Here is a 143,107-nt window from a genome sequence, read left to right as displayed (position 1 = left end):
ACAAAGGCAGAATGAGGAAGGTTTCTGCCAGGCAAGTTCATTGGATTAAGAGAGTAGCTGCTAAAAAGCCATTACAAACCAGCAAACAGATATTTAAAGCTGCTGGTGCCTCTGGAGTCCCTCGAACCTCAAGGTGTAGGATCCTTCACAGACTTGCTGTGGTGCATAAACCTACTATTCAGCCACCCCTAAACAGTGTTCACAAGCAGAAATGGTTGCAGTGGGCCCAGACATACATGAAGACTAATTTTCAAACAGTCTTGTTTACTGATGAGTGTCGAGCAACCCTGGATGATCCAGATGGATGGAGTAGTGGATGGTTGGTGGATGGCCACTATGTCCCAACAAGGCTGCAACGTCAGCAAGGAGGGGGAGGAGTCATGTTTTGGGCCGGAATCATGGGGAAACAGCTGGTAGGGCTCTTTAAGGTTCCTGAAGGTGTGAAAATGACCTCTGCAAAGTATATAGAGTTTCTGACTGACAGCTGTCTTCCATGGTATAAAAAGCAGAAACGTGCCTTCAGGAGCAAAATCATCTTCATGCATGGCAATGCACCATCTCATGCTGCAAAGAATACCTCTGAGTCATTGACTGTTATGGGCATAAAAGGAGATAAACTCATGGTGTGGCCACCATCTTCCCCTGACCTCAACCCTATAGAGAACCTTTGGAGTATCATCAAGTAAAAGCTCTATGAGGGTGGGAGGCAGCTCACATCCAAACAGCAGCTCTGGGAGGCTATTCTGACTTCATGCAAAGAAATATAAGCAGAAACTCTCCAAAAACTCACAATTTCAAAGGATGCAAGAATTGTGAAGGTGATATCAAAGAAGGGTTCCTATGTTAACATGTAACTTGGCCTGTTAAGCTATTTAACTCCAAAATATCCTTTTTGCTCAGTGAATCTGACCTCCTAATGCTGCAAATTCCACAAATGAGCATTTTCAGTTCTTTAAAACATATCAAATGTTTAGAAATTCTACTGTGCCTAATAATTTGGAACAGTGCAATTTGAGCTTTTATTCATTTTGGAGATTATACTGTTATTATTGGGAGGTTTCTTCAATAAAATTTGATGTATACTCTAACCGGTGATGACTTTTATTAGACTGACTGTCATTTGTACCGACTATTTAGGAAAATCAGAGAAAAATATCATTTGCATAATAATTTGGAACACAGTGTATGAAGAGGTTAAAAACTTTTTTTTTTACTTGCTTTAATAGTCTTCATGGAAGACTAGAAGTTGCGATAATCCCATCACGTGCTCCACAGAGCAGGGCTTCAGCCCTTCTTTGTGTAGCAGAAATGCTCACTTGCTATAATCGCCGACCACTAGGCGGTGCTCATAGCTATCCGGCTTTGACAACCACAGGGGTCTCCTGCAGACCCCAGGTTGTCATGCCAACCCATTGCCGCCCCCCCGCAGTAATGTGACACGTGGGCCGATGGGTTGGATTAGTGACACGCTTCTGGTGCAGCCATGTTAAGTGCTGCTGTCTGAGATTGACAGCGGCATTAATATGTTAACAGCAGCGGGTGAATCGCGATTCCACCCGCGGATGTTTGGGGCATTTGTCAGCTGATGAAATAAGCTGATATGTGCTGAATAACATGCGGGCTCAGCGCCAGAGCCCGCATGGAATGCAGGGACACTGCCTATGATACACTGTATATACTGAACGTCATATGTCCTGATAGGGTTAAAGGGTTAATTGACTTTGGGCCACTGATGTCACTTGGCCTATTCACAAAGACATTTAATCCTTCAAAAATACGAGTGGTTAATTCTGTAAAAAATTAGGCAATTTATCCACTTTGCTGCCAGTTTTTATGGCCAAAATCAGTTTGGACCAGGCTGGAGTGACGTGCAGCAGCCTTATCTGTGTGTGGCCCATGTGAGATCAGTTGCCCAAAGTCATTTAACTCATTCAAAACACCAGTTACTTTTTCAAATCAGTACAACTTTTTTAGGCCAGTTGTCTAATTTGATGCCCACTGTAATGCCCAGAACCTGTGTGGATTGGCCTGGAGTGAACTGAGTTTGATATATGACATCCCTTTCTCTGTGTTGGCAGTGTCTCGTTGTCATTTAATTCTTTAAATATCCCAGATACTTTTTTTATTTAATGTTAGAGTTGGAAGGAACCTCAAGGGTCATCGTAGCCAACCCACTGCTCACTGCAGGATTCACTAAACCATCTCAGACAGATGTCTGTCCAGCCTCTGTTTGAGTGCATGAAAATTGGCTGTCTGCTTATTTCTGTGCCAGCTGTAATGCCCAGAACCCATGTTGGGTCAGCCTGGAGTATATAAAAAGTGTCAATTCAGCTCACCACTCCTGTGTTTGAGGTTAGTATCCTGGGGAACATCCAGGGTAGACCGTCTGTGGCCTGGGTGGAGTTGGAGTATGCACTGGTCTGTCTTCCTTCCAGGTCAACCAGCTCTCAATGGTCCTAAAAGAGATGGTCTCTGTTGTGAGTTCATTCTCTGGTTCACCAGTTGTGAGTTCTCCTTCCAGACTCCCTCTGGTGGTAACAGGAGGTAGTGAGGCTGATTTGATCGGTGGAGATATGCCACCTGGGAATGAGGATGACGATTGGATCTCAGGAGTCTCAGATTGGATTTAAGACAGCCGACGCCCTATTCAGTTGCTGGTGATTCCTTCTGCTTGTCAGGTCTTGGTTCTCAGCTCTGTTCCAGTCAGCTCAAGCTAAGTTTCTCTGTTATTGTTCACACTTGATTTTGTTGCTCTATTCAGTTTTTTGTGTGGTCAGCCAGCCCCGGCTTGGGCTGTGCTGAATTTCCACTCTTATATATCTGTGTTTGCCAATTGGCTTTTTGTCCCTTACTAGTTCGGTCTCTTTTTACTCTGTCTCAGAATTTTTCAGAGTGCTGATATAGTGGGAGAAGTCTAGTGACTTCAGGGTTAATTTTGTTATCAGAAGTGTTGGACATTATTTTGTAGGGTTTTGGGCAGATTGCAGACAGTGTCTTTCTTTTCCTTTCCTTTCTAGTTAGTTTGGGCCCCATCGTTTGCTCAGCCTATTTTCCTACCTGTGTTTATGTTTTCATCTTGTTTCACCATCAATACATGTGTGGGGGCTGTCTATTCCTTTGGGTTCTGCTCTGGGGCAGTTAGTTTTCCCTTTTCTTGCTTTAGTGTTATTTAGTCCTCCGGCCGTGACGAGGCGTCTAGGTTCATCGTAGGCACGCTCCACGGCTGCTGCTAGTTGTGTGGTAGGATCAGGGATCTGCAATCTGCATAGTTACCAACCTCTCTGGTTTTTCTGGGCTTAGCATGTTTAGGTTTTTTCCTCCTCGGTGACCCATTCACAACAGAATCACCAGCCTTACCGCAGATTCTAAGGTACTCAAAAGCAGGAAAGAGTTGTTAAAAAAAAAAAAGTGTCAGAATTTTTTTTTTTAATATATATATTTTTTCCTCTTTTTTCTCTGGGGCCGTAGGAGGATTTTTTTTTCTTTTTCCTAATGGAGATTAAGCAATTGTCTGATCGTGTGGAGCAGATGGCTGCTGAAGTGCAGGGAATTTCCACCTACCTCATTCAGTCACATGCTGCTGAACCTAAGATCCCTACTCCTGATGTGTTTTCTGGGGATCGGTCTAAATTTCTGAATTTTAAGAATAATTGTAAATTATTTCTGGCCTTGAAGCCTAACTCATCGGGGAGCTCTGTGCAGCAGGTTAAAATTGTCATCTCCTTGCTGCACGGCGATCCCCAGGAATGGGCTTTTTCTCTGACACCTGAAAATCCTATTCTGACTAATGTGCATGCATTTTTTCAAGCCTTGGGGTTGTATGATGAACCTAATGCTGTTGATCCATCTTTTTGGACACCTTCCGCAAGGTGTTCGACGAGCCGGGTCGCCTTGCTTCCACCGCCAAGTCCCTCTTTAATCTCCGTCAAGGTACTTTATCGGTTGGACAATATGCGATATGTTTTCGCACCTTGTCCTCCGAACTTGGTTGGAATAATGATGCCCTCGTAGGGGTCTTTTGGCGCGGCCTGTCCCGTCGGATCAAAGATGAACTGGTGGGACGAGATACCCCTACCATTTTAGAGGACCTCATCGCTCTCGCGACACGCATTGATTTGCGCTTCCAGGAGCGCACCCGTGAGTCAGCCAGAGAGAGAGAGGGCCCTCTCGCCTCTCCTCGTCCACTCGCAGTTCTCATCCGTTACCCGAATTGTCTTCTGTAGATCCCGTACCTGAGCATATGCAGGTGGATCGTCTCGAGATAGCTCAATGGCGTCGTGAGAAGAGCCTGGCACAAGGGCTCTGTTTTTACTGTGGGAATGCCTCCCACTTTCTTCGCTCATGTCCCAGGAGGCTGAGGAAGCTCCTCCGCCTGGGACTGGTAGGAGAGGTCTCCTCAGGTGTATGTGATTCCTCACTTCCCCTATCTGTGTCCGTTTCACTGAATTTTGGTTCCAAGAGATTTTCTGTGGAGGCTATTGTGGACTCGGGCGCAGCGGGTAACTTTATTAGTCTTGAGGCAGTTAAAAAGTTGCGGATTCCTGTCAGATCCCTGGAGACTCCTAGGCTGGTAGTTCCGGTTGACGGTAAGCCCTTGCAGGATACCGTTATCCAGGTCACTGAAGAAGTAGAGCTGCAGATTGGCACAGGTCATCGGGAGAAGATCTTCCACGTATTGTCGACTTCGTCTCATACGCTTCTTCTTGGTCTTCCTTGGTTACGGACTCATGGGCCGACTCTGGACTGGCGATCCGGCGATGTACTCCGTTGGGGACCGTTCTGCCAGAAAAGGTGCTTACTGTTCGTTCATCCGATGAACTCTGCCTGCCCGTCTTCTGCGCCTACAGGTCCGCCGTCAGCTTACCGGTTTATGACTAATGACATTGTCAAGAAGGGGGCTGATCAGTCTCTACTTCAATCAAGCAACCAGTCTATGACTAATGACATTGTCAAGAAGGGGGCTGAGAGTCAGTCTCTACTTCAATCAAGCGACCGGCCCAAGGTAATTACCATGGCTTCCATCAACTTGACGTCGCAGCTTCCGGGAGAGACCTTTATGGCTGAGAATAACCGAAAACCAGTGTTATGCTGGGGACATTCATCTCAGGTTGCCAGCCATCTTGGTGTCAAGAAGACTCCCATTTGTCAAATTACTATTGGTGGCCATCTATCTCTCAGGATGTCAAAGACTTTGTGGCTTCTTGTCCGTCCTGTGCCAAGAACGAAGTACCCAAGCAACCATTCTCCGGCAGCTTGCTTCCTCGGGCTAAGTTGGTATTCTATAACCGTACCAGCACTTCACCCTCCAAGCATCTCAGTGTGCCTCTTCCGGTACATCCTGTCTCGGGCATACCTGTCCCCGACTCTCTGTCCATGGAGTTCTCTAGGGTATGGCAGGAGACCAAATTTTCTCTTGGAAAAGCTCTGGATCGAATAAAACCACATGCAGATAAGAGGCACCTGGATTCCTCTCCTAATCACAATGCGCGGTTTTCCAGCCCTAGAAAGAAGGGGCGTAAAGGGGGGGTAGTGTCACGCCGCGTTCACCTGGAGGCGGGACCTTCACGCCGCACTCATCTGGAGGCGGGACTTTGGTCCCGACGTCATCTCTTCCGGAGCTGCGGTCGCTCCAGGGGGGCCCGTCGGGTGCGCACGCGCACTTCTCGTACCCAGGCTCCCACCTCCTCCATGTTGGGTATGTGCTTGCGCGCTCTTGTCAGTTCAGTCTCCAGGTCCGTCCTCTCTATGGTAATGGAGGACTTGACCTGGAAGCTTTAGTGGTCATGTGCTATATCAGGCTACCTCCCCCTATGGGAGGTGCCTGATTATTGTTGTGCTTCCTGGCTTGGTCTGTTGTGTCCCTGCCTGGCTGTGCGCTGTATTCAGGCCCTGTCCTATACTCAGCCGTGCCTCTCGGTACTCGCTCTGAACCTGCACTCTGTCTTGGACTCTATTGTGCCTCTTGGCATACGCTCTGAATCCGCTCTCTGCTTTGTACTCAGTTGTGCCTCCTGGCACACACTCTGTCCCTGTACTTTGTTACACCTCCTGGTACACCTGCTGCCCCACTCAGTACTCTGATGTGCTCCTTGCACGCGTCCTGTTTTGCTCACCCCCGGACATACTAGTCGCTGCACACCATACATGCTCTCGTGTACCCGTCTTGCACTATCCTGTATCTAGCGCACTCCCGTGTACACACCCTGTGTTCCCGAGTACACCCTGTACCTCCCTGCAGACACACTCACGCGTGTCTCCTCTGAGCCAGCCGCCTGGTGCCAGCAGTCGTGGTACCTTATCCCCTGGGGCTTGCTCCAGACAATCCCTGTATATGGGGTGGTCCTCATTAGGCCAGCTCGCCCTTGGAGGGTTGGTGCCATGACCCAGAGGGTCCACTCCAGGAGTCGTCACACTGTTTCTTTGATTTAATACATTGCCCGGTTCACACATATTTTTATTGTATTCTTTCTTGGCTGCCCTGGGGCCATGTCGTTGCTGTTCTGACATACTCTCATCTCTTCTTCAGCATTATTACTTTTGATTTCTGGCTGTATTAATTTCTGTTTCATTACATGTATCATTGAAGGATTTATTTCTCAGATATAGAAATGTAAAAAGTTCTCAGCAAATCTATAATGTGATGTAACCGCAGGTACTACTGCCTTGAAATAGATTAAGACGAGTAGCATTGTGATGCCCCCCCAACCTAAAAATATCAGCTGCCCAGAAAAGGCACATCTATTAGATGCGCCAATTCTGGCTCTTTACCCGGCTCTTCCCACTTGCCCTGTAGCGGTGGCAAGTGAGGTCATAGTTGGGGGGGTTGATGTCACCTTTGTATTGTCAAGTGACATCAAGCCCAGAGGTCAGTAATGGAGAGGCGTCAATAAGACACCCCCATTACTAACCCCCATAGTTACATTGAAAACAATGTGAAAACACAGGACAATGTGCCTGAGAAGCCAGCAGTTATATCTGCTCTCCTGAGTCTCTGAAGTACAACTGTGATATCTGCTATCAGGCTTCACAAAGCATCAAGGGTCAGGAAGGTATTGGGGGGTGGGGAATTTCTGAAAACCTGGAGAGGAGGGATAAATGAAACGAAAAGAGCTGCGCCTTTCAGATCAGTTGTTCCTGACAGAGGGTTAAAGTAGGGCTAGCAGATTAGCAGGTCAAGCCTGTATGTGGCTTGGTTAGAAAATTGGAAAATAATTTGCACCTATAATGTATACTGATGGGGGAGGATACATGAATATCAGGAAGCCACACCTTGTATGGAGAACAAAGTACATGAGAAAGAGAGACCAATGCAAAAAATGGTGTTCACACCTGATGAAATGCAAAAAATACTCAACTTTATTAATTACCAAGGACATACATGAACAATCCATTAACCCCTTTCCGGCATTGGGTGTAATAATACGCTGATGTCGGACACCTTCCCTTTGATGTGGGCTCGGTGGAGAGGTCACATCTTTTCCGGCAAAACAGCTGACTTTTCTGTTCAAAACAGCTGACATGTGCCGCTAACTGCTGCAGGAGGAATTGTAATCTTCCGGCGGCTGTTAACCCCTCTAAATGCCGCTGTCAAACTCTGACAGTGGCATTTAACAAGCGCTTCCGGTCATCTGAAGACTATTGAAGCATGCCAAAAGTAAAAAAAAGTTTTAAAAGGTAAAAAAATATAAAAGTTCAAAACTATAGGATTGCACTTTTTTTTTGCAATTTCACCGCACTTGGAATTTTTTTCTGTTTTCCAGTACACATGTTAAAACCAATGGTTTTGTTCAAAACTACAACTCGTCGCGCAAAAAAAAAAGCCCTCAAACGACCATATTGACTAAAAAATAAAAATGTTATGGCTCTGGGAAGAAGGGGTGCAAAAAATGAAAACGCAAAACGAAAATATCTACGGTCATGAAGGGGTTAAAAACATACATCTAGCATGATATCCAACCAACACCCCTGAATTGTCACGATCCATTTTTGGATCTGTGGCAGATCCAGGCTCTCATATTAAAACTTTTTTCCTTTCAGGCCGCCGGGGGTTAATATTAGTTTTTGCCCCCGATGGCCGCTGGTGTTACTGCATCATTAGTTGGTCTTCTGGTGAGTTTTTCCCCCCCGGTGGCCGCTGGTGTTACTGCATTGTGATTAATTATCTATGCAGGTGGAAACCACTCCCACCTTCCTAGATAAGCTCACCAGGTGCACCAACTAACTGTTGGTGATATTGTTTCTCTTTGGAGACCTACCAAGCTGGAGTTCAGGAGCTGACAGAGTTCTGTGGATCTTCAGTTGTCTGCTGTTTTCAAGTGGCTAACTCTGCTATCCTGGAGCATTGCTGCAGAGCAAGCTAAGTCTTGTTTTTCAGTTTATTTAACCCTGAGGTGTCAGTATTACCCTTTCCCTGGTTTTTGGTGCAGTTCACTTTATTCCCTGTCTCACCCCCTGGAGAGGGGGTTGGGTGTTTAGCTCAGGGCTGAACAAGAGATAGGGACAGGTCGGAGACTTGGGCCTCACTACCTTTAAGTGTGCCCCCAAGTTAAGGAAAGTCAGGGCACCCCCTTAGTCTTAGGGGTCGTTCAGGGGCCCTGGTTCCACGTCTCCTGGTTCCCCGCAACTGCCCCGTGACATGAATGATGTCTAGAGCAGGGCAATAAATATATATGGGTGGATACAAGAATAATTAGAAGCAAAAACAAGACAAACTACATTTGTAGAGCATCCAAACAGTCTGTAGGTGGCCAGCCCATGGCATTGCATTTGATTGCTTTGACTTCGGGCCAGTCACAGCAATCAAATGCAATGCTATCAGCGGGCATAATTTCAAAAGTACACTGAATGGTCTGTGACTGAAAAGATAAAGTCACTATTGATGAGCGAGTATACTCGTTGCTCGGGTCTCCCTGAGCATGCTCGGGTGATCTCCGACTATTTTGGCGTGCTCGGAGATTTAGATTTCATCTCAGCTGCATGGTTTGCGACGTGTGGACAGGCTGAATACATGTGGGGATTCCCTAACAAACAGGCATTCCACACATGTATTCAAACTGTCTAGCAGTCGCAAATCATGTAGCTGAGGCGACGAAAACTAAATCTCCGAGCACACCAAAATACTCAGAGACCACCCGAGCATGCTCGGGGAAACCCGAGCAACGAGTATACTCGCTCATTACTAAAAGTCACCACTCCTATGGCTGTAAGGAAAGGTATGTGAGTGAGTCGTATAATGATGACAACTGTTTCAATCTGATGAAGGTCTTTGTAGGACCGAAACGTTTCTTTGTTTTTGGATTACCTGCACAAAATAAAATTATCTGCTTACAACATTTACCTGGGACCAGTTTAATAGCCAAAAACAAGATGACAGGTTCCCTTTAAATGTAGCTGTACAATGAGGCTGTGTGGGAGTTCTGAACAGTATGGCTAATTAGTTTGTGCATCGATAGTGGCAATTTGTGGAAGGATATATGGCAGGTGTTTCTGAGCAGCAGGGAGGTTTGTTATATATGTCTGCCTGCTTTATTTTTACAAGAACAAATAGGGCAGTTTACAAATACTTCAAAAGGAGATGTAATCTATTACTCAATAATAATAATAATAATCTTTATTTATATAGCGCCAACATATTCCGCAGCGCTTTACAGTTTAACGGTTTCAAAATGCAAGTCATAAGTAACAACTTTAACAATACAATAATTAAAGCAAAATAAGACGACCCTGCTCGTGAGAGCTTACAATCTACCATGAGGTGGGGGAGATACAAAGTACAGGTGTGTACTTACAGTGATGTATTTACAATGATGCTCCAGCCATCTTGAGGGAGTGAGGGATGGATGGAGATAGTGAATGAGCTACACACGCACACTTTCACATAGAATGATTTTCATTAGTGAACGTGATAGGCCGCTCTGAACAAATGTGTTTTGAGGGAGCGCCTAAAACTATGCAAATTGTGGATAGTCCTAATTTCTTGGGGTAGAGCATTCCAGAGGATTGGCGCAGCACGGGAGAAGTCTTGGAGTCGGGAGTGGGAGGTACGGATTAGTGCAGAGGTTAGTTGAAAGTCATTTGCAGAGCGCAGTGGTCGGTTAGGCCGATAGAAATGAGGGATGTAACGGGGTCTACCCAAGCTGGGGTACCTCTTTCAGTACCACCCCGTGTTTTCGGAGGTCTGCTCTGCGTTGGCTGGAGTCTGAATGAATGACGCTGGCTGGAATTCCTTGGTTACATGGGCGCATATAAAAGATCACTGCTTCTCCACGTATTTCCAGTCTGACAACACTTTACTCACAGGACACAGAATATATCACACAGATACAGAGAGCAGGCCAATAGAAAAGCGGCAGGCCAGACATGCATTACAAAAGCCGCAGGTGGCCGGAGCCTGCCGATGTTTACTGTGGGAATTACAAAGGTGGGGGGAGGGCGGACAAAAGGAGAATATCGTGTCCCCTCTGCCTAGGGGTGCAGCCTGTGGACTGATGCATTAGGGACATGCATCTCACATAGAACCTATTATACATACATATAACTGCAAAACATATTCTGGGTGCTGAGTGGTTCTGCAACACGTAACACGGCTCCCCTTTTCAGCGACACGATTGGCATACACAGTCTGATCCTCAACGGATCGGTTTGGGGATGACCGAAGTTTATGGGGTTGGTACAAGTTCCGTTTGGTCGACTTAGTCCATCGGCGTTACCATTTTGTTTGCCGGGTCTATGGTGAATGGTGAAGTCCAGAGGTTGTAGGGCTAAACTCCACCGCAGCAATCTGGCGTTGTCTCCGGAGACCCGATTAAGCCAGACTAGGGGATTATGGTCCGTTAGGAGGGAAAACTGTCGTCCATACAAATATGGTTGCAACTTCTTGAGTGCCCATACTACCGCCAGGCACTCCTTCTCGATGGCCGCATAGCTTACTTCACGGGGCAGTAGTTTCTGACTCAGGTAAGCTACCGGGTGTTCTTGGCCATCTGGCCCGACTTGGCTCAGTACTGCCCCCAATCCAAACATAGAAGCGTCTGTGTGAACATGGAAACGTTTAGTTGGATCGGGTGCGGCCAATACAGGGGTATTGGTGAGGGCGTCCTTTAGTTGGCGGAAGGCTTCCTCACACTCTGAGGTCCAGGTTACCTGGCGGGGTTGGTTCTTACGGGTCAAATCAGTGAGGGGCTTGGCTATGCTGCTGTAATTGGGAACGAATTTCCTGTAATACCCCGCTGTCCCTAGAAATGCCATGACCTGGGTTTTAGTGCGTGGGATGGGCCATTTGGCTATGGCCTCAATCTTGGCTGGTTCTGGTCGCTGTTTCCCACTTCCCACCCAATGCCCTAAATACTGAACCTCTGCTTTGCCCATGTGACACTTGTTTGGGTTCAGGGTGATTCCGGCCTGGTGGATCCTGTCCAATACTGTCTCTAGGTGATTTAGATGCTCTTCCCATGTCGCACTGTAGATGGCGATGTCGTCCAGGTAGGCACAAGCATAGTCCTGGAGACCATCCAGAAGCCGGTCAGCCAGCCTTTGGAAGGTCGCCGGGGCATTCTTCATCCCGAATGGCATAACTCGAAACTGGAATAAGCCGAACGGCGTGACAAATGCCGACTTGGGAATAGCGTCAGGACTAAGGGGAATCTGCCAGTAGCCTTTGCATAGATCGATGGTGGTCAAATACTTTGCCCCCGCCAGCCGGTCTAACAACTCTTCCACATACGGCATGGGGTATGCATCCGTCACTGTTTTCTCATTGAGTTTACAATAGTCTACACAAAACCGTGTAGTCCCATCCTTCTTGGGCACTAACACTACAGGGGATGCCCAGGGACTATCTGACTCTTCAATGACCCCTAAACACAACATCTCTTGTATCTCTTGTCGCATCCCCTCTCGAACAGACTCAGGGACGCGGAAGGGGTTTTTTTTGTCGCAGGGGGGTCTGATCCTGGGTCTCAACCTTGTGTTGTGCCAGGCGATTGTACCCCGGTCTCTCTGAAAACATCCTCTGTCGCAGCCTCAACAACGCCTCCGCCTGCTGTCTCTCCCGGGGGCCTAGGTCTTCACCCAAGAGTCCTTTCCCCTATGACATCCGGCAAGGGAAGTCCGGCTAAATCCTCTGCTTCAGGTGCACAGATGGCCACTACCTCTTCAGGGCGCTCCCGGTAGGGCTTCAGCATATTCACGTGGAACATGCGGATAACCCTGGGGTCGTCACAATCGGCGACATTATAGGTTGTGTCGGCTATTTTCCCCACTACCTGGTAGGGCCCCTGCTTATTCTGCTTAGTGGGCTCTAACACCAGGACCTTCTGTCCTATTTCCAAAGTGCGCTCTCTGGCCCTCCGATCGTACCATACGCGCTGGTGCCGCTGTGTCGCCTGCAGGTTCTCACGTACAACCTGGGTCAGCTCCTGTAGGCGGTGCCGGAATTCCAGCACATAGGGTACAATAGGTACCCCTTCTATGAGGCCCTCCCCTTCCCAGTGTTCCAGCACTAAGTCTAGGGGACCCCTTACCCATCTCCTGTATACCAGCTCGAACAGGGAGAACCCCGTGGATTCTTGGAGCACCTCCCGATAGGAAAACAGGAGGTGTGGCAGGAATTTCTCCCAGTCCCTGTAGGTCCTGGTAAAAGTCCCAATGAGCTGTTTTAATGTCCCGTTAAAGCTTTCACACAACCCATTGGTTTGCGGGTGGTACGGGGCGCTTCTAATGGACTTTACGCCGCACAGCTTCCACAGTTGGTTGGTCACCTCTGCTGTAAACTGGGTACCCTGGTCCGAGATAATCTCCCGGGGAAATCCAACCCGTGAGAAAACCTGGAGCAGGGCGGCCGCCACCGTGTCTGCCAGTATGTTAGGTAACGCAACTGCCTCTGGATACCGTGTGGCATAATATACCACTGTCAATATATACTTTTTCCCGGACGGACTGGGTTTGGCTAACGGCCCTATCAGATCGACAGCTACTTGGTTAAATGGTTCCTCCACAATGGGGAGGGGGCGTAATTTGGCCTTGCATCAATCCCCCCTCTTGCCAATGCGCTGACAACTGTCACAGGTCTGGCAGTACTGACGAACATCATAGGTTACCCCCGGCCAAAAGAAGTTTTGTGTCAGACGATGCCTGGTGCGACTGACGCCGAAGTGCCCGGCCAAGGGTATATCATGAGAGATGCGCAGTAACTCCTGCCTATACTTCTTGGGAACTACCAGCTGTTGTTTTATAGTGGGGCTTGTCCCTGTGTGGTGCTGCTCTGTTCCCCTTCCAGTACTTCTCTCCCCTCTTGTGCCTTCCCAGGATATCCCTCTAATGAAGGATCCTCAAGTAACTCCCTCTTAAATTCATCTGGGGGGCTATGGGAATACGTGCAGGGCTGGGATATCTTACCTGGGCCTCCTCTGAGTGTGAATCCGCCTCCGCAGCTCGAGCTTGTCTCCAGGTGGTCACAGGATAGGTCTCAGTCAGAGGGGCCACCGAGAATGCAGACAACATGGGCCCCAAGTCATTTCCCAGCAAGACGTCTGCAGGCAAATCCTCCATCAAGCCGACCTCAACAAGGCCATCCCCGACTCCCCAATTCAGGTGAATCCTGGCAGTGGGTAGTCGATGTATAGCTCCCCCTGCTACACGGACTGCCACTGTCCGGTCCGTCTTCTCTTGATCCCGGACGAGATGAGGCTTCACAAGGGTCAAAGTTGCCCCGGAATCTCTTAGTCCCTGCATACGTTTCCCATTAACCCACACGACCTGTCAATGCTGTTGTCGATTATCTGCCTGGGCTGCCTGCATGGGGTCTACTTCATGCAGCACTTCCTCCATTTCTTCCACCCCTTGGTTAATCGTAGCCCCCAATGCCGGGTCAGCTTCGCCTTGGTAGCAGTGTACAGCAGCCCGGCTGAAGGTAGCTGTTCCCACCTTTGGCCACTGGATATGCTGAGTCCGGTTGGGGCATTGTCTTTGCAGGTGGCCCAGTTGACGACAGGTATGGCATCGCGCCCCAGGGGGACTGTGGTAGGCCGGGTTTCTAGCTGGTCCCACTACAATCTTCGGTGGTTTTGGGCCCTCCAGGTCCATGGGAGGGCCCCTAGTGACCACCTTTGATCCGGACAACTGCGGCCTCCTGGCATCATGGTGTTCATCGGCCAGACGAGTGGCTTCCTCAAGAGTCATTGGCCGCCTGTCCCGAAGCCATTCCTGTGTCTCAGGGTTTAGTCCATAAAAGAATTGTTCTAACAGGAAGAGCTGGAGGACGTCCTCCTTAGTGGTTGCTTGGCTCCCTTGTACCCACTGTTGCAGTGACCGCCGTAATTTACAGGCCCATTCAGCGTGGGTATCGGTTACGCGTTTTATAAGTCTGCGGAACTTTTGGCGGTAGGCCTCTGGTGTCAGCGCATACCGGGCCAAGATCACTTCTTTGATCCACTCATAGTCCATACAGTCATCATCAGGTACCGTGCGATAGGCATCCGCTGCCCGGCCTGTCAGCTTGCTGGCCAGAATCTGGACCTGTTCCTCCGGCTTCACTTGATGAAGGGCACACTGCCGCTCAAAGTCCTGCAGAAAGCCATCAATGTCTTCCTCTGCCTCCCCCAACTGTCGGAAGGCATTATACTGGATCTTTTTGTGGCTTACTGTTGAAGGTACCTGGTCGAAGGCCAGAGCTCCCCCTGCTCGCTGACTCTCCTCTCTCCGCTCTGCCATCACCATCTTTGCCAGCTCAACTTTGGTCCGCTCTGCCATCTCCATCTTGGCTAGCTCTATCCTGGTCCGCTCAGCCATCTTTTCCTTCTGATCAGTATGCACATCAGCCATCACCTCTCATATGATCTCTACTGCAGGGTTTAGGCCATAGAACGCCAGTCTGTTCTTTACCTCCCTCTGGAATTCGGTCTCCTCCACATTCACATTGGGGGGCGCTGCACTGTCGTGTTCCATGATGGCTGCTATCAAATCCGCTTTTGTTTTGTTGCTGGCGATCAACTCGCGGGCTTCCACCAGATCTTTTAATGTAGTCCTCTTTAACTTCTGGTAGTTATTTGCCATTCATTCCTTTCCTCCTGTAGAAGGGGTATCAAATCCCGCTGTCTGCCACCAGTGTAACGGGGTCTACCCAAGCTGGGGTACCTCTTTCAGTACCACCCCATGTTTTCGGAGGTCCGCTCTGCGTTGGCTGGAGTCTGAATGAATGACGCTGGCTGGAATTCCTTGGTTACATGGGTGCATATAAAAGATTACTGCTTCTCCACGTATTTCCAGTCTGACAACACTTTACTCACAGGACACAGAATATATCACACAGATACAGAGGGCAGGCCAATAGAAAAGCGGCAGGCCAGACATGCATTACAAAAGCCGCAGGTGGCCGGAGCCTGCCGATGTTTACTGTGGGAATTACAAAGGTGGGGGGAGGGCGGACAAAAGGAGAATATCGTGTCCCCTCTGCCTAGGGGCGCAGCCTGTGGACTGATGCATTAGGGACATGCATCTCACATAGAACCTATTATACATACATATAACTGCACAACATATTCTGGGTGCTGAGTGGTACTATAACACGTATCCAGGGAGGAGATGTAGGGAGGTGCTGCACTGTGGAGAGCTTTGTGGGTGAGAACAAGCACTTTGAATTGAATCCTATAATGAATGGGCAGCCAGTGTAAGGACTGGCGAAGAACGGACGCGTCCGAGTACCGATTAGCCAGATAGATGACCCTGGCTGCTGCATTAAGTATGGACTGGAGAGGGGATAGTCGAGTAACGGGGAGGCCAATTAATAGAGCATTGCAGTAATCCAGGCGGGAGTGGATCAGTGCTACAGTAAGGGTTTTTGTTATTTCCATGGTGAGAAAAGGGTGGATTCTAGTGACGTTCTTTAGGTGTAAGCGGCAAGAGCGGGCAAGAGATTGGGATGGGATGTGAAGGAGAGATTGGTGTCAAATATAACACCCAGACAGCGCGCCTGCTGCTGGGGTGTTATTATAGTGCCTCACACGGAGAGGGAAATGTCAGATTTAGGGAGGTTAGTAGACGGTGGGAGCAGAAGAAGTTCAGTTTTTGGAGAGGTTGAGTTTAAGATAGAGAGTGGACATGATGCTGGAGACGGCGGACAGACAGTCACTGGCGTTCTGTAGTACAGTGGGGGTAAGGTCGGGGAATGACATGTAAAGTTGTGTGTCCTCAGCATAAAGATGGTACTGAAAGCCAAATCTGCTGATGGTCTGTCCAATTGGGGCCGTGTAGAGAGAGGAGAAGGGTGCCAATGACTAAGCCCTGAGGTACCCCGACAGCGAGAGGAAGAGGAGATGACGTGGAGCCAGAGAACAAAACACTGAAGGAGCGGTCAGAAAGATAGGAAGAGAACCAGGAGAGAGCAGTGTCCTTAATGCCTAGCGACTGAAACCTAGAGAGTAGGAGATGGTGGTCAACAGTGTCGAAAGCTGCAGATAGGTCAAGAAGAATGAGCAGAGAGTGGTCACCGTTACGTTTTGCTGTCAGAAGGTCATTGGTCACTTTGATGAGTGCAGTTTCAGTCGAATGTAGGCGGCGGAAGCCGGACTGTGAATGGTCTAGAAGGGAGTGAGTGGAGAGGTAACGGGTAAGGCAGGAGTAAACTAGGCGCTCCAAAAGTGTAGAGATGAAGGGGAGATTGGAGACTGGTCTGTAGTTGTTTGTGTAGGATGGGGTGAGAGTGGGTTTCTTTAGTAATGGAGTAACGATGGCATGTTTGAAGGAGGATGGGAAAATGCCCAAGGAGAGGGAGAGGTTAAAGATTGCAGTTAGGTGAGTTGTGACGACTGGAGAGAGAGACTGGAGGAGATGTGAGGAAATGGCGTCGATAGTGCATGTGGTCAGACGAGAAGAAGAGAGGAGTCTGGAGACTTCTTCTTCTGTGATGGTATCAAATGTGGAAAGTGAGCCAGGGGAGATGCAGGAAGGGATGGGAGTCACAGCACTTGGTGGTTGGGAGTAGATTTCCTGCCGGATATTATCTATTTTTTTCTGTGAAGTGGGAGGCCAGGTCATCATCACAAATGTCTGTGATAGGGGCTTGTGCTTTTGGCCTGAGGAGGGAGTGAAAAGTGTTGAAAAGTTTCTTGGGGTTGTTGGCTAGTGAGGAGATCAGGGTGGTGAAGTAGGTCTGTTTGGCGAGGTGAAGGGCAGCGTTATAGATTCTTAACATAAATTTGAAGTGGAAGAAGTCTTCTGGTTTGCGGGTTTTTCTCCATAGACGTTCAGCACTCCAAAAGCATCGCTGGAGAAGTTGAGTTTGCGGTGTGAGCCTGGGCTGTTTTACTCTGTGCTTGGATGTTCTTTGGGTGATCGGAGCTACTAGGTCAAGGGTGCTTCTAAGAGTGTCATTGTAGTGGTGAACAGCCAGATCAGGACAGGAAAAAGAGGAGATTGGGGACAGTGATGAGCGTAGGGAGTCTGAAAGTGTCTGAGGTCAAAGATAAGTATACTAAAGCTTAAAATATGCCACAGGTCCTGCATGCAAGGGGCATCTCTAAAAGCCACTATTAAGATACAAGGTTAAGGCACCTTGTGAGCTCACACAATTTGTGCAAATTTCCTTACCCAGTAGACAGTTATGTAACTTACTAGATGGAGGCCCGTTGCTATCGCATCGGAAGGCGGTAATGTCACGATGGGAGTGGGAGCAGGCTTTGCAGCGTTGAGAATTTCTCCCCCCATGGTCTCACCCACCTATCCACTCTCTCTTTCTCCATGTGCTGACTTCTCCCATCTGTGCTCTCTTCTTTGACCTGTCTACCCCATGTGCTATCCGCCTTCTGACATTACAGCAGAAGATCGCAGAGGATACATTTTGTGAGGTAAAATATTGTTTAAAAACAGTCAGTGAAATATTTTACCTCACAAAATTAATCCACTGTGATCCCTTGCTGTAACGTCAGTATTGTATTTTGCTTCCTCCCCTGCCCAGGAGATGTGGTATGCTCCGTACACAGTCAATTTTTAAAATGAACTTTCGTTCGTGGGAAAACCCCTTTAATGTGAACGACTTCCTCTGCCTGTAGACATGTTGCGCATCTGCCGCCGGTATCAGCCGAATGATTCACTGCACCTGCGCGTAATTCATGCAGGCGCAGTAAATCAGATCGCTGCCATCTTTGTACAGACAGATAGCAGCGGCCACATTAAAACTGCGCATGCGCTCCTCTTGTACAAAGATGGCGGCAGTCAGTGAATCATTCAGCTGATCCCAGTGGCAGCATATTCTCAACGGTGTTCTGCTGGTGGTACTACGCAAGAGGCTACGTATGAGTGTGACTGTGAGTGTGATTGTAAGTGTAACGGAGTGTGACTGTGTGTGAGGTGCGTACGGTGTATAGAGTGTGTGTGTGTGTGTTTGGTGCGACAGTGTTCCGCTGGTGGTACCACCAATAGGTTGGTACCAGCAAGCAGCAGTTTCCATACTGAGACACCCTTCACTTGGGTGTCCCAATATGGCGGTCGGTGAACTTCCTCCGCTTGGAATTCTGGGATACGGTGACATCTGGACAGAACTGGAAATGAAAACATTACAAGGCAATTATATAAATAGATGATATGAATATGCAAACTAAAGAGACTCACGGAAGGCAAATATAAATCATAACTACGTACTTTATGAATTACATGAAAAGATAAAACATGTATAAAAACTAAGGTGAGAGACTGTCGCTCTAATAGTGTGCAAACCATAGCCAGGGTAACAAACACATATACTGTAACATGAATATCACTGAAATGCAAGACTCATAAGTGCTGCTAAAGTGCTGTAAGGTGGCTGATAGACACATAGTGGATAGGAGATAAACCTGGAGTAATGCTTTACTGCATATATTACTAAAAGGGGTTAATCAGCCATGACTGGTTGATTATGAACAGCTGAAGAATTGCTGCTCACCATTTCTCCACCCCTGGGTCTGCCTCACTTTCTAAAATGAAAGCTGTTTGTCTCACACTTGGCTATGTGCATGGAGGTGTGCAGATCTCCTGGATTGAGTGCCTTTGCTAAAAGACTAAGTGTCATGGTCACGCGTGGCTGGACACAGCGCCTCCAGCAGGGCGGATTTAGATGACACATGTAACCCTGGATGCACCGCCTCCAGTTGGGCAAATTTAAATAATAAAACGTGCAGCTGGATACGCCGCTTCCAACAGGCGAATTTCGGAAATACACGTATGTCTGGAAACCCCGCCTCCAGTAAGGCGAATTTAAACAATAAAAGGGAAAACCTGGGTAACAATAACAATGGTGGCCCTGCGATAGGGAACGGGGAAGTGGATACCTCCTGCACTCCCCTGAGTCAGTGTCTCTACACTCCTAACGTTCCCTAGGCCGGTACCGCACCGGGCGACGATCAGGAACATAAAAACCCTGACTCGCCCTGCACCTAAACCATCACTAGTGAAGTGGACGGTGCGGAAACTAATCCCACCACTGCACTAAAACACACATAAGGAAAAGAGACAAAACAGGGAAACACCACTTAGCTTTGCTGTGTTGCTTACGCTCCCAGCAACAGAGCCCACCACCTGCGTGCATCTTTTCCTCCGACCGGATCCAACACCATAGTGCAGCCTTGGAGCAAACAGAGTCCACCACCTGCATGCAGCTGTCCAGAAAGAGAGTCCAGCATATGAGTCCAGCTTTCCAGCAACCGAGTCCAGCATCATGAGTGCAGCTCTACACCATAGCTGCCACTCCACCAAGCCATGCAACAACTCCTTGCTGACACCATAGCTGCAACTCCACCAAGCCATGCCAGCCCTCCTCGCAGACACCATAGCTGCCACTCCAGGACTCTCACTGAGCTGCCTGGGACTCTCCTTCAGCTCCATCCTTCACCCAGGCTTGCTTGTAACTGAGGACTATCACCAACTGTGATTGCCACACCTGACACTCTTTTATAGAGCAATCACACCTGTTTTATAATTACGGGCACAAAATTAAAGTAACCAAAGTGCAATAACCCTAATGGCCACCGGGGGGAAACTGGAACTGAAACCACCACAGTGCAATGACCCTAATGGCCACCGGGGGGAAACTAGAACTGAAACACATAGCCAAAGGAAAAAAAAGGTTAATTGTGCATTTTCTCTGTCATATCCAGCCTGGATCATGACAGTACCCTCCCCTTAATGAGGGGCCTCTGGACCCTCAAGACCGCTCCTCATTAGGGAACCACCTACAGCGGGGATGCCCAGATCCAGAGTTCACCCCAACCACCACCCGACACTTCAGGTTAATGACAAACACACTGCTGGTATAGGCAATGTATGTTCTGGAGGCACCACACATCTCCAAAGCGCCGACCTGGAGAACAAGTTATGCATGTGTATGTTCAGTATGAGCTGGTAAGACTCCACAACACACTTCCACAGGATGGTTTTTGGTGGCCACCCATACATGCTCGTAGACACACAGGTCCGGACCTGAACATTTATTGCCGCACATTCGTTTGTCATAATTCGGTGAACTCATTCTGGGATCGACAACAGAAGCGTCCCCCTGTGTCACCACACTCACACCCCCGCTATTTACCAAGGGAACATCACCCTCCAACCCTTTACACCACGAGGTCTGTGCATCCCAGGGTTGGCTAATGGTGAGGGTTGAGATTTGCCCCTACTTCCCCGCAGTGCACCTGCTGCTCACACAGGAGAGAAAGGGGCCTGGGATATGGAGGAAAATACACTCCCTGGTCGCCTTCCTCCAAAAGACCAGGAGGGGGCGACTTCTTCGGTGGTATGGAAGATTTGGCGTGAGCCCCACGGACTATAACACCAGTCTGCTCACTGCCAGGATGTACCCCTTCACCTCGGAGAACCCCAGACAACACCATGGGGACACCAACTCCACCCACCTGTCTGGGTGCATCCGCCAGTATGAGCAAGTCCCGCTCCCCAGCAGTGACTCTAGGGGGTTTCGTTGCCAGCCGCTATTTGATTTTCCAGTTGAGTCAGAGGGAAGGCCCCAGACCCTGATTACTGCTGCTGGAACTGCTTTCACACCATGCAGCTCCTCACTCACCTCAGTGAGGCCCAGCAGCAAATGCTCACAGGTCTGAACATGGCCCGAGGCTCACCAGAAAAAAAATGTATGGGTTGGTGATAATGTCATGGTCACGCGTGGCTGAACACAGCGCCTCCAGCAGGGCGGATTTAGTTGACACGCGTGACCCTGGATACACCGCCTCTAGTTGGGCGAATTTAAATAATAAAACGTGCAGCTGGATACGCCACCTCCAACAGGCGAATTTCAGAAATACACGTATGTCTGGAAATCCCGCCTCCAGTAAGGCGATTTTAAACAAAACCTGGGTAACAATAACAATGGTGGCCCTGTGATAGGGAACGGGGATGTGGAGACCTCCTGCACTTCCCTGAGTCAGTGTCTCTACACTCCTAACGTTCGCTAGGCCGGTTCCGCACCAGGCGATGATCAGGAACCTAAAAACCCTGACTCGCCCTGCACCTAAACCCTCACTAGTGAAGTGGATGGTGCGGAAGCTAATCCCACCACTGCACTAAAACACACATAAGGAAAAGAGACAAAACAGGGAAACACCACTTAGCTTTGCTCTGTTGCTTACGCTCCCAGCAACAAAGCCCACCACCTGCGTGCATCTTTTCCTCCGACCGGATCCAACACCATAATGCAGCCTTGGAGCAAACAGAGTCCACCACCTGCATGCAGCTGTCCAGAAAGAGAGTTCAGCTTTCCAGCAAAAGAGTACAGCATCATGAGTGCAGCTCTACACCATAGCTGCCACTCCACCAAGCCATGCAAGAACTCCTTGCTGACACCATAGACCATAGCTGCAACTCCACCAAGCCATGCCAGCCCTCCTCGCAGACACCATAGCTGCCACTCCAGGACTCTCACTGAGCTGCCCGGGACTCTCCTTCAGCTCCATCCTTCACCCAGGCTTGCTTGTAACTGAGGACTATCACCAACCATGATTACCACACCTGACACTCTTTTATAGAGCAATCACACCTGTTTTATAATTACGTGCACAAAACTAAAGTAACCAAAGTGCAATAACCCTAATGGCCACTGGGGGGAAACTGGAACTGAAACCACCACAGTGCAATTGTCATGATCTCAGTGCGGGTTTGACTCGCACACGTGGGGTTAATGTTTGAAACCAGTGCTGATGACTGGCATTTCTGGGGTGAAAGGTTGTGATCCCTGTGCAGGCTTACCTGCACACCTGGGGCTATGATTGTGGCCTCTCCCTGGTTCTGGAGGAGGCTTCTTATAGCCTCAGGATGCTCCCATCCCTGTCAGTTATACTTTCGCCCTTGGCATTGTGTGGTGACCCCTGAGTGTGTTTGTGCTGTGTTCTGGTTACTTGATTCTCTGTGTATGACTCGGTCTGTTCCCTGGATATCGCTTTGGATTCTGCCTGGTACCTTATATGTCTGTTTGGTTTTGATCTCTGCTTGGCCCTGATTATCCGCTCTGTCTCCTCCCTGGTACTGTACGGTGATCCTGTGTATGACCTTTGGCTTTGTCTGACCTCCCATCTGTTTATCTCTCCTGTACCTCGCTGGTCTGTACTGTGCATAACCTCTGCTTTGCTTGGACTCTGAGTTCTCTTCCTTCTCTGTGTGCAGGACGCTAAGCCCCGCCCCCTTGCAGTCACATGACCATTCACATGCTGGCTTCCTAAACTTCAGCATCCACAGGTCCTGTGCATCGGTACTTTCTGGCTGTACCTGACCCCGGTACCCCTACATTGCGGGTGAGTCACTGCTCAGCGGAGGCTGCACGCCGGCGCTGACACTCAGGACACGCGCACTGGCTCAGTGAGCAAGTACAGTGCGGTGTTCCTGACATTATAACTGACCATTTCAGTTTTTTTTTCTTCAGAAAAAAAAAAAAAGGTGTGTGTTATCCTCAAGCCTTGTCTGATCAGGTCAAGCACCTGACCCAAATGTTCCATAAGCTCAATGTGGAACAACGCACGATGGCCCAGACCCAGCAACAGTTGGTGGTTACTGTGCAGGGGGCTGTCGATGCAGGGGCTTCTAGTTCTGGGGGTAGGGATGTGTCATTAGCGTCCCCCGAATCTCCGGTCAAATTGCCAGACTTTTTCTCAGGGGACAAAAAGGAGTTCAGGTCTTTCAGAGAAGGATGCAAGCTTTTTTTTTCTCTAAGGCCCCGCTCCTCCGGGGATGAGTTCCAGAGGGTGGGGGTCATTATTTCCCTACTTCGGGGGGCTCCGCAAGCATGGGCTTTCTCTCTGTCTTCCTCTGCTCCTGAACGTATGTCAGTGAACGCATTCTTTGAGGCCCTCGGGCACATTTATGATGAACCTGACCGAGTGCGATTGGCAGAGGACATGGTGATGAGTGTCTGTCAGGGGAAACATTCAGCTGAGTGGTTTTGTTCTGTGTTCCGCCGCTGGGCGGCAGAGGTCTCTTGGAGCGACGCCGCACTCCGAGTACTCTTTCGCAGAGGCTTGTCCGAGCGGCTGCAGGATGCCTTGGCGTTACATCCCCCACCTAACTCTCTCGAGGACGCCATGACCCAGGCCGTCCGGATGGACCGCAGGCTGCGGGCCAGAGGGGTGATGCAGGTGGATACTCCATTATTCCCCAGTGGAAAAGAGACTGCCCCTGAGCCCATGGATGTAGGCGCCCTCTCCCTGAAGGATACGGAGAGGAAACGCCGGAAGGACAAGCAGTTATGCTTTTACTGCGGTAAAACGGGACATTGGAAAAGGGAGTGCCCGAATTGCCCGTCTTCAAGCCCGGTCGGCGGGAAACGACTAGGTCTGGGTAGTCAACGGGGAGGCTGCTCAGACCCTCAGGTACCATTTTCCTCGTTTTCTAAAGTATTACTGCCTGTGGAACTATTTGTGGACGGTAGTTCTTTTTCCTCTACAGCCTTCGTCGACTGCGGATCATCTATTAACCTCATTGACTCCCAATTGGTCACACACTGCAAGATAGGGACAGTTAGGCTCAAGGTTCCGATCAAGGTGATGGCCATTGACTCATCTCCCCTCACTAAGGAGGGAATTCGCTTTATGTCTGATGTGTTTTCGCTCAGAGTGGGCGCTATTCATGTGGAAAACATAAGTTGTTTTGTGCTGGACAATCTACCTGCAGGGTTGGTGTTGGGCATGCCCTGGTTACAACGCCATAACCCAGTTATTAACTGGAAAACAGGGGAGATTGTTCAATGGGGGTTTAATGATTTTGAGTTATGTGATAAATCCGCACTGCTGGTTGAACCAGTTAAATCTGTGTCTGTATCATCTGTCGAGCTGGAAGGTATTCCGGAATGCCTGAAGGACTTCGAAGATGTATTCTCCGAAAGTGAGGCCGAGACGTTACCGCCACATAGACCCTTTGACTGCGCTATTGAGCTGGTCCCGGGGGCTAAATTACCCAAAGCCCGTCTGTTTAATTTGTCTGGTCCTGAGCGCTTGGCTATGAAGGAGTACATTACTGAAAGTCTGCGCAAAGGACACATACGTCCTTCAGTCTCACCTGTAGCGGCAGGTTTCTTTTTTGTAAAGAAAAAAGATGGCGGGTTACGTCCCTGTCTCGACTTCCGGGAGCTTAATCAAATTACTGTACGGAATACGTACCCCCTTCCGTTGATTCCCGATTTATGTAACCAGCTATCAGGGGCAAAGTGGTTTTCTAAACTTGACCTTCGGGGGGCATATAATTTGATAAGGGTCCGGGAGGGGGATGAATGGAAAACCGCGTTCCTCACGACCGAGGGACTATTTGAAAATTTAGTCATGCCGTTTGGTCTTACCAACGCCCCTGCCATATTTCAGAATTTCATCAACTTGGTATTCTCGGATCTCATTGGTCGTTTTGTCGTTATCTACTTAGATGATATTTTGATATATTCCCCCGACAAGTATTCTCATTTGGAACATGTACGAACTGTGCTCCAAAGGCTTAGAGAAAATCATTTGTATGCCAAATTGGAGAAATGTGTATTCTGTGTACAAGAGTTGTCCTTTTTGGGGTTAATTGTATCCGGTGAGGGTTTTCGCATGGACCCCAAGAAGGTGCAGGCCATTGCGGATTGGGTGCAACCCCGAGATCTTAAGGGTCTTCAGCGCTTCTTGGGGTTCGCCAATTATTACCGCAAATTTATCCGGGGGTTTTCGCAAGTGGTCAAACCTCTCACGGATCTAACATGCAAAGGTGCGGATGTGAGAAATTGGTCCTCGCTCGCAAAAGAGGCCTTTGCAACGCTGAAAAAATGTTTTATGTCTGCTCCTGTGTTAGTGCAGCCAGATCCGTCCAAACCATTCGTCGTGGAAGTGGACGCCTCTGAGGTGGGGGTGGGGGCGGTGTTGTCCCAAGGGCCTGCCACTCTAACCAACCTCAGGCCATGTGCTTTCTTTTCCAAGAAGTTCTCTGCTGCGGAAAGAAATTACGACGTAGGCAATAGAGAGCTTCTTGCGGTCAAATTGGCGTTTGAAGAATGGAGGCACTTTTTGGAGGGGGCCAGTCACCCGGTTACGGTGATCACGGATCACAAAAATCTGTCGTACATTGAGTCTGCTAAAAGACTAACGCCCAGACAGGCCCGTTGGTCACTTTTTTTTCCCGTTTTCAGTTTACGATTACATTTCGTCCAGGGTCTAAGAATGTCAAGGCTGACGCCTTATCACGCAGTTTTCAGCCGGTGTCGCCCCCTGAGCCACCGTCCTCCATTCTTCACCCTGGGGTTGTGATAGCAGAGGTCTCATCTGAATTGGAACGGGAGATTCTGGGGGCCCAGTCGCAGGCCTCGGCAGCCAAGCCGGAGGGGAAGTTGTTTGTCCCAGAGCAACTTCGCCTGAAACTCTTGCAGGAGTTCCATGAATCCAAGCTGAGTGCTCACCCTGGTATTTCAGCCACACGTCTGGCGGTGGCTAGGATCTTTTGGTGGCCTACCCTTGGTTCGGACATAAAAAAATTCATTGCTGGTTGTGGGGTCTGCGCTCGTTCTAAAAGCTCTCATAGCCGGCCGGCAGGGGAGCTGATACCCTTGGCAGTGCCCGAAAGGCCATGGACTCATTTATCCATGGATTTTGTTACCAATCTCCCTCCATCTAAGGGTAATACAGTGGTATGGGTAGTGGTGGACAGGTTTTCTAAGCAGGCTCATTTCGTACCCCTGTCCGCACTACCGTCAGCTGAGACGTTGTCCAGGTTGTTTGTGCAGCATGTGATCCGGTTGCATGGGGTACCCCTGAATGTGGTGTCTGATCGTGGTGTGCAGTTTGTGGCTAAGTTTTGGCGTGCTTTCTGCAAAAAATTAGGTATGTCTCTGTCATTTTCGTCTGCATACCATCCTGAGAGCAATGGGCAGACGGAGCGCACTAACCAGTCCCTGGAACAGATCCTCTGGTGTCTAACCTCTGCTAGACAGAATGACTGGTGCGATGCACTGCCGTTGGCTGAATTTGCCTTCAATAGTCGGGTGAGTCAATCCACTGGTAGGTCCCCTTTCTTGATTAACTATGGGTTCAGTCCTCATTTTGGTGAGTTTTCTCGTCTGGATTCGGGGTGTCCTGGGGCTGAGGATTCTGTTCAGCGGTTAAAAGATACATGGGCAGAAGTCCAGCGGCGTATATCTAGGTCTCAAGGCAGGTATAAGTTTTTCGCGGACAGGAAATGAACACCTGGTCCCATGTTTCGGGTGGGAGAGAAAGTTTGGCTCTCCACGCGAAACATTAAGTTAAAGATTCCGTCAGCCAAGTTGGGACCCAAATTCATTGGCCCGTACAAGATTGTGGAAAAAATCAATCCAGTGGCGTATAGGCTGTGCCTTCCACCCTCTTTCAAGATCCCTAACGTCTTCCACAAATCTCTACTGAAACCTTTTGAAGCAGTACGGGGAGACTCCGAGTCTGCTGCTCCTCCGGTTTTGGTCGAGGAGCAGGTGGAGTACGAGGTTGGTCATATCGTAGATTCCAGGTTGGTACGGCGGTTGGTACAGTACCTGGTTCATTGGAAGGGGTATGGACCGGAGGACAGGTCCTGGGTACCAGCCCGGTTGATGCATGCTGATTGCCTGGTGCGGGCTTTCCATGCTAAGTACCCGGGCAAGCCTGGAGGTCCAGAGGCCCCCCGTTGAGAGGGGGGTACTGTCATGATCTCAGTGCGGGTTTGACTCGCACACGTGGGGTTAATGTTTGGAACCAGTGCTGATGACTGGCATTTCTGGGGTTAAAGGTTGTGATCCCGGTGCAGGCTTACCTGCACACCTGGGGCTATGATTGTGGCCTCTCCCTGGTTCTGGGGAGGCTTCTTATAGCCTCAGGACGCTCCCATCCCTGTCAGTTATACTTTCGCCCTTGGCATTGTGTGGTGACCCCTGAGTGTGTTAGTGCTGTGTTCTGGTTGCTTGATTCTCTGTGTATGACTCGGTCTGTTCCCTGGATATCGCTTTGGATTCTGCCTGGTACCTTATATGTCTGTTTGGTTTTGATCTCTGCTTGGCCCTGATTATCCGCTCTGTCTCCTCCCTGGTACTGTACTGTGATCCTGTGTATGACCTTTGGCTTTGTCTGACCTCCCGTCTGTTTACCCCTCCTGTACCTCGCTGGTCTGTACTGTGCATGACTTCTGCTTTGCTTGGACTCTGAGTTCTCTTCCTTCTCTGTGTGCAGGACGCTAAGCCCCGCCCCCTTGCAGTCACATGACCATTCACATGACCATAGGTCCTATGCTGGCTTCCTAAACTTCAGCATCCACAGGTCCTGTGCATCGGTACTTTCTGGCTGTACCTGACCCTGGTACCCCTACATTGCGGGTGAGTCACTGCTCAGCGGAGGCTGCACGCGGCGCGGAGGCTGCACGCCGGCGCTGACACTCAGGACACGCGCACTGGCTCAGTGAGCAAGTACAGTGCGGTGTTCCTGACAGCAATGACCCTAATGACCACTGGGGGGAAGCTAGAACTGAAACACACAGCCAAAGGAAAAAAAAGTTACTTGTGCATTTTCTCTGTCATATCCAACCTGGATCATGACACTAAGATGCCGGACTCTAAGCCAGGCAGGTTTACTAGCACTAATGTATGGACTATTTGCTTTATGTTCTATATTGTGCCAGACAGGAGCTGTATTTGAGTTTCTTGTGATGCATTTTATGAGGTCTGAAATAAACCTGCTGGACTTTAAATAGAAACGGTTCCTGTAATACCTCAGATCGCTCCCAAGTGAGTAGCATTGTTACAATGCATGGACTTGAGGTCTCTTCAGACCTAACAATAACTACTAGCAATCAATTGCAAAGTGCAAAGGAAGCATATAGTAAAAAGTGACTCAAAGTGCATACAAGACCATAGGTTGTGATTGTACAGTTGCCTGACATACAGTAGGCTTAGACATAGCTTTTCCTGAGGCAAGTGAACATTTTCCTATGGCAAACAGTTAGTAAGCATGTGGCATGTGTCTGCTCTTATATCCAGTCAAGACTTGCCCACTTCATCACATGTTCTTTATTGAGGTGCCATGACAACTGGATAACTATCTGCTGGAATGTGCTTCAGGAGGGTACAGGGACTGCTGATGCCAAACATCTTAAAAGTATACAGTGGACTCTTGCAACGTGGAGGGTGTAGTAGCCATGAGTTAGGTACTCATCTTCCACGCTCTAGCATGCTATATGAAGATGGGTGTCTTGGCTGGGTGTGTGGGTTTTTCTATGGAGATGCTATGGCCTTGCACACGGCATGATTCCGGTGACTTTGGCTGGCCAGGACCGGAAGTTAAACAGGTCAATGTGGGAGACCACCACTCGAAAATAAACAGTATTGTACTTAACATTAACTTAATTATTTCTGCTTAAATTTCTTCTGTATTCACCACAACCCAACACAGTACTACAGTCCAGTAAGTGAGGGTGCTATACTTCAACCCACAGGATAATGTGTGTAGACTGGACGTCAGGCACACGCTTGCTGACTCAGGAAGAAATTAGTGTCAAAATGCTAGTATAATCCTTTCAAGATGAAATGTATTAATTTCCATCCTCCTTCTCCTGTGACTTCTCACTACAATTCTTATCTGACTGGTATTCCATGGTTTAGTGTGGTATACTCATTGGTGACTAAAGGTACTGTCACACTTAGCAATATCGCTAGCAATATCGCTATAACTAGTGACGTTATAGCGATATTGCTAGCGATATCGCTGTGTCTGATACTTACCTACGACCCGCTCCCCCGCTGGTTATCGCTGATCATGCGAGAGCGTTCAGGACTGTTTCTCGTCGCCAGCTTCCTGCGGCGCTTCCTGTGGAGAGACGAGCGACGCGTGGAGCCGGGCGGGAGGACGCAGGATCGCCGCGTCTGACAGGTAAGTAGCGACCCCTGCGATGTCACTGGTGAGATCTGCCTGTGTGGCAGCTCACTAGCGACCACTTAGCGATGTACCAGCGATCCTGACCGCGTCATATCGCTGGTCGGGATCGCTGGTACATCGATAAGTGTGACAGTACCTTTACTGATTTTAGATAATTATATATCAGATGTGATGACTGCTGTGACTAGATAAGGCTGATTTAAATAGATACCAAAGAATATCAGATTCGCTTGCCCTAGAAGAAACAGTGAACCGTAGTACAGACATCCGTACGGTGGCCACATGTGGTTTGCATGCACTTTGGGTCACTACACTTTGACTGCGCTTTATAACATGCTGGTAGCTTTTATTCATACTGGAGAGACTTCTGATTCATGCACTTTAACAGCATTAAAGTGTCCTACATTTTAGTCTAACAGGTAAGGTCTCTCCTTGTGAAGATTGACTTGCCTGTCATGCCAGTGTAAGGAGACTTATAGGCCATGCAATGCTCCTTTTGGAAATTAAATATGCAAATTGCACCTTTAGAGAGGAAGAGGACTAGTTTCACCCAAAAGAACATTGCAAGACCTATAAGTGTCCTTACACTGGCATGTTACTGTCCATAAGGGGAGATGTCACCCCTTAGAATCCCAGTCAGAGACCCCTTATACAGCCAAATCAGATTTTATGGTCTGCCCTGAGTAGAGGCAACACCCTGAAACTCGTGTCTGTAAACTGAAATTCTGGTTTGTCTTTTACTCCAAGTTGTAAGGCAAATCTCAATAAAGAGTCAATTTTGACTTTTAGGATTGCTGCTTCCAATAGGTGGCACTAGAGTTCAAGTCCTTGTCCTCTTTGAAGAGGTTATTTGCACACTGCATTTCAATTATATTCTTGTTATGTGTTTGTGAGTTGTGACACATTGGAGTTATGTTCTCTGTCTCAGTTTTCTTCATGTGTTTATATTAGTGATAAGCGAGTATACTCGTTACTCGAGATTTCCCACGGGAAATCTCGAGTAACGAGTATACTAGCTCATCACTAGTTTTCATCTTTTTCTGTAATTAAGTGTATTAATTTCTGATTTATATTTGATTTGTGTGAGTTCTTTTGTATAGGTAGGTGGTATAACGCTCTACTATAGTGAATGAAAACCTAGCTGCAATTCTGATTTAATATTTCGATATGAGTTTTTCATACTAAACCAACAAATAATTTTATTCTTCCTTTATACATTTTAACTACTAATTTCTATGTGAAACATTAAAGGAAAAGCTATGAATGGCAAACTTTTCATTACAAGTGTTAGTATTTCTTATTTCTCCATGTGTGTATGTTTTATTACTATACTTTCTTGCATGTTTGCTAGGAATGTTTTATATTGCTTATTAGACAGTGTTTAGCTGGATTGTATTGTGCCTCCAAAGCAGCGCTCTGTTGTGGCTCCACATCTTTTGTCTTCTTTCCGCTGCTATTCAATGAAACCAGTCAGCTTGGAAGGGGCTTTCTTTCTCAGGAGAAGCTGAAAGTGGTATTATAGCCACTTGGCTAAGGACAAGGCAGATAACAGAGCCCACAGTCGTCCTTCCTAGAACATCACTGTATCTAATTTGTTGGACTTCTCTGCACATGGGAGCCGAATGAATGATGGAAAGAGCTGTCCTTTTTCCAAACTTCTTTGGCACATTAGTGATCCTGGGGAGTGGCTTCTAAGCCCCAGCTGTCCAGGGTTTTACTGTCAGAGCCCATTAGCACTCACAGTTTGTTTGGGACAACAGGCACAGCCTGTCACTGAGCACAGGGTCAGTAGTAAGGTGCCAGACATGCAGCAGCTCTTGTTTTTGCTACCAATATCCTTATGGCTGCACCATATTTATGAAGTAGGTGCATCCGGCTGTGGCCCTTGTGTCAGGGATGCCTGCAGATCTGTCACCTGTGCAGCTCCTGAGCTGCTCACTAAAGATGAGTGTGACTGCTGTGACCGGTGCCTCAGCGTAGAAGGAGAGGAATGTGGTGGACGAGACGAGTCAAGGTCCCGCTGTGCTCCTGGCATGGTCTGTGTAAGCCGGTCCAGTTTCGGAAGCGAATCTTCCTCTTTGTCGGATGGTACAGGGTTCTGTTTGTGTGAAGAGGATGGCGCTGTATGTGGCTCCGATGGAAGGACCCATTCAAGTGTGTGCGCTCTACGTCTGCACGGCTGGAAGACACAAAGGCAAGGTGAAAGTTCTGTCCATAAGGTCCATGATGGAGAGTGTACTTTTGGTAAGATTATTCTGGATTTATTATTCCGATTGTTGGGCCACGGTCACACGGTCAGTATTTGGTCAGTGTTTTACCTCACTATTTGTAAGTCAAAACCAGGAGTGGGAACAATCAGAGGAAAATTATAATAGAAACACGTCACCACTTCTGTATTTATCACCCACTGCTGGTTTGGGATTACAAGTACTGAGGTAAAATACTGACCAAACACTGAGGTAAAATACTGAACCTGTGAACGTGGCCTTAAACCAAGTATTTGTAGCTACTTACCATACATAATGTTGATTTTTTTATGTATACTGAATACAAGCAAAAAGAGATGTATGAAGGAAAAAACTGCACCACTGTGTAAAACGACATATGTGAATCTAGCCTTATCAACACAAATGACTTGGAAGGTCGACAACTTAAAAATGGCTTATTTCAGAAAACAGGTGCTGAAACTTTGTAATATCTTTACACTGGTTCTAAGCTTCCAACCAGTGTCTTGAGGGATCACAGCTAAAGGGGCTCCAGAGTTATTATGAAGTACATTATGTTGGGTGCATGAGCGCTAAAAGGTTGCGAGAGACCTGTGGTGTCTAGATAAAGGTAAAATTACAATATCAAAGGGATTGTCTCATAATCACAAGTTATTATCAATCCACTGAATCAGTGATAATTTGTTCATTGCTGCATGGTCCCACTGTTGGCACCCTTACCGATATTGAGAATGGAGCCCTGCTCAGTTCAGTCAGTGGACGTGGAAGCCGCATTCTCATGATTTCTACAGGTCCAAACATCGCAGTCAGATGATAATTTGCAGCTATGGGACAACCCTAGAGAATCATGCGTTGTCCAGGATTTTGGCCTTAATCTTGAATTGTATAGAAAAAACTCAAAAGAACAATAGAAACCTGTTCGAGTATCTACAGGGACACTAGAGGGAGTGTCCCATCATTGGACCTAAACCTTTATGGAGGGATATGATAGGATAGAAACCTGAAAAAGCCAGGAATATTTTTGCTTTGTGTTTGTTGGTCAGGCTTTGTGCACACTGACATATTGGCATCTGTTTTTAAAGGATTTAGAACGTATATATCATGAATCAGTTTTGCTACCGATCCTAGATCATTTTAGGTGACATGCTAATGAAGCCTCTGCAACAGTTATAGGTTAAACAGAGCGCATGTTAATAAATATGGACGTTTAGATAATGTTTTTGAATGTTTTGTGTGCCAGGCAGATGGGAATAATTCGGCCATGTTTTGCTTATAGGAACATTCATGGTAATATTCTCACTAATTAGCCTTTAAAGTGGTATTCCAATCTCCAATATTCAATCCCAATATGTAGTAGGTGTAATAATATTAGCAGTTATATCCAATTAGAAATGTTGCATAGTTCTTCTGATTCGCTATGTCGCTTATCCCATGTGCAGGGCATTGCAGCTTAGGTATCCATGGTTACAACCACTCATATAGTGATGGTTAGTTGTTACAGGTCATAACCATGGAGAACTAAAAGCTAATGCAATGCCCTGCTCATGGGGTAAGTGACATAGCTTATCAGATGAACTATACTACATTTCAAATTGGAGGTATTTGCTATTATGATTATTATTACGCCTACTACATATTAGGATAGCATCTTGGATATGAGAATACCTCTTTAACTCTTTCCTTTTTGGTGAATCAGGTCCTCTTTAGGGTGGTAGACACTGGAACTAGCTTGTATTGTGCATGGTGAGCATGAACTGGCCTACAGAGCCTATCTTCTATCATTCATATCACTCTTTTATATGTACCTTATCTATGAGCTGGCTGACATAAAAAATATAGTCTAACACCTTCTTACAATGGGCATCAGCTCTGGATTCCACCAAGAGCAATGCTATACAATGAAAGTGAATGCATGAAAAGCACCAATACCTGGCGGCTGGAAGAAGAGGCTGCCTTTGTCATCACTGACAACACAATAGGTAGACTAGATCAGAGGTCAGAGTATTGTGGCTGTGTGTCGGGGATACAGTCTAATGTATGACATCGTTCTTTATTACATGTCTCAGCCCAGTACTGTTTCTTGCCTTGGTAGATTACAAAAAGAGCAATTACATGGAGCTGCCATAGCATCTTTCATGCCGCTCCTCTTCCTATATACAAGGGGATTTTTTTCCATGTCTCAATTTTATCGGTAACACATAGGTCTTTCGTCAGTTTGGTGACTGTCAGAAGTCCAAGACAAAGAAATGCTAATTTAATGAGTGTACTAATTCTGCAAGCACCCCTGGGAAGTGTGGTCAAAACATAGTGAACATGAGGTAATGTAGCGTGCCATCTGCCAACATATTAATGCCTACAGAAACAATGGCCTTCTCCCCTGGCACTCCCATTTGATGTATAGCTTAAAAATGACTCCATGTCCCAAGAGAAGACCCTGAATAGTTCACTTGCTACAAGTCTATCTAGAACACATATTTAAGAGCTTCATGTTTAGGCAATTTTGAGTTTGATACAGCAGCATGCCGCAGGTCAATTATCTATCGCACAGTATTTCAGGCACTTACTAAATCTGAGAATAAGTGTTCACCAATACAGGGTAGTTGAACTTGTATACCACATATGAGTAATTAAATAGATTTCTCTAGTTCTGTAAAAACAACTCAATTTCTACATTTCTTCATCCTCTTTGCCGCATGGGATGCTCAAGGGTTATTTCCTTTTTTTTGCAGATTGCATTGGTTTGTGTTTGGACTCTTTTGGATCAATAAAGAAAATCCCAAATTCTCTGTCCTCTTTTGTTTTAAAGGGGATAGCCAGGATTATTTTATGTTTTTCTAATGGGCCTAAGATCCTACAGGCGGCTTGATACTAACTAAAGCATGTTTTGTCCGGGACCGAACTTTGCCAGCCTAGAGTGGTCTGCGACTGCTCCTACATCTTCCCGTGATGTCATGTTGACAGAGCATCTGCTTATCTTCTGCTCTGTTCTGTTGTCAAACTTCCACATCGACAGAGCAAACTAGAAGAGGAAGAGCTTCTCTGCTGACATGACATCATGGGAAGCAGCATTGCCAGCAGGAGCAGTCCATGACTACTCTGAGCCGGCAGAGATCTGCGCTAGGCAGAACAGAGACGTAGATGGCAACTATTTGCTTATCTGTTCTTAGCCCATGAGAAAAAAATAAATAGTCACTGATAGTCCACCTAGTCCACATCCTCCTCCCATGTTTGAACTCGAATCTGTTACTCTTAGCAAGGCTATTTCACAGTGCTGTTCAAAAATTGACGTCACTTACATCAGTTCCTGTCCCAAGTCACAATCTAAATTTGCAGAGAAGGTTAGATTTACGGTGGCATTCAGCATAGTTGGAGAAAGATGTAGGGACAACTCCATTTTATCTGCATAGCACCAAAATACCTTGGGAGAACTGTATCAAAGCCAATGCTTTTCTAAAAGAATCTGGTTTTAGACACTAACTGAAATAATGTCTTAAAATTTGCCATCTCCAATGCAAGGTGGCTAAATGTCAAAAACTTCCAGGCCAGGGGGGAACTAGGTAGAGGATGTGGGTGGAGGAAGTAGATAAGAGTAGGACAGCTGGAGTGAAAGCTGACAGTTGGTAGAGGAGAATTGTCATGGAAACAGGAGTCAGTTGGAGCAAGTGTCAAGATAGAAGAGAAGTGATGGAGAGGGGCTCTAGTGAAGAGAAGGGGTCCTAGGGGCCAGGGAAGAGAAGAATCCACCCGTTGCGCCCGAATCCACGCCGACCGTAGTCGGGTGGAGAGACCAGGTCGCAGTGGGAACTGGTCCCAGACTAGTGGAGAGACTAGGACTCAGCTAGTGAACTGGAGGCTGTAGCAGCTGTACGTGTGACAGCCAAATCCACACACAATTGATAAAAAGGCAGCCACATAGAGTCAAGGGGACCAGGAGATCGTCGCCCAACAGGACCTGAGGCTGCTGGCTTGGGACACTGTGTGTGAGGCACAGGGCAGGAGGGCATGAGCCAGCGCAGAGAGACGACCTCGGAAAGTACACAAAAACAGGGTCCTGGAAAAGTGCACACAAACTGCCTGAGAGCTGGCTGGACCATTGACCCAGAGAACACAGCACCTGGCTGGTGATTGTAACCTAAAGACTAAGGCCTTTTTCACACTTCAGTTTTTTGGCGTCAGTCAAGATCCGACATCGTGGCGGATTGACGGATCCGCTATAAATGTGTCAAAACGGATTCAAGCGGATGATACGGATCCGTTTTTTGACGGATCCGCTGTACGGATTTTAATATGGATCCGTCAAAAAATGGATCCGTATCATCCGTTTGCACCCGTTTTTGTCATCCATTGGATCTGTTTTTTGACGGATCCGTTTTTCCACACTTCCAAAATGGGATGCTCCCAAGTATGATTGGCTTTTGGAAACTGCTCCCAAACGTGATTGGATCCTGGAAACTAGTTGAAAACTATATATAGGGTGTTTTAACACAATATCTTTGAAAGGTTGTAGAGCTAGTGGCAGAGATGGAAGGAGTAATAGCGAATATTAATAGCATCTGTGTGGATTTTGATTTTGAGTGCAATCGTTTAGCAATTCTTGTTTGCCAGAAGTAGGAAACAAGACTGCGCATCCTGCGTCGGCAAAAGAAGAGACGGCAGTGGATTCATCCTATAAATGCACCCTTGGAGTTTTTTCAACACTTTATCTGGAATTGAGGGATAACCCAGAGAAGTTCTTCAATTATGTGCGGATGAGGCACGACCTGTTTGAGATTTTGGTGGAGCGTGTTGGAGCGCAAATCCAGAGAAGGGACACCTACTTGCGCTTTTCAATAACACTGGTGGAGTGTCTGATGGTGACCCTTTGATTTGTTATCTTTTATTTAAAAGTTTTCGGATTCTGCAGACTTTTATTGTCATGTTCTTGCTCGTAGTTTGCATTAAATTGCTTTTTTCCCCTTTTATAAGAGATTCCTGGCAACTGGAGAATCCTTTTCTTCCCTCCATTACCAGTTCCGGCTTGGGATATCTACAATATCTGGAATAGTCCAACAGACCTGCCGGGCATTGTGGGATTGTCTACAGGAGGAGTACATCCCACAGCCAACACAGGAAAGGTGGCTTGAGATTGCGGAAAAATTTCAAGAAATATGTCAGTTTCCTAATTGTGTTGGTGCAGTGGATGGGAAGCACATAAGGATTGTGAAACCCGTTGGATCCAGATCAGAAAACTTCAATTATAAGAAATTCTTCTCAATTGTACTGATGGCAATTGCTGACTCAAAATGCAAATTTGTTGCGGTCGATATTGGTGCGTATGGTCGATCAAATGATTCACAGGTTTTCAAGATGTCTGCAATGGGCCGTCGTTTGTATGGAGAAACTTTTGATTTCTCACCTCCAACACCACTCCCTGGAACAACAGGCCCACCAATGCCATTTATGTGTGTTAGTGACAACGCATTTCAACTGTCTAAACATCTTCTCAAGCCATACGCAAGTCATGGATTGACACACAAGAAAAAAATCTTTAACTATCGATTAGCAAGAGCACGAAGAGTGGTGGAGTGTGCTTTTGGGATTTTAACATCAAAATGGAGAGTGCTGTTAACTGCCATAAAAATGAAAACTGAGACTGTGGATGAGGTGGTGAAGGCCTGTGTCATCCTGCACAATTTTGTAATTTCAAAGGAACCTGTTTCCATGGAAGAAAATGTTTGTGAAACCACCTTGTGGGATTATCACCTGACAAGTGTTCGGAGTACTCTTTCAGTTACAAAAATGAGGGACACATTTGCTGATTATTTTGTATCACCGGAAGGAAGAGTTGACTGGCAAGATGACATGGTTTAATTTTTTTTTTTTTTTTTTGTAATGTTATACCAAGGTTCCTTTTTTGTATAACAGAAACTTTTGTAATTTTTCCATTTTTGTTTAATAGTTTTGTTTCCTTTACACCAATTTTGTGTACAAAAAGTGTGGTGTTTTTTACATGTACACCACTGTTGTTCCTTGACCCTTTTTGTACCTTTACCAAAAAATGTTGGTTATTTTACCTGTACACCACTGGTGTACCTTTAACCTTTTTGTACCTTTACCAAAAAATGTAGTGTGTTTAATCTCAACACCACCGGTGTAATGTTTTTTTACTTAACACTAAAGAAAAAATTAACCAACACAATAAAATTATTTTCAAACAAAAAGAAATTTATTTATTTTAACAATGTTTTTTAAACATTTTTTACAAATGCCGGTATTGTTGGATGGAGATATCATCGGAGGGGTTAACAGGGCTGACCACTTCGAGGGGGGGGGACTGGGAACAAGGTTGGGAAGGATCAGAAGTGGGGTTTAAAACATGAGGTTGGGACGGGAGTTGATGGACAGAGGAGGTTGGTGGGAACATTGAAGGTGTGGGTGGGGGTGGGTACGGTGAGGTCATTGGGGTATAATGCAATGGGGAAGGAAGGTACTGGGAAGAATGGAATGGTGAAATTGAGAAAGGAGGAGTGGTAGGACGATGGATGCTAGGAGGATTGACGGTGGGAGGAAGGGCGGTGGTAGGATGTACGGTGGTAGGATGGACGGTGGGAGGATGGACGGGGGGAGGATGGACGGTGGAATGAGAAGGTGATGGAATAGGTAGATTGGTAGGTTGGGAGGCCTGGGAGATTGCAGTCACTAGAGCATTGTGACAGCTTTGCATCACATGCATCTGCAGGTGAGGATTCAGATTTTCCATGTGCTGGACAACTGATTGAAAAAAAATATGTCTCGGCGCCTGGTTTGCCTCTGAGTGCATCCTCTCCGTATAACTTCTGAGTTCCATGATATTTTGATTTATCATGTTCAACCCAGAAGTTATCTGTTGTCCTAAAAGTCGGAATGCATTCTGGATGGATGCATTCAGATTCAAACAGTCAGAGAAAAACATCCTTTCCTGACCTCTCAGACGCTGCCGTGCAGAACCTAAAGTTGGTAGAGATGTTGCGGCAGTGTCAGAGGGGTGGGGTAAAGGGTACTCTAAATCGTCACCTGCAGCTTCATGTGATGAAGTCTGCCCTGCTGCTCCAGTGCTGGTGGATGGGAAAGAGGGACGAGACAAGAGGGAAGGTACAGAGGGGTCGAGTACCTCGACGTGGTCCCCGGTGACAGTCGCCGAAGGGATCCCTCCAGAGGGAGCCAACTCAGAAGCAGGCTCCTGAGTGCTGCAGATGGTGCTATAAAAGTGAAAAAAAATATTAATATATAGATATTTCATTGGCCTTGCTGAAAATAAAAAATTAGGTTGAACATGTAAACATTTGTACTACAGAAATGGTGTGTGAAATATTTACCTTCTGCTCACCATCATCAACCGGAGGAATGACAGGGCTCTGTAGTATTTATACCAGCTGCTCCTGCATCCTCTCGATCCACTCGGGGCCTGCATCTCCTTGTTGAAGTCCCTCTTGAAGCGATCCCTGAGTGACCGCCACCATGTGATAACCCTGTCACATGTGAAGCACAAAAAAACAAAGTGGTTAGTATTCAACTCTTCACATGCTGTAACATAACTTACTGAAATCTGAATACTTACGCGCTAAATCCTGGGCCCTCTCATCGAGCTCCTCCCAGTTTTCTATAACCGCCAAGCAGACTTCATCCCAATGACGTCGGGTGGTTGGTTGGTCAGCATGGCAGCGGTCCGCCATGTTCCACAGCGGCTCCCGCTCTCGCATCGCCTCGGTGACGGTGTCCACATCTATGATCCCCTCGTCATAATCTCTGGTGGGAGCACGCTGTGAAGCCTGTGAAAAAAAAAATTAATAATAAATTCATACACATGAAGTTCATTAAACAATAAGCCAAATAAGTGTTACTTACTGTTCACTGTCCACCGGAAGCATCACCTCGACGACGCTGGGATGTCCTGGGAGTCGCTCTAGTGCGGGCACCAGATTGAGAAGACTATAAAAAATAAAAACATGATTATTTGCTTGGATGGATGTGTAGTTATTGTGTGTGCTGTGATGAATGTTTGTGTTGGGTGCTATGTATGTCAGTATTTGTATCTGCTAAACTTGCACTCTGCGCGCCCCCTCCTTGCATTTCTCCACCCTGCATGTCTCCTCCTGGAAGCTCCTCAGATTCCGCTTCCTGTGAAAACATAATACATGCATATAGGGTAAAAAAAAAAAGGGGAAAATAAGAGTAAAAAAATTTTTTTATTTATATTACCTCAGTTCGTTGATGCTGTGAGGGGGGCTCCCAGAAGAAGACATTATTAACAAACTGCTGCGGCCTGGCTGGTGGCTCTGCTGCGGCCTGGCTGGCGGCTCTTCCTGAATGGATCTGCAAGTATAAAAAGACACTTGTAACGCTACTATACAAAGGATCAACAAGCTTTCAGGCCTTTATACTTACTGGGAAAATAGAAGTGTTTGCCTAGCGGTGTAGGATGTGGCTCTGCTGCGGCCTGGCTGGCAGGTCTCTGCTGCGGCCTGGCTGGCGGCTCTTCCTGAACGGATCTGCAAGTATAAAAAGACACTTGTAAAGCTACTATACAAAGGATCAACAAGCTTTCAGGCCTTTATACTTACTGTTAAAAAAGAAGTGTTTGCCTAGCGGTGTAGGATGCGGCTCTGTTTCTGCCTGGCTGGCGGGTCTCTGCTGCGGCCTGGCTGGTGGCTCTGCTGCAGCCTGACTGGTGGTGCTTCCTGAATGGATCTGCAAGTATAAATACACTTGTAAAGCAATATAAAAAGGATCATTAGAAAAAAAAGGTTTGTAAGATACATTTTGATTGAAAAACCACCCCAAAAAAATTATACCAAAACCACAGAAAAATAATAAGTACTTTACTGGTTGCCCCTCCTCTTTAATTTAATGGTTAACGTTGAATGTTGATATGCACAATGCGCAACCTTCCCAACACTACACCTACTGTTCCCTTTAAAAGAAAAAAAAACCTTGGTATTGTATGTATACCCACACTTAAAGTGACCTGGTTTTGGAATTGCATGTATACCCACACTTTAAAAGTGACCTGGTTTTACAATGATACTACGGACAGTTTATGGAGACAGTTTTTATTTCTTATATTTTTTTTTTGTTTTCAATTTTTTTTTCAGGGGAGTGCAGGAGGTCTCCACGTCCCCGTTCCCTATTGCAGGGCCCTCCATTGTATCGGTATCCCTGGTGTTTCCCTTTATTATTTAAATTCACCCTGCTGGAGGCGGTGTATCCAGGTACACGTGTAATTCTGAAATTTGCCTGCTGGAGGCAGTGTATCCGGCTGCACGTTATATTATTTAAATTCGCCCTACTGGAGGCGGTGTATCCAGGGTCACTTGTGTCAGAGAAATTCGCCCTGCTGGAGGCGGTGTGTCCAGTCACACGTAACCATCACAACATCCTAGAATAGCATTTGCCTTTTTTGCTGCTGCATCACACTGTTGATTCATATTCAGTATGTGACCTAATAGTATACCCAAGTCTTTTTCACATGTGCTGTTGCTTAGCCCTATTCCTCCCACTCTGTATATGCTTTTTTCATTTTTATTGCCCAGATGTAGTACTTTGCATTTTTCCCTGTTAAAAACCATTCTGTTAGTTGCTGCCCACTGCTCCAGTTTATTTATATCTTTTTGAATCCTCTCTCTCTCTTCTCTAGTATTAGCTATCCCTCCTAGCTTTGTGTCATCAGCAAATTTAAACAGTTTACCCTCAAATCCTTCTTCTAAATCATTCATAAAGATGTTGAACAATACAGGGCCCAGGACAGAGCCCTGTGGTACTCCAATTGAGACATTCCTCCAATTGGATGTGCAGCTACTTACGACCACTCTTTGGGTCCGATCACTAAGCCAATTATGAATCCACCTAACAGTTGCCTTGTCCATTCCATACTTAGCCATTTTTTCAATAAGGATTGTGTGAGATACTTTGTCAAATGCTTTGCTGAAGTCAAGATATACTATATCTTCATCTCGTGTTCTTTCTATAAGTACGTATATGTAAAGGGCACTAATGGATGGTGACATTCTTTTCCTGTAGATCTCTGTGTGGTCTTCTTGGAATAATGCAATCTAAACAATGAGCAGCTTTCATAAACATGTTAGACACACACTTTAAGTACTCTTTAAACTATGACGCACATATGTCTGTAGAACAGGATGTAACAACAGCTTGCATTCTTTATTTACATAATGTTTTAATGAGAAACCCCAACTGGTGTGTGTGTATGTATGTATGTATATATATATATAAAGCTCAAAGTGTGTATGTATGTATGTATGTATGTATGTATGTGTGTGTGTATGTATGTATGTGTGTATGTCCGGGATAGGCATCCGCACCGTCGCAGCTACAGCCATAAAATTTGGCACAGTCACACGTCTGGACCCCGAGAGCGTCCTAAGCTATGTTGTGAGGCAAAATTTTAACCCCGCGCATTCCAATTCACCAAACAAATTTGCCCCCATCTTCATACTGGGGAAAAAGTGTGTGTGTGTCAAGCCCCGCCCCTCATTATGATGTCATAATGCCCCTATTTGCATACTGGGGAACCAGTGTGTGCGTATCAAGCTCTGCCCCTCATTATGATGTCACAATGGTTGCCATGGCGACGCTGATGTCATCATAGGTTGCAAGCCCTGCTGCCGCTCATTATGATGTCATAATGGTTGACTATGGGTTGGAGGATGTGTGATGGGTATATGGGCACTGGACTATTGGATGGAGGATATGTATGACGGGTATATGGGCACGGGACTATGGGATGGAGGATGTGTGATGGGTATATGGGCACTGGACTATGGGATGGAGGATATGTATGACGGGTATATGGGCACGGGACTATGGGATGGCGGATATGTATGATGGGTATATGGGCATGGGACTATGGGATGGAGGATATGTATGATGGGTATATGGGCACGGGACTATGGGATGGAGGATATGTATGATGGGTATATAGGCACGGGACTATGGGATGGAGGTTATGTATGATGGGTATATGGGCATGGGACTATGAGATGAAGGATGTATGATGGGTATATGGACACTCGACTATGGGATGGAGGATATGCATGACGGGTATATGGGCACGGGACTATGGGATGGCAGATATGTATGATGGGTATATGGGCACGGGACTATGGGATGGAGGATATGTATGATGTGTATATGGGCATGGGACTATGACATGAAGGATGTATGATGGGTATATGGACACTCGACTATGGGATGGAGGATATGCATGACGGGTATATGGGCACGGGACTATGGGATGGCGGATATGTATGATGGGTATATGGGCACGGGACTATGGGATGGAGGATATGTATGATGGGTATATGGGCATGGGACTATGACATGAAGGATGTATGATGGGTATATGGGCACTTGACTATGGGATGGAGGATATGTATGATGGGTATATGGGCACGGGCCTATGGGATCGTGGATATTTATGATGGGTATATGGGCACGGGACTATGGGATGGAGGATAATTATAATTTGCTATAACTGACCACAATTAGTTACTATGCCCGGGCAGCGCCGGGCTCTTCAGCTAGTATATATATATATATATATATATATACATATACAGCTCTGGAAAAAATTAAGAGACCACCACGTCAACACCCTTTCATGGGCAGTCCATTCTCCAGACCCGAACCCCATTGAAAACCTCTGGAATGTAATCAAGAGGATGATGGATAGTCACAAGCCATCATACAAGGAACTGCTTAAATTTTTGAACCAGAAAACAGTGTGAAAGACTGGTGGAAAGCTGTTTTTAAAAATCACGATAATTCCACAAAATACTGATTTCTTAACTCTTCCTGAGGTAAAACATTAGTATTGTTGTTTCTAAATGATAATGAACTTGTTTTCTTTGCATTACTTGAGGTCTGAAAGCACTGTTTTTTTTTAATTTTGACCATTTTTCTTTGTCAGAAAAAAATACAAAATGTATTGCTTGGAAATTCAGAGACATGTTGTCAGAAGTTTATAGACTAAAAGAGCAATTTACATTTTACTCAAAAATATACCTATAAAGAGAAAAATCAGACAAACTGAACATTTGAAAGTGGTCTATTAATTTTTGCCAGAGCTGTATATATCTCAAAATGAAAAGACATATGGAGACTCAATATCAATCACTAGTGGGTAATAGCTCTGATATCGGTCCTACTATATTAGGGAGTATGGGAAAAGCATATCCACGTGCTGTGTGCTGCCGACCTTGTTACGCTGGCATTATTCTTCCCTGTCCTTTAGCAAAAAAACTTAAGCTGCATTTACATGAACGAATATTTCCCTGTAAACGAGGTGCTAGAGATGAGCGAATATATTGAACTGAATGCTACTCAAATATTACAAAAATCCACATTTGCCAAAATATGGATTATTTTTTGTAATTTGCTTCAGTGTGGATTTAGCAAAACCGGAGCCATCGGCCGTCCTTTTTTTTTAACCATTAAGTGTAAAAAAAAATCCTTACTGCTCACCTCTCCTACTCCTCCACTCCTCACCATCACCCATCTGATCCTCATCGCATCTTCTCTCACGCAAGGCCAGGACTTCCGACTCTGATGAGGCCTGGTATGGTTCTGCGAGTACAAGCACTAGATCACACAATTTGTAAACACAGTGTCAAAGTGGTCCCGGAGCATAATAAGAGACATTAAATTAGTGGAGAATACCTTTTCTGTGAATCAAAATTCCCAGAAAAATGCACACATACAGGTAATTTCATATTTTGCCTGATCCGCTTATCTCTACAGGCATTGCCTGCTTAACGAGCAAGACGCATTCTTGTTCTCAGTGGTGCATCATCCTGTGTAAACAGGATTCACACTCCTGAGAAATATCGCAGCCTATGTGCACTGAGGGATCTACTATACATTGTTCAGTCATTTATTGTAGTCTGCCTATGTAAACATGCTTTTAAATAACCACAGATTACAAAATGTTTATCCATCGGTGGTCCATTTGTGCCGCTGGTGAATCCGTGTAAACAAAACCTTACTCCTCTGGCGGCATAAATGTCCTTAGCATCTTGTTATGCCCTTTTTTTTTGTTTATATGGGCATAGTGCCTTAGGCCTCTGGAGCGCCCACCAGGGCCATTGGGTACTCGGTACCGGACCTCTTCTTAAAGGGGCAGTGTCACAGCGGCGGTGACCCGGTCCGTCGCCCCGGGTGTTCAATAGAAGGGGAATATTTACAAGGGATGATAAAGTTTATAATTAAGTGTTCGGGATGCCACTTGTGGTATCTGGTCATAGGTGACCAGTGCTGCAGTGCAGATCTTCTGAGACTGATGGTGTGATGCAGCAGAGTTGGAATAGCTCTCCACAGGCAGAGCTTAGTCCCAGGGCAGATGGGGGTTGTAGAAGATGGTAATGTTGTATTTGATGTTGGTGGCAGATGTAGCAGTGCTGAGTGAGTGTTGAGGAAAGAATTAAGAGGGCACAGCTGGGTGCAGTTCCAAAGCTTTACTCACAGTTGAGGTGTACACAGGTACCCGCTTGGTGCCGTGTCCTTCAGGTGAGGGGCTCAGTCAACTCCCAGGCAGATGGAATACACCTTCCCAGCACTCCCTTCAGTATATGCCTTCCCTGGACATCTCACTGTGTTGCCTACTCGCCTCTTTCCTACACAACACCTCACAGTCAGTGTCCCAGGCCAGCAGCCGTGGGCCTTGTTGGATAATGTACTCTCTGCATTTCCTTGTTCCCTTTTGGCTGCCTTTCCAGCGAAGATAACTGTGGTTAGTAGCTGAGGTACCTAAAGGTGCCACAGCAGTCGGCTTTCTAGCTGAGTCTGTTGTCCACTCCAATAGGCTAGGGGCCGATACCCTTCTACGACTTGATCCCTCCACCCGACGTCCGCCAGTGTGGAACGAGCCCCACGGCCAGTACATCCACTGCTCCATGCCTCCTCTTAGGATCCCTTTCCCCTTCAGGGAGCTTCCTTCTGTCTTTCTGTCCTTTCCAGCAGCTCCTCCAGACCAGGAGCTGATGCACAAGTTTATCACCTTCCCCCTTCCCCTATGGGAAGGTTGCCTATGCACGTCCTTCCACCTCTTCCCCTATGGGAAGACTGTCCTAACTTCCTTCTATTCTCCTGCTCTAACCCTCAAGCCCCACCCACCTCCCAACACCCTTTCCTAACCAGCAGGGATATAGGAGCACTTGCTGCTATAGTGTGTGGTGGGTGCAGGTGTTGAGTCAGAGTCAGGTCAGATGTCTCCACCCTACCTGGGAAGTGGGATACCACACCTCTAGATGAGGTGCAGTACCTCTGTGATAACTGAACCTTCAGGTGCATCACACCTCATTCACAAGTCAATATTTTTGACCAGTACTTCATCAGTATTTGTGTACGTCTCCAAAACACATAACAGGTGTCAATCTTTCAGTTTTTCTTTTCCTCTGTAAGTTCCAATCCTGGCTTTGAAATACAAACACTGATGCAAAATACTGACCAAATACTCATGTGTGAATGAGGTCAAATATACAGTTGTGGCTGTCCCTGATACCCCAGGTTATTTTCAGTCATTTGAGGGAATACAGGGGAAATGGCGCTTACTCCTCTATGTGTATGCCGTAAGACTTCCATTTTGTCTCCCCTTCTCCAGTGCTAGTATATGGGTAACATGAAATTTATCTAGCACTTTAGCACTATTCTTATCTAAGCATTACATTTTGAAGTCATTTAATACCTAAAATGGTGGAGTAGCGTTGAGTGGTCATGCAAAGCCTCTGTATGTGCCAAATATTAACAAAGGAAGATATTTAGTAATGAAGAAAGTGGTTTTCTGGGGATTTCATCTGTGCTAGAGATTAAAAGAGCACGCATGATTAATGTGCCATAAGAAATCAGGCAAAGTGAATTTCTGAATAAAAATTATTGAATAATGAAAAGCTAAATGCACAACTGAAGTCCTTAATTTTGCTTGCTTTGCATATATACTTGGCAGGTTCATTTCGTTCCTCCTGCCTGACTGAATGTATGATTTGATTAACCTCTGCACTAAGGGAATAGGGATGCTTGTAATATTCTCCTCTGAGAGTTTCAATGCTACTGATCCTGTCTGTTAATAGACAAAGCTTGGGCCTTCATATTGCATTTGTCCTCTTGAATATTTATTTCCTGTCAGCCGCACCAAAGGTTTTCATAGTCATTATATTCCTAAAGCCCGCACAGATCAGGAGGGATTAAGAAAAGCTTTGGTTTGGTCTATGGCCTGTGCCACATTGAGGTCTATTATTCAGAAGCTTATCCACTCTTGAATAGCAAGCGTCTGTGTCTTTGAAGTGCAATTCAGCCTGACAGTGTCGGGAACAAGGGTTTGCAAAAATTCCGGTGACACTTTGCACCTGGGTCTTATTTTATTTTGTTTATCCATAATGCATTTCCTATTGCCTGTAAATAATATGGAAATGCAGCTACGTAAAAAACATACTTGCAATTATTATAATTATTATTATGAATGATAATACAGTAGAATTATTTTACTGCAGAATCTAATAGTCTTTAACCTCTTCACCCCCGATCTTGTTTTCATCTTCCTTATTCGGGGCGGCCTGTGAGCAGGTCATTCCTTTGTTTCTCCGGCTTAGAGCAGGAAGATAAGATTCTGCCTAAGATCTGGCCCCAGAGCACCGGTATCTAATTACCTGAAAGCTTCTAACATGGATTACACAAAAACCACAAGGCGGATTTCTTCACCCCAGGAATTGTTTTAATCAGTGTAATAGCCGCAACCTGACTGTGTCTGCAGGTTACTGAGTACAATCCTGCTGAAGGGTTCACTTTACGTGTGAATATCTTTAAAACTTTATTTTTCAGAGTACATTTTCTTTATTTAAATAGATGTCTCCAATTGGACTCATTATCGCATCTAGAATGTTCAGGTGCTTCTCACAAAATTAGAATATCATCAAAAAGTTAATTTATTTCAGTTCCTCAATACAAAAAGTGAATTTCATATATTATATAGAGTCATTACTAGAGATGAACGAATTTGTTCGGGTTCCTACTTATTTGGTAAGCTATAGCACTTTTCGAATAAGCTGCAGATGGAACCCAGATTCCTGGATCGCGCTGGCTGAGCAGCTGATCGATGCCGCAGCTGCATGTGTGGAGGCTTTGTCACAGTCACAGCACATGCATGGAGAACCTGTTTGTTGGGATCTCCACGCATGTGCTGTGACGATGATACAGCCGCGACACTTGCAACTGCGGCATCGATCAGCTGATCAGCCAGCGCGATCCCGGGAGCCGGGTTCCATCTGCAGCTTATTCGGTATGCACTATAGCTTGCCGACTAAGAGGGAACCCGAACAAATTCACTCAACTTTAGTCATTACAAACATTGTGATGTTTTTCAAGTGTTTATTTCTGTTAATATTGATGATTATGGCTTACAGCCAATAAAAACCCAAAAGTCATTATCTCAGTAAATTAGAATACTTTATAACACCAGCTTGAAATTTTTTTTTTTAAATCCGAAATGTTGGCCTACTGAAATGTGTGTTCAGTAAATGCACTCAATACTTGGTCGGTGTTCCTTCTGTAACAATTATTGCATCAGTGTGGCGTGGCATGGAGGCGATCAGCTTGTGGCACTGCTGAGGTGTTATGGAAGCCCAGGATGCTTTGATAGCAGCCTTCAGATCGTCTGCATTGTGGGGTCTGGTGTCTCATCTTCCTCTTGACAATACTCCATAGATTCTCTATGGGGTTAAGGTCAGGTGAGTTTGCTGGCCAATCAAGCACAGTGATACTGTTGTTTTTAAACCAGGTATTGGTACTTTTGGCAGTGTGGACAGGTGCCAAGTCCTGCTGGAGAATGAAATTTCCATCTCCAAAAAGCTTGTGGGCAGAGGGAAGCATGAAGTGCTCTAAAATATCCTGATAGATGGCTGCGCTGACTTTGGTCTTGATAAAACACAGTGGAGCTACACCATCAGATGACATGGCTCTACAAACCATCACTGATTGTGGAAACTTCACACTAGACCTCAAGCAGCTTGGATTGTGTCTCTCCACTCTTCCTCCAGACTCTGGGACCTTGATTTCCAAATGAAATGTAAAATTTACTTTCATCTGAAAACAACACCTTGGACCACTGATCAACAGTCCAGTTCTTTTTCTCCTTGGCCGAGGTAAGACGCTTCTGGCATTGTCTATTGGTCATGAGTGGCTTAACACAAGGAATGCGATACTTGTAGCCCATGTCTTGGATACGTGTGTGTGTGTGTCTGTGGTTGCTCTTGAAGCAATGACTCCAGCAGCAGTCCACTCCTTGTGAATCTCCCCCCCCATATTTTTGAATGACCTTTTCTTAACAATCCTTTCAAGTCTGTGGTTGCTTGTGCACCTTTGTCTACCACACTTTTTCCTTCCACTCAACTTTCCATTAATATGCTTAGATACAGCACTCTGTGAACAGCCAGCTTCTTTAGCAATGACCTTTTGTGGCTTACCATCCCTGTGGAGTGTGTCAATGACTGCCTTCTGGACATCTGTCAAGTCAGCAGTCTTCCCCATGATTGTGTAGACTACTGAAAAAGACTAAGGGGCCTTTTTAAATGCTTAGGAAGTCTTTGCAGGTGTTTTTGTTAATTATTCTAATTTACTGAGCTAATGATGTTTGGATTTTCATTAGCTGTAAGCCATAATCAACATAAACAGAAATAAACATAAGAAATAGATCACTCTGTTTGTAATGACCCTATATAATATATGAGTTTCACTTTTTGGATTGAAGAACTAAAATAAATTAACTGTTTGATGATATTCTAATTTTGTGAGAAACACCTGTAACTTCTATTAAAAGATACAACATCTTGCTGATCTTCATGTTAGGGCAAGTTAGGATAGGATATGGGTTGAACTAGATGAACTTAAAGTCTTCCTTCAACCTTAATAACTATGTTACTATGTTCATTTCAGGAACATAGTCATGCCAAATTAATGTAGACATTAAACTGAGAGACATAGCACACAGGGCAATGATATTGAATATCACCATCTCAGCTACAGGACATTTAAGAACAGTTTTTTTTTTAATTTTTAATAGCATAAAAACATAATAGACTTGTTACTCGTTTCATATGATTTTATCTATCTATATTAAAAAATATGACTGGAATAAGTAGACAAGGTTCCAATCTGTCCATGTTAAATGTATGTTTCGGCAAACTTTCTTTCCCCATCAATTTTACCAGTTGTGGCAGTAATTATATATTATCACAATGAAGTCCATATTAAGAAATACAGTATATTGAAGAAGATTTGTCATAAGAATAACCATGCCTATCTGAGGTCACCACAGTATCAAGTGTTTATTGAAATGAACCTGACAGAAGGATTTATCCCTATTAACTAATTACAGCGTGCAGTAATTCATTTCTAGCAAACCTAATGATAAGGGAAACATTTTTAGCACAATTGTAAAAGCAATATTTTAATCTTGTGTTGCTGCATACTTTAAGTAGGTAGACAATTCGGATATTCTGAGCAGTCCCACCCAGCCAGCCGAAATCCCCATTTCAGCAGTTATAGAGGCATGGTTATAGTTTCTGCCTGCTCTCGGCTTCCATTGTGCACGCCCGCCATGACTTTTGGAATGCGCAGTGATATGCTACTGCCCTCGCGTCACACTGTGCACTATACACAGCAGCGCAGAGCGTCGGCAATCTGATCGCAGAGGGAAACACTTGGCCTGTCAGACCCGAACCCAGTGACTGCTGTGCTTCAGTGCTGAAACGGCAAGTAATGGCACCTAGGCAGAATAGCATACCAAATAGGGTACCAAAACTCTCCAAATGATATGCTTATGTCGCGAGTCGAATTCTGTGGCATCAAGAACATGTTAAGACTCTACAGTACTCCTGACATTTCACCCAAAGTTTACGTGGAAGGTTCACACTTATGTAAAGATAAACTTGCTACAATGGAGAGTTTGGGAGAGTGACATGTTAAATACCCTAAACCCTAGCAGTATAATGGCATCTTGGTGGATTAGTGTACAAATATGAAGTGACACATTCCCTTTTAGGGGATATCGCCACCTAATATACTTTTCTAAATGCAATATTGTTGTTAACAATTGGCCATTAAAATAACTGCTGAACGACCTGTGATGTACATTTTCATCATAAGTTAATAAGCAAAGTATGAACCTGCCTAAGGAGTGGAGCCCGCTTCATACGAAGCCGATGCGGCTGTGTTGTATAGCTGGCATCTGCCTGTAACTGCAGCAACAAGAGCTTGCTCCGATTGCTGCAGTTTAACCATGTCAATGGCCCTGTGAATCTCACAGCAATATTTAAATGATGTCATTTGTGGCGCATGCGCGCACTAGTTCCTATCAGACCCCCATTATGCAATCTTAAGGAACTAATGGGTTTCCATGTCTGCTGGGAGCCTGTAATTGCCATGCTATTTCATCTGCAGATCTCAGGAGATGGTGATGTTGCTGTATAGAACAACATAGTGTGCTCAATTAGGTGATTAACCCCTTCTTGACATTTGACGTATCTATACGTTTCGAAGGGACTTCCCGAATGATTAGGTGTATACATACAAAAAAGTCCAAGAATCTGGCCCTCAATCTGGTGAATTGATCTACAGCATGAAGAAAGTGTACAACATGTTTAGTTCGTTAGACGTTCATCAGTTTTACACTAAATTGTTTAAATAGATTCAGAGAGATTCATGTACAGTATATAGCATATGCGTATCATTGCAGTGACAGCGATCGCCAGCCGGCAGGCTACTGTAGGCTCACTATTTCCTGAAATAAAAGTTTATGCTTGAAACAAAAAAGAGCTGGATAATCCTATCGGTGCACCTAGAAACTTCATATGGAGAGAAACATAGAGAGAAATCAGATCACATATTGTCAAGATGCAGGCAGGGAGTCTCGCACGGAAAGGCCCGGAGGAGGCAAAGCTTCAAAAGTAGGCGTAGTATTCCACTGGATGTTATTGTAGCAGATGCTCAGCTGTGACACACAGCACACAGGCTGTAATGGATGTTAGGCTACTTTCAGACTTGTGTTATGAGGCGCAGCGCAGGGCCGCCGCTAAGCTCTGCCCCGGCCATACCTCCTCCAGCCAGCTCCGCCTATGGGTGCATGATGCTGCATGAGACCGGCGTAACCCTATATTTAGCGTTGGGTACGCTGACAATGCGCTGGTATGTTTTTGCCGGCGCATGCGCCCTTTTTGCACTGCGCCGAGCGCACGAAAATGCAACACGGTGAGTTTGGCGCACGTTGGTGTAGCGCAAAAAGGGCGCATGTGCCGGCAAAAACATACTAGCTGACCGGAGGAGGCGCGGCTGGGGCGGAGCTTAGCAGCGGCTTCATAACGCAAGTCTGAAAGTAGCCTTACTGTGTTTTTTTTTGTTTTAAATAAACGCATAGAGTTGCTATACTGAGTAAGTAGAGATGTCTTTTGCAAACTTATTTCGTGTGGATAAGGAGGTGATAATCTGTGTAGGCATCATGATTTCTGGTAGGCTGACCCACATTTGAATTTGTAATGAATGTAAACCAATCATGTCAAGTAACAGGTGTACATGGTTTTACTTAATGGAATGGGTATATAAGGATGTTTTTATGTTTTGTTCATATGCCTATGACTAAGAACTTTGCTTGAAACGCGTCAGGTGTTTAGGGGCTGCGTGCCCGTCAAGAAAATAAAATATTGAAGATTTTTATGAAGAGACGCCTGGTGCTGTAACTTTTTTCTCCTTCTTTTGCTACTACATATATATACCGTATTTTTTGCTTTGTAAGACACACTTTTTTCCCCCAAATTTGGGGGGAAAATGGGGGTGCGTCTTACAATGCGGTATACCTCATCTGTGCTGCTGCTGCGGGGTGTCCGGTGCTTGCTGCCACGCTCTGTCCCTGGTGCTGCCGGGTGCTGCCGCCGCACTCTGTCCCCTGATGATTGCTGAATAATTTGTCTTTTACTGACTAATCAATAATGCTATTAGCTGAAGCAGCAAGACCGTATAAATAACTCTGTAATTGTGAGCAGGACCATCCCTAAGGAAGGAGACAGACAGTCTCCAAAACGCATTGGAAAGTTTTTTGGTCCTTGCTGCAACTTGTAGATATCAAAGCTGAGGGTGTCACGTGTCATCTGACGTCACGCAGGTCCTGCACCGGAGAAGAATGCGAATGCCGAGAGCACGAGAAACTCACCGCGGCTGAATTGTCTGGAGGATCTTCACAAGCGGCTGTCACCGGCTGGGACAGCGCTTGTATCAGGTACTTGCCAATACGCTGTGTTTATAAAGTGAAGATAAGATTTCGCATTTCACGGAGGACTCTCTCTACACCATCAATAGAGGTATATCTTAATGATAAAAATCTCCGGTATGATTAATTGAAGTTTACTCCGTCGTGCTGGTGCATTGTTTTTAATTCAGTATATAAGACTAACTCTCTTCGGATTTATCCTCTACTTGGGACAAAATACACTTTTTTTTATCTGGACTTTTATGGGACTACTTGGCAGTTTTTATTTAGAACTTATACCGTTGTCCTCCTGCTAACTATTGCATTTTTGTGCGTTATTATCCCATTATATGAATAAGTATTTTGAGCGCATACTATTTTGTGTTTGATTTGAATTATTTATTATCTAGTATTTGCTGCTGAAACCCTTATGCACTGAAGCGCCACTGTACCTATTTTTAAATATAGATGTTTTATAAAAACTCAGCCTCCTCTAACCTTGTTCCAAAAAACAGCAGCCATGGGTTCTTCTAAGCAGCTGCCTAGCACTCTGAAAATGAAGATAGTGGAGGCCAACAAAGCAGGAGAAGACTATAAGAAGATAGAAAATTGTTTTCAAGTTGCCTTTTCCTCAGTTAGAAATGTAATTAAGAAATGGCAGTTAACAGGAACAATGATGGTCAAGATAAGGTCCTTAAGATTAAGCTAAATTTCAGTGAGAGCTGCTAGTAGGATTGCTAGTGAGGCAAATCAGAACCCCGCTTGACTGCAGAAGACCTTCAGAAAAAAATAGCAAACTCTGGAGTTGTTGTACATTCTTCTAATGTTCAGAGACACCTGCACAAATATGGCCTTCATGGAAGAGTCGTCAGAAGAAAACCTCTCCTGTGTCCTCACCATAAAATTCAACGTCAGAAGTATGCTAAACAACATCTAAACAAGCCAGAATCATTTTGGACAGATGAACATAAAATAGAACTCTTTGGATACAATGATAAAAGGTATGTGTGGAGAAAAAAGGTCACAGAATTTCAGGAAAAGAACAACACAAAAACTATTAAGCATTGGAGTAGATCAAACATGCTTTGGGGTTGTGTTGCAGTCAATGCCACTGGAAACATTTCAGGGGTAGAAGGAAGAATGGATTTAATGAAATTTCAACAAATTCTTGATGCAAACTTAACACCATCTGTCAAAAAGCTGAAGTTGAAAAGAGAATGGCTTCTACAAATGTATAATGACCCTAAACACACATCAAAATCAACAATAGACTAACCCAATAGGGGCAAGCTGAAGATTTTACAATAACCCTAACTGTCCCCAGATCTGAACATCATGCAAGACGACCCAGGAATCTCACAGAACTGGATGAATTTTCCAAGGAAGAATGGATGAAAATCACTCAAACAAGAATTAAGACTCTTGTCTGGCGGCAAAAAGTGTTTACAAGCTGCCATACTTTCAAAAGGGGGTGCTACAAGGTAGTAACCATGCATGGTGCCCAAACTTTTGCCGCTGCCCAATTTCCTTTTGGTAATTTTAAAACATGTGAAAGATTACAATATATATATTTTTTTGCTGAAAATTAAAAGGAAATCTGTCATCTTTAACTTTAGGCCCTTTAACTTTTCACAATAACAATATTTTTATTACCAGAGGTGCCCAAACTTTTACATGCCACAGTAGCTGAAATCTAAACACTAGATTTGAAGGTTCACATGACTGAATTTTTGATTTGATTGTAGTCCGTAAAAAAAAAACAGACAGCACTCAGACCAAGTTTATCCAATTGGGCAGTTCAAAGGAAGGATTGTTTTTGTACCGACCGAACCTGCATTTGAAAAAAAATCGCATCATGCACTAGTTTCTTCTGTGTGTCAGATGGGACTCACCAATAGCGGATGCACAATAAAAATAAATGTATTCCTTCTGGAACCACCACAATTATTTGACATGGGAAGCTGAATTTAGTCTTGTACATTTTTAATATCTGATGCTGTATAAAAATGGATTGCACAATGACAACAAAAGAGAAAAAAATAGTTTTCTGGATTAAACTCGGATGATTTTTTTTTATTTGCCCATGTGAACCCGATTTTATGTAAATCTGGATTAGACTCCTTTTATAATGAATTATTGACCCCTTTCATATATGAATTCATGTTTTTCCCAAGAATTAAAAAAAAATCTAGCTGGAAAGCCATCATCAATAATGTTCTGTTTCATCCTATGCTACATAATAACACTTTATTTTTACATAGACCTAGAAAGAAAATGTTGCTTCCCTTCTCCGATATTGAATATCTCTTATTAAGGAGAGCTTAGTTTCACTAGGCTAGTGACAGAACAATGAGCGAGGCTTTCCTGCCGAGAAAATGGGTGACCCCTCACTGTTTTCTTGTAATTAAGCCTCCGCACTACTGAGGATTAGATGAACAAGAAATTACCTTTATGAAATGCTAGTTGAATTTTAATTATCCCAGGTTGGAGAAAGCCACAAGGAAGTTGAATGTCATTAAAAGTGGCAAAGGATTGAAACATCCTTTTTTTTTTTTTTAATTTTTCAGAAAATTCATACTAAAAGGAAGGCCATACCGTGAGGAATGGACAGAGCAGTAATGGGCACTACAATGTTAGGTGGAAATCTGTCACTTGCAAATGATGTCTGTCAGGTAAGGACTGGGGCTGAATTTCAGCCCTGGCATTTTAAATCACTCAGGCCCATGTTGTCCCCGTCGCCAAGAGCCAGATGGGATATATTACTAATATTACCCTGGATGGAGGAAAGAAATATTTACTACAAGACCAATATTTCTGGGGTTAGTGACGGAGTCAGCAATTTTGTGCTCTGGCACAACTCTTAACAGTATGGGTGTCTTGAGTACACCGATTCTGTTAACAATGTAGCAGACAAGGCGGCCCATGACCAAACAGGCCCTTCTGGCATTTGCCAGAATTGCCAGATGGCCAGTCCGGCCCTGATGTCTGTTGTAATGTCTCCTTTCCCTGAATACAAATGTCCCAGTGCATATATTCTGCTATTAATACTCCGCCATTCAGTGGCATGAATATTTGTACGCCCGTTTTCTAGAATCCTTACATACCATATTGGGCATAATTTATTCCAGCAGGATAAACCTTTACGTCAATGACTAGGTGAATAGGCTAATGGTGCATAAGTTGTATGCTTTACTTTTGATTGGTTTAATGAATGGTAAATGGTAGTGTTTATAGAGACCGGATGATTTAGCTCATAGTCACGATGTCAGAATGACTAGCCATATAACTCCATTAAAAAAAACTTTTCTTGTTAAAAAAGGATCCAATTATTCAACTGGACACAAAGAATACAAAAGAAACAGTGTTTGTGTGAAAGCAAAGTGGAGGTCTCTCTATGGGAAGCCCCTCTGCTGATCATCTGTTCATGGTGAGGGGTCATGTATATGCATATATTGCCATAGATGACACAATGCTGTTTATAATGAGATCCTCAATTAGAACCATGTCCATACCGTCAATTGCCTACAATAGGCTGCCTTTCAGGCACCTGAGCCAAGCTGAATGAATTCAAGTGACCATAAAATGAGCATAAATAATTATGGGATAAGATATGGAACATAAAGCACAATATTCTTTCTTAAACGAGTTGTCCATTACTCAGGCAACCCCGTCTCTTTCAGCATGTTTGCCCCATAAAATAACACTCATAGTCACTCCCAGTGCCGGCGCCATTTCAGCAGAGTTGGCACTGGCTCTCATGGATCTCACGTGATAGTGTTATGTCACGCGAGCCCCGTGCACAATCTGTGCTGGCTTCATTCTCCTCGCCTTTTGATGTATCAAACATCAAGAGGAAATGAGCGGCTAGTTGCTGCTCTGACTTCCTTTTATTGTATGATTTGTCTGAAGGTGAGGAGAATGAAGCCAGCGCTGACTGGGCACAGGGCTCATGTAACATACCACTATCACGTGAAACACGGGTGAGTGATTGCTGACACCACTGGAGCAGCACCGACACGGAAGTAAAGTATGACTGTTATTATTATACGGGGGCAGACATGTTGATTGAGACAGGGTGGCCTGAGTAGTGACAACCCCTTTAAGCTGCATTTACAATGGAAAATAAGGGAAGAGCGCTCTTAAAAACGCATTCCTGATTACCTTGCTGAGTAACCTAGTCTATCATTTTGTAGCAGATTGGTACGGACCAGTTTAACTAAAACTTAACTTTTAATCAACCTTTAAAAACATAAATCAACAAAAAGTGCCATACAAAGTGCTCGTGCTGAAGTGATTAAAAAATTGTTCAATGCCGCCTGAAATCACCCATATAGGACAATGGGGCACTCGTTATATCATTTTATACCTTGTTTACAACAGCCTCTTAGTGTTGCATACGTATCGGGCCTCAGTCCCTAAATCCAGATATAATGAAGAATGGCCTATAGCCCCACATATAAATTGTCCTTTTATGGTTAATGCTGTTTTCTAGGCTCTAATACAGTCCGTATAGGACATTAATATAAACAAAAAGTGAGCCACTGTACATATATCAAACACCCTCAGAAAGGAAATGTATAGAGTCTCCTTTAGATTACTAACCACAAATCACCTTTCTAGAGTATGAATAAATCATGTACTTATCTCAGATATCGTTGCTTTCCATGGCGATATCCGAATACTGCTCACAGCTAGGGGGCGTCACATATCAGCGAATCGCTGGGTAGCTCGATTCCCTCTGTATCTCTCCCAACGCGTTTCATCTACCACAAATTCATCAGGGAAGTAGTGGCATTTAGTCCAGTGGCATTGCACGCCATATCGCGCTCTCATTATCTTTTATATACATTCAGAAGTCCCGCGGTCTATCCCTATTTCCGGACGCCGGGGTTGGCACTTCCGGTTTCCATCTTACTCAGGCCCCTAGACTCCTCTCCTGCCCCACTTCCTGGGCATGTCTAAGGGACGAAAACGTCACATCCGGTGACGCGTATTGACCAGATCATGTGCCCCACTTCCTGGGTTCGTCTGGATATCGGTAGCGTCACGTCCGGTATAGACAGCGATGTAAACACATCGCATTCATGTGACTCGCCCGTGCCCATAGCAACCAGACGCTATTGTGCATATCTATATAGCGTTAGGCATCTCATTCTATAGAGTGGGGCTCGGGCTGGAAAAATTATACATCTATTCCCATTTAGATATAACAAATATCGGTGGCTTAGAGACGTGTATAATTACAAGAAATCAGCAAAACCATTTTCTATTTTTTGCTGATAAACCCAAACAAGGGACATTTTCAGTGCATTCCTAAGTCCAAAAATTTTTTTTACACCATATTCAAGATACAAAACGTATGATTAAACTTTCCAGAAAAAAATTATAATAGTCAATAGTCAATTAATTAATTAATAGATGTTGCATGGTATATACTGGGCACCACGGACCTTTTTGGGTAGGATAGAGAAGGGTGCTCACTAGAACTTACCCTATTATACCCTCTCTCTATGTCACCTACCTAACGCGGAGGTTGGCACCCTAATTCCTGCGCAAGTGGCGCCCCCACTCAACGGCGGCTCTCCCTATACTTTGATGGCCCTATTAAAGTACTCCCTACAAGAAGGAAGAATAGGTGAGAAGTTCATTAAGTCCCTTGGGATGTACTGTTCGTAGTGAGAAGATCCAGAAAGTTTCTCTCTGAAGGATTCGCTTATCCCAATCTCCTCCTCTTTGATTTTTTGGGACTTTTTCAATGCCTATGAAACTGACAGCCTTAACATCCCCGTTGTGGGCCTGGTTGATGTGATTCGCCACTGGTGTGTCTCGTTTGTTTATGATGTCCCTGTGGTGCTCTCCCACTCTCACTCTGAGCTCTCTCTTGGTTTTACCAACATATTCTAAACTGCATCTACAGGTAATCTTATACACAACTCCAACCGATCTGCAATTGATAAACTGTTGTATAGGAAAAGTTCTTCTTGTGACACTACTACGAAAAATAGTGTCCTGTGTAATTGATGCACAGTATTTGCAGTTGCCACACTTATAACACCCTTTGGGTTGGGTACCCAGCCAGGTAGGCCTAGTATTAGTGTTTAAGGAAAAATGGCTACGGACTAGTCTATCCTTGATGGAACGACCTTTTCTGAATGTAATTTGTGGGGTACCAGGTATAATCCCTAGAAGGTCTTGATCCATGAGGAGAATTGGCCAATGCCGTTTCATAATTTCCCTCAAGTCATTGGATCCATTGGAATATTTTGTTATAAATCTGATCGTTCCTTCGTCTGTGTTTTTCTGTTTTGGGATTAATAGCTCTTTTCTATCTCTGACTACAGTGGTCTTAAATGCCTCTGAAGGATTCGCTTATCCCAATCTCCTCCTCTTTGATTTTTTGTGACTTTTTCAATGCCTATGAAACTGACAGCCTTAACATCCCCGTTGTGGGCCTGGTTGATGTGATTCGCCACTGGTGTGTCTCGTTTGTTTATGATGTCCCTGTGGTGCTCTCCCACTCTCACTCTGAGCTCTCTCTTAGTTTTACCAACATATTCTAAACTGCATCTACAGGTAATCCCAAAAAATCAAAGAGGAGGAGATTGGGATAAGCGAATCCTTCAGAGAGAAACTTTCTGGATCTTCTCACTACGAACAGTACATCCCAAGGGACTTAATGAACTTCTCACCTATTCTTCCTTCTTGTTGGGAGTACTTTAATAGGGCCATCAAAGTATAGGGAGAGCCGCCGTTGAGTGGGGGCGCCACTTGCGCAGGAATTAGGGTGCCAACCTCCGCGTTAGGTAGGTGACATAGAGAGAGGGTATAATAGGGTAAGTTCTAGTGAGCACCCTTCTCTATCCTTCCCAAAAAGGTCCGTGGTGCCCAGTATATACCATGCAACATCTATTAATTAATTAATTGACTATTGACTATTATAATTTTTTTCTGGAAAGTTTAATCATACGTTTTGTATCTTGAATATGGTGTAAAAAAAATTTTTGGACTTAGGAATGCACTGAAAATGTCCCTTGTTTGGGTTTATCAGCAAAAAATAGAAAATGGTTTTGCTGATTTCTTGTAATCATACACGTCTCTAAGCCACCGATATTTGTTATATCTAAATGGGAATAGATGTATAATTTTTCCAGCCCGAGCCCCACTCTATAGAATGAGATGCCTAACGCTATATAGATATGCACAATAGCGTCTGGTTGCTATGGGCACGGGCGAGTCACATGAATGCGATGTGTTTACATCGCTGTCTATACCGGACGTGACGCTACCGATATCCAGACGAACCCAGGAAGTGGGGCACATGATCTGGTCAATAGGCGTCACCGGATGTGACGTTTTCGTCCCTTAGACATGCCCAGGAAGTGGGGCAGGAGAGGAGTCTAGGGGCCTGAGTAAGATGGAAACCGGAAGTGCCAACCCCGGCGTCCGGAAATAGGGATAGACCGCGGGACTTCTGAATGTATATAAAAGATAATGAAAGCGCGATATGGCGCGCAATGCCACTGGACTAAATGCCACTACTCCCCTGATGAATTTGTGGTAGATGAAACGCGTTGGGAGATATACAGAGGGAATCGAGCTACCCAGCGATTCGCTGATATGTGGAGCCCCCTAGCTGTGAGCAGTATTCGGATATCGCCATGGAAAGCAACGATATCTGAGATAAGTACATGATTTATTCATACTCTAGAAAGGTGATTTGTGGTTAGTAATCTAAAGGAGACTCTATACATTTCCTTTCTGAGGGTGTTTGATATATGTACAGTGGCTCACTTTTTGTTTATATTAATGTCCTATACGGACTGTATTAGAGCCTAGAAAACAGCATTAACCATAAAAGGACAATTTATATGTGGGGCTATAGGCCATTCTTCATTATATCTGGATTTAGGGACTGAGGCCCGATACGTATGCAACACTAAGAGGCTGTTGTAAACAAGGTATAAAATGATATAACGAGTGCCCCATTGTCCTATATGGGTGATTTCAGGCGGCATTGAACAATTTTTTAATCACTTCAGCACGAGCACTTTGTATGGCACTTTTTGTTGATTTATGTTTTTAAAGGTTGATTAAAAGTTAAGTTTTAGTTAAACTGGTCCGTACCAATCTGCTACAAAATACACATCTCGTCATTGGTAGATATACCCCTGCTATTATATTTTTTTAACCTAGTCTATCACCCTATGAATGAAAATGTGTCTGTGTAAATGGACTCTTTCTCCTTTTTCCAACACAAAGGATCTAAAGATAAAGGAGAGAAGCTAATAAAAGTTTAAATAGTATTCCCACAAATTAAACTTATTCCCTATTAATTGAATAGAGGATAATTTACTGATTTCTGGGGGTTTCACCAATGGGACATCTATTGATTCCAAGAATATGGCTCAACAAATCCCCAATACTTACATATATTATACTTTCACATATGGAACCTGTGCACTAACTGTTTTAAACAATCCAAGTCTGCTCCCATGTACAGATTATACTGTAGATACTTCCGGTAGACTACTGTTGGGAACTCTACAAGGGACCCAACAACAATCACAAAAATCGCTCATTCCCATTTTTCCGAGAGGTTTTGAGATTTTTATTGCTGCTTATTGGATCAATTCCCTTACAACACATTTATCTTTATTCATTTCCTTAGCCCGTTCCCAACATTGCATGTATTCATACGCCATGGTCGGATGGGGATGTACTTACAAACCTTTGATGTATGGATACAACATATCTTTAATGCGGCACCGCAGTGATCTCATTAAAATTCCTACGCCATCTTGGACTTGAGCAGATGGAGTCATCGTCCCAATGGGTGGCGACACAAATCACTGATCTGCACTCATGCTAGCTGTTTTCCACAACTTTTTTTTCACTATTTCCCCCTCTCTTTTGCACCACACCGTGTGTGCCTCCCACGGCCTTTCCCTAACTATCCCCCCACCTTTTCGCACCACATATGTGCATGTGTCCTACAGCCGTCGAGCGCTGGTCGGTGACTAACATCACTGACAGGGGTATAGTGAAGAAGCTAGCGCTTCGGCAATATTGGAGACAGAGGCGTAGCTAGGGTTTTGGTTCAGGGGGAGTTGATACTTCTGAGTGGGTCCCAAACCAGGTAACCTTGCTTACAACTGGGTGACACACCATAATTGTGGATGTAGGAGAACCTCAGCACATAACCGCGCTGTTGCTAAAAACAATCTCTATACAAAGACCAACAATGATATTATCGCCATATGGTCAGTGTTAAATACCAGTCCTACAGCTCATATAAGATATCACAGCACAGTTATAGATAGTGACTTACAGCAGACGTTCTTTCTGACGTTCTTTCCATCTGGCCCAGACCAACATGATAACTTCTTCCAGCCACGACTTGGATTCAGAGATTACAACAAAGACATATTTCACTTCTCATATTTTCAGCACTGTTGCCGTATCTGTCCCTATTACTGCACATACACTGTGGTTCTTTGTGCCCTCTAAATTCTAAACCAACCCTCTAGAATATAGTAATGCCATGTGCAAGTGTCCTAGAAAACAGTGTCCACATTTTGTCCCCTAGAAAGTAGACATGAGCGACTTTGCCTTTTTTCGGGTCGAGTCGGGTTTCATGAAACCCGACTTTCTAAAAAGTCGGGTGGAACGATATCGGCCGACTATAGGGAAAAGTCGGGGGCCGACTGAAGCACGAAACCCAATGCAAGTCAATGGGGAAGCAAAGTCGGCAGGGAGTGGAGGACAGTAAACACACCTACAGTGCCCATTTCAATGCCAACGACATCAATTCTTATTACTTAAGCTTAGCAATCTTAATTTACTTTATAATAATAGTTTATGCATTGAAAACTGGGGGTTATTTGGCTAAAGTTGTGGGGGGTAGGGCTGGCGTCAGGTTTTCGGGTGCCCTGGGCCAAAGAGTGTCAGTGCGCCCTTTTAACACATACCACAATTCATAATGCTCCGATACGGCACAGAAACATAGGTATAGTACAATGAAAAATACTTCACTGCTTACATGACATGACTGATATCTATTTTAAATTCTACAATAGCTCAAAAAACGGAGGGTATATTACTCCATACAGTATTATGGCCACCATCTAGTGCGCCATACAGAATAATGAGCCCCATATATTTCTCCATACAGAATAATTGGTCCCATATAATGTTCCATACAGTATATGATGAGATCCACAAAATGCTACAGTATATGTTGGTCCCCATGGATGATGCTTCACTGTCTTATGGGCCCAAATAATCCTCCATAGAGTCCATATATAATGGGCCCCATTTCTAATGCTCTAGTGTATAATGGGCCCCGTAAATGCTGCTCCAGTGTCTGATGTCCCCCATTTGGACTGCTCCAGTATATGTTGGTCCCCATGGATGATGCTCCAGTGTGTTATGGGCCCAAATTATGCTCCATATATAATGGGCCCCATTTCTAATGCTCCAGTGTATAATGTGCCCCGTAAATGCTGCTCCAGTGTTTGATGTCCCCCATTTGGAATGCTCCATTATATGTTGGTCCCCATGGACGATGCTCCAGTGTGTTATGGGCCCAAATTATGCTCCATATATAATGGGCCCCATTTCTAATCATCCAGTGTGTAATGGGCCCTGTAAATGCTGTTCCATTGTCTGATGTCCTCCATTTGGAATGCTCCAGTATATGATGGGCCAAATGGATGATGCTCCAGTGTATGATGGGCCCCATATATCATTCTCCAGTGTATATTGCTCCCCAATAAATGCTCCCAACATTTTAAAAAAGTTAAATACCTCTCCTCGCTGGGCACTGCTCTACTCTGGACTCCTCAGCATTGCCATTTTAAAGCTCTCTGCACTTGTACTGTTTTGGTAGAGGGCATACAGATGTGATGTCATCGCGCTCTGTAACCTGAATGTCAGTGTCATTAAAGGCGGAAGACGTCAAAGTGGTGGAGCAGGGAGAGGTAAGTATTGCAAGTGCTGTGGCCCTGAGCAAGCATGAGGGGCCCACTCGTGGGCGACGGCACAGGCACAGTGCCCCTCATAGTACGACGGTATGTCTGATGGCGAGTGGGCCCTCACACCGGCAGAGACACTTTTGCGTACTATGAGGGGCCCTGTGCCACTGCCGTCGCCCACCAGTAGGACCCCCCACCTGCTCAGGGAACCGGCACTTTCACCTGCACCTTCCTCTGTGTCACTGTGTAAGGTGGTATAGTATGCGGGAAGGGGCACCTGAGTTTCATTGGTGTCACATTCTGGCTCTATAGAGTGCGAGAGGAATGTAGTGCTGTGGGTGAATGTACCAGCAGACTCATCTAGCAGTGGCTGTGCATCAGTGCACTCCATCTCCGATTCATGTTGGACTGGGAAATTCAGAATTTCACTTGATAACCCAGGCATGGCCTGTGAAAAGAGCGCATGGAGTAATCTGAAGTGTGGCCTGCTGCATCCTTCACATTTAGTGGGGGTGAAGGAGACAAGGAAAGGGGTGGATCCTGACCAGAAGCCTGCACTGACAACTCTGATCTTGCAGTTTTTATAACTTCAGAAGAGGAGGCAATAGATCTGGAGGCTGTTTCGGCAATGTAAGCCAAAATCTGTTCCGGATGCTCCAGCTTTAAAAGCAGTTGACCTAATCCCAGAAAAGGGAGTCTTAAAGTCCTTCTTGTGCCAGCTGATGGCGCAGGCTCAACACCTCCTGCCTTAGCTGCTATTGTGCTTTTGGCAATACCAGCAGATGCACCACCACCACCATCAGTACCAACTGGCCCACGCACATCCGCGGCCTCTTCCACCATACGTAATAATTTTGGGGAAAATGGACTAAAAATACCAGCAGATATATGGTACTGTTTCAGAAGCAGACAGCTCTATACAGTCTTGGGATAATTGCAAATCTCCGTATATATTTAGTGAGTCAGACACAGATGGTCACAGGCTCAGTATGGATTAGACAATCATCTAAAAATTTGCAAAAGGGTACAGTATCACTAGATTCAAGGTATATATAGTATAGTTTAAACATGCTGAATCTCCGTATACATTTCAGGAGGTAAACACAGAGGCTCTCAGGCCCAGTATGGATCCGACAACAATATCAAACGTTGAGAAAGGATATTATGGCGCCCCTGAGGGTACGGTCACCACAGAGGTACTGCACCTCATCCAAAGGTGTGGTAGTCCACCCTCGGGTAAGGAGGGATCACCACTCAGGACTCCTAACCCTACACTCAATTAGTCAGTGCTTTCTGGGTGTACCCTGCGGGAGGATAGCCTCATCTCAGACTGACAAGGAAAGGGTGTTGGGAGTTCGTGTGGAAGGTAGGTACAGTGGGAGGAGCGTAGGTAGTGGAGTGACTGTGGGCATCCAATCAGAGAGAGCAAGCTGACAGTTGATGGGTGTAGCTAGTCTGAGGTAAATGGATCTTTCTAGAGAGTTGTCAGTCGGTGACAGGACAGAGTAAGAGCAGGATTGCTGTGAGAGGGCTGAGGGTCAGAGAAGAGAGAAACATCTTGTCCAAGCTCATAGACTAGAAGCAAGGGGTTCTTGGGGCACGGGAAGTGCAATAAGCCACCTGTGAAGCCCGTGTCTGGAGAAGGAAGGACCAGGCCTCGATGCGGAAGGTGGCTCCTGAAGGTAGTGGAGAAATACAGGGCTCAGCTAGAAAGACGGAGGCTGAGGTAACTTTAAGTGCCTCAGTCGCAGCCGCATTCAATACTCAAAAAGGCAGCTGTTGGAATAAAGGACCCCGGAGCCTGACCCACGTCGCCCGGTGTGATCCGTCGCTGCCGGCTTGGGACACTGTTTGCGAAGGCGCACAGCAGGAAGGAAGGGAGATATCAGCGCAGAGACAAGGCCTAGAAAGGATACACAAGGAGGAGTCTTGAACAGGTGTTCCTGATCTAGCTTGGAGTTTGCAGGATGCCTCCCTCAGATGACACAGTACCAAAAACTCAGAAACTGCACCCAACGGTGTCCTTGGTGGCTTTTACAACTCGCCTGCTACACATGCTACACTCACCATCACCGTCAATGGCTCACAAACACCATCTCAACTGCCCTGGTATACAGCTCTGCCCGTGGAGAGCTTCATCATCTTGGCTGCTTTAACACCGGCGAAGAGGAACGGCTACCCTAGCCGATTACCACAGGTGGCGTCACGATCCCCCTTTTCCAAATTAATTATCATACCATCTTTCACTTCATCTGAACTGTCATCTTCTTTATTGGACACCTAGGGCCACGGACCGGGTCCAAATCACCACAGTGACATACTTCCCCTTTAAAAGAGCCTGAAAGGCCCGGTACTGAGTGACCCCTGGCCCTACGAGGCGTTTCATTTTAACACCAGATAACAGGAATATATTGTATAGTTTCAACATTATAAATCTACGTATATATTTGAGGAGGCAGACACAAATGCTGTCATGGCCAGTATGGATTCGACAACAATCTAAAAATTCACAAAAGGGTACAGTATCACCAGATCCAAGGTATATCTAGTATAGTTTCATCATTCAAAATCTCCGTATTTATTTCAGGAGGCAGACACAGATGCTCTGAGGCCCAGTATGGATTACACAAAAATATAAAAAGCAGTAAAAGGGGAATGGATCCCAAGTGTACTGCTGTATACAGTGTTGGGGTCATTTGGCGATCTACATATATATTTCAAGAGTAACACACAGCCTCTCACAGGCTCAGTATGGATTACACAAGAATATAAAAACTTGAAAAAGGGTAATGTTTTAAAATCGTTCAGCTGCATACAGTGTTGGTGTCATTTTAAATCTCCTTATATTTTACCAGAGTAAGACACAAACTCTCACAGGCTCAGTATGGCTTACACCAGAATATAAAAATGAGAAAAAGGGAAATGTATTCGAAACATACACCAGTATACAGTGTTGGAGTACTTTGAAATCTACGTTTATATTTCAGTGTCAGTTTGCCAGTCCAGACTCTCCGCTAGAGGAAGGTAGATGGATAAAAGTACAGACGTAAAGTCGAGTGATTTTAGATGTTTTTGAATTATTAATCATGGGAAAACCTCCCGGGAGAATTCGCAGAGGCGATGCTGACCCTCAAAAACGCAAATTAGTGAACAAAGAGTTGCTGCATCGCAGTAGCGTCGATCCCATCGCAGTAACTCGTCTCCATCAAATTGTGATCACAGGGAGAGCTGTAGACATGGTCCTCACTGCTTATCATGATCTGTCTGGTCACTTTGGAGTGCAAAACACACAAGCCACAGGCTGTAGGGGATTCTATTGGATTGCCATGAGAGGAGACATTGAAAAATGGTGGCAGGAATGTCACACGTCTGTGACTATGAAAAATGTGAAAGGTGATCATAAAGCACCACTGTATCCGATTGGGAGTTGACGTCCATTACAAATGGTAGCCATTGGTAATCTGAAGGTAGAGGCCAGCAGCACAGGACATAGCAACATCATAACCATCATCGATCAGTACACCAAATTTGTAGTGGCCGTCCCTGTGACGGATTTAACTGGCCAGACTACACAGCAGTGGCGCATGGAGAGGTAAGTATTGCAAGTGCTGTGTCCCTGAGCAAGCAGGGGGGACCCACTTGTGGGGGCCGGTACTAGCACAGGGCCCCTCATAGTACGCCAGTGTGTCTGACGGCGAGTGGGCCCCCTCACCGTTAGAGATACTTTATTGTACTATGAGAGGCCCTGTGCCAGTCCCGTCGCCCAAGGGTAGGCCCACACACCTGTTCAGGGCAACAACACTTGCCCGAGTGCGGCAGGTGTTGACCCTGGGCCTGGGGTGAGGGGGGCAGCCCATTTCAGGTGGTTTAAACAATGGCATATGCTGATGTGTAGGCTGGACTTTCAGCTGCTGCAAATGGAGGAATTGGAGAAGTCAGAGGAAGAGGAGGACAAAAGCGAGCCTTTTTTCTGCCAACCTATGTGCTATCAGGGGAAGGTGGGACAAAATCTTTTGAAACCCATGCATGGTTCATTTTAATGAAGGTTAGATTATCAACATTTTGGGTCAACAGACGGGTCCTTTTTTCTGTCAGGATTGATCCAGCAGCACTGAAGACTCTTTCAGATAGCACGCTACCAGCAGGGCAAGCAGTTCCTGTAAGGCATATTGTGCCAATTCAGGCCATGTGTCCAGTTTTGAGGCCCAATAATCAAAGAGGAATGACCTGTGAGGGAGAACCTCGATATGGGAGCGAAGTTGTTTGTAACCATAGTTGACAACTGCTGTCTCCTGTCACTTGCAATTGATTCTGTAGTAGCTGTCATGTGCACGGGACTTGAGAATCAGACCACAACATGGTCAGAATACCCCTGTCTCCAACGCCAGTTTGGCTGTGTGCACCACGAACACCTCTTCCATTTTGCCCACTACAGCTCGTGGGAGAACCAGCTCCGCTGCTGTGTGCTGGGAATGCCTCAAACAACCTGTTTACCAGAGTTGCTTGTTTGTTAGCCAATATTAGTTCTAGGTTCTCCTGTGGCATGATGTTGTGTAATTGGCCTTTATAGCATGGATCGAGGATGCTGGCCAACCAGTAGTCGTCATCCCTCATCATTTTGGCAATGCGAGGGTCCCTTTTTAGGATCCGCAAGGCATAGTCACACATGTGGGCCAATGTTCCAGGTGTCAATGATGCACTGCCAGTGGTGGGTGGAGGAGCACTTTCTGGCAAATCCACATCCCTCCTGTCACGCACAAACCCTGTATCTGACCTTGGCACACCCACATGTTCTCTTGCCCCCTGAGAAGCATCCTCCCCAAAATAATCATCCCCCTCATCCTCCTCTTCCTCCACCTCGTCCACTCCAGTTCCCTGACCAGACAATGGCTGACTGTCATCAAGGCTTCCCTCCTCCTCCTCCTTTTGTTGCTCCTCAGCTGCAGACGACTGATCCTTGATGTGCGTCAAATTTTGCATGAGCAGACGCATAAGTGGGATGCTCATGCTTATGATGGCGTCGTCTGCGCTTACCAGCCGTATGCATTCCTCAAAACACTGAAGGACTTTACAGAGGTCTTTCAGCTTTGACCACTGCACGCCCAACAATTCCATGTCTGCCCTCAAACTGCCTGCCCGTGTATCCTCCCACAAATGCATTACAGCCTGCCTCTGTTTGCACAGCCTCTCAACCATGCATCTTGTAGCAATGTCTATGATTAGGCGGTGCTTGGGGAGGTTGAGTGATCGCTGCAGCTTCTGCATACGACTGGAGTGGACGTTTGAGCGACGGATGTGCGAGCACAGTCTTCGCACCATATGGAGCAGAGCTGTTAACTCCAGATAATTATTTAGGAAGCACTGCACCACCAGGTTCACGGTGTGAGCCAGGCAAGGTATGTGTGTGAGTTTTGAAAGGGCTATGGCTGCCACAAAATTCCACCCATTATCACTGACTACCTTGCCTGGCTCAAGATGTAGACTGCCCAGCCATGACTCAGTTTGTCGCTGCAAGTAGTCGGCCAGTACCTCCGTGGTGTGTCTACTGTCACCCAAAGACATCATTTTTAAAACAGCCTGCTGCCGCTTACCACTAGCTGTTCGATAGTGGGACACCTCATGTGCAACACTGACAGATGTGGATGGAGTGCTCGTGTGACTGCGCTCTGTCAATGAACTTTCGCTTCTGGAGGAGGAGGGTCGAACGCCTACAGCCAATTGTTTCCTATACCGTGGGCTAGGCAGCACTTTTCCACCGCCGCTTTCCCCTGTGGAGCCTGCATCCACCCCATTAACCCAGTGCACAGTGATGGACGCGTAACGGCCCTGGCCATGCCTACTGGTCCATGCATCTGTTGTGAGGTGCACCTTTCCATTCACTGATTGTTTTAGTGCATGGACAATGCGGTCTTTCACATGCCGGTGGAGAGCAGGGATGGCTTTTCGAGAAAAGAAGTGCCGACTGGGTTGGTCATAGTGTGGGACAGCGTAGGCCATGAGCTCTTGGAAAGCTTCGCTTTCTACCAAATGGAAGGGCATCATCTCTAATGAGATCAGTTTGGCAATGTAGGCATTCAAAGCCAGTGTACGCGGATGAGAGGATGAGTATTTTCTTGTCCTACTCAGAGTGTCAGGTAGGGTGAGCTGGACTTGAGAGCTGCATATGGGGGAACTAGCATTGGACATGACGGACTGAGAAGGGGTTGGTGATGGTGAGGGTGCTGATGGCCTCGATTCAGTGTTTCCTTGCGAAAATATTGTGATTGCCTGACTGGTTTGGCCTAGCGACGACACCTCAACATTTCTTGATGGTGGTGTGCTTAGCGGTGGCCTTACAGTGGGGGAAGCGATGGAGTGTTGCCGGCTAACTTCAGTCGGAGCAGGTGCACATGTGCTACCTGAGCTTTTGTAGTCCATCCACGCTTGCAAGTGCATGTTGGTTAAATGTCTAAGCATGCAACTGGTATTCAAATTTCTTAGATTTTTCCCTCTGCTAAAGGTCCTTCGGCACTTCTTACAGATAACCTTTGCGTCATCAGTAGGATTTTGTTCAAAAAAGTGCCACACAGCACTCTTCCTACTATGGTGCAAATTTCCAGGGCTTGCACGCTGCGCTAATTTGACCATCTGGCCAAGCTGTCCCGCAACTCTTTTAGTTTTCTTGCCAAGTTTTTTGACAGCTATGGGCCTTCCGGATAACCACTGCTGTGATGACGATGCCTGCTGCGGATCCTTCTCCTGTTCTCACCTATTGTCACCAGCACCCTCTTCCGCCAATGGATGCCAATCCGGGTCAACAACTGAGTCATCCATGACCTCGTCTTCAATGTCGCACCTTCCTCTGTACCTTCCTCTGTGTCACCGTGTAAGGTGGTATAGTATGCGGGAAGGGGCACCTGAGTTTCATCAGGGTCTGCTTCAGGCTCAGTAGACTGCGAGGGCAATGAAGTGCTGTGGGTGAATGTACCAGCTGATTCATCTAGCAGTGGCTGTGCATCAGTGCACTCCATGTCAGATTCATCTTGGACTGGGGAATTCAGGATTTGACTTAATAACCCATGAATGGTATGTGAAAAGGGCTCCATGGAGTAATCTGAAGTGTGTGCTGCAGCATCCTTCACTTTTGGTGTGGGTGAAGGACACAACGAAAGGTGTTGTTCCTGACCAGAGGCCTGCACTGACGACTCTGTGCTTGCCATTTTTGTAACTTCAGAAGAGGAGGCAATAAAGCTGGAGGCTGTTTCGGCATTGTAAGTAATAACCTGTTCCTGATGCTCCGGCTTTAAAAGCATTTTTTCTACTCCCAGAAAAGGGAACCTTAAAGGCCTTCTTGTGCCAGATGATGACGCAGGCTCAACACCTCCTGCCTTAGCTGCTATAGTGCTTTTGCCAGAACCAGCCGATGCACCACAACCGTCAGTACCAGCTGCGCCCCCCTGCCCACGTCCGCGGCGTCTTCCACCATACTTCCTCATGTTTGGGAAAATGTACCAAAAATGCCAGAAGAGAGATGGTACTGTATGAGGAGCGTGCTGCTGTGTAAGGTGTATTAAAAAAATTAAATTTCCGTATATATTTTGTTAGTCACAGACCCTCTAACAGTATGTATTGGACCATAATCCAACAAGCAGATATACGGTACTGTATCAGAAGTGTACAGCTGTATACGTTTTTAGTGAAACTAACAAACTCCGTATATGTATTTACGGAGTATCACACACACACGCTGACTTTGTATAGATGTGACCGTAATGCGAACGGCAGATATACAATACTGTTTGAGAATTGGACAGCTCTATACGATGTCTGTATGGAAAATGTCTGTATGGAAAATTGTCAATCTCCGTCTAATTGTATATGGACTGACACACGCTGTCTCTGTATAGATTTGACCGTCATCAAACAGCAGATATACGATACTGTTTGAAAAGCGGACAGCTCTATACGGTGTAGGTCTGGAAAAATGGAATATCTCCTCGGTTTGTTTTTCCAGAGTCACACACAGATAGCTTCACTGTTTGAAAAGCAGACAGCTCTATACGCGTAGGTCAGGAAAAATGGAAAATCTCCTCAGTTTGTTTTTCCAAAGTCACACACAGATAGCTTCACTGTTTGAAAAGCAGACAGCTCTATACGGTGTATGTCTGGAAAAATGGATAATCTCCTCGGTTTGTTTTTCCAGAGTCACACGCAGATAGCTTCACTGTTTGAAAAGCGGACAGCTCAATATGGTATAGGTCTGGAAAAATGGAAAATCTCCTCGGTTTGTTTTTCCAGAGTCACACACAGATAGCTTCACTGTTTGAAAAGCAGACAGCTCTATACATGTAGGTCTGGAAAAATGGAAAATCTCCTCGGTTTGTTTTTACAAAGTCACACACAGATAGCTTCACTGTTTGAAAAGCAGACAGCTCTATACGGTGTAGGTCTGGAAAAATGGATAATCTCCTCGGTTTGTTTTTCCAGAGTCACACGCAGATAGCTTCACTGTTTGAAAAGTGGACAGCTCAATATGGTGTAGGTCTGGAAAAATGGAAAATCTCCTCGGTTTGTTTTTCCAGAGTCACACACAGATAGCTTCACTGTTTGAAAAGCAGACAGCTCTATACGGTGTAGGTCTGGAAAAATGGATAATCTCCTCCGTTTGTTTTTCCAGAGTCACACGCAGATAGCTTCACTGTTTGAAAAGCGGACAGCTCAATATGGTGTAGGTCTGGAAAAATGGAAAATCTCCTCAGTTTGTTTTTCCAGAGTCACACACAGATACAGCTTGTATTTATCCGTGATACCAGCCGGTACACGGTAGTGTGTGAGGAGCGTACACCGCAATACGGTGTGTGAAAAAATGAACGCTCGTTAACAGAGCAGAACGAAATAATAAAAGTTGGAGTGCTTTGAAAAAAGCAGTTTGAACAGCAGTGTGCACACACCAATGCAGCTATCAGGTAGCCTTAAAAGGCAGCCTAATTACCACCAGCGCTGCTGCACCCAACAAAAATCCTCCCCTTTCACTGCACACTAACTGTACAGTGGAAAGCGCTAGCAGCAGAAGCTTTTTTTTTTTTCCCTGCCTAACGCTCTTCCTATTCAGAATCAGCAGCAGCACCTCTCCCTATTCTAAGATCAGCAGAAGTAAGATGATGGTCGGCGGTCATGGCCTTTTATAGGCACTGTGACGCCACACAAAGCCAGCCAATCACTTGCATGCCCTTCTCTAACATGGTGGGGGCCGCTGCCGACGTAATAGCGTTGCCCACGCTAAGCGTCCTTGATGATTGGCAGAGAAAAGGCGCTGGAAGCATTACTTGAAACACGACTTTGGCGCTCAAGTCGGCGACCTCATGGCCGACCTCACGCTATGGTCGGGTTTCGATCGGTGAAATCCGACTTTAGCAAAAGTCGTCGGATTCTGAATTTGCGCAACTCTACTAGAAAGTAATAATGCTCTCTGTTTGCCCCTTTGATAGTCACAGTAACCTAAGTTCCCCTATAACAATAAGTGCCCACTTTACATTTACCAATGTCCTGAGCTCCCCCCTGTACAGCTCCCCTATACACAGTATTATGCGCCTTCACTGTACAGTACCACCCACATAGTATACTGACCCCTTAGAAGCCCCCAAACTGATGGCTCCAACACTGTATGATGGCCCTCTCACTGTAATCTCTACACTGTATGATGGCCCCCTAGATAGCCTCCATATAGTATAATGCACCAGATAGTCCTCAACATAGTATAATGCACTCCCCATAGGCCTCCATATAATATAATGTACTTCCCATAGGCAGATTCTATATAATATAAAGCATCCCCCCACAGGCAGACTCTATAGTATGCTGCATCCTCCATAGGCAGACTCTATATAATATAATGCACCCCCCATAATGAGACTCTATATAGTTTAATGCAACCCCCATCGGCACACTCTATATAGTATAATGCACCCCCCTAGGTAGACTCTATAGTATAATGCACTCCCCATAGGCAGACTCTCTATAATATAAATACCCTCAATAGGCAGACTCTATATAATATAAAGCACCCCCATAGGCAGACTCTATGGTATAATGAGTTCAGTATAGAATCACTGCACACATAGAATATGTGAATGTTTATTGACGGTGATTAGTCTTGAGCGATACCATCCGATATCCAGAAATATCGGATCGGATTGGACCGGCCCGATACACAAAAAGTATCTGGTATCGCCGATTCCGATACCGGAAGTCCCATTTAAGTCAATGGGACAGAAATATTGGATTTAAAAAAACCCCTTTCTTTCCTTGTACATCCAGTTCGGGAGGGGGGAAGAGTATGGGCGGTGCATGGGCGGACACTGTGCGTGTCTGTGTGTGCGGGCGGGGTCTGTACGGGCCTCTCGGGGGTTTGTACGGGCCTAACGGGGGTCTGTGCCGGCTGCCGCGGAGTCTGTACCGGTGTCGGCGGTCTGTACGGGCCTGCCGGGGGTCTGTGTCGGCTGCCGGGGGGTCTGTGCCGGCTGCCGGCGGTCTGTACGGGCCTGCCGGGGGTCTGTGTCGGCTGCCTGGGGGTCTGTGTGTGTGTGCAGGCATCGTCCGATGGGACTACAAGTCCCATCTGGCGATGCCTGCTACAATGACAGTGATTGACACATTAGCCAATGATGGGACAGTAGTAGTCCCATCATCCGGCTAGTGTTGAATGTAAAATAAAAAAAAAAACATACATACTACATTCATACAACATTCATTCAACATACATACTACATACATACTACATATATACTACATTCATATAACATACATACATACTAAATACATTCATACAACAGATATACATACTACATACATACTACATACATACTACATATATACTAAATTCATACAGCATACATGCATACTACATACTACATACATACTACATATATACAACATTCATACAGCATACATACATAATACATACATACTACATTCATACAACATACATACATACTACATACATACATACAACATACATAAAACATGCTACAGACAAAATACCTGCGCTGGTTAACTATATCCAAATATAGGAATACTAGATGAATCCCTTTAAGAAGGTCCGTAGACCTTAGAAACGCGTTGGCATCTATTTTGGCCTGCACGCGCTCCCATCCTTTCCCTCTGGTGACGTCACCTGACCTCCCTGCCCTTGCTCCAGCTGCTGCACGCCGGCGGCGCCTCTTGGCCGGAGTGCGCTGCCATTGTTTTTTACATCCAGCGGCTGTTACCCCCAGAGACACCACCATCTATAGGAGGGACGCCTCCTTGGTGTCGTGTCTCTGCTCCCATTACCGCGATACAGCCATCATTCCATGCGGCACACGCTGGATCTATTTGCAGCTCTACAACCAATATGAAGTAAGTGGCACATTAACCCACATTCACCTAATTGGTGGCTCTTATTATACATATTTATCAAGGTTATTTTATGCTGCATTTGATTTTTGATTCTTCATTTATGCTCTTTTTGTCCCTTAAAGGGATTCATCTAGTATTCCTATATTTGGATATAGTTAACCAGCGCAGGTATTTTGTTCTATTGCCTATTGTTTGTTCTTTTGGGTGTGCACAGACCCAATATATACAGTATACCAGCAGCGGTTACCTTATATATATCCAACCTTTCCACACTAGGAAGTGCCAGTATATATTTGTTACTTCATATCAGCTATTTAATGTTGGTAGTTCCTTGGTCCAGTGTAAGTGATACTTCCGTCTACTCGGTTTGAGGTCGCTGACCCAGGTTACCCTCTGTATCGTTGTTCCTCTGTGTGTGTTTGTTTGCTGTGTATGACCCGGTTCGCCATGTGGCTATTGTCTCTGTCTTTCTGCTCAGTACTGATTCCTCCCTCCTGGTAATCTGACCCCTTGGCTTCCCTCTGGTTACTCCTCTGTCTTGACCCTCAGCTTTGTTCTCTGACTATGTTATTGGTTTTGTTCTTTTTATTCTGTGCCCTCGGCCAGCTTCCTGTCATCGCGTGGGGTAGCTCCACCCCCTGTGGTCATGTGACCAGCTAGCTCCACCCCAGTGATCACGTAAGCTCAGGTCCTGTGCGCACTGCGCTCCTCGGTCTCCGCACTCCCTGTTTATTGCCGCATGTCCCCTGTTAGCACCCCCAGGCTTAACCCCAGTGACACTGTCCCCGTGTCACTACATAATACATGTGTCTTATTGCTTACCGAGGGTGGTGGCTGCGGTGAAGCGGGGTCCCAAGGTCGCTGCTGGTGGAGGCAGGAGTGGGGCGATGCTGCGGGAGTCTGGGGTGCGGGGTTTCCACCAACATTTTGTGAAAGCCTACAGCCCCTGCACTTCCATGGTTCATTATGTAGTAGCTGCCAGGGGCAGCACATGCACAGATGGAGGTGTTGGAACTGAGTTCTCATGGGTCGCCCTCCCAGGGCTGGCGGGGTACTCGGTACGGGGCCCAATGAACTTCAATGGGAGATATCATGGCAGCTGGGACCCGGCCCGTGGCCCTGGGTGCCCATTATAAAAGGGGTTGTTGCAGTGTGCTTATGGTGATGAAAGTTTATAAGTGATTCGTGACGCCACCTGTGGTGTTCGGCAATGGAGATGTAAGCCGACACTGCAGACAGATCCTCTGGGACAGATGGTGTGGTGCAGCAGTGATGTTATAGCCCTCCACAGGCAGGGCTGTAGTCCCAGGGCAGAGTAGGTGAAGTGACACGTAGATGGTATAGTGTCTGGCACAAGGGATGTAGCAGTGCTGGGCGGGTTGGCGCAGGAATGAGTGGAGGACACCAGGGCACGTAGTTCCAAAGCTTTACTCACAGTCTGTTGTACAAACAGGTGCCTGCCTCCGTGCCGTGTCCTCCGGGTCAGGGACTCAGTGAACCTCCAGGCCAGATGGAATACTCCTTTCCAACACTACGCCAACATGTGCCTTTCTGAACGTCTCATCTAATAGCGCCTTTAAATGAAGTACTCCTAGTACTGAGTTACACTGGAGTTCCTCCTGTCCGATGTTCTTATGAACTCTACATGTACGGCAGACAGCTGTAGCCTGCTTCGGGGACTCCTTGCTACTAAGTCCCGGCTCACTATCCAGTTGCTGTTGTGCCCCCAAGTCTTGTGTGGGAATAAAGTGGTCACTACTTCTATTCCTCCGGTGTCTGCTGCAGGACCATTAGTATCCATACAACCTCGGGGACCGGGCCCCTGCATTGCGCTTAGAACTTCTAGGATGGGTTCTCTTCTAACCCACGTCCTGTGTTCTCTTTTACTCCTCACGTTCCGTACTAATCTTGCTTTCTATGGAGAATCAGGTTTTCAGTCTATGTTGCTCTCTCTCTTCCTTTCCGGTGCCAGCAGACCCAGGTCACTGGGATCTGCTGCAGCACTTCCATCCGTCTATCCCTCTCTCCGGGGATCTTCTCTCCAACTCCCTTACCAACTAACTTCTAATCCTAAATTCTTCCCGCTCTTTGTAATGTAAACTAACTCCACCCACTTCCCAGCACATTTTGTGTTCCAAGCAGGGAGCCACCAATGGGTGCTTTGCTATACTCCAAGCAGGGAGCCACCGAAGGTGCTTTGCTACACTACTTTGTGGTGTGGGGTGCAGGTTTTGGAGTGTGGTCAGGAGTCTCCACCTTACCTGAATGGTGGGGCACCACACCTCTGGAGGAGGTGCAGTACCTCTGTGGCGACTGAGCCTCATGGGCGCCACATACCCCCCGTTAAACACAGCACATCCGCAGGCTGCAAGGAAACAAAGTTGACAATACAGGAACATGCAAATTTTTATATTGCATAATAAACATGTCTTATACTAAACTTCCCAATGTGGGAGGCACTGTTTCTTGAACGTTGCAAACAATTTAACTCTCTATCTATATTTAAAGTTATGCTACCTAATTTAAAGTGCTATGGAAGCAAATTCACTATCAGCTTGAGTAACACATTTTCTAGCAACACATTCCTTTTCTGTTATCTTTTGCATTTTCTACCCTCTTCTTTTCTTTTTGCCTTAAGAGTGACAACCGCTATTGCCTGGTTCATCATCTGTATATTTTTATTCAATTCTCACATCTTTATTCAAACCTTGTAAAACATTTACTATATTTCTTTCTCAATTGAACCCTACAAAATCTATCATTAATACTTTTACTATATATTATCACTTTCTAGTTTCTTGTTCAAAAATACTAAGCATTATTTATAAGAGCAAAGAGTAGACATTGAACCGGCCATCATGTCTGGAAATGTCCTTATAACGAGGTAGTCCTTGTTCCAAGGGTAGGTTCCTATGTAAAACCAAGAGAAAGCACCTAAAGATGTGCATCTATTTACAATGACAGTTCTGGATCACTCAGCGTCCATGATCTCCACAGTTTAAATATGAAAAACGCTGCCAATCAAACTGGGCAACAACGGGATCAAAATAGGAAAAACAAGGAAAACAAAAACATGATAACCAAAATAGAAAAACAAGCACGAAGGTGCAAATACCCTCCTGGGTAACAAAAGTTAGTTTGAATCCACATTATGGCTAGTTATCCCCTCCTGGAGTTCTGGAAGCTGGTTTCTTGGGCTGCTTCCAGGGGAGATGCTCTGGGTGTCCTGATGGGTTAATAAATCACTGATCCTCAGTAGAAATTCTGGAAACAGCTGCTGCCTGAGATCCAGCAGGGGCAGTGATTTGTACCAAGGGACACTGAATTGGTACAGACATAGCTTGGCTTACGGGCATGGGTACCAACACAGTTTTGGTGATCACGGTGGGAGGTACTGGGGAAGCGCAGGCCTTTTCCTTCCTGAAGGTGGCGAGGAAATCCTCCGGTATCCGACATACGCTTAAAGCATACCAGCCACGGAGCCCTTCATGCCGTGTGAAGGTCACATATTCCCCCGGTTGCAGGTCTCGAGCAGGGTGTCCTTTCCGGAGATGAGACTCCACATCTCTCCGGCTAAAGAACAGGTCGGAGATCCGTGTAGGGTCTGCGATGAAGCCGAACCCCCGCTCGTGATTCACATTTAGGACTTGGAGTTCTCCTTCCTACCTGGGCTCTTTTCCCACCACTGGCTCTCGCCCCTCCTTCTGAGGGCGGCGTCTTCTTCCTACTCCTCCATACTACTTTCTGAACAACTCACTTAATCTGTTGGCCCTCACTGAAACCTGGATTCAGGATTCTGACACTGTCTCTCCTGCTGCCATTTCCTACGGTGGCTTACAATTCTCTCACTCCCCGAGACCCACAAACAGACCTGGTGGTGGAGTTGGCATACTCCTGTCCCCACAATGCACTTTCCAGGTCATCCCCCCAGTCCCATCACTCTTATTCCCTTCTTTTGAGGTCCACACCATCAGGCTCTTCCGTCCCCTCTCCCACAGGGTAGCGGTCATATACCGGCCCCCAGGCTCACCCACCCACTTCCTTGACCACTTTTCAGCCTGGCTGCCACACTTCATGTCCTCAGAACTACCAACCATCATCCTGGGAGACTTCAACATCCCCATTAACAGCCCTAATTCCACATCTGCATCCCAGCTTCTATCACTAACCACCTCTCTAGGCCTCTCACAGCTTTCAACCTCTGAGACACATAAGGACGGTAACACCCTTGATCTGGTCTTCTGCCGGCTCTGTTCAATCTCCCACCTAAACAACTCACCGCTTCCACTCTCTGACCACAACATTCTCTCCTTCATGCTCACAAATCCTCGCCCACCCCAGCTCATTCCTACCTACCACACAGTCAGAAATCTACAAGCTATTAACCCTCAGACACTTTCAGATTCCCTACACTCATCTCTGTCCCCAATCTCCTCTCTTTCCTGTCCTAATCTGGCTGTTCATCACTACAATGACACTCTTAGAAGCACCCTTGACCAAGTAGCTCCCCTCACCCTCAGAACCTCCAAACACAGAGTAAAACAGCCCTGGCTCACATCGCAAACTCAACTTCTCCAGCGATGCTCCAGGAGTGCTGAACGCCTATGGAGAAAAACCCGCACACCAGAAGACTTCATCCACTTCAAATTTATGTTAAGAACCTTTAACGCTGCCCTTCAACTTGCCAAACAGACCTACTTCACCACCCTGATCTCCTCACTAACCAACAACCCCAAGAAACTTTTTGACACTTTTCACTCCCTCCTCAGGCCAAAAGCACAAGCCCCGATCACAGACATTTGTGCTGATGACCTGGCCTCCCACTTTACAGAAAAAATAGATAATATCCGTCAAGAAATCTGCTCCCAACCACCAAGTGCTGTGACTCCCATCCCTTCCTGCATCTCCCCTGGCTCACTCTCCACATTTGATCCCATCACAGAAGAAGAAGTCTCCAGACTCCTCTCTTCTTCTCGTCCGACTACATGCACTACCGACCCCATTCCCTCACATCTCCTCCAGTCTCTCTCTCCAGTCGTCACAACCCACCTAACTACAATCTTTAATCTCTCCCTCTCCTCGGGCATTTTCCCATCCTCCTTCAAACACGCCATCGTTACTCCATTACTAAAGAAACCTGCTCTCGACCCATCCTGCACAAACAACTACAGACCAGTCTCCAATCTTCCCTTCATCTCTAAACTTTTGGAATGCCTAGTTTACTCCCGCCTTACCCGTTACCTCTCCATTCACTCCCTTCTAGACCCTTCACAGTCCGGCTTCCACCCCCTACATTCGACTGAAACTGCACTCATCAAAGTGACCAATGACCTTCTGACAGCAAAACGTAACGGTGACCACTCTCTGCTCATTCTTCTTGACCTATCTGCAGCTTTCGATACTGTTGACCACCATCTCCTACTCTCTAGGCTCCAGTCACTAGGCATTAAGGACACTGCACTCTCCTGGTTCTCTTCCTATCTCTCTGACCGCTCCTTCAGTGTTTTGTTCTCTGGCTCCACGTCATCTCCTCTTCCTCTTGCTGTCGGGGTACCTCAGGGCTCAGTCCTTGGCCCCCTTCTTTTCTCTCTCTACACGGCCCCAATTGGACAGACCATCAGCAGATTTGGCTTTCAGTACCATCTTTATGCTGATGACACACAACTATACACGTCTTCCCCCGACCTTACCCCCGCTGTACTACAGAACGCCAGTGACTGTCTGTCCGCAGTCTCCAATATCATGTCCACTCTCTATCTGAAACTCAACCTCTCCAAAACTGAACTTCTTCTGCTCCCGCCGTCTACTAACCTCCCTAAATCTGACATTTCCCTCTCCGTGGGTGGTACCACAATAACACCCCGGCAGCAGGCGCGCTGTCTGGGTGTTATATTTGACACCAATCTCTCCTTCACATCCCATATACAATCCCTTGCCTGCTCTTGCCGCTTACACCTAAAGAACATCTCTAGAATCCGCCCTTTTCTCACTATGGAAACAACAAAAACCCTCACTGTTGCATTGATCCACTCTCGCCTGGATTACTGCAACGCTCTATTAATTGGCCTCCCCGTCACTCGACTATCCCCTCTCCAGTCCATACTTAATGCAGCGGCCAGGATCGTTCATCTGGGTAATCGGTACTCGGACGCGTCCGCTCTTCGCCAGTCCTTACATTGGCTGCCCATTCATTATAGGATCCAATTCAAAGTACTTGTTCTCACCCACAAAGCTCTCCACAGTGCGGCACCCCCTTACATCTCTTCTCTCATTTCTGTCTATCGGCCTAGCCGATCGCTGCGCTCTGCAAACGACTTTCGACTAACCTCTGCACTAATCCGTACCTCCCACTCCCGACTCCAAGACTTCTCCCGTGCTGCTCCTATCCTCTGGAATGCTCTACCCCAAGAAATCAGGACTATCCACAATTTGCATAGTTTTAGGCACTCCCTCAAAACACACCTGTTCAGAGCGGCCTATCACATTCACTAATCAAAGTTATTCTCTGTGTAAGTGTGCGTGTGTAGCCCATTCACTATCTCCATCCATCCTTCACTCCCGCAAGATGGCTGGACCTTCATTGTAAATACACCATTGTAAATACACACCTGTACACTGTATCTCCCTCACCTCATTGTAGATTGTAAGCTCTCACGAGCAGGGTCATCTTATTTTGCTTTAATTATTGTATTGTTAGCGTTGTTACTTATGACTTGTGTTTTGAAACTGTTAAACTGTAAAGCGCTGCGGAATATGTTGGCGCTATATAAATAAAGATTATTATTATTATTATTATTACCAGGCCAGTATACGAACCCCTCGGGGGGTGGGCCATGTTGCTGTTGCATAGAAGTTCAGACAGGGGAGGCCCAGGACAGTTCGCAGTCTTTTCTTAGGACCACCCATGTTGTCATGCCCTTCTTCACCGCGCCGGCGGCCATTTTTAGCGTTCATTTTACAGTCTATTAAATTGGGTCTTCTGCACATTTTCAAAAGGTTTGAGTCTTTGGCACACAGAACCCAATGGCATCGGGTCTCGTCATCCTGTTCGTGACGCCAAGTTGGGTTGCCCTCCCAGGGCTGGCGGGGTACTCGGTACCTGAGCTTCAATGGGAGATGTCACGGCAGCTGGGACCTGGCCCGTGACCCTGCGCACCCATTGTAAAAGGGGTTGTTGCAGTGTGCTTATGGTGATGAAAGTTTATAAGTGATTCATGACGCCACCTGTGGTGTTCGGCAATGGAGTTGTAAGCCGACGCTGCAGACAGATGCTTGGGGACAGATGGTGTGGTGCAGCAGTGATGTTATAGCCCTCCACAGGCAGGGCTGTAGTCCCAGGGCAGAGTAGGTGAAGTTACACGTAGATGGTATAGTGTCTGGCACAAGGGATGTAGCAGTGCTGGGCGGGTTGGCGCAGGAATGAGTGGAGGACACCAGGGCATGTAGTTCCAAAGCTTTACTCACAGTCTGTTGTACAAACAGGTGCCTGCCTCCGTGCCGTGTCCTCCGGGTCAGGGACTCAGTGAACTTCCAGGCCAGATGGAATACTCCTTTCCAACACTCCGCCAACATGTGCCTTTCTGAACGTCTCCTCTTATAGCGCCTTTAAATGAAGTACTCCTAGTACTGAGTTACACTGGAGTTCCTCCTGTCCGATGTTCTTATGAACTCTACATGTACGGAAGACAGCTGTAGCCTGCTTCGGGGACTCCTTGCTACTAAGTCCCGGCTCACTATCCAGTTGCTGTTGTGCCCCCAAGTCTTGTGTGGGAATAAAGTGGTCACTACCTCTATTCCTCCGGTGTCTGCTGCAGGACCATTAGTATCCATACAACCTCGGGGACCGGGCCCCGGCATTGCGTTTAGAACTTCTAGGAAGGGTTCCCTTCTAACCCACGTCCTCTGTTCTCTTTTACTCCTCACGGTCCGTACTACTCTTGCTTTCTATGGAGAATCAGCTTTTCAGTCTATGTTGCTCTCTCTCTTCCTTTCCGGTGCCAGCAGACCCAGGTCACTGGGATCTGCTGCAGCACTTCCATCCATCTATCCCTCTCTCCGGGGATCTTCTCTCCAACTCCCTAACCAACTAACTTCTAATCCTAAACTCTTCCAGCTCTTTGTAATGTAAACTAACTCCACCCACTTCCCAGCACATTTTGTGTTCCAAGCAGGGAGCCACCAATGGGTGCTTTGCTATACTCCAAGCAGGGAGCCACCGAAGGTGCTTTGCTACACTACTTTGTGGTGTGGGGTGCATGTGTTGGAGTGTGGTCAGGAGTCTCCACCTTACCTGGATGGTGGGGCACCACACCTTAGGAGGAGGTGCAGTACCTCTGTGGAGACTGAACCTCAGGGGCGCCACACTCATCTCTTGAGACCTTGGTGTCGAGATCTCCAACTGTGCATGCGCTGCCCCCGGCAGCCATTTTCCCAGAGTCCAACACATAGCAAACCATGGAAATGCGGGGGCTCCCGGCTTTCACAAAATGTTGTCGAGTCCCCACACCACCGAACACCCGCAGCATCACACATCCAAACACTCTCTTATCCCTGTCTGCGGCCTGCAGCAATGCTCCACTCTTGTCTCCTCCAGCAGCGACCCTGGGACCCTGCTCCACCATGGCTGGTAAGGTATATTTGCATTATTAGACACACCCTCATTTTTCCCCCAAATTTGGGAAAAAAAGTGCGTCTTATAATCTGAAAAATACGGTATACATGTTTAGCATCTGCATACTCATTCTGACCTGGGAAATCATATTGTCAGTTTTACCAGATAGTGAACACTGTAAATAAAAATTCAAGAGACAATTGGGCAATTTGCAATTTCACTGCAATTGGAATTTTTGGCCCATTTTTCAAGACATACTGTACTTCATGTTAGTGGTAAAATTTCTTCGATATGACTTGCGTCTATTTATGAAAAAAAGGAAATTTGGCAAAAATGTTGAATATTTTGCAATTTTCAAAGTTTTAATTTTTGTGCCCTTAAATCAGAGAGTTGTGTCACACAACAAAATAGTTAAATAATATTTTGCACATGTCAAATTTACATCAGCACAATTTTGGAAACATAATTTTTTTTTTGTTGGAACATTATAAGGGTTAAAAGTTGACCAGCGATTTCTCATTTTTCCAACAAAATTTACAAAACCATTTTTTTAGGGACCACATCACATTTGAAGTGAGCTTGAGGGGTCAATATGACAGAAAACCCTCAAGGTGTGCAAAACCACACTCAAGAAGTTTATTAACCCTTCAGGTATTTCACAAGAACTAAAGCAATGTGGAAGGAAAAAATTAACATTTTAGTTTTTTCACAAAAAATTTACTTTGGACCCAAACTTTTTTATTTTCACAAGGGTATCAAAAGAAAATGGTCCCCTGTTTGGGCACATGGCAGGGCTCAGGGAGCACCATTTGACTTTTTGAACGCAAAATTGGCTGGAATCAATGGCGGATGCCATATCGTGTTTGGAGACCCTCTGATGTGCCTAAAGAGTGGAAACCCCCCAATTCTATCTCCAACCCTAACACAGCAATAACCCTAACCCTATTCCCAACCCTGACCCTATTCACAACCATAACCCCACCACCACCATAACCCCAACACAACCGTAACCCCAATACAACCCTAACCCAACACAACACTAAGCCCACCACAACCCTAACCCTAGCCCCAACCCTACCTCCAGCCCCAACCCCAACCCTAACCCTAGCTCTAACCTCAACCCTAGCCCAAACCCTAAACCTAACTGCAAAAAACGGAAAAAAATGAAATTTTTTTTATTTGTTTTACCTAAGTGGGTGTCAAAGGGGAGTTTAATCTACTTTTTTTATTTTCATCACTGTGATAGGGTCTATTACAGTGATCAAAATGAACCAATTGGAAAAATCTTGGTGAATAATGGCAATCACAAGAATAGGGACAGTAAAAACCGACCCAAATCATGTTCTCTGGGGTCTCAGCTACCCCCTAGTGACCGAGAACCCGGAGATTTTCCGACGCTGTGGTGCGCTATACACTTATTTCTCAGTGCCATTAAAAAGCGTTTCGGGGGTCGTTAAGGGGTTAAAGCTTTACATTGGCTTTCATTACACACTTCCTGAAAATGAAGATTTCTCAAGGCATTTCAATGGGGACTTTTAGCTATCTATCTATCGATCTACAATCAAAAAAGATTGAGGCAGCACACCATGTTACAGTTGAAAAAAAGTGATCTTTAATGGCCCATATGGCGTCTTTTCGTTCCTAGATGTGGACCTTTCTCAAGCACACACACCTAGGACCGAAACGTCGCCATATGGGCCATTAAATATCCCTTTTTTTCAACTGTAACATGGTGTGCTGCCTCAATCTTTTTTGATTTTATTCACAAGGACTGTGCTGTACTCCAATTATTTTTTATCTATCTATCTATCTATCTATCTATCTATCTATCTATCTATCTATCTATCTATCTGTCTGTCTATCTAATATCTCTCTAACAATCTCATATCTCTCTATTTCATATCTATCTATCTACTGTATCTATCTATCTATCTATCTATCTATCTATCTGTCTGTCTGTCTGTCTGTCTGTCTGTCTGTCTGTCTATCTCTTCCAGGAGACATCTCAGATATTCTTAGATTATTGTTGATTTCAAAGAACCATGCAGACAACAAAGGGGGCCAGCAGGCACTTTTCAGGCTTTAATGCTCTGTCTCAGCGGGAATAATTTAGGGATTTAAGTGACCTGCATCATCTTCAACACAGCCAATTAGTCTTTTACAGAGGGAGATATACTTGTTTCAGAGGTAAATTAGCAGAAGGCATGTCTTTTACCAGATGGTCTTTCTTTCATTGACCTCTATTTTGAAGAAATGATGTGACCTCTTGCAGCTGCCAAATTTTCTGTAGGAGTCCTTGCTCCTATTTAGATTGCTCATTATTTCATGTGCATTCAGTTCCCCAACAGGACTGGCCATACTGTGCCACTGTCATTCACTACCAGGCTTGGACTGGCCCATAGGGTAACAGGGGAATCCCCCGGTGGGCCCCTGTGCAAATCTGGGCCCCCAACCCCACTGTAAGAGAAGTACTTGGCATAATTCAATTAATTCTGTGTAGAAAAAGGCAACATCTCATCATTCATTAATCAAACTACCCAGTTTATTATTATATATAGATATAGGTCAATATGTGAATGAGGGTAGTGTAATATTTGTATGCTAGTAGGCCCCAAAGTCAGTGTTACTGGTGGGCCCTTGGCACTCCAGTCCGACACTGTTCACTGGTTTGCTTAGCTATTTTTATGTACTTTTATGATCATGCAAGCATTATTTAAGAGGCCTTTTATTTAGATGTTATTTGGCAAATCCTACATTGTTTTTCTTATTATTTATTGATTTTTGTTCTATTTTTCTACCCTAATTGTAACTTATTTTTATCTCGTGTTTTTTTAATTAACACTGGTTTATGATATGTTTAATAATGTAAGAATATAATAATTTATCTCCACAATATATTACAATAAAAAATAACAGCAAGTACAGATAACCATGAAATTGGTTATTGGCCCGCAGTTGGGGTGTTCCCACTGGGCTCTTCTTTTTGAAGCATTTGGCACTTGGGTGACAGTTTGTGTTTTATTTAAGTAGCTCAAACGGTAGGAAAGACACTATGTTTTGAATTCCAGTCTACTTTTTTATAATCTACATGAACGCATTTAAATATTGTGTTAGTACTGTCCAATGTTTTCCTCTGTTTTTTTATTAGTAGTGCCAACCTTTTTCTGATGAAATACTGATGAGACAATCACTCACAACAGTTCATGGAGGAGGTGATTGCTTAGTATTAGTGTGCGGGAGTTCCAGAGCCGTAGTCGTGGCTGAGGCTAATGGTTCATTCATGCTCTGGTCTCCCGTCACATGCATTTCACAGTTCTCTGTCAGCGTAACTGTTGCTCCATGCTCCACATCATCAAGGCTTACCCTGGACACCTGTTCACAAACAAAAACACAGTCCAACTCCAGCTTTAAACAAGTAACTTTACTGTTATTTGTTCTCTGTCCATACAAGCGTCCTCCCTGTCCAGCTTCACCACCTTCAGGAGTTCCCCTGTCTGTTTTGCCCCAGACACAAGGGCATCAGCCCACGTAGTAAGCTGCCACATGATGAGCGGCCTGTGGTGTTGTACTGCTGGTCCATCCTAGATTCTTCTTACCGCCTTTTCCACTCTATGCGACCTACTCGTCTGCAATAGTGGGTGCAAGAGTGTTCCATGACTGCCGGTGCCGGATTACAGAATGGCACCACACAGCCACACCCATGGTTTTCTTCCGGACCCCACCCATTCCAAGGTGGGGTCGCTTCTAGCCGCTCCGCCCATTTTGCAGAGTTCAATAGTGGAGGGTCTCCTCCCCGTTCGACACACCCACCATGGGCGGACTGGGGGATGTTGTTTGACAGATTTTTGCACCATACCTAGGTCTACATGCCCACAAGGGGTGAGGTCATTGTGATTGTTCTCCTTTTCAGCGCTATCTTCTGCCATCTTCATAGCCGCCATTTTGGTCACAAATAAAGACTCAGTCACATCCGAGATTTCAGTCACGTCCAATATATTAGTCACATCACTCTTCACGGCATCTCTGCATCGCAAGGTAGCGGCTTCCTGATGATTACGTCAAGTGTGAGGGTGTGCCAGAGCCTGCCATAGTTCATTCATGCTCTGGTCTCCCATCACATGCATTTCACAGTTCTCTGTCAGCATACCTGTTGCTCCATGGTCCACATCATCAAGTCTTCCTCTGGACACTTGTTCACAAACAGAAACACAATCCAACTCCAACTTTAAACAAGTAACTTTACTGTTATTTGTTCTCAACACGTTCAAGTCAATTACAGCATATACATCAGGTTTCACACAGTTTGCCTTCTTCACTTTCCCTGTGCTCTCCCTGACATTCTTCAACATGTACCTGGGTCGTCCCGTTCTGACCAGCATCACGGCATCCTCCCTGTCCAGCTTTACCACCTTCAGGAGTTCCCCTGTCTGTTTCACCCCAGACATAAGGGCATCAGCCCACGTATTAAGCTGCCACTTGATGGGCGACCTGTGGTGTTGTACTGATGTCAGTTATCTGGCTACCATCTATCCTGCTGTAAACTGTGGCCCCAAGGCCCTGAACGGCTGGATTCTTTCTTAAAACATTGTGTGGTCACTGCTTTGTCCCCAGGATCTATAGCAGTTCTGGAATATCTAGGTTCCTTGGCCCTACTGACTCCCTATAGGAAGTCCTCCCTACCTTAACTGCAGCTAACCCATAATATATTAACTATTACCTTACCCGGCTACACCAAAATATACAGTACAAGGCCCCCCTGTAGTGGCAAATCTAGTAACTGTACTGTCCCTATCTATACAACATATAAATATATGTACATGCATATAACAATATAAGACAACAATCCCGATACACCTCTTATATTAAAAATTTTTTGTGTGTGCAATTTTAAGCACATAAAACACTAAGCAATCACCCCCTTCATGAATTGGTAAGATGTGAGTGGTTATCTCATCAGTGGTTTGCACCTGTGTTGCTGCCATCTTTATTACATGGGTTTGCTGCATCCTCATAGTGCATTAGTTCTGAGACCTGGGCAGGTAACACTGCTGCCCTTTTTTGCTGTGTGAATTTTTAATTTTTGGGGGGGAATTGTAATTCCACTTATTGTGGCTTTGCTTTTATTTTATTGTAGGTACTCGCAAGTGTGAGGACTAGTGATGAGCGAATGTGTTATCAGAGCATGCTCGAGTGTTGACTGAGTATCTTCGGCATGCTCGAATAATATGTTCGAGTCCCTGCGGTTGCATATTCAGCGGCTGTTAGACAGCCACAACACATGTGGGGATTGCCTAACAAACAGGGGCCAAAATTTCTTAAAGTGCAATTTGCACTGAAAGATTATCGTGAAAGTGTTCTTAAAGGTAATATATCAGGTTTTTATTTATTCATAATTTGTAATTAAACATTTATTTTTCATACAGTTTAATATATTAAAATGTATTATTTTTATTAATTTATAATTTATTGGAGCTGAATTTTTGATTTGCTGGTATGTATGTGTCAGAGCACAACATTTACACACTCCAAATACGGCGGATTCAGGCTATAGGAGACCACAGCATGCACAGTTCACAGATGTGCGGGGAGCTGGTCACCATTTTATTGTAGCCCAGGGTTGTGCGCTGGTCTACAATTTCCCTCTTTCAATGCCACTTACAGGGGAAAGTAGTGACAGGAGGTCCGGGCAGTGGTGACAAGAGGTATGGACACTTGGTGGTGAGAACATGATCGGCAACCTGACATTGTACTATTAATGCGGTGCCGTTGTCACCACTGGAATAAATCATGGCCACAATCCTGCTCTCGCCATGTAGTAAAGTAAGGCTGCGGGGGTCACTTTTTCCAGCTGTGAAGACTGGTCTGTAGCCCGGCATTACTAGCACAATGTCAGGTTGTCGGGTTCCTACCACTACATTGTTCAGAGTTCACGCTACATCGCTATAAATACTGATTCGGCTCTGCCTTATTTAGACGTGATGCACTTACCGTACATCTGACTGAGGCCTTACTTGACTTTGTCACTGGCTACAGTGCTCTGTATGCTCAACTGAAAGGTGCAGAATGCAGTAACCAATGACAGTCATCTCGTCTGTGCCACTTTACAGAGGCAGCAGTAAAACTGCTTTCACAAGTACGGTACATGCATCACTTCTGCACCCATTGCTCATTTGCATAACAGATTAACAATGACTTTCTCTAAAGCATAAATCCAGATTTGTAAAATAAAGGTATGGAAGTAATCAGCATTACAGTGTCATTACATAGATGGAATTAGTTTGGGGTTGAAAGACCTGATGACATATTCAATTTAGTAAACAGTTAATATATATATTAAAGGGTTACTACCATCTCCAGGATCCTATCCCAATATTATATAACAGGAGAAGCACAGGAGTTTTTAAAAATGTACAAAATTACTTTATTAGCACCTAAAAGATTACAGAATATTGAAAAAGCATGGAGATTTAGCGGACAAAACGCGCGTCGGGGTTGTTTATTTATGTTGTTTATTTATGTTTATTTATGTTGTGGTGGTGTCTCTGTGACTTGGTAAGATTATACAGGTTAGTATTAGTACACACACATCTTAGTGGGTTACTTTGCTAAACTTGCATATATAACTTTTTTTATTCCACATTTGTGTTTTACCTCTGAAGGGATAGTAATGATTCTTTTTGATGTGGGAGATTTATGTATTGTTTTCCCTATCTGAGGTAGTATCTAATTAAAGGGATACAACTTGCATAGTAGACCTTACCATAAAGAATTTTCTGAGCTGTATCTGAACTTTACGTAATTATACACTTCTGCGGAAAACCACTCCTGTGTGTCCTTATTTTGCTCTTGTGTGTGAATAAATATGTAATATTTTAGCTGCTAATAAAGTATTTTTGCACATTTTTAAACACTCCTGTGTGTCTCCTGTTTTATAATGCTCATTTTGGAGTGGTTTTCTCTGTCGCTGAGTGTATAGTGCTCTATCCACATATTACTATAAGTCTGGGTTTTCTGGTATTTATCCTATCCCAATATGTAGTAGGTGTAATAATCTTAATATTAGAAAACACCTTCAATCAGAAATGTGGTATAGTTCTTCTGATTTGCAAGGTCGCTTGCCCCTTGTGCAGGGCATTACAGTAGCTTAGGTATCCACAGTTACCAGCACTCATCTAGTGACACTTAGCTAGTTGCTAGTGGTCATAATCATGGATACCTAAGGTCCTGCAATTCCTGCACATGGGGCAAGCAACATAGCGAATCAGGAAAACTATACTGCATTTCTAATTGGAGGTATTTGCTAATATTATTATCATTACACCTGCTAAAAAATAAATACATTTTTAAATGACCCTCAAATTCTCCAACAGTCATCACTTATCTTGCTAAAGAGAAAATCTGTATTTTTTGAAGATACATTTTACATGTGAATTGAGAATTTTGAGAATGATCAGTACAGGAGGATACAGGAGGAACAAGCAGCTGCTAAGATAAAATGAGTTGATAAGATATATCCTTATTGAAAAAACAACTAAGTATGGAATGGACAAGGCAACTGCTAGGTGGATTCATAACTGGCTTAGTGATTGGACCCAAAGAGTGGTCATAAATGGCTGCACATCCAGTTGGAAGAATGTCTCATGTGGGGTACCACAGGGCTCTGTCCTGGGCCCTGTATTGTTCAACATCTTTATCAACGATTTAGATGAAGGAATTGAGGGTAAACTGATTAAATTTGCTGATGACACAAAGCTAGGAGGGATAGCTAATACTAGAGATGAGAGAGAGAGGATTCAAAAAGATATAAATAAACTGGAGAAGTGGGCAGCAACTAACAGAATGGTTTTTAACAGGGAAAAATGCAAAGTACTACATCTGGGCAATAAAAATGAAAAAAGCATATACAGAATGGGAGGAATAGGGCTAAGCAACAGCACATGTGAAAAAGACTTGGGTATACTAATAGATCACAGACTGAATATGAGTCAACAGTGTGATGCAGCAGCAAAAAAGGCAAATGCAATTCTAGGATGTATTAACAGAAGCATACAGTCTAGATCACATGAAGTCATTATTGCACTCTAATCCTCTTTGGTCAGACCTCATCTGGAATATTGTGTCCAGTTTTGGGCGCCACATTTTAAAAAAGACATCAACAAACTGGAGCAAGTTCAGAAAAGAGCGACCAGAATGGTGACCGGTCTGCAAACCCTGTCTTATGAGGAAAGGTTGCAGTATTTGGGAATGTTTAGCTTGCAAAAGAGAAGACTGAGAGGAGACTTAATAGCTGTCTACAAATATCTCAAGGGCTGTCACATTGTAGAAGGATCATCTTTATTCTCATTTACACAAGGACAGACTAGAAGCAATGGGATGAAACTGAATGGGAGGAGACACATTAGATATTAGAAAAAACTTTTTGACAGTTAGAGTGATCAATGACTGGAACAGGCTGCCACGAGAAGTGGTGAGTTCTCCTTCAATGGAAGTCTTCAAACAGAGGCTGGACAGACATCTGACTGGGATGATTTAGCGAATCCTGCTTTGAGCAGGGGGTTGGACCAGATGGCCCAGGAGGTCCCTTCCAACTCTACGATTCTATGATTCTATATTGCTTTCATATGTTTAGGTGTGCTATTGATTTATGGGGAAAAAATTAAAACGACAATGCTCTTTAAAGAAGCAAATCAATATAAGTTTGGCATTTTGCTGTAAGTCATAACTATCAGATCGGTGGGGGTGCGATACCTGGCATAGATTGATTATTCTTGGTGCTGGCAGTGGCTGGATCTGCTCTGTTGAGGAGCAGAACTACACAGCGTCGAGACCTCTATAGTGGTCAAGGTTGGGTACTGCACATCCACACATACTCTTTTGAATGGGGTGAATCTGCAGTACCTCATTGCGGCCACTATACAATTTATAGAGCTCCTCAACTGAGCACATCCTGCCGCCGCCAGCACCAAGAGCAGCTGATCAGTAGCTGTAAAGAGGTTTATCCCTTAGCAATATTTGTGGATTTATCTGAATTTACTTAATTTCAGAGATAAACAGCCATTGTAAAATGGATTTTTCGAAGTCCAGTGTAAGAGAGGTGTGAGATGCTTATTTGATAATGTGTACAGATTGCATTGTGAAATTGGAGGACAGATGACATTTAACCCCTTAACGACCAGGGGTATTTTTGGTTTTACATTTTCATTTTTCCCTCCCCTTCTTTCCAGAGCCATAACTTTTTTATTTTTCTGTTTATATGGCCATGTGAAGGCTTATTTTTTGTGGGACGAGTTGTACTTTTAAATGACATCATTGGTTTTACCATATCGAGTACTCGAAAACGGGAAAAAAATTCCAAGTGCGGTGAAATTGCAAAAAAAGTGCAATCCCACACTTGTTTTTTGCTTGGCTTTTTTGTTAGGTTCACTAGATGCTAAATCTGACCTGCCATTATGATTCTCCAGGTCATTACGAGTTCATAGACACCAAACATGTCTATGTCCTCTTTTATCTAAGTGGTGAAAAAAAATTCCGAAGTTTGCTAAAAAAAAAAAAAAAAAATTTGCGCAATTTTCCGAGACCCGTAGCGTCTCCATTTTTCAAGATCTGGGGTCGGGTGAGGGCTTATTTTTTCCGTGCCAGATTGACGTTTTTAATGATACCACTTTTGTGCAGATACGTTCTTTTGATCACCTGTTATTTCATTTTAATGCAATGTCTTGGTGACCAAAAAAACGTAATTCTGGCGTTTTGAATTTTTTTCTCGCTATGCCGTTTAGCGATCGGGCTAATGCTTTTTTTTATTGATAGATCGGGCGATTCTGAACGCGGCGATACCTAATATGTGTATGTGGGATTTTTTTTTTACTGTTTTATTTTGATTGGGGCGAAAGGGGGGTGATTTAAACTTTTGGGTTTTTTTAATTTTTTTTTATTTTTAAACATTTTTTTTTTTTACTTTTGGCATGCTTCAATAGCCTCCATAGGAGGCTAGACGCTTGCACAACCCGATCGGCTTTGCTACATATGGGCGATGAGCAGATCGCCCATATGTAGCAGATTTACTGCTGTGCTTTCAGTGCCGACCACCGGGTGACGCTGAAAGCCATATGCCTGGAACAACCATAGAGGTCTCATAGAGACCTCTGGTTGTCCAGGCAACATGACGCCGTCCCCCGATCACGTGACGGGGGTCGGTGATGAGGTCATTTCCGGCCCGGCGGCCGGAAATGCTATTTAAATGCCCGCTGTCAGCTTTGACAGCGGCATTTAACTAGTTAATAGGGGCGGGCGGACGGCGATTCCGCTCGCGCCTATTGCGGGCACATGTCAGCTGTTCATAACAGCTGACATGTCCCGGCTTTGATGCGGGGAAATGTCTGATGACGGACTGTGTCCGTCATTGGACATTAAGGGGTTAATAAAGCTGTTCTGCTTGGAAAACCATAACATCCACTTCCCATGAGCCATGATTTAGTATTATATTTACAGGGTGAAGAATTCATATTTTGCTTTCTCACTGCATATACACAGCTGTGGAGCTGAATATAGAGGTTACCAACAGCTTAAAACATAGAGGGATTTCAGCTGCCATAATAACACAAGAACAGATTACTTCTGCTGTGTGAAGATCATGACTAACACTTGGCGAACAGCAATAGATGCCGCTTGTCACTACTGATCTCCCATTCTAGCCCTCCTTCATCTTTGCTGATTGCAGAGACACTTTTTCCTTTCTTTTTACACAGATTTTGAGAATCTACATCTGTAAAATAAGACTGAAATTCAGTCTATGTAACATTATGTGCCCTCTTAATAATTTTATGTCTCTTCCTTTTAGCTCCTGTGATTACAGTTGCACCTAAAAAGATTCACAACGTAACCGGAGCTCAGGTTTATTTGTCTTGTGAAGTCAAGGCAGTTCCGACTCCCAGCATCTCCTGGAGAAAGGTAAAAAAGGAGATTGATAACATTTTACAATTTTGTATGATTTTTACATAATTAATTTGCATTTTATTGCATGAAATAAATATTTGATACAATAGAAAAACAGAACTTAGTATTTGGTACAGAAAACTTTGTTTACAATTACAGATGTCAGACGTTTCCTGTAGTTCTTGACCAAGTTTGCAGACACTGCAGCAGGGATTTAGGTCCAATCCTCCATAGAGATCTTCTTCAGATATTTCAGGTTTCCAAAGATTTTTGCAGTTGTTCTGTCCCCTTTGCATAAAAGCAACCCCAAAGTATGATGTTTCCCCACCATGCTTCACGGTTGGGACAGTGTTCTTGGAGTTGTACTCATCCATCTTCTTCCTCCAAATACAGTGAATGGAGTTGATACCAAAAAGTTCTATTTTGATCTCATCTGACCACATGACCTTCTCCCATGCCTCCTCTGGATAATCCAGATGGTTGTTGTTAAACTTTAAATGGGACTGGACATGTGCTGGTGTGAGCAAGGAGACCTTGCACGCCATGCAGGATTTTAACCGTGGCGGCATAGTCTGTTACTAGCAATAATATTTGAGACTGTGGTCTCAGCTCTCTTCAGATCATTCACCAGGTCATCCTGTGTGGTTCTTGGCTGATTCCAGAGCTTTCTCAGAATAATCCTTACCTTGCGAGGTGAGATCTTGCATGGAGCCCCAGACCAAGGAAGATGGACAGTCATTTTGTGTTTCTTGCATTTTGTAATAATTGCACCAACTGTTGTTGCCTTCTCACCAAGCTCCTTGCCTATTGTCCTGAAGCCCGTCCCAGCCTTGTGCAGGACTACAATTTTGTCCCTGGTGTCCTTAGACAGCTCTTTGGTCTTGGCAATGGGGGAGAGGTTGGAGTTTGATTAAGTAAGTGTGTAGACAGGTGTCTTTTATACAGGTAACAAGTTCAAACAGGTGCAATTAATACAGGTAATGAGTGCAGGATGGGAGGGCTTCTTAAAGATAAACTAACATGTGTGTGAGAGCCAGGATTCTTGCTGGTTGGTAGGTGATCAAATACTTATTTCATGCAATTTAATTATTTAAAATTCATACAATGTGATTTACTGGTTTTTATTATTAGATTCTGTCACTCACAATTGAAGTGTATCTACGATAAATATTACAGACCTCTCCATTCTTTGTATGTAGGAAAACTTGTAAAATTGGCAGTGTATCAAATACTTATTTTCCCCACTGAACATACCCAGCAGCTTTTGATTTGGCCAAAATATTTTTAAGCTGCCACCACGACTAGGTAGACCCTTTTGGCCAGGCCCCTAACCTATTAAACATTTCTTAAAATATCAAATACTCTATTTAGGTATATTATATTTATTTTTATTTAAGGGAATACCGTCACACCATGGCCGGACCGCAAATTACCACCTCATGGTGACCGAAAGATACCACACACAAGGAACAAATACCATCACACCATGACTAGACCACATATTACCACCACATGGTGACTGAATACTACAATACTGATCATTAATAAAAAAGAAAACACAATACTAATATTTTCATAAGTGCCATTATACACAGGAGCTCTCTATATAGTGTCAATGTACAGGTAATATAGTGATTACCAGTGACATTATATACAGGAGCTCTGTATATAGTGTACAGATAATGCAGGGATCACCAGTGACATTATACTCGGTAACTATGTATACAGTCTACATGCAACACAAAGATCACCAGTGACATTATAAACAGGAGCTCTGTGTTAGGCGTCGGGTTCCTGTCGCTGCACAGCGGGAATCCCGAGCCTTACTTCTGGTGGTCTCCCATTCCTCTCCAGCCGCAGAGGAGGTTGCTCAGCAAACTCGTCGTTCCCGGCGCTCTCCCCAGATCAGCTCCATGGGTTTGCTTGCTGCTGCCACCTCTGGCACAGCTATGGCAATGCATGCTGCTCAGCAGCGAGATTCTCCAGGGACTAAGTCCTCATGCCGGACCACTGAGCATGCCCGTGGAGTGATCTCCCATTGGAGATCGAAGGTCACGTGCTCAGGTCCTGCTCGTGTTCAGATTGGCCCATCCGAGAAGCCAGGAAGGTCCCGGACGCTCGCAGCTATAAAAGGTTCGCATGGCCGCTCGGCCATGCGCTAGGATAGACTGTATTTTCAGACTATAAGGAGTGAGTGATGTATGCACGTATGAATGTCTCTGGTGACTGACTCAATATGAAACCCCTACCTTTGGTACGCACATGTTGTGCAGCCTAGCCTGCTAGCACCCAGGCTTAGGCGTAGGTAGGTCAGAGTCTGAGTCAGGCACTAGTCATCATCAGTGACTCGGCACGCCTCAGTGCCCGTGCTCCACACTCCATAGCCAGCATCTATAGCGGCGCTCGTGGCAGCGACGCTGCATGCTCAGTGGGCCTAGAAGGACTCTAGCCCCGTGTCCTTCGTATAGAGTTCTGTGGCCGCTTGCTGTGCGCTCTTTGGCCGGGCTCTGTGAGTTAAACAGGCTCCGGCATCCACGTTCAGTGGCTGCGTGGCTCTGTGAATTAACAGAGTCCACTCCTGTTCACATTGGGTGACGTAACCCACATGTGACTGTTTTTACGCTGCTCTATTCTTCCACCATTTTCTAGCAGCAGTGTACCACCTCTGCACGGTGGACCCCGGGCCACGAACGCACCTACTACTACTTTATAATTTGGTGCGTTCCACCAGCTCTAACACTCTGTATGTAGTATACAGTGTATAGTGTAAGTGTACTGGTAACAAACTGACCCACCGGTGATATCTCCTGTTGAAGTCCCTCATCATCGCTATTCTTCATCCAGTGCAGACCGCCATCACTTCTTCCAGCCAAGACTCATTTCTGCATAAAATAACAGTTATCTAGAGCACAGCTTTCAGATCACACGGCCCACCTTCTACACTAAGTGGCTGAATACAGACATGCCCCCACAATTTAATATACAATTAGTTATTATGCAACCCACCCTTCTAAATATAAATTGTAATCCACCAATGTGCTCCCACTATAAATAGCCATTTTCCCCAATAAATGCTTTAATTAATTAGAACCTCTACTATTTCCCCCAATTCATTACCAATCACACTCCTGCATTTTGAATGCCTCCCCATTCTGTTCCTCCCATTCTTCCATTCATTATATTTACATGCCCCCCTCCACACCAATTCATTATCATGTCCTCTCTTTCTCCCACCCCCACCCTCAGCTCATCATCATTTGCTCTCCTCCACACTCAATTCATAATTTACTTTCTCCCATCCTCAATTTATCATTTGCTGTACCCCACCCTCAATTTATTATCATTTGCTGTGCGTCCAGTCCCACAGTCTCAATTCATCATCATTTGCTCGCATCACCCTCAATTCATTATGATTTACTTTACCCCACCCTCAGTTCATCATTTACTCTTCCCCACTTTTAATTCATCATTTGTTCTCCCCCACCTTCAATTCATAATTTGCTCTCCCCCACCCTCAGTTCCTCATTTGCTCTCCCCACCCTTAATTCATCATTGTATGCTGTCCGCCACCCTCAATTCATTACCATTTGCTGTACCCCACCCTCAACTCATCATTTGTTCCCCCCACTCCCAAATTCAGTTCAACATTCACTGTCCCCCATCACCCACCCTCAATTCATCCTTTACTGTCCCTGCCTCACACCCTCAATTCATCATTTACTGTCCCTGTCTTACACCCTCAATTTATCATTCACTGTCTCCCATTTCACACCCTTTCCCAAGCTCATGTAATTTATCTTATTAAAAAAAAAGTTTTCTCATACTTACCTCTCATACTTTCGTCTGCCACTCCTCTTCTGCTGTCCTTGCTAGTGGCAGACGTACATGCCTGTGTATGCGCAATGACGTCATTACATATGCACTGTCACTAGTGCATCATAGAAGAGGCGGAGAGACTCCCTTGGAGCTGCATATTCAGTTTTGAAGGCTTTGAGCTCCAAGAAACCTCCCGGCGCACAATGCCCTGGCGCCCAGTATTCAGAAGAATAACAAGGGGGCCCGGGGTAGGTCTGGGCCCCCATCTTTACTTTTGCCTGCTGGGTCCCATACAGCAGTGAGAGCAGTAATGCCCTGAGCAGCAGTGAAAGTGGCATAACCAATTTCTGTCGTTTCACACATTTTTTAGACCAGTCTGTGCACCAGCAGAACAAATTACAAGTCAGACATGTTGTCAACGACTGGAGAGGATGGTGCAGGAGTATCGGACGTTCAACATCAATGCCATCGGGGGGGTTAGGACCCCTTTATATTTTTGTCTTCAAAAATGGAAGAGTAGCCTGAGCTCGCCTATCACGCCTTGGAGGTTTTGTCATGCCAAGCAGCCAGCATTCTCCCAGAATGTCAAAGTTCCTTATACTTGCCAGTCCTACTCTAGCATGAAAACCACAGAAAGAGTAAAGAATCCTCCAATATTTGAGAAAAAAACAAAACAGGCAGAGATGCTAACTTGTATAGACAGGCCTCAATACAAATGCACTAACAGGGTGCAGCGGACCCAAGTAAAATGGCAGCTGCACAGGTGCAATAATACCTAATGAAACAGCCAGCCTACAATCAGGGATTGGCCGTGTGGTACACCAGTGCATAAAAATAATCCGTATGTGGCAGTGTTCACACAGGGAATGCAGAGCATATGGTTCACAACCTCTTAGTAACACCATATAGGGGGGCTCCCCAGTGCTAACTATAATGCATCCCGTGTGAACAGAGGCCACAGTTTACAGAACCATTTGGGCCCAACTGCACCCTGAAAAGATAAAAAGTGCACAAAAGCATATCAATATATGTAAGGTATTGGTTAATATTATGGCCATAATACGTAAGCTGGCAAACTGCGTCAAAGTTCCTTACACTTGCCAGTCCTACTCTAACATGAAAACCACAAAAAGAGGAAAGAATCCTCCAATATTTGAGAAAAAAACAAAACAGGCAGAGATGCTAACTTGTATAGACAGGCCTCAATACAAATGCACTAACAGGGTGCATTTGTATTGAGCCCTGTCTATACAAGTAAGCATCTCTGCCTGTTTTGTTTTTTTCTCCCAGAATGTGTCTTCAGCGCTGCTGGTCATGTTCTGACGGATAAGCGCATCAGGCTGTCTCCTGAAAGTGTAGGCTGCCTAACTTTCATCAAAATGAACAAGTCATGGATCACTAATGACTTTTTTTCCCCAGTCACAGACTGGGCAGAGGAGACGATGGTGTGGTTTTTAGTGTTTAGTGTCATGCATTGATCTTGCGTCATTGCAGTCTGTGACACCTTTATCGTGGCTTCTGTCTCTGCTGTGGCTACTGTTGCTGATGTTACAAGCAATTTTTTTAAATGTAGAGACTCAAAGTTGGGTCTCCATCTGGGTGACTGCCTGTAGTGGAAAGTGTGTCTGAGGCCTATTATAATATTTCTAATTAATTGATGCATCTTTAGTGGTGTGTGGCAATAATTTTTTTTTAAATGTGGAGACTTGAATTTGGGTCTCCATTTGGTGGGTTGCCTGTGTAAGTATGGTTTCCAGACAGGCAGGCCTGGACTTACTTTCAGTCAACTACCTGTGTTACTTTCCTTACATTTTTCTACCAATATTACTGTATGAAACTGACGTTTGTGCTGTCTCAGTGTGCCTGAAAAAAAAAAATGGAGGTGTTGCATGAGGTATCAGGGCTCCCAGCTAAGAAGTATTACACAGTTCCCTTAACCACCAGGTCCTCATTGAAACTTCAATTCAAAGCTGTAAATGCTGGCCCAGCTCCTTTACCTCATGCATGGCCCATGGCTGACTGCTGCTGTGCCATTTGCAAATTTCTACTGTGGGTCAATTAATGCCACTTTTCATGGTGTCTTCCCCTAATATTAGCTGGCTGGGAAGCTTTTTGTTACTTTTTAAGGTGTTGTGAATACATTTGAATTGGCATTCCATTAAATTTAATGGGGTTTGGGTACATTCGTCGAACTGTTCGGCAACATGTTCAGTGAACGTCTAAGGCCTGTTTCACACTTCCGTTTTTGACCATCAGTCAAAATCCGCCATTTTTGCAAAAAAACTGATCCGCCATTTACCGGCGGATCTTGACGGATGGCCATCCGTTGGATCCGTTTTTCTGCGGATCCGTCAATTTTTTTGCGCACGCCGAGATGCCTGGACGGACCATGTGACGTTTTTTGTGCTGTTGGATCCACATTTTTATAGTGCGCATGCCCAGAGGAATGAAGTCAGGCGGAAATTTAACCCTGAAATCATTTCTGGCGGTCTCTCTCTCTCTCTCGGGCAGCGGTTCCTTTAAAATTCTTCATTCGGCGGATCCGTCAAAAAAATGGTCCGATAGCATCCATTCACCTCAGTTAACAGCGGATCCGCTTTCCGCCATTTTGGTGGATTTTAACTGACACAAAAAAACTGATGTGTGAAACAGGCCTAAACGTTTGGTGAATCAAACTGAATAGTACCTTGAAAAGTTTTCTCATCTCTAATAGATATCCAATCCAAAAAACTGAAATAACAAAAATATATATTGTAATATAAACCTCTGTGGACTTGAATTTGCACAGAAAATTTGCAAGATTTCTGCCTCATTTCAATATGACCTTAAAGTGGCCATATCACTGATCCAGCAACAGGTGCTGTATAGTTATGAATACAACATTCTACTATGGTGGAATATAGCTTACATTTTTTAATTGGATTAATAAAATATAATTTGTAAAGAAAAAATTGTTGCCACTTTTATTAGTGATTGGGTTCTTAAAGTGACCATAGACATAAGATAGCTGTTGGCCTCTTGTTTGGATTTGTGAGTTTTGTCTGACCACTAGTGATGGGCGAGTCCTAAATTACTCGGAATCGCTTGACTCTAGCGAGTCCGAGCCCGGGACTCGCTACTCGTTGCGAGTCTAGCGAGTCCAATGTTAATGAATGGGGAAGCGAGTCTTAGCGAGTAATGTGCGATTTACAAATTACAAAGGAACATAACAGATTCTATATTTGCGAGTCCCGAATCCAGTATACAGGACTCGGGATTCGTAGACTCGCTCAGACTCGCTCACAATCGCTGTGTGTTGACATAGGCTGTCTTGGAAACTTGTAGGAACATAACAGATTCTGTATAAGCGAGTCCCGAATCCAGTATACAGGACTCGGAATCGTAGACTCGCTCAGACTCGCTCAGACTTGCTGTTGACAGCGATGTGATATAGCGAGTCTAGCGAGTGAGAAAAAAAAACTCTGACAAAACTAGGATTGCCATTGACTTGCATTGGACTCGTTACTGTGCGAGTAATCACTGGGAGACTCGCCGAGTAACGAGTCCAGCGAGTCCCTTACTATTCGCCGAGTAACGAGTCCTAGCGAGTAGACTCGCCCATCCCTACTGACCACTCTAAACACATGCCAGCTTGGATTGGCAAAGTAGAGAATTAGTGGTTTTCGGGCACAGACATGAAATTGTTAATGCTTCACCCTAAAGTCAGAGTAATCCACCTACCGAGATCTTATGTCCATACCAGCCTACGTCTTTTTCTCTGCTAACCTATGATAGCTATTATTTATGAATCTAATGGGATGTTTATTACATGTTCCTTTTTTTGAGGTCACTGAATCGCCAAAAGGAGTAAGGCTGTTTGAAGAGCTTCCTGGAGACAGAGTTAACGTTGCGGTTCAAGTTCGTGGTGGTCCCTCACGTCATGAAAGCTCTAGCTGGGTTATGGTGAGCTCTGAGCAATAAAATATATTCAGAGGAACTGGATGAATGCCACTGTAATAATATGAGTGATATACTGTGGCATTATATGTGACAAACACAAATCATGTTTTCTTTAGATCAAGCCATTGACAAAAGAAGATGAAGGAACTTATCAATGTCATGCAACTAATATGGTTGGAGATGCCTTTGCTGAAGGGTCAATCAAGGTTTCACAACATAGCATACGCAGGATGAAGAAGAACCATCATTCCAGCTCTGAGGTCATTGTTTAATCAGGTAATAGCCTGCTATCACAGTGGGTGAAATAAGCATTAAACACGTCACCAAATTTTAAGTAAATATATTTTCTAATGGTGCCTTTGACATGAAATTCTCACCAGATGTTGGCAACAGCCCATCCAATAAGAACAGGGACTGAAATTGAACAAAAAATGTGCAGAAATTATGTGTAATAATGAGAAATAACACCGTGAAAAAGTATTGAACACATTAAGTAAGAGAGGTGCAAAAAGCAATGGAAAGTCATGACACCAGCTGAAATCTATCAGTAATGAGAAAGCAATACTGCCACTGTCAATTTATGGCCTGTAAAAAGGTGTCTGATTAGCAAGGTGCCACAAAAGAAAACTGCATGATGAGTAAAACCAGTGAGCTGTCTCAAAACCTTTGCAACTTTATTGTTGAAAAACATACTAATGCCATTGGTTATAGAAGAATTTATAAACTACTAGAGGTTCCGATGAGCACTGTTGGGGCCATAATCCAGAAGTGGAAAGAACCTCATTTCATCATAAACCAGCCACAACCAAGTGCAAGCTTTCAGACAGAGAGACAGAGGAGGGAAAAGAATTATCAGAAGAGTTGTCCAAGAGCCAAGGACCAACTGTGGAGAGCTACAGAAATACCTGGAATCAGCAGGTACAATTGATTCAAAGAAAACAGTAAGTATTGCACTCATCCTCCAAAGTTTGAATCCACACTCGCCACACAAAACTCCATTGTTGAACAAAAAGCATGTGCAAGCGCGTTTTAAGTGTGCTCAACAAAACATAGCCTGTGAAATTCTGGAAGAATGTAGACTGATCAGATGAGACCAAAATTGAAATCTCTGGATGCCATAATATACATCATGTTTGGAGGCCAAAAGGATATTTCAGCAAGTGAATGATCCCTGCCAAACAGCCAAGGAAACACTTGACTGGTTTCAGAGAAAAAAAAATAAATCTGCTAGAATGGCCCAAACAATCACCTGACATGAATCCAATAAAAAAATGCACGGAAGGAACTAAAGCTCAGAGCTCATAGAAGGAGCCCATGAAACCCTCAGGATTTGAAGAGTGTTTGTGGAAGAATTGGCCAACATCACAACTGAACAATGCATACGAATAGTTTCTCCATACAAGAGGCATCTTGGAGCTGTCGTCACCAACAAAGTCTTTTATACAAAGTATTAATTAAATTTCAGTAAGCGTGTTTAATACTTTTTTCCTATGTAATTTCTCATTATTATACACAACTTAATTTATGGACATCTATGGTTTGACTTCTTTGCCTGTGTGGATTGGATGGGTTGATACCGACTTCCGCTGAAAATTTCATGTCAATATCACCTGTAAAAATATATTTACTTAGAAAATTTATGAGGTGTTTAATACTTATTACACCCATTGTATATGCAATACAGTAGTAGTACTTACAGTGGCAAAGGGGTGCTACTAGGTACTAGCCATAGACTACCACAAAAGATTATTTGCCCCAAACCCCATACAGGGTGCATAAAGGCAAAAATTACAAGTGACAAATATAATTAAGTAAAATGATATATATTTTATTTACATAAAGTATAGATTAAAAAAGTATCAGATAAAAATCAGTAATAGATACAGGAAAAATTGAGGCTGTAGTAGCTCATTAAAGCTGGTTTCACATTAGCGTTTTTTAGCGCAGCGCATCGTGCGCGTCCATGCACATGCGCCGCTATGTTTAACATGGGGGCGCATGGTCTAGCGTTTGCACATGTTCGTATGCGTTTTTGTGCGCATGAGGTTTTTTGTAGTGTGCGCCTAGGCGCGCCGGACGCTACCTGTTGCATTTTTGGTCCGTCCAACCTGTGTCAAAAAACGCTTGCGCACGGAATGCGACAAAATAACACATTACAGTCTATGGGAACACAGGCGTGCGCATGGATATGCGCACGCCTGCGTTTATAATCGCATGTGTTTTAATAGTTAACATGGCTAGAAACTGGTTAAAACGCATGCGCCTAAAAAAGCAAACGCATGCAAAATGCATGATGCGTTTTTTGCATGCATTTCTATTGCGCACAAAGAGCAGCGCTAAAAAACGCTAATGTGAAAGTAGCCTAAGGGGTATGAATAGCAGCAAGGTTATATACTAAAGCAGGGGTCCCCAACCGCTGGTCCGCGGCCCAGCACCGGGCCGCTGCAGTGCCCTTGCCGGTCCGCGGACACAAGGGGAGCCAGTGGCGGTCAGTGGCGTAGCGGGGGCTGGGGCGGCGCGCAGCAGTTCTTAGCGGCGGCCAGGGAGCGATCAAGCAGCTCCGCTGCCTGCAAGAGGGAATAGCAGGAGCGGAGCTGCAAGGACCCGTCCACTGCGTCCAGCTTCCTGCCCGCCGCCCGCGCTTCCTGTCTCTGACTGACACAGAGAGGAGCGCGGCCGCTGCTGTGTCAGAGCGAGGAAGCGCGGGCGGCGGGCAGGTGAGAGGAGAGAGGTGGTGTCTGTGTGTATGTATAATGTGTGTGTACATGTATGTCTGTGTGTGTGTGTGTGTGTGTGTGTGTGTGTGTTGGTCTGTGTTTGTGTAGCCTGGCCCTGGAGGAGATGGGGACATGAGGAGAATTTGCTGATGACACAAAGCTAGGAGGGATAGCTAATACTAGAGAAGAGAGAGAGAGGATTCAAAAAGATTTAAATAAACTGGAGAAGTGGGCAGCAACTAACAGAATGGTTTTTAACAGGGAGAAATGCAAAGTACTACATCTGGGCAATAAAAATGAAAAAAGCATATATAGAATGGGAGGAATAGGGCTAAGTGACAGCACATGTGAAAAAGACTTGGGTATACTAATAGATCACAGACTGAATATGAGTCAACAGTGTGATGCAGCAGCAAAAAAGGCAAATGCAATTCTAGGATGTATTAACAGAAGCATACAGTCTAGATCACGTGAAGTCATTATTTCCCTCTACTCCTCTTTGGTCAGACCTCATCTGGAATATTGTGTCCAGTTTTGGGCACCACATTTTAAAAAAGACATCAACAAACTGGAGCAAGTTCAGAAAAGAGCGACCAGAATGGTGACCGGTCTGCAAACCCTGTCTTATGAGGAAAGGTTGCAGGATTTGGGAATGTTTAGTTTGCAAAAGAGAAGACTGAGAGGAGACTTAATAGCTGTCTACAAATATCTAAAGGGCTGTCACATTGTAGAAGGATCAACTTTATTCTCATTTGCACAAGGAAAGACTAGAAGCAATGGGATGAAACTGAATGGGAGGAGACACAGATTAGATATTAGAAAAAACTTTTTGACAGTTAGAGTGATCAATGAGTGGAACAGGCTGCCACGAGAAGTGGTGAGTTCTCCTTCAATGGAAGTCTTCAAACAGAGGCTGGACAGACATCTGACTGGGATGATTTAGCGAATCCTGCTTTGAGCAGGGGGTTGGACCAGATGGCCCAGGAGGTCCCTTCCAACTCTACGATTCTATGATTCTATGATTCTATGAAGGCCATGGGGGGAGTGATGGAGAGACGGCAGTGATGGGGTGAAGGCAATGATGGGGAGAGGGGAGTGATGGGGTGAAGGCAATGATGGGGAGATGGCAGTGATGGGGTGAAGGCAGTGATGGAGAGATGGCAGTGATAGGGTGAAGGCAATGATGGAGAGAGGGGAGTGATGGGGTGAAGGCAATGATAGAGAGATGGCAGTGATGGGGTGAAGGCAATGATGGAGAGATGGCAGTGATGGGGTGAAGGCAATGATGGAGAGAGGGGAGTGATGGGGTGAAGGCAATGATGGAGAGATGGCAGTGATGGGGTGAAGGCAATGATGGAGAGAGGGGAGTGATGGGGTGAAGGCAATGATGGAGAGATGGCAGTGATGGGGTGAAGGCAATGATGGAGAGATGGCAGTGATGGGGTGATGGCAGTGATGGGGAGAAGGCAATGATGGGGAGAGGGGAGTGATGGGGTGAAGGCAATGATGGAGAGATGGCAGTGATGGGGTGAAGGCAATGATGAAGAGATGGCAGTGATGGGGTGAAGGCAATGATGGAGAGACAGCAGTGATGGGGTGAAGGCAATGATGGGGAGAAGGGGGTGATGGAGCACTTATTCAAAACCTATGGTGAGTTGAGTCACATTATAAATGTTATTTAATTATAAGTATGCACTGCTACACTACAACCGCGTCCATAGCCCCGCCCCCTTATGACCAAAGCCCCGCCCCTGCCACACCTCCATCCCCGCCCTGCCGGGCCATGGAAGAATGGTCTTGCTTGAAACCGGTCCCTGGTGCAAAAAAGGTTGGGGACCACTGTACTAAAGAATACATACAAGTGGGTTTTTATACCTGCAACAGAGCCATGATATATAACAAAGGTTACAAAATAGTACATAATAATAATAATAATAATAATAATAATAATAATAATAATAATAATAACAACAATGTAAAGTGCTCATGCTTACAGGGAGACTTTAAACATTTAAATAGAAGGCTGTCATAAAGACTTAAACACAAGGTTATCATTCTCCATAAATAACTAATTTCTATCCTGTAGATGCAAAAATTGCACATATACTGAAAACAGGAACCTTAAATACATCAGATAAGAGAGCAGTTACTAGACATTAGTGATGAGCGAGTATACTCGTTACTCAGGTTTCCCCGAGCATGCTCAAGTAGTCTCAGATTATTTGTATGTGCTCGGAGATTTAGTTTCTGTCGCCGTAGCTGCATGATTTGCGGCTGCTAGACAGCCTGAATACATGTCGGGATTCCCTAACAAACAGGCAATCCCCACATGTATTTAGCCTGTCTAGCAGCCGCAAATCATGCAGCTGAGATGACAAAAACTAAATCTCCGAACACACCAAAATACTCGGAGATCACCCGAGCATGCTCAGGGAGACCCGAGCAATGAGTATACTCGCTCATCACTAGTAGACATCAATCAACATCCTTCTTAAACCACCTTAATTTAACCCCTTCATGACCAAGCCTATTTTGACCTTAATGACCAGGCCATTTTTTGCAATTCTGACCAGTGTCCCTTTATGAGGTAATAACTCAGGAACGCTTCAACGGATCCTAGCGATTCTGAGATTGTTTTTTCGTGACATATTGGGCTTCATGTTAGTGGTAAATTTAGGTTGATAATTTTTGCGTTTATTTGTCAAAAAATCAGAAATTTGGTGAAAATTTAGAAAATTTTGCAATTTTCAAATTTTGAATTTTTATTCTGTTAAACCAGAGAGTTATGTGACACAAAATAGTTAATAAATAACATTTCCCATATGTCTACTTTACATCAGCACAGTTTTGGAAACAAAATATTTTTTTGTTAGGAAGTTATAAGGGTTAAAAGTTGACCAGCGATTTCTCATTTTTACAATAAAATTTACAAAACCATTTTTTTTAGGGACCACCTCACATTTGAAGTCACTTTGAGGGGTCTATATGGCAGAATATACCCAAAAGTTACACCATTCTAAAAACTGCACCCCTCAAGCTACTCAAAACTGCATTCAAGAAGATTATTAACCCTTCAGGTGTTTCACAGGAACTAAAGCAATGTGGAAGGAAAGAAAAAATGGACATTTTAATTTTTCCAACAGAAATTTTCTTTTAGCATCAATTTTTTCATTTTCACATGGGAAACAGGATAAAATGGATCCTAAAATTTGTTGGGCAATTTCTCCTGAGTACAACGATACCTCATATGTGGTCATAAACCACTGTTTGGGCGCACGGCACAGCTCAGAAGGGAAGGAGCGCCATTTGACTTTTTGAATGGAAAATATGCTGGAATATTTAGCGGTTGCCATGTCGTGTTTGGAGAGCCCCTGTGTGCATAAACATTGGAGCTCCTGCACAAGTGACCCCATTTTGGAAACTAGACCCCCCAAGGAACTTATCTAGATGCATAGTGATCACTTTGAACCCCCAGGTACTTCACAAATTGATCTGTAAAAAAAAAAAAAAAAAAAAAATTTTTTCACAAAAATTTTCTTTTAGCCTCAGTTTTTTCATTTTCACATGGGCAACAGGATAAAATGGATCCTAAAATTTGTTGAGCAATTTCTCCTGAGTGCACAGATACCTCATATGTGGTCATAAACCACTGTTTGGGTGCACGGCATGGCCCGGAAGGCAAGGAGCACCATTTGACTTTTTGAATGGAAAATTAGCTCCAATCATTATCGGACACCATGTCGCATTTGGAGAGCCCCTGTGCACCTAAACATTGGAGCTCCCCCACAAGTGACCCCATTTTGGAAACTAGACCCCCTAAGGAACTTATCTAGATGTGTAGGGAGAACTTTGAACCCCCCAAGTGCTTCACAAAAGTTTATAACACAGAGCAGTGAAAATAAAAAATATTTTTTTTTCCTCAAAAATGATTTTTAGCACACTATTTTTAATTTTCACAAGGCTAACAGGAGAAATTGGACCACAAATCTTGTTGTCCAGTTTGTCCTGAGTACGCTGGTACCCCATATGTGGGGGGGAACCACTGTTTGGGCACACAGCAGGGCTCAGAAGGGAAGGAGCGCCATTTGACTTTTTGAAATGCAAATTACTTCCAATCGTTAGCGGACACCATGTTGTGTTTGGAGAGCCCCTGTGTGCCTAAACATTGGAGCTCCCCCACAAATGACCCCATTTTGGAAACTAGACCCCCTAAGGAACTTATCTAGATGTGTAGTGAGCACCTTGAACCCTCAAGTGCTTCACAAAAGTTAATGACGCAGAACCGTGAAAATAAAAAAAAAATTTTTTTCCCTCAAAAAATTATTTTTTAGTGCGCAATTTTTTATTTTCACAAGGGTACCAGGATAAATTAGACCCCAAAATTTGTTGTCCAGTTTGTCCTGAGTACGCTGGTACCCCACATGTGGGGGGGAACCACTGTTTGGGCACACGTCGGGGCTCGGAAGGGAAGTAGTGACATTTTGAAATGCTGACTTTGATGGAATGGTCTGCGGGTGTCATGTTACATTTGCAGAGCCCCTGATGTACCTAAACTGTGGAACCCCCCCACAAGTGACCCCATTTTGGAGACTAGACCCCCCAAGGAACTTATCTAGATGTGTGGTGAGCACCTTGAACCCCCAAGCGCTTCACAGAAGTTTATAACGCAGAGCCGTGAAAATAAAAAATATTTTTTTTTCCACAAAAAAAAAATGATTTTTAGCCAGCAATTTTTTTTTCACAGGGGTAGCAGGATAAATTGGCACCAAAAGTTGTTGTCCAGTTTGTCCTGAGTACGCTGATACCTCATATGTGGGTGGGGACCACTGTTTGGGTACACGTCGGGGCTCGGAAGGGAAGTAGTGACATTATGAAATGCTGACTTTGATGGAATGGTCTGCGGGCATCATGTTACATTTGCAGAACCCCTGATGTACCTAAACTGTGGAACCCCCCCACAAGTGACCCCATTTTGGAAACTAGACCCCCAAGGAACTTATCTAGATGTGTGGTGAGCACCTTGAACCCCCAAGTGCTTCACAGAAGTTTATAACGCAGAGCCGTGAAAATAAAAAATTTTTTTTTTTCCTCAAAAAAATGATTTTTAGCTAGCAATTTTTTTTTTCACAAGGGTAGCAGGATAAATTGGACCCCAAAAGTTGTTGTCCAGTTTGTCCTGAGTACGCTGATACCCCATATGTGGGGGATGACCACTGTTTGGGTACACGTCGGGGCTCGGAAGGGAAGTAGTGACATTATGAAATGCTGACTTTGATGGAATGGTCTGCGGGCATCATGTTACATTTGCAGAACCCCTGATGTACCTAAACTGTGGAACCCCCCCACAAGTGACCCCATTTTGGAAACTAGACCCCCCAAGGAACTTATCTAGATGTGTGGTGAGCACCTTGAACCCCCAAGTGCTTCACAGAAGTTTATAACGCAGAGACGTGAAAATAAAAAAATATTTTCTTTTCCTCAAAAAAAATGATTTTTAGCCAGCAATTTTTTTTTTCACAAGGGTAGCAGGATAAATTGGACCCCAAAAGTTGTTGTACAGTTTGTCCTGAGTACGCTGGTGCCCCATATATGGGGGGGAACTATTGTTTGGGCACACGTAAGGGCTCGGAATGGAAGTAGTGGCGTTTTGAAATGCTGACTTTGATGGAATGGTCTGCGGTCGTCATTACGTTTGCAGAGCCCCTGATGTGCCTAAACAATAGAAACCCCCCACAAGTGACCCCATTTTGGAAACTAGACCTCCCAAGTAACTTATCTAGATGCCTGGTGAGCACTTTGGACCCCCAAGTGCTTCACAGAAGTTTATAACGCAGAGACGTGAAAATTAAAAAAAAAAAATTTTCCACAAAAATATTTTTTTAGCCCCCAATTTTTTATTTTCCCAAGGGTACCAGGAGAAATTAGACCCCCAAAGTTGTTGTGCAATTTTTCCTGAGTACGCTGATACCCCATATGTTGGGGTAAACCACTGTTTGGGCACACGTCGGGGCTTGGAAGGGAGGAAGCACCGTTTAACTTTTTGAACGCAAAATTGGCTGGAATCAGTGGTTGCACCATGTCGCGTTTGGTGACCCCCTGATGTGCCTAAACAGTGGAAACCCCTCAATTCTAACTCCAGCCCTAACCCCAACACACCCCTAACCACAGCCCTAACCCCAACACATCCCTAATTCCAACCCTAACCATAACCCTAACCCCAACAGACCCCGAACCCTAATCCCAACCCTAACCATAACCCTAACCACAAGCCTAACCCTAATTCCAACCCTAACCCTAATTCCAACCCTAACCCTAATTCCAACCCTAACCCTAATTCCAACCCTAACCCTCTTTCCAACCCTAACCCTCTTTCCAACCCTAACCCTTTCCAACCCTAACCCTCTTTCCAACCCTAACCCTCTTTCCAACCCTAACCCTAACCCTCTTTCCAACCCTAACCCTCTTTCCAACCCTAACCCTCTTTTCAACCCTAACCCTCTTTTCAACCCTAACCCTAACCCTCTTTTTAACCCTAACCCTAACCCTCTTTTCAACCCTAACCCTAACCCTAACCCTCTTTTCAACCCTAACCCTAACCCTCATGGAAAAATAAAAATAAAAATATTTTCTTTATTTTATTAGTACTGCCTACCTATGGGGGTGATAATCGGGGGGTTTATTTACTTTTTCTTTCATTTTGATCACTGTGAGAGTGATCAAAATGAAAGAATGGAATCTGCAGCCGGCAGATTCGGGCGGGCGCACTGCGCATGCGCCCGCCATTTTCAAAGATGGCGGCGCCCATCATCCGGACCCGAGGGACACCGGGAGGGACGGGGGGACTCAGGAGGTACTGGGGGGGTGAGGGGGGGATCGGAGGCTGGCGGGGAGCAGAGGGAATGGGAGGGGGGCAGATGATGACAGCGGCGGCAGATCGCCGCTGTCATTCAGTTGCGGGGGGGCGATCGCCGGTGGGGGGGTGGAATCGGTGTCTCCAGCCATGTCCGATGCTACAGCAGCGTCGGACATGGCTGGATTGTAATATTTCATCAATTTTCATTGATGAAATATTACTATCGCTCTGATTGGCTGTTAAAAGTGAAACAGCCAATCAGAGCGATCGTAGCCACGTGGGGGCGAAGCCACGCCCCCTGTGGTGAATTACAAAGCCCCCTGTATCTGCGGGTCGGGTGACCTTTCAGTGACCCCGGTCACCCGACCCGCAGGGGGGCTTTGAAGTCATGACGCCACATAGGCGTCACTGGTCAGATTTGAACCAGGTTTCATGACGCCTATGTGGCGTCATTGGTCGTGAAGGGGTTAAACCACGCCACACCCCCTGAAGAAGCAGAGCGAAACGTGCGTGTCGGGGTCGGAGGTTGAGTCCTCTCCCATACAGCAGCTTAATTTAAGGTATATCAGTGATTTCATTTTTGGTTTTGTCTATCTTTGTGTCTATAAACGTATCCTCCCTGCAGGGGATCTCCAGCACAGTTTTATTATGTGCCTTTGCTTGCAAACCCCGCAAGTTATTTCTGCTTGAGCATAAGCACTTTATATTCCTGTCTCGGAGTGCCACCTGGTGGTTTAAGAAGGATGTTAATTGATGTCTAGTAACTTCTCACTCATCTACAGGATAAAAAATATTTATGGAGAATAATAACCTTGTGCGTAAGTCTTTATGATAGCCTTTTGTTTTAAGGTTTATTGTCTCCCTGTAAGCATGAGCGCTTTATATTATTATTATATACTATTTTGTTACATTTGTTATATAAGATGGCTCTGTTGCAGGTATAAAAACCCACTTGTATGTATTCTTTAGTATATAACCTTGCTGCTATTTATATCACTTACGGTGGTTTCACATTAGCGTTTCAGGGCGCAGCGACGGTCTGCGCACGGCCGCCGCTAAGCCCCGCCCTGCCACGCCTCCTCCGGTAGCTCCGCCTACGGGCGCTTGACGCTGCATGCGTCCTGCGTCCCCTATCTTTATCACTGGAGATGCAGGCCGTGCACAGTATGCGTTTAGCGGCCCAAGCGTCCTTTTGAAGCAACCAAATTGCAACAGGTTGCATTTGGCGCTGGTCGGCGCACCGTCAAAAGGCCGCATGCGCCGCCAAACGAATACTGCACACGGTCTGCGCCCCCAGTGATAAAGATAGGGGACGCAGGAGGCATTCAGCATCATGCGCCCGTAGGCGGAGCTACCGAAGGAGGCGCGGTAGGGGGCGGGGCTTAGCGGCGGCCGTGCACAGGCCGTCGCTGCGCCCTGAAATGCTAATGTGAAACCACCCTTAATGAGCTACTCCAGCCTTCATTTTTCCTGTACCTATTCCTGATTTTCATCTGATACTTTTTTAATCTATATATTAATAAAATATATTTAATTGTACCTACGGTAATTATATTTGTCACATCTAATTTTTGCCTTTATGTACCCAGTATGGGGTTTGGGGCAAATAATCTTTTGTGGTAGCCTATGTTCATGTAGAAGTACTGCTCATTTATGAGCAAATGTTGATCTAGGGGACTTTGTTATGTACTAGGTATTAATCATTCAGGGTGTCCAAACTTTTGCATCGGCCCATTTTCCTTTTTGCAATTTTTAAATGTAAAAAATGAAAATATATCTATTTTTTGCCTAAAAAACAAAGGGGAATGTGTCATTTTTACTTCAGCCATTTCAGAGATCATTTCATCTTCAACTTGCTTAACTGTTCACAATAACAGTACAGTAATTTTGAACATGGGTGCCAAAACTTTTACATGCCACTGTATGTCTATAAACTGCTGAAGATAAATGTCACGGTGTGACTCAACCCCAACGGGTGGTTGGTCAACGGACAGCGCAACTCACGCACAACGTGATGTGAAAGGTGAAAGGAAGGCTCTAGCCATAGGGAATGAGGGATGGTCACCACCTGAGCCCAGCCTGAGCCTGTCCCTGCACTCCCCTAACACCCTATGCAGATCCTTCCCCCTGCCGCCATCAGGAACCTAATCCCTAATGTCACCTGTCTCTGCCTTGGCTAATGCACTGGCTGGCAAGGACCACTAGCCTTTCCACTGCAGATAGTATACACAGGGGAAAGTGACAAACACCAAAAGGGACTAGGAGAAAAAACACCACACTTAGCTTATATGCACTGCCGCAAAGCTCCACACCACAGATATCAACAGCAGCAAGACTCTTAACCCCTTTCTGACATCAGACGTACTATCCTGTCCATGGGACCCGGGCCCCTATGCCCATGGATGGGATAGTACGTCTAGTGCGATCAGCGGCGCCCACGTGGTGAGCGCCACTGATCGCGGCCAGGTGTCAGCTGATTATCACAGCTGACACCCGGCACTATGTGTCAGGGTCAGTCACGGACCACCCCCGACACGTTAACCTCCTTGCACACCACGATCAAACACGATCGCGGTGTACCGGGGGTTAAAGGGAAGCATCGGCAGGGAGGGGGCTCCCTCCGTGCTTCCCTGAGGGGGGGGCTCTTTCCCTGCAAAGCACAGGCATGAGGAAGCCTTCTGCACTGCCTGTGACAGATCGCTGATCTGTCACAGTGATCTGTGATGTGACAGATCAGCGATCTGTCACAGGACAGTGATGTCCCCCCTGGGACAACCTAATAAAGTTAAAAAAAAAGGTGTAAAAATAATTTTTTAAAAATTGCTAAATAAATTAAAAAAAAAAAAATTCCCTAATAAATTCATTTTTTGGAAATAAAAAAAAAAATAAATAAAAGTACACATATTTGGTATTGCCGCGTCCATAACGACCTGCCCTATAAAACTGTCCCATTAGTTAACCTCTTTAGTGAACGCCTTAAAAAATAAAAATAAAAAACGAAGCAAAAAATAATGATTTATCATACCGCCGAACAAAAAGTGCAATATCGCGCGATCAAAAAGACGCATATAAATATCCATGGTACCGCTGAAAACGTCATCTTGCCCCGCAAAAAATGAGCCGCCACACAGCATTATCAGTGAAAAAATAAAAAAGTTATAGCTCGCAGAATAAAGCGTTGCAAAAATAATTATTTTTTATATAAAATTGTTTTTCTTGCATAAAAGCACCAAAACATAAAAAAATGACATAAATGAGGTATCGCTGTAAGCATACTGACCTAAAGAATAAAACTTCTTTATCAATTTTACCGCACGTGGAACGGTGTAAACGCACCCCCCCAAAAGAAATTCATGAAACGCTGGTTTTTGTTCATTCTGCGTCCCAAAAATCTGAATAAAAAGCGATCAAAAAATGTCATGTGCCCAAACATGATGCCAATAAAAACGTCAACTCGTCCCGCAAAAAATGAGACCTCACATGACTCAGTGGGTCAAAATATGGAAAAATTATAGCTCTCAATATGTGGTGATGCAAAAACTATTCTAACAATAAAAAGCGTCTCCTAGCGTGTGACAGCTGCCAAAAATAAAAACCGCCATAAATAGTAAATCAAACCCCCCGTTATCACCCCCTTAGTTAGGGAAAAATAATACAATTAAAAAAATGTATTTATTTCCATTTTCCCGCTAGGGCTAGGGCTAGGGTTAGGATTAGGGCTAGGGTTAGGGCTAGGGCTAGGGCTAGGGTTAGGGCTAGGGTTAGGGCTAGGGTTGGGGCTGAGATTAGGGTTAGGGGTGTGTTGGGGTTAGGGTTGGAGTTAGAATTGGGGGGTTTCCACTGTTTGGGCACATCAGGTGCTCTCCAAACGCAACATGGCGTCTGATCTCAATTCCAGCCAATTCTGCGTTGAAAAAGGCAAATGGTGCTCCTTCCCTTCCAAGCTCTGCCATGCGCCCAAACAGTGTTTTAACCCCACATATGGGGTGTCAGCCTACTCAGGACAAATTGCAAAACAACTTTTGGGGTCCTATTTCTTCTGTTGCCCTTAGGAAAATAAAAAATTGGGGGCAAAAATATCATTTTTGTGGGAAAAAAATATGACTTTTTTATTTTCACGTCCGGGCTTTATAAACTTCTGTGAAGCCCTTGGGGGTTCAAAGTGCTCACCACACATCTAGATAAGTTCCGTGGGGGTCTAGTTTCCAAAATGGGGTCACTTGTGGGGAGTTTCCACTGTTTAGGTACATTAGGGGCTCTCCAAAGGCAACATGACACCCGCAGACCATTCCATCAAAGTCTGCATTCCAAAACGTCACTACTTCCCTTCCGAGCCCCGACGTGGGCCCATACAGTAGTTTTCTCCCACATATGGGGTGTCAGGGTACTCAGGACAAATTGGACAACAACTTTTGGGGACCATTTTCTCCTGTTACCCTTGGGAAAATAAAAAAATTGGGGGCTAAATGATAATGTTTGTGGAAAAAATACGATTTTTTTATTTTCACGCCCGGGCGTTATAAACTTCTGTGAAGCATTGGGGGAGTTCAAAGTGCTCACCACACACCTAGATAAGTTCCTTAGGGGGTCTAGTTTCCAAAATGGTGTCATTTGTGAGGGGTTTCCACTGTTTAGGTACATTAGGGGCTCTTCAAAGGCAACATGACACCCGCAGACCATTCCATCAAAGTCTGCATTCCAAAACGTCACTACTTCCCTTCCGAGCCCCGACGTGTGCCCACACAGTAGTTTTCTCCCACATATGGGGTATCAGTGTACTCAGGACAAATTGGATAACAACTTTTGGGGTCCATTTTCTCCTGGTACCCTTGGGAAAATAAAAAAAATGGGGACTAAATGATCATGCTTGTGGAAAAAATACGATTTTTTTATTTTCACGCCCGGGCGTTATAAACTTCTGTGAAGCACTGTGGGAGTTCAAAGTGCTCACCACACATCTAGATAAGTTCCTTAGGGGGTCTAGTTTCCAAAATGGGGTCACTTATGGGGGATTCCACTGTTTAGGTACATCAGGGGCTTTCCAAACGTGACATGGTGTCCGATCTCAATTCCAGCCAAAAAAGTCAAATGGCACTGCTTCCCTTTCGAGCTCTGCCATGCGCCCAAACAGTCATTTACACCCACATATGGGGTATCAGCATACTCAGGACAAATTGCACAATAACTTTTAGGGTCCTGTTACCCTTGGGAAATTAAAAATTGGGGGTGAAAAGATCATTTTTGTGGAAAAAATATGATTTTTTAATTGTACCGCTGTACGTTATAAACTTCTGTGAAGCCCTTGTGGGTTCAAAGTTCTCACCACATATCTAGATAAGTTCCTTGGGGGGTCTAGTTTCCAAAATGGGGTCACTTGTGGGGGGTTTCCACTGTTTAGGTACATCAGGGGCTCTCTAAACGTGACATGGCGTCCGATCAGAATTCCAGCCAATTTTGCATTGAAAAAGTCAAACGGCGCTCCTTCCCTTCTGAGCTCTGCCATGCGCCGAAACAGTGGTTCCCCCCCACATATCAGGTATCAGCATACTCAGGAAAAATTGCACAATAACTTTTACAGTCCAAGTTCTCCTTTTACCCTTGGCAAAATAAAAAAAATTGAACCTGAATTATTTTTTTTGTGAAAAAAGTTAATTGTTCATTTTTTTAAATATTCAAAAAAATTCCTGTGAAGCACCTGAAGGGTTAATAAACTTCTTGAATGTGGTTTTGAGCACCTTGAGGGGTGCAGTTTTTAGAATGGTGTCACTTTTGGGTATTTTCTATCATATAGACCCCTCAAAGTGACTTCAAATGTGATGTGGTCCGTAAAAATAAAATGGTGTTGTAAAAATGAGAAATCGCTGGTCAACTTTTAACCCTTATAGCTTCCTAACAAAATAAAATTTTGGTTCCAAAATTGTGCTGATGTAAAGTAAACATGTAAAAATGTTACTTATTAAGTTTTTTGTGTGCCGTATCTCTGTGATTTAAGGGCATAAAAATTCAAAGTTGGAAAATAGCGAAATTTTCACCAAATTTCCGTTTTTTTCACAAATAAACATAAGTTATATGAATGAAATTTTACCCCTAACATGAAGTACAATGTCAGAATCACCGGGATCCATGGAAGCGTTTCAGAGTTATTACCTCATAAAGGGACAGTGGTCAGAATTGTAAAAATTGGCCCGGTCATGAACATGCAAACCACCATTGGGGATGAAGGGGTTAACACCAAACATGGCAGGCACCAGAGAGCTGCTTCTGCTAGGCTGGTCTCCAGAAAGGACCTGTATGACCAACAGTCAGCTGATGCATCAGGTGACCTTTTAAAGGATGTGGGAGTGGTCACCACCTACATAAGCTGACCCAGCAGCATTGCAGTAACACCAGGTTGCCAGCGGGGAAAAACTGACATTAACCTCCTATGGCCTGAAAGGAAAAAAGTTTTAACTTAGTCGTGCCAGAACTACCACAAATCCAAAAATGGGTCATGACAATAATTTTTGCTGTAATGGCATTGCACATTTTTATACACTAATGAAGCAATCCCATTAGTTTTTTCACTAAATCTGTGTATGTTGTGTAGTGTCAGTGTCCCGTTTTCTCTGGGATCCAGTGCCGTTGCAGTCCTCTTGTGTGTGACATCCCCACTCTTCCAACTTTCTGGGTCACGCTTGTGTCTTTTGCAGTGTATGCCTATGTATTCTTGTTCTGAGGCTCCATGTGCCTACATTTTAAAAGTAACTTTGGGTAATGCAGAGCACAGTGTGACCTGGAGTGATCGAAGAGAGGTGATGTCACTGAGAAGAGGAGCAGAATGACACTGGTAAGTATATTAACACAATGACACTACACTGCATAAACAAATTAAGTGAAAAAGCAAACTTCATGGTAGTGCTTCGCTAAGTAGAAACTAGTTGTTCTGCTTCTAATAGTAAATTAAGATAACATTTTAATTTTCGCCAAATATACCTTCCAGAAGTGATAGAAAGGTGGCCATGTGTCATCAAAAGTTACCTGTAATTTTAAGAACTTAAAGGGTTTTCCCATGAACAAAATATATTTTAATCAATAGATCTTGAAATAAAATTAAGTTACACAATTGGAAATGTTACAAAAACATGTTCCTGTGCTGAGATAATCTTATAAATTGGTAAAATTTCCCCCTGCTATGTACTGTGTACTTACCACAGCTCCTGGGCAGGGGAGGATATAAAAGAGTATACAGACAGGACAGCACGGGTCACAGCTGATATTTTCTGTGAGGTAAAACATTTTTTTAAACAGACAGGAAAGTGTTTTGCCTCTCAGAAAGAATCAGCTATGATCCCATGCTGTCCTGTCTGTATACTCTCTTTTTCTTCATCCTCTACCCAGCAGATGTGGTACAGTATGTTCAGACCATGTTCCTGTACGGTCAGACACAGCCATTCCACAGTACACATCAGGGGTAAATTTATAAGATTATCTCGGCACAGGAACATTTTTTAGCACATCTAATTGTGGAACTTGTTTTTTTTTTCCAAGATATATTATTTAAAATGTACTTTGCAGGAAAACCCCTTAAATGTAGTGGATTCCCAGCATGCCAAATGTACAAGGTGACATATTTCATTTAGTTATGTGCATTAACCAATTGCTAAGCAATCCTTTTGAGCCAATGTAGTGGTAATAACAATATAACCGCAATTTAAAGCCAAAAAGTGATCATTTACATCACTGGCATTCATCAGTCTTTGCAACTTTATAATTAGATAATAACCTGGATTCATATAATAAAGTGGAATATTGAATAGATGAATAAACCTTATGAGATTGTTATTCTTACTTTTGAAAATCCATCTCAGAATAACTTGCAGATTGCTATATTGTTCTTGAAAAGTGAGAGAGCTCATGAATCCAAGTGTATTCAGTCTATTTTCTCCAGCCTGTCAGACAGCTGCAGCTTGTAACGATTAGTGTAAGATCTAAGCAGCAGTGTGGAGGGACACTGTGAGGAACTGTCAGTCATGCTAGGTGGGCAGAAATTGGGTTTTGCCTATGAATACACTTAGACTCATGAGCTCTTTAATGCTCTTTCGGGACACATATTTAGAAATTTACAAATACAGTCATGGCCAAAATTGCTGGCACCCTTGAAATTGTTCTAGAAAATGAAGTATTTCTCCCAGAAAATTATTGCAATTACAGTATGGTCAACACTGCCCCATTTAGAGTATGATGTGTCCACAGCCCCTTTTACAGTATGATGTCTCCCCTGCCCCCAGTGTAATGTCCCACCACAGCCCTCTATACAGTATTTAGCCCCACACAGCTCACAGTATAATGTTCCACAGATCCCAACATGAAGATCCCTATGCAGTCATAGCCAAAAGTGTTCGCACCCTTGAAATTGTTGCAGAAAATGAAGTATTTTTCCCCCAAAATTATTAGAATTACACCTGTTTTGTTATACCCATGTATATTTCCTTTGTGTGCATTGTAACATGAAAAACAAAGAGGCAAATTGGGCATAATTTCACACAAAATCCCAAAAATGGGCCAGACAAAATTGTTGCCACCTTTCCAAAATTGTGGGTAAACTACTTTGTTTCAAGTATAACATGTTCATTCAAACTCACCTGTAGCAAGTAACAGGTTTAGGCAATATGAAAATCACACCTGAAACCAGATAAATAGCAGAAAAGTCGATTCAATCCTTGCATTGTGTGTCTGTGTGTGTCAAACAAAGCATAGGGAACAGAAAGAGGAGAAGAGAATTGTCTGAGGACTTGAGGACCAAAATTGTTGAAAAATATCAACAATCTGAAGGTTACAAGTCCATCTCCAGAGATCTTAATGTTTCTTTGTCCACAGTCCGCAACATAATCAAGAAGTTTACAACCCATAGCACTGTAGCTAATCTTCCTGAATGTGAACGGTAGAAAAAAATTGATGAAAGGTTGCAATGCCAGATTATCCAGATGGTGGATAAGCAGCCCCAATCAAGTTCCAAAGAAATTCAAGCTGTCCTGCAGGTTCAGGGTGCATCACTGTCAGCACGTATTATCTGTTGACATTTGAATTAAGTGAAACGCTATGGCAGGAGACCCAAGAAAACCCCGCTGCTAACGCAGAGTCATTAAAAAGCTAGAATCCAGTTTGCCAAAATGTATGTAAGTAAGCCAAAATCCTTCTGGGAAAGCATCTTTTGGACAGATGAGACCAATATACAGCTTTTTGGCAAAGTACATTATTCTCATGTTTTACTACAGTCAAATATGGTGGAGGTTCAAAGATGTTTTTGGGTTGTTTGCTGCCTCAGGCACTGGGTGCCTTGACTGTGTGTAAGGCATCATGAAATCTGAAGATTCCAAAGGATTTGGAGTCGCAATGTAACTCCCAGTGTTAGAAAGCTGGGTTTGCGTCCCAGGAAATGGGTCTCCCAGCAGGACAATGACTCCAAACATACTTCAAGAAGCACCCAGAAATAGATAGAAACAAAGCACTGGAAGGTTCTGGAGTGGCCAGTGTGGAGACACAGCACTGTATCTTAATTAACCAGATGACTATTTTTAGCAAACCATGAAGAATAGACTGTTATCTGAATGTTGATTTTTGAATTTGTGTTGGTTAAGAAAACAGACTTTTGCTCATGTAAGTCTATAATACTGACATTTCATCTAACATATTGTGCTCTTATCCTTGATGACTAGTGATGCTTACTGATATGCTAATTATGCATTGTGTAGGCCAGATAGTTTGGTGACTTCAAAAACAGAAGAGGAAAAACTATGCAAATAGACGAGATCAAGTAGCATTACTTGATTATTTAATCTCCCTTCTTACCCTTTATGTCAATACTGAATGAAGGACACTTGTTAAGTATAAAAATAGGTTACATGCCTCTGTATAGAGCAACTAATAGACAGTCAGAGATTCAGCCAAGACATCCAAAGGACCAGAGACAGCACAGCAGCCAAGACATCATGGCTTCATCACGAGGGGCACAGATTTATTTTTCTACAGAATTCCAGCGTAGGAGACTTCAGCCTCGGTTGGAAGAATACAAATCTGCTTCATTGACCATTGCTAAACAATGGATACCTTTGGAGAAATCAAGGATAGGGTCCCGCTGGGCACCTGGCTCCATGGAGATGTTTGGAGAAGCAAGGTTTTGACCCTCGGGTCAAATGGCCTTGTTCCTCAATGGACTGTTATCTTCCTAAGCTTGTCATTACCTCCTATCTGTGTGCATGCCACAGGTGGGGTAATTGACCCTGGAACATGAAGCCAGGTTGTGACCCTCCGGTAAAATGGCCCTTGTACCTGACCGGACTGTCTTCTTCATACGCTTGTCATTACCTCTTCTCTGTGTGTATGCTACAGGTGGGGTAGTTGACCCTGGAAGTTCTGAAATAACAGCCGTCATTATCCCGGCAAGTCAGAGGAAGGGTGAGATTTTATCTGCATGTTTTTTGGTTCAATAAAGTATTGCCACACTGTTTTACGCTCACCCTTTGTTGTCTGAGTAGCGTTTTGCCCATGTTAAAAGGAGAGCGGGCATGCGACGGGATGATCCCTGGCCCATGCGGTTTCAGCTAGCGGATCTGAGCGCCCACCATCCCCTGTGTCTCCACAGCCTGCAATGAGTCCGGATCTAAAGCCCATGGAACACCTGTGGAGAGATCTTAAAATTTCTGTTGCGAGAAGTCACCCTTCAATTATGAGAGACCTGGAGCAGTTGGCAAAAGAAAAGTGGTCCAAAATTCCAGTTGAGAAGTGTAAGAAGCTTTTTGATGGCTATAGAAAAGGATTGATTGCAGTTATTTATTGCAAAAGGTGTGCAACCAAATATTAAGCTGAGGGTTCCAACAATTTTGTCCTGCCCATTTTTGGGGTTTCGTGAGAAATTATATCCAATTTTGTCTTTTTTTCCTCACAAAGGAAATAAACGTGTATAGCAAAACATGTGTCATTGCAATAATTCTCTGGGGGGAATACTTTATTTTCTGGAACAATTTCAAGGGTTCCAACACTTTTGACCATAACTGTAGGATTATAAAGCAATTCTGATGGGTTTTCAAAGTAAGTACACTAGCCTTATTAAGGTCTAGAAGATCTAGTTAAATTAAAATCTAAGTCATTTTTTATATTCTGAGCTCTGTCACCAAATTTCACGTCTTTGTATGCTATTCAGACATTTCATTTAGATAGTATTTGAGTATGTTGGTGTTGCAGTTTTTTGTCTAGATATATTTGTATTCAAATGGTATGTACTCAATATAAATGTTTTTTGGTCTTATCATTTTTTTCATATTCTTAGATGATGCTTCCAGAAATCCCCTTATTTCTTTTTTCATTAAATGTATTAAACAATCATTCTAATATTCAACCTCATGTCTCTGTGTAACATCCTTTGGTTGTAGTGCTGTTTTCTTGGGTTGTCCACCTGCCAGCATCCCATATTGGCTATTGAAGCTTGCTGTTGTAATTTATTTTTTATTTGCCAGTAAAGGAAGGGCCTGACTGGCAAAACATCAGCAACACAAAGGCAGGCAATTCTTCCTGCAGTCTCAGGAGCGGTTGATGGGAGTAGTCATCAGTCGGCACCTGCGCTGTAAATAAATAATTAAAGTAAAAAACGACGTGGGTTCCCCTGCACTTTTGATAATCAGTCAGGCAAAACTCACAGCTGGGTGATGCAACTCTCAGCTGTCAGCTTCAGCAAGGCTGTTTATGAAGAATAGAGGGGTCCCCCTTTGATTTTTTTTAAATTATTTAAATAAACGGCATGGGGTCACACACCCCCAGTTTTGACAACCAGCCTTGCTATAGCAGACAGCTGAGGGCTGATATTCTCAGGCTGGTAAGGGGCCATGAATATTAGCACCTCAGCCTAAAAATAGCACGTAACACCTAACGCCCATTCCATTGAATTCCTTGTCTCCGGTAATAAAACAAAAATAAAAAACAACAATATCCCTCACCAGTCTACCCTATGTATCAAATAGAGGGCATAGAACTCACAATTGTAGTTCATCATGTTTATTTCAACAGTGGCATACAACTGAAGGCTAATGTGGCAAGGTCAGCGCTTACATTGCTAACCAATGTTTGCCTGCTGCTTTTGGGATTAATTTATTGAACTGTTGTGCTAAATGTGCGATTCTTTAGTAGATATATATTTCTAAAGGGACTACTGTTTAGTACCTCTATGATTACAATGTGCCTCATTACAGTACCTCTTCCTAGTGCCACCTATTCTGTGTCTCCTCTTCTTTATGATCTTCATGTTTTTTATGAAGAAACATCACTAATTTTGTTTTTTATTTTCCTACAGGACTGAAGACTATCGGATTGTACAACATTTTGATTGCTTAGTTATGTATAAGACATGTAGAAATAGTTTTATATCGGTATTATGATGTTTTTGTACAATCTTTATAATTGAAAAAAGTTTAATAAAGTTTCATAGCTAAATTTCAAGATGTCATGGAACTAAAATTCAGCCCTGGAATTTCAATGCACACAGGTCCATACTGTTACAGCTTCATTCCCCAGATTGGGGTCGCTATTCCTTATATTACCCTGCCTTTAGGAAATAAAGATCTACTACGAGACCTATGTGAGACCTATGTATCCAATAATACTGCTACATAGAACCATGTCACTAGCATATACTAAAGTGATCATTAATCACAACCACTATGCAAGGCCTGATATTACACCATATAGTGACCACAAGATGATATCATTTTTACACCAGAGCTCTACAGACCATGCTTGTGTGTACTGTGCAGGTTTCCACCATTGAACTTCTCAATGATCGTAGTCATTCATTTTCCCTTTAATTTTCCAATGTCTATCCAGATGGCTATGACCTCTTCTTGCATCTATAACTTGTCCCTGTGAATTGTAACACAGAGACATAGTTGACTTACTGCTTTTCCAGCACACAAACTATATAAGGTTGGAACCAGTGCACTAGACTAATTATTCCTATGTTCGCTGCATAGTAATAGTATCTTCATTTTGTGGCCCATACAATTATTATTTATTTATATAGCATACAAATTACAGCTATCGCTTACACTAGTAAACAAACTAACAATGACAGACTGACAGACTGATACAGAGGGGAGAGGACCCAGCCCTTTCTGGCTTACATGCTACAGGATGGTGGGGAAGGAGACAGTAGGTTGGTGGGTTGCATCAGTTCCAGTGTTGGTTGAGGTGATATCTCTGGTAGTGGTGAGGAGGTAGCGGGGTCATTGCAGGCTTTCATGAAGAGGTGGGTTTTCAAGTTCCGTCTGAAGGATCCAAATGTGGTTGATAGTCGGAAATGTTGGGGCAAAGAATTCCAGATGATAGGGGCTATTCGGGAGAAGTCTTGGAGGCGGTTGGGTGAGTAGCGAATAACTGTGGAGGAGAGAAGGAGGTCTTGGGAGGACCGGAGATTACGTGAGGGAAGGTATCGGGAGATTAGTTGAGAGACCTATGGGGGAGACAGGTTATAAATGGCCTCGTAGGTCAGTATTAGTAATTTGAACTGGATACGCTGAGGGAATGGGAGCCAGTGAAGAGATTTGCAGAGGCGAGAAGCGGAAGAGTAGTGAGGAGAGAGATGAATTAGTCAGGCAGCAGAGTTAAGGATGGACTGGAGAGGTGCGAGGGTGTTAGAGGATCGCCCTCGCACCCAGGGCAGCGGGGTACTCGGTACCAGGCCCATAGGAGTTCAATGGTAGATGTCACGGTAGCTGTGACCCGGCCCGTGGCCCTGGGCGTCCATTGTAAAAGGGGAATGTTGAATGTGTGGATGATAATTAAAGTTTATAAGTGAATGATTCGTGACGCCACCTGTTGTGTTCGGCAAGGAAGATGTTAAGCCGACACTGCAGACTGATTCTCTGGGACAGATGGTGTGGTGCAGCAATGATGTTGTGGCCCTCCACAGGTAGGGCTGTAGTCCCAGGGCAGTGTAGGTGAAGAGATAGGGAGGAGACGTAGATGGTGCAGTGTCAGGCACAGCGATGTAGCAGTGCTGAGTGTGTTGGCGCAGGAATAAGCGGAGGACACTAGGGCATGTAGTTCCAAAGCTTTACTCACAATCTGTTGTGCATACAGGTGCCCACCTCGGTGCTGTGTGCTCCGGGTCAGGGGCTCAGCCAATCTCCAGGCAAGATGAAGTACTCCGTTCCACCACTCCGCCAACATATGTGCCTTTTCTGAACGTCTCCCTTCTAGCGCCTATTTGAAGTACTCACAGTACTCACAGTACTGAGTTACACTGGAGTTCCTCCTTTTAGATATTCTTAGAACTCTAATTATACGGCAGGCAGCTGTAGCCTGCTTCGGGGACTCCTTGCTACTAAGTCCCGGCTCACTCACGTTGCTGTTGTGCCCCCAAGTCTTGTGTGGGAATAAAGTGGTGACAACTTCTATTCCTCCGGTGTCTGTTGCAGGACCATTAGTATCCATACAACCTCGGGGACTGGACCCCGGCCATGCGCTTAGAACTTGAGGAAGGGCTCTGCTCTAACCCTAATCCTTAGTTCTCTTCTTCTCCTTACGTTCCGTACAAATCAGTCTTTCTTCTGGAGAATTAGGCTTTCTGAATGTCTTTTTCCTGTGCCAGCAGACTCAGGTCACTGAAGTCTGCTGCAGCAGTTCCTTCCATCCATCCCACTCAGGGGATCTTCTCTCACTGACTGACCTAGTCAGACTGACCTAGTCCTAATGAACTCCAGCTCTCTAGTGCAGACTAAGCTCCACCCACATCCCAGCACTGTTCCAAGCAGAGAGCCACCAAAGGTGCTTTGCTACACTACTTTGTTGTGTGGGATGCAGGTGTTGGAGTGTGGTCAGGTGTCTCACCTTACCTGAATGGTGGGGTACACCGGATGTTAGTGATAGGTTGAAGAGGTGGGTTAGGGATGGGATAAGTGTGATGGTGAGGTTGGGGAGGAGGTGGGATGGGATGGGGTCGAGGGCACAGGTTGTGAGGTGCGATTAGGAGAAGAGACAATTAAGCTCCCCTTCAGTGATGTTGGAGAGTGAGGTTATGGGGTTTCAGCATTGGTCTGATATACAAAGGGGTTGTGGTGGTTGAATGATGAAGACTTGCCTTGTTTGGTCAATCTTATTTTTGAAGTGTGTGGCAAAGTCCTCGGCAGAGATGAGGGAGGTTGGAGGAGGCAGTGGTGGGCGGAGGAGGGAGTTAAAAGTTTTGATTAACTGTTTGGGGTTGTAAGATAGGGAAGATGCGAGGGTTGTGAAGTAGTCCTGTTTAGCAGAGGTGAGGGCAGATTTGAAAGCGAGTGTTGCCTGCTTGAATACGGTGAAGTCGTTTAGCAAATTTGTTTTCTTCCAATGCCGCTCTGCAGTCCTGGACACTTGCCGTAGCTTTTTAGTGGTGTTATTGTGCCAGGGTTGTCTATTGATACGTCGCATCCTGCCATGAACGAGAGGGGCGACTGTGTCAAGAGCTGATGCAAGAGTGGCATTGTAGAAAGCAGTGGCACTGTCTGTGTCATGGAGTGAGGATATGGATGCTAGTGGTAGAACAGTCAGAGAGCGTGTGGGTGTCTAGGTGTGTGAGGTTTCTGCTAGGGTGCGCATGTTGCTGGACATGGGTGCCAGGAGAGGAGGACAGGGATGAGAAAGTGAGTAGATGGTGTTTGGCTAGAGGGAGAGGGGAGGTGGTGAAGTTAGAAAGAGAGCAGAGGCGGGTGAAGACCAGGTCTAATGTATGTCCGTCTGTGTGGGTGGCTGAGGAGGACCACTGAGTAAGCCCAAAGGATGAAGTAAGGGACAGGAGTTTGGAGACTGCTGACTGAAGGGTATCAGGGAGGATGTTGAAGTCACCCATGATGATAGTGTGGATATCAGTTGAAAGAAAATGAAGAAGCCAGGTAGAGAATTGGTCAATGAAGGCAGTGGTCGGGCCTGGAGGTCGGTATATGATGGCCACTTGGAGGCTGGGGGGATAGTAGATGCCGACAGAGTGGACTTCAAAAGAGAGGCGGATTAGGGAGGGAAGAGGTGGGATTGGGTTAAAGGTGCAGTTGGAAGAAAGGAGAAGACCCACTCCTCCACCGTGTCTATTGCCAGGGCGAGGAGTGTGGGTGAAGTGGAGGCCGCCGTAACACAGCGCAGCAGGGGAGGCGGTGTCAAAGGATGTCAGCCATGTTTCTGTGTGGCCGAGGAAGGCAAGATTGCGATAGAGAAAGAGGTCATATATCACATGAAGCTTATTGCAGATGGAGCGGGCATTCCAAAGTGCTCTAGAGAGAGGGAGCAGGGGGTTGGGTGTCAATGGCACAGGTTTTAAGTTGGAAAGATTGCGGTAGTTCTTATTAGATAGGGAGCAGTAGGAAGGGGTAGTAATGGGGGGTATGAGCTGTGGGGGTCCAGGATTGGGAGATATATCACCAGAAGTGAGGAGAAGCAGAGAAAGGGAGAGCAGATGGGAGAAGGAGAGTGGGCAGCTTGTTTTATGTTTCATTAGGACAGATTTGAGGTTGAGGAGCAGGTCAGCCGAGAAGGTCAGGTGGGAAGGAAAGAGGGAAGTGGAGATGATTATTTGGTTAGAGGGTGCTGGGGTTTGGGGATAGCGAAGGAGAGTGAGGATTAAAGGAGCAAACACTGTGAGGGCATATGTAAACATGGTGAAGGAGTAGGAGGGTTAATAGAAAAGCTTGATCCAAATAATAAGAAGTGCGTACTCAGCAGATATACCCAAAAGAGACAGGTGTATAGTGTGGGGTCCTGACTCCTGCCGTGACTAACTGCCGTTGCAATAACTGCATCTTCAAGATACTTTTGCTGCAGTGATACTTATGCTGCAGGGAGACACATGCCAGAACCCACACACGTGCCCCCCTTAGGATGTATTTAAATATATAGGACTGAGTAGAGGCTCAGGTGAGAGGGATTGTGGGAACTGATTTGGGATAAATTAGCAATTGGCTACCACACCAGGGGAGGTTACACAATCAAAGGCACAGGGCCTGGCTGCATCCATATGCTAGTAACACCTTGCACCTGATAACATCTCTAATGGCCCCAGCATGGATGCACAGCAGTAAGTATTGAGTTGAATGCAACAAATGAATTTAGCAAACATTCAGCAGGCACTGTTATATACCATTAAAGGAAATGTTGCAGTAGCCAGCAAGCAGGGATTGTAGCAGAGATTGTACCATTAAAGAAATGTTGCAGTAGACAGCAAGCAGGGATTGTAGCAGAGATTGTACCATTAAAGGAAATGTTGCAGTAGAAGGCAAGCAGGGATTATAGCAGAGATTGTACTATTAAAGGAAATGTTGCACTAGACAGCAAGCAGGGATTGTAGCAGAGATTGTACCATTAAAGGAAATGTTGCAGTAGACAGCAAGCTGGGATTGTAGCAGAGATTGTACCATTAAAGGAAATGTTGCAGTAGACAGCAAGCAGAGATTGTACCTGTATGAAGAGAGGAGAGGAGGTGGATGTTAATTATTGGCCGTTGTAATAACTGCATCTTCAAGATACTTTTGCTGAAGTGATACTTATGCTGCAGGGAGACACATGCCAGACCCCACACACGTGCTCCCCTTAGGATGCATCTAAATATCAATAACAATAACAGTGTTTCCTCTGTTCCCCTATACAGAAATAATGTTCTCTCTGTACTTTCACGTAGTAATAATGCTCCTCTTCTCCTCGTTACAGTTTTACAGAACATTAAAGAAATAATGTCCCTGTATGCCTCCCTATTATAATAATTGTCATGTTCCTCCTTTAATAATAATGCCCCTTCACTCTTTATAATGATAATGATTCCCTCACCATTTAAAATGATGCAAACCGTGCTTTCTAATAATAATAAACATAATAATGCCTCCTGTCCTTTCCCTATAATGGTAATGATTCTTCAGTGTGCCTTATTATAATAATGCCCTTGATCATGGGTGCAGACATATGAGGGCATACCTATAAAGGCACAGAGAGAGAGAGGAGAGAGGGATATGTATTGTGGCATTTACAGTTATTTTTCCCACCTACAGAAGTGTTTGTGTTCTTATCCATTATCATATCCCTTCCATACAGTATGATGCCCCAAAATATGCCCCCACACAGAATGATGTTCCCACAATCCTCCACCTAAACAGGATGATTGCCCCACAAATGTGCAGACAGTAGGATGGTCACCACAACCCCTCCAAACTTAATAATGTTAACCACAGCCCTCAAAATAGGACACTGTGTGATGGTCACCACTGGCACCATACAGTATAATGGTCACTACAGTATGATGGTCTCCACAGCCCCTCATAGAGCATAATGGTCACCACTGCTCCCACACAGTATGATGGTTCCTACACACAATATTATGGATAATCCAGTCTAAAGTTTCCATGTTTAGATTATGTAGCAGTTCTTTCAATGTACTTAGCATTGGGATGGTAACGCTGATAATAGCCTGATCACCGCTCATGAGGTTGGTGCAGTACTCAAAGTTATCAAGCACTTCACAAATGTCAGCGATCCACACCCACTCGACAGCTGTTATGTGTCTTGGCTGAGTCGCAGTCTGATGTGCATGTTTAAGCTGGTATTCAGCAAGTGCCCTCTGCTGCTCACTAATCCTTGACAACATATGATATGTTGAATTCCACAGTGTGGGCAGGTTGCAAATGAGTTGGCGATTTGGCAAATTTAATTGCTTTTGAAGCGCTGCAAGATCGGCAACAGCGGTAAAGGAATGGCAGAAATGGATGCAAGTATGGCGCACCTTCTCAAGTAGGTATGGCAAGTCAGGGATTGTTTTGATAAATTTCTGAACCACTAGGTTCAGCACAAGAGTCATGCATGGCACGTGTACCAGCTTCCCGAGCTTTAAAGCCGCCACCAGGTTCCGCCCATTATCGCAGACAACCAGACCAGGTTCGAGTTGCAGTGGGGAGAGCCACTGATCGGTCTGTTGTTTTATTCCTTGCCACAGCTCTGCTGCAGTGTGTGGTGTTTAACCTATACAGATCAGCTTCAGCAGAGTGTGTTGCTGCTTTGCCAATGCGCTGCTACACAGCTCCCAACTTGGGAGTGATGTGGAGGGTAATTCAGCATAGGATGAGGAGGCAGAGGAGGAGGAAGAGGGGAGACAAGACGTATATGATGAGGAGGAAACCATGATTGAGGTTGGGCCCGCTATTCGTGGCGTGGGTAGGATATGTGATGTTCCATTTTGCAACTTTGTCCCACCCTCCACCAGGTTCAGCCAGTGTGCCGTGACAGAAATGTATCGTCCCTGTCCACAACTACTTCTTCACATGTCTGTTGTTAGGTGGACCTTCCCAGTTGCGGCGTTGGTGAGAGCACGCTTTAGATTCTTTAACACGTGCTGGCAGCACACTGGGAAAAATAGTGCCGGCTGGGAACAGAGCATTGTGGGGCAGCAACAGCCTAGAGATCACGGAAAGACTGTGTCCCCACAAGCCTAAACGGTAACATCTTCACAGCTAGCAACTTGGCAATGTGCGCGTTTAGTATTTGTGCTTGTGGGTGCGTGGGTTGGTATTTACGCTTCCCTTCATAGATCTGAGGCACGGACAACTGGACGCTTGGCTGGGACAAACAAGTGGATGGGATTGTTGTGCCCTGTGTCTCTGCAACCGCAGCTTGTGAGCAGGAGGTATGAGCACCTGCTTCCTGGCCATCAGATTGGGAAGGACGGATCACAGGAGACATTGCAGTGGTTTGACCCGCAGTCACTGATTTGGTACCCTGTTGTTCTGTCCACCGACTAGGGTGCTTGGCTGCCATGTGTTTCCACATACTGGTGGTGCTCTGGTTGCCTTTGTCCTGGCCTCTACTCAGCTTCGTATGGCAGATGCTGTAGATGACAATGTTTGGTTCAGAAGGACTATCCGAAAAAAAATTCCAGACAGAGGCTGAACGCTGCCTAGCCTTGACTTGGGGCACAGAGGGATTGCTCTTGTCAACAGTTGACACACTTCACACTCTGCTCAAACCAGTTGCCTTTGGTGCCTTTGTTGGTGCTATGTATCCAACTTCTTCCTCTGTGCTGCTGTGCTGGCTATGCGTACCAACGGTCCAGGTCAGATCAGTGGACTCATCATCGATCACCTCGTCGTCTGTGTCATCCTCCTTCCGTGTTAATATTGTTGGCTGGCAAGATGGCAACTGTGTCTCATCATCATCAGCCTCTCCTTTTGGGCCGGTATATCAGGTGGCTGAAAGTGGCTTTCTTCTGGCCGTGGATTTTTGAATATTTGGCCATGAACAGATGATACCTCCTCACATTCCTCTTCAATGTTGCGTGTTGTGAGGCCAGAGGCAGCCAAAGGATCATATGTACCAAACAGATCATCAGAGTGGCCAAGCTTGGGGTCAAATGTTTCTTGTGACTGCAGAGGGGGGAGGAAGTAGGAACAGGTTGAGGATTGGATGACCCAGCGTTCTGTGTATCGACAGTAGACTGTGGTTGTGGAAGGTTGGGTGCTACTAGAAAATTTCATTGAGGCCTTATCTGCCATCCAAGACAGTATCTGCTCTTGTTCTTCTGGCTTCTAGACAGGTTTACATTCCAGACCGATAATTTTTGCCAGGAACATAGTTGCATCAACCTTCTTCTGTCTCCAAAACTCAGTGCCTTGTCAGGCACCACTGATAACCTCACGCCCACGTACACATCCATGTCCCGTTCCTTTACAACAGGCTTTTTGGAAATTTGCGTTTTTTTCATAGTTGCAGATGTTCACATGCAGATATTGGGGAACAAGGAGCAGTTCCTGCTTTGTAGAAGGTAGCACTACAGCCTAGTACTGCTTTATGTTTTACTAACAGCACCGCAAGGGCAAAAAAAAATTGGCCTGAGGTTACAGCTGAAGATTTAGAAAAACAGTCAAAACAGAAGACAGCGGTGGGTGCTGCCTGTGTCTCAGTTGTGCAGTACTGTGCCAGCTATTCGTTGTGCAAACAGCACCGCAAGGGCAAAAAAACTGGCCTGAGGTTAAAGCCGAAGATTTAGAAAAACTGTCACCACAGAAGACAACAGTGGGTGCTGCTAGCGTCTCAGTTGTGCAGTACCGTGCATGCTCTTCGGTGTGCAAACAACACCTCAAGGGCAAAAAAATTGGCCTGCAGGGGTAAATGTGACCCCAAAAATAGCTGAAAAAACTGTCACTACTCCCTGACCTTATACAGTACTTTCAACTCTCAGAAGAGCTGATATATTGAGGTACTATGTATGTACTGTAGCGCTCCTGCCTGTCTCCCTGCACTACAGTAACCTACTACTAAAATACTCCCGGTAGCTCTCACAAGAGCTTTTGTGTTTTTGAGATTATTTATGGACGATTTGCAAAAGCACAAACTCTCCCCTAGCAGCTGCTCACACTCTGCCTAGCTGAACACTAGCTGTGTTCTGAATGCAATGTGCAGAAATGGCGGCGACAAGGCTTATATAGAACCTATGAGTCATAGGATATGACTGATCTATTACGCTGTGCGACCAGCCAATCATACTTATGCCACAATCAAGATGGCTGTAGCATTACTGTGATTGGCTAACATGCTGGGCAAGAGATCCGAATATTGTGAGGCGAGTAGTGAAATACTCGCTATGTTCCCAGAGTACCACATTACTTGCCAAGTACTGAATACTTGCGAATATGCTTGCTCATACCTAGTTAGGAGCATTAAACGGGATTTCCAAGTTTGTCATGAGTCTGCCGTCATTCTATGTGACTGCAGACTTGTGAATTCTCACAGTTTTCACTGAATGCTGTTAGGATTCTCTGTTGCTGGCAGTTTGCATACATGCAGTCACGTGCGCAGCCTTACTCAATGAAAATAAATTGAGTGAGGCACATCTAGTTGGAATGTGGCCAGAAGTTTACAAATTGCATAGTTTTGTGACATAATCGTCCACTCTTGCCACCAGCAAAGGAGAATCCTAAAATGTGAAGGGCATGCGCTGTAAGAATTCATAAGAATGCAGTCAGATAGCGTGATTGCAGACTTTCATCTCAAACTGGACAAGCCCATTAATTACAAAATGAAGCCCTGTAACATGCCAATTCTAGCAGCGTGTAATATACTCTCTGTAAGGATTCAGCTTTGCTTGCCGGTTCCATCAGTCATCACATGGCCACTTTGCTCATATGCGATTTTCATACCGTCATCTGACAACTTGCTTTTCTTCCTGCAGTTTTTTCCTGATCATTGAGAGAATTATGAAGAGTAAGATCGTGACTAGAGATGAGCGACTTTGCCATTTTTCGGGTCGAGTCGGGTTTCTTGAAACCCGACTTTCGCAAAAGTCGGGTAGAACGAAATTGGCCGATTATCGTGAAAAGTCGAAGGCCGACTGAAACACGAAATCCAATGCAAGTCAATGGGGAAGCAAAGTCGGCAGGGAGTGGAGGACAGGAAACACACCTACAGTGCCCATTTAAATGGCAAAAACATCAATTCTGATTACTGAAGCTTTTCAACCTTAATTTACTTCTTAATAATAGTTACGCACTGAAAACTTTGGGCTATTTGGCTAAAGCTGGGGAGGGGTAGGGCTGGCTCCAGGTTTTCATGTGCCCTGGGCCAAAGAGTGCCCCTTTAACACATACCACAACTCAAGATGTTCCGATACGGTAGAGAAATAGCGGTATAGTACAATGAAAAATACTTCACTTTTTACATCTCATGACTGATATCGATTTTAAATTCTCCAATAGCTCCAAAAACGGACAGTATATTACTCCATACAGTATTGTGGGCACCGGATAGTGCGCTATACAGAGTAATGAGGCCCATATATTTCTCCATACAGAATCATTGGTCCCAAATAATGTTTGAAACAGTATATGATGAGCTTCACATAATGCTACAGTATATGTTGGTCCCCATGGATGAAGTTCCACTGTCTTATGGGCACAAATAATGCTCCATATATAATGGGCCCCATTTCTAATGCTCCAGTGTATAATGGGCCCTGTAAATGCTGCTCCAGTGTCTGATGTCCACCTTTGGAATGCTCCAGTGTATGGTGGGCCCCATATATCATTCTCCAGAGTATAATGCTCCCAAAAAATTGCTGTCCCAACATTGAAAACAAATAAGTCTCCTTGCTAGGGAATCCCTGTACTAGCCTGGACTCCTCGTCGTCCCCATCTTCCATCTCACTGCACTTGGATGCTTAGGCAGAGGGCGTACAGACGTGATGTCATTGCGCTCTCTGATGAGAATATCACTGTCAGGACACGCGGAAGACGTCATGGCGGTGGAGCAGGGAGAGGTAAGTATTTCAACTTTGCAAGTGCTGTGATCCGGAGCAAGCAGGGGGGGCCCACTCGTTGGCAACGGCACTGGCACAGGGCCCCTCATAGTACGGCGGTGTGTGGTGGTGTGTCTGACGGCGGGTGGGCCGGGTGGGCCCTCCCACCGGCAGAGACACTTTTGCGTACTATGAGAGGCCCTGTGCCATCGCCCATGAGTATGCCCCCCACCTGCTCAAGGAACCTGCACTTTCATCTGCACCTTCCTTTTTGTCACCTTGTAAGGTGGTATAGTATGTGGGAAGGGGAACCTGAGTTTCCTCAGGGTCACATTCTGGCTGTATAGAGTGTGAGGGGAATGTAGTGGTCTGGGTCAATGTACCAGCAGAATCATCTAGCAGTGGCTGGGCATCAGTGCACTTGTGGCGTCCCCAGGAGTACGGTCGCCACAGTGGCACTACCTCCCTCCTAGGGAGTGTGATGTCATGCTTGGGAGCAACGAAGGATCTCTCTAGCAGTTCAACCAACACACAACACATTTCCCACTCCAGGCCAGCAGGGAGACCTCTGAACCTGACTGCTGAGGAGCTGCTCTCTGTCGTCAGAAGGAGGTAAGTTAGGGTACTCTGTGAAGGGAAGAGGAAGTGTGTGGACGTGAGAAGGGGAGCTGGAGGATGAGCAGAGTTAAGGCTCACTCCTAGCTGGAGCGCATGGTCCAGATTCCGGTCTCCGAGTTTGTAGGGACACTGACGTTCCTGCAGCCGAAACCGGAGGAAGTAGCAGTTGTAAATGCTCTGTACCCAACTAAGGCTCGGAGGCCCCAGCATCAACGTGTGGGAGCCAGAAGGAAAAGGCTACGGCTGCCTGCCATACGAGAAAGTTCCAAAAGAGAGTCAACAGGGGGAACTTCATTAAACTCAGCACTGCGAATACCTCAGATAAGCGCTAGAACGGAGGCCACACTACCTATCTGCAGAGAGAGAATTCCAAATTGGCTTCCAGGCTGACCAACTCCTTCTCCATCTGTACTCTGGGTCCTGGACGGCACTTACCAAGTACAGGTAAAGGAACTGCATGACTGTGTCTGTCGTCTTTCTCCTGCGCCTGGTGCATGGCTCTGCTACATCCTTCACTGCACACCATCTACCAACTCTTTCATTTGCCCTGCGACTACGGCCCTTCCTGTGCAGGGCTTCTACATCTTTGCTGCCCACAACATCTGTCCCAGAGAAGCGACACTGCAGCGCTGGTCAATCTAATCAGCAACCACAGGTGGCGTGATGTATCATTCACCTATAAACGTAATTCACCCCTTTGCATTGACGCCCAGGGCCACGGAACGGGTCACCACCACCGTGACACATCCTTGTGAGACACCGGCCCAGTACCAATTAACCCCACTGCCCTGGCTGGCCACCCACACTCCATGTCTGATTCATCTTGGACTTGGGAATTCACGATTTGACTTGATAACCAAGGCATGGTATGATAGAAAGAGCTACATGGACTAATGTGAAGTGTGGCCTGCTGCATCATTCACTTTTGGTGGGGGTGAAAGACACAAGGAAAGGGGTTCTTCCTGACCAGGAGCCAGCACTTGACAACTCAGTGCTTGCATTTTTTGAAACTTCAGAAGAGGAGGGCATATTTGCTGGAATCTGTTTCGGCAATGTAAGCCAAAACCAGTTCCTCATGCTCCGCCTTTAAAAGTGGTTAACCTACTCCCAGAAAAGGTAGCCTTACAGGCGTTCCGGAGCCATACCATGATGCAGGCTCAACACCTCCTGCCTTAGCTGCTATTGTGCTTTTGCCACTACTAGCAGACGCACCACCACCATCAGCACCAGCTGGCCCCCCCACGCCCACATCCGCGGCCTCTTCCACCAAACTTCAAAATTTTGCAGAAAATAGACCCAAAATAACATCAGATATATGGCACTGTATCAGAAGAGTACAGCTCTATTCAGTCATAGGATAATTGTCAATCTCCCTATATAGTCCATCAGTCACACAGAGACGCTCACAGGCTCAGTATGGATTAGACAAGAATATAAAAATTAGACAAAGTGTACAGTATCATCAGATAGCAGGTATATATAGTATAGTTTAAACATTCTAAATCTCCATAGATATTTGAGGAGGCACACACAGACACTCTCAGGCTCAGTATTGGATTACAACTACTGTTGAGCATTCCGATGCCGCAAGTATCGGGTATCGGCCGATATTCGCTGTATCGGAATTCTGATACCGAGTACCGATATTTTTTCAATATCGGATACCGGAATTGGAAGTCCCCATAATGCAATGAGCCACTGTTGTGGCTGTGATTGGCTGCTGAAATGATGTCATCATGATGCGCGGTCTGTGCGCATCATGATGCGCGGTCTGTGCTGACTGCGCGGGGTCTGTGCCGACTGTCGGGGGTCTGTACGGGACTCTCGAGGGTCTGTACAGGCCTGTTGAGGGCCTGTGCTGGCTGCCAGTGGTCTGTACGGGCCTCTCGGGGGCCTGTGCCGGCTGCCAGTGGTCTGTACGGGGCTCTCGGGGGCCTGTGCCGGCTGCCGGTAGTCTGTATAGGCCTCTCAGGGGTCTGTACAGGCCTGTCGGGGGCCTGTGCCGGCTGCCGGTGGTCTGTACGGGCCTCTCGGGGGCCTGTGCCGGCTGTCGGGGGCCTGTGCCGGCTGCCGGGGGCCTGTGCCAGCTGCCGGTGGTCTGTGCGGGCCTGCCGGGGGTCTTGTGTGTGTGCAGGCATCGTCCGATGGGACTACAAGTCCTATCGGGTGATGCCTGCTACAATGACAGTGATTGACACATTAGCCAATGATGGGACAGTAGTAGTCCCATCATCCGGCTAATGTGTTGAATGTAAAATAAAAAAAAACAAAAAAAAAAACATACTACATATATGCTACATTCATACAAGATACATACATACTACATACATACTTCATATATACTACATTCATACAACATAAATACAGTGGGGAAAAAAATTTTTTAGTCAGTCAGCAATAGTGCAAGTTCCACCACTTAAAAAGATGAGAGGCGTCTGTAATTTACATCATAGGCAGACCAACTATGGGAGACAAACTGAGAAAAAAAAATCCAGAAAATCACATTGTCTGTTTTTTTTTTCATTTTAATTGCATATTATGGTGGAAAATAAGTATTTGGTCAGAAACAAAATTTCATCTCAATACTTTGTGATATATCCTTTGTTGGCAATGACAGAGGTCAAACGTTTTCTGTAAGTCTTCACAAGGTTGCCACACACTGTTGTTGGTATGTTGGCCCATTCCTCCATGCAGATCTCCTCTAGAGCAGTGATGTTTTTGGCTTTTCGCTTGGCAACACGGACTTTCAACTCCCTCCAAAGGTTTTCTATAGGGTTGAGATCTGGAGACTGGCTAGGCCACTCCAGGACCTTGAAATGCTTCTTACGAAGCCACTCCTTCGTTGCCCTGGCGGTGTGCTTTGGATCATTGTCATGTTGAAAGACCCAGCCACGTTTCATCTTCAATGCCCTTGCTGATGGAAGGAGGTTTGCACTCAAAATCTCATGATACATGGCCCCATTCATTCTTTCATGTACCCGGATCAGTCGTCCTGGCCCCTTTGCACAGAAACAGCCCCAAAGCATGATGTTTCCACCACCATGCTTTACAGTAGGTATGGTGTTTGATGGATGCAACTCAGTATTCTTTTTCCTCCAAACACGACAAGTTGTGTTTCTACCAAACAGTTCCAGTTTGGTTTCATCAGACCATAGGACATTCTCCCAAAACTCCTCTGGATCATCCAAATGCTCTCTAGCAAACTTCAGATGGGCCCGGACATGTACAGGCTTAAGCAGTGGGACACGTCTGGCACTGCAGGATCTGAGTCCATGGTGGCGTAGTGTGTTACTTATGGTAGGCCTTGTTACATTGGTCCCAGCTCTCTGCAGTTCATTCTCTAGGTCCCCCCGCGTGGTTCTGGGATTTTTGCTCACCGTTTTTGTGATCACTCTGACCCCACAGGGTGGGATTTTGCGTGGAGCACCAGATTGAGGGAGATTATCAGTGGTCTTGTATGTCTTCCATTTTCTAATTATTGCTCCCACAGTTGATTTCTTCACTCCAAGCTGGTTGGCTATTGCAGATTCAGTCTTCCCAGCCTGGTGCAGGGCTACAATTTTGTTTCTGGTGTCCTTTGACAGCTCTTTGGTCTTCACCATAGTGGAGTTTGGAGTCAGACTGTTTGAGGGTGTGCACAGGTGTCTTTTTATACTGATAACAAGTTTAAACAGGTGCCATTACTACAGGTAATGAGTGGAGGAAAGAGGAGACTCTTAAAGAAGAAGTTACAGGTCTGTGAGAGCCAGAAATCTTGATTGCTTGTTTCTGACCAAATACTTATTTTCCACCATAATATGCAAATAAAATGAAAAAAAAACAGACAATGTGATTTTCTGGATTTTTTTTTCTCAGTTTGTCTCCCATAGTTGAGGTCTACCTATGATGTAAATTACAGACGTCTCTCATCTTTTTAAGTGGTGGAACTTGCACTATTGCTGACTGACTAAATACTTTTTTTCCCCACTGTATATACTACATACATGCTACATATATACTACATTCATACAACATACATACATACTACATACATGCTACATATATACTACATTCATGCAACATACATACTACATACACTCACTGGCCACTTTATTAGGTACACCTGTCCAACTGTGTGTTAAGACTTAATTTCTAATCAGCCAATCACATGGCGGCAACTCAGTGCATTTAGGCATGTAGACATGGTCAAGACAATCTCCTGCAGTTCAAACCGAGCATCAGTATGGGGAAGAAAGGTGATTTGAGTGCCTTTGAACGTGGCATGATTGTTGGTGCCAGAAGGGCTGGTCTGAGTATTTCAGAAACTGCTGATCTACTGGGATTTTCACGCACAACCATCTCTAGGGTTTACAGAGAATGGTCCGAAAAAGAAAAAAAATCCAGTGAGCGGCAGTTCTGTGGCCGGAAATGCCTTGTTGATGCCAGAGGTCAGAGGAGAATGGGCAGACTGGTTCGAGCTGATAGAAAGGCAACAGTGACTCAAATTGCCACCCGTTACAACCAAGGTAGGCAGAAGAGCATCTCTGAACGCACAGTGCGTCGAACTTTGAGGCAGATGGGCTACAGCAGCAGAAGACCACACCGGGTACCACTCCTCTCAGCTAAGAACAGGAAACTGAGGCTACAATTTGCACAAGCTCATCGAAATTGGACAGTAGAAGATTGGAAAAACGTTGCCTGGTCTGATGAGTCTCGATTTCTGCTGCGACATTCGGATGGTAGGGTCAGAATTTGGCGTAAACAACATGAAAGCATGGATCCATCCAGCCTTGTATCAACGGTTCAGGCTGGTGGTGGTGGTGTCATGGTGTGGGGAATTTTTTCTTGGCACTCTTTGGGCCCCTTGGTACCAATTGAGCATCGTTGCAACGCCACAGCCTACCTGAGTATTGTTGCTGACCATGTCCATCCCTTTATGACCACAATGTACCCAACATCTGATGGCTACTTTCAGCAGGATAATGCGCCATGTCATAAAGCTCGAATCATCTCAGATTGGTTTCTTGAACATGACAATGAGTTTACTGTACTCAAATGGCCTCCTCAGTCACCAGATCTCAATCCAATAGAGCATCTTTGGGATGTGGTGGAACGGGAGATTCGCATCAGGGATGTGCAGCCGACAAATCTGCGCCAACTGTGTGATGCCATCATGTCAATATGGTCCAAAATCTCTGAGGAATGCTTCCAGCACCTTGTTGAATCTCTGCCACGAAGAATTGAGGCAGTTCTGAAGGCAAAAGGGGGTCCAACCCGTTACTAGCATGGTGTACCTAATAAAGTGGCCAGTGAGTGTATATACTACATTCATACAACATACATACTACCTTCATACAACATACATACATACATACTACATACATACTACATGTAAACTACATACATGCTACATATATACTACATTCATACAACATACATACATACTACATATATACTACATTCATACAACATACATACATACTACATATTACATACATGCTTCATATATACTGCATTCATACAACATACATACATAGTACATACTACATACATACAACATGCTACAGACATACAACATACATACAACATACTGCATATATACTACATACATACTGCATACAATACATTCATACAATACATACATAGACATACAGTACATATAACATAGAGTACATACTCACCATCACTTGTCACTTTGATCCCCAAAGCCAGTGTCATCTATGAAAAAAATATGAAAATAACAAAAAAGCCATATACTCCCTGATCAGCAGAAATCAACGAGGGTCCCACGCCGATTTCCCGTGGAGAACAGCAGCATCAGCTGATGCGACCGCTCTCTAGGGGCTTCAATAATCCAATGATGGGAGGTAGGTATCCTTCCGCACTGTATTCCTCCGCCACTGTAAAAATAATAGTCCCTAGTCTCACTTTTGGCATTGCTGTGTGAGAAAGTTCCCACACAGCTTTTGCGATAAAGTGAGACCAGGGACTATTTTTTTAACAGTGGCGGAGGAATACAGTGCGGAAGGATACCTACCTCCCATCACTGGATTCCTGGAGCCCCGTAGAGAGCAGTCGCATCAGCTGATGCTGCTGTTCTCCACGGGAGATCGGTGTGGGACACGCGTGGATTTCTGCGGATCAGGGAGTATATTGTTTGTTTGTTATTTTCATATTTTTCCACAGATGACACTGGCTTCGGGGATCAAAGTGACAAGTAATGGTGAGTATGTACTCTATGTTATATGTACTGTATGTCTATATGTATGTATTGTATGAATGTATTGTATGCAATATGTATGTAGTATGTATGTATGTATGTTGCATGTCTGTAGCATGTTGTATGTATGTATGTATGTAGTATGTATGTACTATGTATGTATGTTGTATGAATGTAGTATGTATGTAGCATGTATGTAGTATATATGTATGTTGTATGAATGTAGCATATATGTAGCATGTATGTAGTATATATGTATGTTGTATGAATGTAGTATATATGTAGCATGTATGTAGTATATATGTATGTTGTATGAATGTAGTATATATGTAGCATGTATGTAGTATATATGTATGTTGTATGAATGTAGTATATATGTAGCATGTATGTAGTATGTAGTATGTATGTATGTTGTATGAATGTAGTATACATGTAGTATGTATGTAGTATATATGTATGTTGTATGAATGTAGTATATATGTAGCATGTATGTAGTATGTAGTATGTATGTATGTATGTTGTATGAATGTAGTATTCATGTAGTATGTATGTAGAATATATGTAAGTTGTATGAATGTAGTATATATGTAGCATGTGTGCATGATGTATGAATGTAGTATATATGTAGCATGTATGTAGTATGTATGTTTGTATGCTGTATGAATGTAGTATATATGTAGTATGTATTTACTATGTATGTATGTTGTATGAATGTAGTATGTATGTATACTGTATGAATATAGTATATATGTAGTATGTATTTACTATGTATGTATGTTGTATGAATGTAGTATGTATGTAGCATGTATGTAGTATGTATGTATGTTGTATAAATGTAGTATACAGTACATGTATGTATGTAGTATATCTGTATGTTGTATGAATGTAGTATGTATGTAGCATGTATGTAGTATATATGTATGTTGTATGAATGTAGTATATACATAGCATGTATGTAGTATATATGTATGTTGT

General features: G+C 44.8%; 1 protein-coding gene across 3 annotated transcripts; it reads left to right on the top strand.

Annotated features, from left to right (window-relative positions):
- Nucleotides 1–31,027: 31,027 nt before the first annotated feature.
- Nucleotides 31,028–124,520, top strand: IGFBPL1 (insulin like growth factor binding protein like 1). Of its 3 annotated transcripts, none has more exons than XM_073549748.1 (6): nt 31,028–31,601; nt 52,758–52,871; nt 94,639–94,748; nt 102,375–102,491; nt 102,605–102,748; nt 124,381–124,520. In XM_073549748.1, exons 1-6 carry the CDS (start codon nt 31,163–31,165, stop codon nt 124,384–124,386), a joined length of 930 nt encoding a protein of 309 aa, XP_073405849.1. In that variant the 5' UTR covers nt 31,028–31,162; the 3' UTR covers nt 124,387–124,520. The 3 variants fall into 3 exon arrangements, with proteins under 3 accessions (XP_073405849.1, XP_073405847.1, XP_073405850.1); XM_073549746.1 differs by having other exon boundaries at nt 31,036–31,601; nt 102,605–102,764; XM_073549749.1 differs by lacking the exon at nt 52,758–52,871 and having other exon boundaries at nt 31,069–31,601; nt 102,605–102,764.
- The last annotated feature ends 18,587 nt before the right edge of the window (nt 124,521–143,107 follow it).

The sequence above is a fragment of the Dendrobates tinctorius genome, unplaced genomic scaffold (genome assembly GCF_039654945.1).
Source record: "Dendrobates tinctorius isolate UK_male_01 unplaced genomic scaffold, ASM3965494v1 ptg000160l, whole genome shotgun sequence".
Lineage (NCBI taxonomy): Eukaryota > Metazoa > Chordata > Amphibia > Anura > Dendrobatidae > Dendrobates > Dendrobates tinctorius.
The sequence above is the reverse complement of the archived record's forward strand: the minus strand, read 5'-3'. Positions and strand labels throughout refer to the sequence as shown.

Bases quoted from the DNA above. Each gene is read 5' to 3' on its own strand.
- IGFBPL1 (XM_073549746.1), top strand. From the start codon at position 31,163: ATGCAGCAGCTCTTGTTTTTGCTACCAATATCCTTATGGCTGCACCAT. The intron at 94,749-102,374 runs GTAAAAAAGGAG...CCTTTTTTTGAG, and splicing joins CCAGCATCTCCTGGAGAAAG to GTCACTGAATCGCCAAAAGG. The intron at 102,492-102,604 runs GTGAGCTCTGAG...TGTTTTCTTTAG, and splicing joins AAAGCTCTAGCTGGGTTATG to ATCAAGCCATTGACAAAAGA.